This window comes from Bombina bombina, chromosome 5, assembly GCF_027579735.1.
Source record: "Bombina bombina isolate aBomBom1 chromosome 5, aBomBom1.pri, whole genome shotgun sequence".
NCBI classification, from domain to species: domain Eukaryota; kingdom Metazoa; phylum Chordata; class Amphibia; order Anura; family Bombinatoridae; genus Bombina; species Bombina bombina.
Window position 1 is genome coordinate 60268214 of NC_069503.1, and position 144179 is coordinate 60412392.

Consider the following 144179-nt stretch of genomic DNA (forward strand, 5'->3'; position numbering starts at 1 on the left):
ACATACAATACATTCACACATACAGTACATTCATACATTTAGTACATTCATACATTCAGTACATTCACACATACAGTACAGTCACACATACACACATACAGTACAGTCACACATACTTACACACATACAGTATATTCACACATACAGTACATTCACACATACTTACACACATACAGTACATTCACACATTCAGTACATTCACACATACAGTACAGTCACACATACACACACATACAGTACATTCACACATACAGTACATTCACACATACAGTACAGTCACACATACAGTACAGTCACACATACTTACACACATACAGTACAGTCACACATACAGTCACACATATTTACACACATACAGTACATTCACACACACTTACACACATACAGTATATTCATACATACAGTACATTCATACATACAGTACATTCACACATACAGTACAGTCACACATACACACATACAGTACAGTCACACATACTTACACACATACAGTACATTCACACATACTTACACACATACAGTACATTCACACATACTTACACACATACAGTACATACACACATACAGTACATACACACATACATTACATACACAAATACAGTACATTCACACATACTTACACATATACAGTACATTCACACATACAGTATATTCACACATACTTACACACGTACAGTACATTCACACATACTTACACACATACAGTATATTCACACATACAGTACATTCACACGTACAGTCACACATACTTACACACATACAGTACATACACACATACAGTACATACACAAATACAGTAAATTCACACATACAGTACATACACACATACAGTACATACACACATACAGTACAGTCACACATACTTACACATATACAGTACATTCACACATACAGTACATTCACACATACAGTACAGTCACACATACTTACACACATACAGTATATTCATACATACAGTACATTCACACATACAGTACATTCATACATACAGTACATTCACACATACAGTACAGTCTCACATACAGTACAGTCACACATACTTACACACATACAGTACAGTCACACATACAGTACAGTCACACATATTTACACACATACAGTACATTCACACACACTTACACACATACAGTACATTCACACATACAGTATATTCACACATACTTACACACATACAGTACAGTCACACATACTTACACACATACAGTACATTCACACATACAGTACAGTCACACATACTTACACACATACAGTACATTCACACATACAGTATATTCACACATACTTACACACATACAGTACAGTCACACATACAGTATATTCACACATACAGTACATTCACACATACAGTACAGTCACACATACTTACACACATACAGTACAGTCACACATACTTACACACATACAGTATATACACACATACTTACACACATACAGTACATTCACACATACTTACACACATACAGTACAGTCACACACACACACATACAGTACATTCACACATACAGTATATTCACACATACTTACACACATACAGTACAGTCACACATACAGTATATTCACACATACAGTACATTCACACATACAGTACAGTCACAGATACTTACACACATACAGTACAGTCACACATACTTACACACATATATTCACAAACATACAGACACACAAGAGGTAACTAAGGAAACTTACTTTCACTAATATATATGTTGCTAAGTCAGATATGATCCCTAACACATAAACAATGTAAAAGCTGTTCACCATTTTACAGATATTAGCTACATTGATAAACTATTAGAAAGCAGAGAACAGCCATACATTACCAGCTGCCCAGCTACACATAAGGAGGGTGTCATACTTTCTACTCTCACATCAGGCATTTTAGCAAGCTCCATGGTGGACACACTCATTTAGTTTACTGTCAAGTCTGAAGCTGTATGAATGTAACCTGGGCCGCGATCCGATATAAGGCGTAGTTTTCGGCGCAAGCGAGGGAACCCGCCCCGCCCGTAGTTTCACCTTGCAAATCTAGCTATCACATAAACCTCGCCGGCAGTTGCTAAAGTGCCGTAAGTCGGATAAACTAGCGATGTCCAGAAATGAGCGTAACTACAAATTTCAGGAGTCGCTAGTGACTTATGGAACTTTAGCAACTGCCGGTGCCTAAAAAAACGTACTAAAATATTAAATCTCCCTAACTGTCTAACACACCTCCCCCAAATAAGCCCGACATGTATACCCCTATATCCGCAATCCCCCCTCACTCTCCTAATAATAAATGTATTAACCCCTAAACCGCCGCCCCCAGACCCGCCGCCACCTACATTAAATATATTACCCCCTAATCTGACCCCTCTACACCGTCGCCACCTATTTTAAATGTATTAACCCCTAATCTGACCCCCTTACACCGCCGCCACCTATATTAAATATATTACGCCCTAATCCTAAGTCTAACCCTAACACCCCCTAACTTAATTATTATTTAAATAAATCTAAATAATATTAATATTATTAACTAAATTATTCCTAATTAAAACTAAATACTTACCTATAAAATAAACCCTAAGATAGCTACAATATAATTAATAATTACATTGTAGCTATTTTAGGGTTTATATTTATTTTACAGGCAACTTTGTATTTATTTTAACTAGGTACAATAGCTATTAAATAGTTAATAACTATTTAATAGCTACCTAGTTAAAATAATTACAAAATTACCTGTAAAATAAATCCTAACCTAAGTTACAAATACACCTAACACTATACTATCAATAAATTAAATAAACTACAATTATCTAAACTAAAATACAATTAAATAAAACTAGTACCAAAAAAACATAATTTATGCTTACCTGATAAATTCCTTTCTTCTGTAGTGTGATCAGTCCACGGGTCATCATTACTTCTGGGATATTACTCCTCCCCAACAGGAAGTGCAAGAGGATTCACCCAGCAGAGCTGCATATAGCTCCTCCCCTCTACGTCACTCCCAGTCATTCGACCAAGGACCAACGAGAAAGGAGAAGCCAAGGGTGAAGTGGTGACTGGAGTATAAATTAAAAAATATTTACCTGCCTTAAAAACAGGGCGGGGCCGTGGACTGATCACACTACAGAAGAAAGGAATTTATCAGGTAAGCATAAATTATGTTTTCTTCTGTTAAGTGTGATCAGTCCACGGGTCATCATTACTTCTGGGATACCAATACCAAAGCAAAAGTACACGGATGACGGGAGGGATAGGCAGGCTCTTTATACAGAAGGAACCACTGCCTGAAGAACCTTTCTCCCAAAAATAGCCTCCGATGAAGCAAAAGTGTCAAATTTGTAAAATTTGGAAAAAGTATGAAGCGAAGACCAAGTTGCAGCCTTGCAAATCTGTTCAACAGAGGCCTCATTCTTGAAGGCCCAAGTGGAGGCCACAGCTCTAGTAGAATGAGCTGTAATTCTTTCAGGAGGCTGCTGTCCAACAGTCTCATAAGCTAAACGAATTATGCTACGAAGCCAAAAAGAAAGAGAGGTAGCAGAAGCTTTTTGACCTCTCCTCTGACCAGAGTAAACGACAAACAGAGAAGACGTTTGTCGAAATTCCTTAGTTGCCTGTAAGTAAAATTTTAGAGCACGGACTACATCCAGGTTGTGCAGTAGACGTTCCTTCTTTGAAGAAGGATTTGGGCACAAAGAAGGAACAACAATCTCTTGATTGATATTCCTGTTAGTAACTACCTTAGGTAAGAACCCAGGTTTAGTACGCAGAACTACCTTATCCGAATGAAAAATCAAATAAGGAGAATCACAATGTAAGGCTGATAATTCAGAGACTCTTCGAGCCGAGGAAATAGCCATTAAAAATAGAACTTTCCAAGATAACAACTTTATATCAATGGAATGAAGGGGTTCAAACGGAACGCCCTGTAAAACATTAAGAACAAGGTTTAAACTCCATGGTGGAGCAACAGTTTTAAACACAGGCTTAATCCTGGCCAAAGCCTGACAAAAAAGCCTGGACGTCAGGAACTTCTGACAGACGTTTGTGTAACAGAATGGACAGAGCTGAGATCTGTCCCTTTAATGAACTAGCAGATAAGCCCTTTTCTAAACCCTCTTGTAGAAAAGACAATATCCTAGGAATCCTAACCTTACTCCAAGAGTAACCTTTGGATTCACACCAATATAGGTATTTACGCCATATCTTATGGTAAATCTTTCTGGTAACAGGTTTCCTAGCCTGTATTAAGGTATCAATAACTGACTCAGAAAACCCACGTCTTGATAAAATCAAGCGTTCAATTTCCAAGCAGTCAGCTTCAGAGAAGTTAGATTTTGATGTTTGAAAGGACCCTGAATCAGAAGGTCCTGTGTCAGAGGTAGAGACCAAGGTGGACAGGATGACATGTCCACCAGGTCTGCATACCAAGTCCTGCGTGGCCATGCAGGTGCTATTAGAATCACTGATGCTCTCTCCTGTTTGATTCTGGCAATCAATCGAGGAAGCATCGGGAAGGGTGGAAACACGTAAGCCATCCTGAAGTCCCAAGGTGCTGTCAGTGCATCTATCAGGACTGCTCCTGGATCCCTGGATCTATCTCTGGTTTGCCCCAACGTCGAAGTATTTGGGCAAAGACCTCCGGATGAAGTTCCCACTCCTCCGGATGAAAAGTCTGACGACTTAAGAAATCCGCTTCCCAGTTCTCCACTCCCGGGATGTGGATTGCTGACAGGTGGCAAGAGTGAGACTCTGCCCAGCGAATTATCTTTGATACTTCCATCATAGCTAGGGAGCTTCTTGTCCCTCCCTGATGGTTGATGTAAGCTACGGTCGTGATGTTGTCCGACTGAAACCTGATGAACCCCCGAGTTGTCAACTGGGGCCAAGCCAGGAGAGCATTGAGAACTGCTCTCAATTCCAGAATGTTTATTGGCAGGAGACTCTCCTCCTGACTCCATTGTCCCTGAGCCTTCAGAGAATTCCAGACGGCACCCCAACCTAGAAGGCTGGCGTCTGTTGTTACGATTGTCCAGTCTGGTCTGCTGAATGGCATCCCCCTGGACAGATGTGGCCGAGAAAGCCACCATAGAAGAGAATTTCTGGTCTCTTGATCCAGATTCAGAGAAGGGGATAAGTCTGAGTAATCCCCATTCCACTGACTTAGCATGCACAGTTGCAGTGGTCTGAGGTGTAAGCGTGCAAAGGGTACTATGTCCATTGCCGCTACCATTAAGCCGATTACCTCCATGCATTGAGCCACTGACGGGTGTTGAATGGAATGAAGGGGTGCGGCAAGCACTTTGAAGTCTTGTTAGCCTGTCCTCTGTCAGGTAAATCTTCATTTCTACAGAATCTATAAGAGTCCCCAGGAAGGGAACTCTTGTGAGTGGAACGAGTGAACTTTTCTTTTCGTTCACCTTCCATCCATGTGACCTTAGAAATGCCAGTACTAACTCTGTATGAAACTTGGCAGTTTGAAAGCTTGAAGCTTGTATCAGAATGTCGTCTAGGTATGGAGCTACCGAGATTCCCCGCGGTCTTAGTACCGCCAGAAGAGCACCCAGAACCTTTGTGAAGATTCTTGGAGCTGTAGCCAACCCGAATGGAAGAGCCACAAACTGGTAATGCCTGTCTAGGAAGGCAAACCTTAGGTACCGGTAATGATCTTTGTGAATCGGTATGTGAAGGTAAGCATCTTTTAAATCTACAGTGGTCATGTACTGACCCTCTTGGATCATATGTAAAATTGTCCGAATAGTCTCCATCTTGAACGATGGAACTCTTAGGAATTTGTTTAGGATCTTTAAGTCCAGGATTGGTCTGAAAGTTCCCTCTTTTTTGGGAACCACAAACAGATTTGAGTAAAACCCCTGTCCCTGTTCCGACCGTGGAACTGGATGGATTACTCCCATTAACAAGAGCTCTTGTACGCAGCATAGAAATGCCTCTTTCTTTGTCTGGATTGATGACAACCTTGACAGATGAAATCTCTCTCTCTTGGAGGAGAGTATTTGAAGTCCAGAAGGTATCCCTGAGATATTATCTCTAGTGCCCAGGGATCCTGGACATCTCTTGCCCAAGCCTGGGCGAAGAGAGAAAGTCTGCCCCCCACTAGATCCGATCCCGGATCGGGAGCCCTCAATTCATGCTGTTTTAGGGGCAGCAGCCGGTTTCCTGGCCTGCTTGCCCTTGTTCCAGGACTGGTTAGGTTTCCAGCCTTGTCTGTAGCGAGCAACAGCTCCTTCCTGTTTTGGTGCAGAGGAAGTTGATGCTGCTCCTGCTTTGAAATTACGAAAGGAACGAAAATTAGACTGTCTAGCCTTAACTTTGGCTTTGTCCTGAGGCAGGGCATGGCCTTTACCTCCTGTAATGTCAGCGATAATCTCTTTCAACCCGGGCCCGAATAAGGTCTGCCCTTTGAAAGGTATATTAAGCAATTTAGACTTAGAAGTAACATCAGCTGACCAGGATTTTAGCCACAGCGCCCTGCGTGCCTGAATGGCGAATCCTGAATTCTTCGCCGTAAGTTTAGTTAAATGTACTACGGCCTCCGAAATGAATGAATTAGCTAGTTTAAGGACTCTAAGCCTGTCCGTAATGTCGTCCAGAGTAGCTGAACTAATGTTCTCTTCCAGAGACTCAATCCAGAATGCCGCTGCAAGCCGTGATCGGCGCAATGCATGCAAGGGGTTGCAATATAAAACCTTGTTGAACAAACATTTTCTTAAGGTAACCCTCTAATTTTTTATCCATTGGATCTGAAAAAGCACAGCTATCCTCCACCGGGATAGTGGTACGCTTAGCTAAAGTAGAAACTGCTCCCTCCACCTTAGGGACCGTCTGCCATAAGTCCCGTGTGGTGGCGTCTATTGGAAACATTTTTTCTAAATATCGGAGGGGGTGAGAACGGCACACCGGGTCTATCCCACTCCTTAGTAACAATTTCAGTAAGTCTCTTAGGTATAGGAAAAACCTCAGTACTCACCGGTACCGCAAAATATTTATCCAACCTACACATTTTCTCTGGTATTGCAACTGTGTTACAATCATTCAGAGCCGCTAACACCTCCCCTAGTAATACACGGAGGTTTTCCAGCTTAAATTTAAAATTTGAAATATCTGAATCCAGTCTGTTTGGATCAGAACCGTCACCCACAGAATGAAGTTCTCCGTCCTCATGTTCTGCCACCTGTGACGCAGTGTCTGACATGGCTCTAATATTATCAGCGCACTCTGTTCTCACCCCAGAGTGATCACGCTTACCTCTTAATTCTGGTAATTTAGCCAAAACTTCAGTCATAACAGTAGCCATATCTTGTAATGTGATTTGTAATGGCCGCCCAGATGTACTCGGCGCTACAATATCACGCACCTCCCGAGCGGGAGATGCAGGTACTGACATGTGAGGCGAGTTAGTCGGCATAACTCTCCCCTCGTTGTTTGGTGAAATTTGTTCAATTTGTACAGATTGACTTTTATTTAAAGTAGCATCAATACAGTTAGTACATAAATTTCTATTGGGCTCCACTTTGGCACTGCAACAAATGACACAGGTATCATCCTCTGAATCAGACATGTTTAACACACTAGCAAATAAACTTGCAACTTGAAATACAATTCAATTAGAATATTATTAAAAACGTACTGTGCCTTTAAGAAGCACAGAAGATCTATGACAGTTGAAAATTAATAAATTGAAACAGTTATAGCCTCAATCCTTGTAAACAACACAACTTTAGCAAAGGTTTAATCCCATTAGCAAAGATAACTAATTCTGAAAGCAGGAAAAAATTACAGAATAAACGTTTTTTATCTCAGTTAACTATAATTCTCACAGCTCTGCTGAGAGAAATTACCTCCCTCAAAATAAGTTTTGAAGACCCCTGAGTTCTGTAGAGATGAACCGGATCATGCAGGAAATACAATGAGCTGCTGACTGAAATATCTGATGCGTAGCAAAAGCGCCAAAAAAAAAAAAAACGGCCCCTCCCCCTCACACACAGCAGTGAGAGAGAACAGAAACTGTCAGAAAAAAGATTAAGCAACTGCCAAGTGGAAAAATAGTGCCCAAACATTTATTCACTCAGTACCTCAGCAAATGAAAACGATTTTACATTCCAGCAAAAACGTTAAATATAATTTCTAGTTATTAAACAGCTTTATGTACTTCTTACAGTGTAATTCTAGTGAAGTACCATTCCCCAGAATACTGAAGTGTAAAGTATACATACATGACATTATATCGGTATGGCAGGATTTTCTCATCAATTCCATTGTCAGAAAATAAAAGCTGCTACATACCTCAATGCAGATTCATCTGCCCGCTGTCCCCTGATCTGAAGTTTACCTCTCCTCAGATGGCCGAGAAACAGCAATATGATCTTAACTACTCCGGCTAAAATCATAGCAAAACTCTGGTAGATTCTTCTTCAAACTCTGCCAGAGAGGTAATAACACACTCCGGTGCTATTTTAAAATAACAAACTCTTGATTGAAGATATAAAACTAAGTATAATCACCATAGTCCTCTCACACATCCTATCTAGTCGTTGGGTGCAAGAGAATGACTGGGAGTGACGTAGAGGGGAGGAGCTATATGCAGCTCTGCTGGGTGAATCCTCTTGCACTTCCTGTTGGGGAGGAGTAATATCCCAGAAGTAATGATGACCCGTGGACTGATCACACTTAACAGAAGAAACCCCCCACTAAATTACAAAAATAAAAAAATATTACAAGAAGTTTAAACTAATTACACCTAATCTAAGCCCCCTAATAAAATAATAAAGCCCCCCAAAATAAAAAAAATCCCTAAACTATTTTAAATTACAAAGTAATCAGCTCTTTTACCAGCCCTTAAAAGGGCTTTTTGTGGGGCATTGTCCCAAAGTAATCAGCTATTTTACCTGAAAAAAAAAAATACAATACCCCCCCCAACATTTACAACCCACCACCCACATACCCCTACTCTAAACCCACCCAAATCCCTCTTAAAAAATAAATAAACACTATCCCCTTGAAGATCACCCTACCTTGAGCCGTCTTCACCCAGCCGGGCCGAACTCTTCATCCAATCCGGGCGATGTGGTCCTCCATCCGGGCGAAGTCTTCATCCAAGCGGCAAAGAAGAGGTCCTCCATCCGGGCGAAGTCTTCATCAAAGCGGCATCTTCTATCTTCTTTCTTCCGGCTCCATCTTCAGACCTCCGATGCAGAACATCCAGCTGGCCGGACGGACTAACAACGAATGAAGGTTCCTTTAAATGACGTCATCCAAGATGGCGTCCCTCGAATTCCGATTGGCTGATAGGATTCTATCAGCCAATTGGAATTAAGGTAGGAAAAATCAGATTGAACTTCAATCCGATTGGCTGAATGAATCAGCCAATCGGATTTTTCCTACCTTAATTCCCATTGGCTGATAGAATCCTATCAGCCAATCGGAATTCGATGGACGGCATCTTGGATGATGTAATTTAAAGGAACCTTTATTTGTCATTAGTCCGTCCGGCCAGCTGGATGTTCCGCGTCGGAGGTCTGAAGATGGAGCCAGAAGAAAGAAGATAGAAGATGCCGCTTTGATGAAGACTTCGCCCGGATGGAGGATGTCTTCTTTGTCGCTTGGATGAAGACTTCGCCCGGATGGAGGACCTCTTCTTTGCCGCTTGGAGGAAGACTTCGCCCGGAAGGAGGACCTCTTCTTTGCCGCTTGGATGAAGACTTCGCCCGAATGGAAGACCTCTTCTTTGCCGCTTGGAGGAAGATTTTGCCCGGATGGAGGACCACATCGCCCGGATTGGATGAAGAGTTCGGTCCGGCTGGGTGAAGACGGCTCAAGGTAGGGTGATCTTCAGGGGGTTAGTGTTAGGTTTTTTTAAGGGGGGTTTGGGTGGGTTTAGAGTAGGGGTATGTGGGTGGTGGGTTGTAATGTTGGGGGGGGTATTGTATTTTTTTTATTTTTTTTCAGGTAAAAGAGCTGATTACTTTGGGGCAATGCTCCGCAAAAAGCCCTTTTAAAGGGCTGGTAAAAGAGCCGATTACTTTGTAATTTAGAATAGGGTGGGGATTTTTTTATTTTGGGGAGCTTTATTATTTTATTAGGGGGCTTAGATTAGGTGTAATTAGTTTAAACTTCTTGTAATATTTTTTTTTATTTTTTGTAACTTAGTGGGGGTTTTTTTTGTAATATACAGGGAGTGCAGAATTATTAGGCAAGTTGTATTTTTGAGGATTAATTTTATTATTGAACAACAACCATGTTCTCAATGAACCCAAAAAACTCATTAATATCAAAGCTGAATAGTTTTGGAAGTAGTTTTTAGTTTGTTTTTAGTTATAGCTATTTTAGGGGATATCTGTGTGTGCAGGTGACTATTACTGTGCATAATTATTAGGCAACTTAACAAAAAACAAATATATACCCATTTCAATTATTTATTTTTACCAGTGAAACCAATATAACATCTCAACGTTCACAAATATACATTTCTGACATTCAAAAAAAAAAAAAAAAAAAATCAGTGACCAATATAGCCACCTTTCTTTGCAAGGACACTCAAAAGCCTGCCATCAATGGATTCTGTCAGTTTTTTGATCTGTTCACCATCAACATTGCGTGCAGCAGCAACCACAGCCTCCCAGACACTGTTCAGAGAGGTGTACTGTTTTCCCTCCTTGTAAATCTCACATTTGATGATGGACCACAGGTTCTCAATGGGGTTCAGATCAGGTGAACAAGGAGGCCATGTCATTAGATTTTCTTCTTTTATACCCTTTCTTGCCAGCCACGCTGTGGAGTACTTGGACGCATGTGATGGAGCATTGTCCTGCATGAAAATCATGTTTTTCTTGAAGGATGCAGACTTCTTCCTGTACCACTGCTTGAAGAAGGTGTCTTCCAGAAACTGGCAGTAGGACTGGGAGTTGAGCTTGACTCCATCCTCAACCCGAAAAGGCCCCACAAGCTCATCTTTGATGATACCAGCCCAAACCAGTACTCCACCTCCACCTTGCTGGCGTCTGAGTCGGACTGGAGCTCTCTGCCCTTTACCAATCCAGCCACGGGCCCATCCATCTGGCCCATCAAGACTCACTCTCATTTCATCAGTCCATAAAACCTTAGAAAAATCAGTCTTGAGATATTTCTTGGCCCAGTCTTGACGTTTCAGCTTCTGTGTCTTGTTCAGTGGTGGTCGTCTTTCAGCCTTTCTTACTTTGGCCATGTCTCTGAGTATTGCACACCTTGTGCTTTTGGCACTCCAGTGATGTTGCAGCTCTGAAATATGGCCAAACTGGTGGCAAGTGGCATCTTGGCAGCTGCACGCTTGACTTTTCTCAGTTCATGGGCAGTTATTTTGCGCCTTGGTTTTTCCACACGCTTCTTGCGACCCTGTTGACTATTTTGAATGAAACGCTTGATTGTTCGATGATCACGCTTCAGAAGCTTTGCAATTTTAAGAGTGCTGCATCCCTCTGCAAGATATCTCACTATTTTTGACTTTTCTGAGCCTGTCAAGTCCTTCTTTTGACCCATTTTGCCAAAGGAAAGGAAGTTGCCTAATAATTATGCACACCTGATATAGGGTGTTGATGTCATTAGACCACACCCCTTCTCATTACAGAGATGCACATCACCTAATATGCTTAATTGGTAGTAGGCTTTCAAGCCTATACAGCTTGGAGTAAGACAACATGCATAAAGAGGATGATGTGGTCAAAATACTCATTTGCCTAATAATTCTGCACTCCCTGTAGTTTAGTTTATTTAATTGTATTTTAGTTTAGATAATTGTAGTTTATTTAATTTATTTATTGATAGTGTAGTGTTAGGTGTATTTGTAACTTAGGTTAGGATTTATTTTACAGGTAAATTTGTAATTATTTAAACTAGGTAGCTATTAAAAAGTTATTAACTATTTAATAGCTATTGTACCTAGTTGAAAACAAAATTTATGCTTACCTGATAAATTTATTTCTCTTGTGGTGTATCCAGTCCACAGGTTCATCCATTACTTGTGGGATATTCTCCTTCCCAACAGGAAGCTGCAAGAGGACACACACAGCAGAGCTGTCTATATAGCTCCTCCCCCAACTGCCACCCCCAGTCATTCGACCAAAGACAAGCAAGAAAAAAAGGAGAAACTATAGGGTGCAGTGGTGACTGTAGTTTAAAAATAAAAAACACCTGCCTTAAAATGACAGGGCGGGCCATGGACTGGATACACCACAAGAGAAATAAATTTATCAGGCAAGCATAAATTTTGTTTTCTCTTGTAAAGGTGTATCCAGTCCACGGGTTCATCCATTACTTGTGGGATACCAATACCAAAGCTTTAGGACACGGATGAAGGGAGGGACAAGGCAGGAACTTAAATGGAAGACACCACTGCCTGTAAGACCTTTCTCCCAAAAATAGCCTCCGAAGAAGCAAAAGTATCAAATTTATAGAATTTAGAAAAGGTATGAAGCGAAGACCAAGTCGCCGCCTTTACAAATCTGTTCAACAGAGGCCTCATGTTTAAAAGCCCATGAGGAAGCTACTGCTCTAGTAGAATGAGCTGTAATTCTTTCAGGAGGCTGCTGGCCAGCAGTCTCATAAGCTAAGCGTATTATACTTCTTAGCCAAAAAGAAAGAGAAGTTGCCAAAGCCTTTTGGCCTCTCCTCTGTCCAGAGTAGACAACAAACAAAGCAGATGTTTGACGAAAATCCTTTGTAGCTTGTAAATAAAACTTTAAAGCATGAACCACATCAAGATTGTGTAATAGACGTTCCTTCTTTGAAGAAGGATTAGGACATAGAGAAGGAACAACAATCTCCTGATTGATATTCTTATTAGATACCACCTTAGGAAGAAACCCAGGTTTGGTACGTAACACTACCTTATCTGCATGGAAAATCAGATAAGGGGAATCACATTGTAAAGCAGATAACTCCGAAACTCTTCGAGCCGAGGAGATAGCTACTAAAAACAGAACTTTCCAAGATAAAAGCTAATATCTATGGAATGCAAAGGTTCAAACGGAACCCCTTGAAGAACTTTAAGAACTAAATTTAAACTCCATGGCGGAGCAACAGGTTTAAACACAGGCTTGATCCTAACTAAAGCCTGACAAAACACCTGAACGTCTGGAACCTCAGCCAGACGTTTGTGCAAAAGAATAGACAGAGCAGAAATCTGTCCCTTTAAGGAACTAGATGACAAACCCTTCTCCAATCTTTCTTGGAGAAAAGATAATATCCTAGGAATCCTGACCTTACTCCATGAGTAACCCTTGGATTCACACCAATGAGGATATTTACACCATATCTTATGATAGATTTTCCTGGTGACAGGCTTTCGAGCCTGTCTTAAGGTATCAATGACCGATTCGGAAAAACCATGCTTTGATAGATTCAAGCGTACAATCTCCAAGCAGTCAGACGTAGAGAAATTAGATTTGGATGTTTGAAAGGACCTTGAAGTAGAAGGTCCTGCCTTAGCGGCAGAGTCCATGGTGGAAAGGATGACATGTCCACCAGATCTGAATACCAAGTCCTGCGTGGCCACGCAGGGGTTATCAAGATCACCGAAGCTCTCTCCTGCTTGATCTTGGCAATCAGACGAGGGAGCAGAGGAAACGGTGGAAAAACATAAGCCAGGCTGAAGGACCAGGGCGCTGCTAGAGCATCTATCAGCGCTGCCTTGGGATCCCTGGACCTGGACCCGTAACAAGGAAGCTTGGCGTTCTGACAAGACGCCATGAGATCCAGTTCTGGTTTGCCCCAAAGTTGGATCAACTGGGCAAATACCTCCGGATGGAGCTCCCACTCCCCCGGATGAAAAGTCTGCCGACTTAGAAAATCCGCCTCCCAGTTCTCTACTCCTGGGATATGGATAGCTGAGAGATGGCAAGAATGAACCTCTGCCCATAGAATTATCTTTGAAACCTCCAACATTGCCAGGGGGCTCCTTGTTCCCCCCTGATGGTTGATATAGGCTACAGTTGTGATGTTGTCCGACTGAAATCTGATGAACCTGACCGCAGCTAGCTGAGGCCAAGCCTGAAGAACATTGAATATCGCTCTTAGTTCCAGAATGTTTATCGGAAGGAGGGCCTCCTCCTGAGTCCACGAACCCTGAGCCTTCAGGGAGCTCCAGACTGCACCCCAGCCCAGAAGGCTGTCATCTGTCGTTACTATAGTCCACTCTGGCCTGAGGAAACTCATTCCCTTGGACATATGGACCCAAGATAGCCACCAGAGAAGAGAATCCCTGGTCTCTTGATTCAGATTTAGTAGAGGGGACAAATCTGTGTAACCCCCATTCCACTGATTGAGCATGTCAAAGTTGCAGTGGTCTGAGATGTAGGCAGGCAAACGGAACTATGTCCATTGCCGCTACCATTAATCTGATTACCTCCATACACTGAGCCACTGACGGACAAGAAATGGAATAAAGAGCACGGCAGGAAGTTAGAAGTTTTGACAACCTAACCTCTGTCAGATAAATTTTCATTTCTACTGAATCTATCAGAGTTCCTAGGAAGGAAACTATTGTGAGAGGTGAGAGAGAACTCTTTCCTTCATTCACCAATGTCCATATGGGACCTGGCGATTTGAAAAGTTGATGCCTGTATCAGGATGTCATCTAGGTAAGGGGCTACTGCTATACCCCGCGGTCTTAGAACCACCAGAAGGGACCCTAGAACCTTCGTAAAGATTCTTGGTGCCGTGGCTAACCCGAAGGGAAGAGCCACAAACTGGTAATGCCTGTCTAGGAAGGCGAACCTGAGAAACTGATGATGATCCTGTGTATCAGAATATGTAGATAAGCATCCTTTAAATCCACGGTAGTCATATATTGACCCTCCTGGATCATAGGTAGGATGGTTTGAATAGTCTCCATCTTGAAGGATGGGACCCTGAGAAATTTGTTTAGGATCTTGAGATCCAAGATTGGTCTGAAAGTTCCCTCTTTCTTGGGAACTATAAACAGATTTGAATAGAAGCCCTGCCCCTGTTCCTCTTTTGGAACTGGGTGGATCACTCCCATAACTAGTAGGTCTTGAACGCAATGTAAGAATGCCTCTCTCTTTATCTGGTTTGCAGATAATTGTGAGAGATGAAATCTCCCCTTAGGAGATGAAGCTTTGAAATCCAGAAGATATCCCTGGGAAACAATCTCCAGAGCCCAGGGATCCTGGACGTCTCTTGCCCAAGCCTGGGCATAGAGAAAAAGTCTGCCCCCCACTAGATCCGGTCCCGGATTGGGGGCTATTCCTTCATGCTGTCTTAGATGCAGCCTGTTTCCCCTTGTTCCAAGCCTGGTTAGGTCTCCAGACTGGCTTAGACTGGGCAAAATTTCCCTCTTGTTTTGTAGAAGAAGAAGATGAAGCTGCGCCACTCTTGAAGTTTCGAAAGGAACGAAAATTAGTCTGTTTGGTCCTTAACTTGTTGGACCTATCCTGGGGAAGGGCGTGGCCTTTTCCTCCAGTAATATCAGAAATGATCTCCTTCAGTCCAGGCCCAAATAGGGTATGCCCTTTGAAGAGGATCTTGAGAAGTTTAGATTTTGAAGTGACATCAGATGACCAGGATTTAAGCTATAGCGCCCTACGTGCCTGAATGGCAAAACCTGAATTTTTAGCCGTTAGCTTGGTTAAATGAAAAACAGCGTCAGAAATAAATGAATTGGCTAACTTAAGAGCTTTAAGCCTGTCAAGGATATCATCCAACGGGGTCTCTACCTGTAAAGCCTCCTCCAGAGATTCAAACCAGAAAGCCGCTGCAGCAGTGACTGGGGCAATGCATGCAAGAGGCTGGAGAATAAAACCTTGTTGTATAAAGATTTTCTTAAGGAAACCCTCTAATTTCTTATCCATAGGATCTAGGAAAGCACAACTGTCCTTGACAGGAATAGTTGTACGCTTAGCTAGGGTAGAGACTGCTCCCTCCACCTTAGGGACCGTCTGCCACAAGTCCCGTGTAGCGACATCTATAGGAAACATTTTCTTAAAAGCAGGAGGGGGAGAGAACGGCACACCTGGTCTATCCCATTCCTTAGTAATAATTTCTGAAAACCTCTTAGGGATTGGAAAAACATCAGTGTAAACAGGCACTGCAAAGTATTTGTCCATTTTACACAATTTCTCTGGGACTACAATGGTTTCACAGTCATCCAGAGTCGCTAATCCTCCGTGAGCAACACGTGGAGGTGTTCAAGCTTAAATTTAAATGTTGTCATTTCAGAGTCAGACTGAAGTAATGCCTTTCCTGAATCAGAAATGTTACCCACAGATAGAAGCTCTCCTGCTTCGGCTTCTGTACATTGTGAGGGTACATCAGACATAGCTACTAAAGCATCAGAAAGCTCTGTATTTGTTCTAGCCCCAGAGCTGTCTCGCTTTCCTTGTAACCCTGGCAGTTTAGACAATACCTCTGTGAGGGTATGATTCATAACTGTCGCCATGTCTTGTAAAGTAAACACATTGGACGCGCTAGATGTACTTGGCTTCCCTTGAGCGGGAGTTATAGGTTCTGAAACGTGGGGAGAGCTAGATGGCATAACCTCCCTTTTGTCAGTCTAAGAAACCTCAGGTGATAAATCTTTAAAACTTATAGAAAGGTCAGTGCATTTGGTACACATTCTAAGAGGGGGTTCCACAATGGCTTCTTAACATAATGAACAAGGAGTTTCCTCTATGTCAGACATTTTTAACAGACTAGAAATGAGACCAGCAAGCTTGGAAAACACTTTAATAAATGTGAAAAAAGCAATAATAAAAAACGGTACTGTGCCTTTAAGAGAAAAAAAACTACCACATAAACTGCAAAACAGTGAAAAAAAGTAGCAAACTCTACAAAATTTTTATAGTGTGTATAAGGGACTAAAATAGCATTGCACCCACTTGCAAATGGATGATTAACCCCTCAGGCCCAAAAACGAATTAGAAAAACATTAAACCTGTTAACAGTCAAACACACTGCCACAGCTCTGCTGTGGCTCCTACCTGCCCTTAAAAACGATTTTTGCAGGAACAAAACCCTCTATAGAGATAAGCCAGAGGACTCCTTCAGGGAAGTTGGATGTCTCAGACTGAAAACGAAAATAGGCCCCTCCCACCGTGCACTCAAAGTCAGAGGGCCTTAAAAAAGTACTCCTAGGAGTAATCTAACAAGCTATGTGGAAACTAGGCCCCAAATAAAGATATATCACCCTCAGAGAAAAAACTTTTTATTTTTATAAATCATGCAAACGTTTTTACACTAAGTAATATAAGAATTAATATGAATAGTATCCTTTTTTGCAAGCATGATCCCAGTTGTTGTTAAATCACTGTATCAGGCTTACCTTAAATATACCAGGCACTGTCAGCATTTTCTAGACCTTATCATCTCTCTAGAAAAAAATATACTGAACATACCTCAAAGCAGGCAATCTGCAGACCGTCCCCCCAACTGAAGTTTTCTTTCCATACTCTTCAGTTATGTGTGAGAACAGCAATGGACCTTAGTTACAAACCGCTAAGATCATCAAACCTCCAGGCAGATTCTTCTTCTAATTTCTGCCTGAGAGTAAAACAGTACAACGCCGGTACCGTTTAAAAATAACAAACTTTTGATTGAAGGTAAAAACTACACTAAGTCACCACATCTCTCTTGATACTTCCTTTCTTATCGAGAGCTGCAAGAGAATGATTGGGGGTGGCAGTTGGGGGAGGAGCTATATAGACAGCTCTGCTGTGGGTGTCCTCTTGCAGCTTCCTGTTGGGAAGGAGAATATCCCACAAGTAATGGATGAACCCGTGGACTGGATACACCTTTACAAGAGAAATAAATACTGTTACCTGTAAAATAAATATAAACCCTAAAATAGCTACAATGTAATTATTAATTATATTGTAGCTATCTTATGGTTTATTTTATAGGTAAGTATTTAGTTTTAAATAGGAATAATTTAGATTTATTTAAATAATAATTAAGTTAGGGGATGTTAGGGTTAGACTTAGGTTTAGGGAGTAATATATTTAATGTAGGTGGCGGCTTTGTAGGGGGTTCAGATTAGGGGGTAATATATTTAATGTAGGTGGCAGCGGGGTCCGGGAGCGGCGGTTTAGGGGTTAATAACTTTATTAGGTGCGGCGGGGTCCGGGAGCGGCGGTTTAAGGGTTAATACACTTTATTAGGTGTGGCGGGGGGGATTGCGGTTGACAGGTAGATAGACATTGTGCATGCGTTAGGTGTTAGTTTTTATTTTGCAGGCATTTTAGGGAGTTACGGTGCTCCAATACTCAGCGCAAGGCCTGCTACGACTGCATTTTGTGGCGAGGTGAAAACGGAGTAAGATTTCTCCATTTTCGCCACGTAAGGCCTTGCACTGGATATTGGATACCAAACTGCGCAGGTTTTCTATGTCAGTTTATGGGAGTAAATATTGCGGGCGACGGGTGATATATACGAGCGTAACTTCTATGTTATGTCGTATATAGGATACCAAACTTGCGCAAAAACCGACGTTGCCGGCTTTTGCGGGCGATGCTGCATATCGGATGGGGCCCCTGATCTTTGTGCAGCTGGACAATGTATTAGCAATGAAAAAGAATTCCTTGTGATGCTCTCATATTTACTTAGGCTGGGTAACATAAAAGCTATTTTACAACCGATGATCTAGCAGTGTGTAGTGAAATCAGATGGATCCCTTACCCTGGACACTGCTTGTGTGCTTCTGTCAGCGCTGTATGCTGCCTCATAAGTGTTTAAACTTTACAGCTGATATCAGGTTGTGTGCTGGGGGAGGGGCTTACACAGAGGTGCTGGGCGCTCACATTGAATTATAGTAAGACCGTCAGTCAGAGAAATGTCAGAATCGTTCATGCTAAACACATGTAAGCAGATGCTCTGTAATATATAACACAACAGAGCTTAGCACCCACTCTGTTTCCTACACAAACAAATCCAAGCACTGTGCAATGTAAATAAATAATGTTGTCTGTGTCCCTCCCAAGTCCCAATGCTTTCTCCCCTAAACCCTCAGGAAGGAAATGATTTTTTTTACAACAGATAGAAAAGCAGCCAAATCCCCCGGAACTGATCTTCCCCCAGCAGTGCCAGCACCGTTGCTAAAATAAAAAAGGAACAAAGTTCAGCTTGTACACGGTCTGCATCCTGTAATAACAGAGCAGCCTGTCACCCAGTATACACACAGCCTGAGCACTGTTAGGTTCCCGCTTATGCACCCAGCATGATCACCTAGGCTATAAACGATCTTATGATCTCATCTCACTATAACGGGACTCCTTACTCTTGCTCCAGTCTATTGATCAACCTCCTCTCCACGCCTCCATTTTTATTCAGTCTTCTACAGTACCACTGACTGATGTCACGTGACCGCTCAGCAGTAAGCCAATGCAGTGCCCGGGACAAGTGCCGCCCCCCAAAACCTGCTGATGTCACGTGACTGCTCAGCGGTAAGCCAGTGCAGTGACCGGGACAAGTGCCGACCCCCAAAACCTGCCTTAATACGCCCCTGTATGCTTCACAATAATTTAAAAGACAAAAACAAAAAAAAAACAGGCAAAAAAATGATAATGCCATTTTCTTCCAAAATGTTTCTGCGACCAAAATGTTGGTGCATCCCTATCTAAAGCAATATTAAATATCAATATACTGTATTATTCTTCATTTAGTTCTATGTAACAGAATCAGATTTAACAGGTTGTTGTTTTTTTTACCGATTATCAAAAAAAATAGTCCTAGAAAACTCATTATATTGAAAACAGTAAGTCAAGTAATGAACTTAAGCAGCAGCTCTAGGCTAGCAACAAACTTTATACACAAAAATTTTACCAAAAATAACAGCCAAAAAAACAGAAACCCGAAATAGCCAAAAATGTCATTTTCGGCCGAAACGTTTCTGTGGCCGAGATTTCAGTGCATCCCTAAATACAATGTAATAAAACGTACTATAAATTTCTAAAGAGCAGTAGATTTATTTCTGACATTTTGTTCTGCACCTGTATCACGTGACAGTGATCAGCCAATAACAGACTCATATCTGTATATAATATAAACTCGTGCACATGCTAAGTAGCAGCTGGTGCCACATAACCTGTATTTTATAAACATTGTGTACAATTTGTTCTGCACCTGTATCATGTGACAGTGATCAGCCAATAACAGACTCATATCTGTATATAATATAAACTCGTGCACATGCTAAGTAGCAGCTGGTGCCACATAACCTGTATTTTATAAACTTTGTGTACAATTTGTTCTGCACCTGTATCATGTGACAGCGATCAGCCAATAACAGACTCATATCTATATATAATATAAACTTGTGCACATGCTAAGTAGCAGCTGGTGCCTAATAACCTGTATTTTATAAACATTGTGTGCAATTTGTTCTCCACCTGTATCATGTGACAGCGATCAGCCAATAACAGGCTCATATCTGTATATAATATAAACTCGTGCACATGCTAAGTAGCAGCTGGTGCCACATAACCTGTATTTTATAAACATTGTGTAAAATGTAATAATGGAAATAAATCTGAAACAGCTATTTTATATAAAAATAAACCTAAATGTGAAATCTCCCATACATTTTATACTCTTTTATACACTGTTATAAAAAGTCATTAGAAACACATTACACGGAACAGAAAAGTCACAATGTAACTTTCATGATTTAAATTGAATAAACTTTCTATTTACTTCTATTATTAAATCTGATTTGTTCCATTGGAGACCTTTGTGACAAAGCTTACAATGCACTATAGTGCGCTCGCTGCTGATTAGTGGCTGCACATACAAACCTCTTGTCATTGGCTCACCTGATATTTTCAGCTAGCTCCCAGTAGTGCATTGCTGCTGCTTCAATAAAGGATACCAGAAGAATGAAGCAAATTTCATAATAGAAGTAAATTGGAAACCAAATGTACAGGACACTGCCCCTTTAAGTCTGTGATCATGTGACAAACAGCAGCAGCTGAAGGTGCAGAATACACTTACTAAGGTCTTTACTAACAACAAGAATCAGTCACAGATCAGTGGGATAAACGTTCTGATGATAAACAGGTGCAGCTAATAGAAATAAGAAATGTATTATAAAATAACCTCATTAGAAATAAAATAATATGCAGATCACAAGATATTTATCATTAGATCAGTATATGTGATGAGACTGATAAACCAGGGCCATAAGCTGAGTGATATTTATTACTGGAGCAAATAGCAGCAGCTAAAGGTGCAGAACAGTGATGTGCAGTGAGATGAAAGACTGGTGAGGCAGTCTCCAGAGAAACACACACATAGTGTGTATATGTGTATATATATATATATATATATATATATATATATATATATATATATATATATATATATATATGTGTGTGTGCGTGTATATATATATATATACAGGGAGTGCAGAATTATTAGGCAAATGAGTATTTTGACCACATCATCCTCTTTATGCATGTTGTCTTACTCCAAGCTGTATAGGCTCGAAAGCCTACTACCAATTAAGCATATTAGGTGATGTGCATCTCTGTAATGAGAAGGGGGTGTGGTCTAATTACATCAACACCCTATATCAGGTGTGCATAATTATTAGGCAACTTCCTTTCCTTTGGCAAAATGGGTCAAAAGAAGGACTTGACAGGCTCAGAAAAGTCAAAAATAGTGAGATATCTTGCAGAGGGATGCAGCACTCTTAAAATTGCAAAGCTTCTGAAGCGTGATCATCGAACAATCAAGCGTTTCATTCAAAATAGTCAACAGGGTCGCAAGAAGCGTGTGGATAAACCAAGGCGCAAAATAACTGCCCATGAACTGAGAAAAGTCAAGCGTGCAGCTGCCAAGATGCCACTTGCCACCAGTTTGGCCATATTTCAGAGCTGCAACATCACTGGAGTGCCCAAAAGCACAAGGTGTGCAATACTCAGAGACATGGCCAAGGTAAGAAAGGCTGAAAGACGACCACCACTGAACAAGACACACAAGCTGAAACGTCAAGACTGGGCCAAGAAATATCTCAAGACTGATTTTTCTAAGGTTTTATGGACTGATGAAATGAGAGTGAGTCTTGATGGGCCAGATGGATGGGCCCGTGGCTGGATTGGTAAGGGGCAGAGAGCTCCAGTCCGACTCAGACGCCAGCAAGGTGGAGGTGGAGTACTAGTTTGAGCTGGTATCATCAAAGATGAGCTTGTGGGGCCTTTTCGGGTTGAGGATGGAGTCAAGCTCAACTCCCAGTCCTACTGCCAGTTTCTGGAAGACACCTTCTTCAAGCAGTGGTACAGGAAGAAGTCTGCATCCTTCACCAACATGATTTTCATGCAGGACAATGCTCCATCACACGCGTCCAAGTACTCCACAGCGTGGCTGGCAAGAAAGGGTATAAAAGAAGAAAATCTAATGACATGGCCTCCTTGTTCACCTGATCTGAACCCCATTGATAACCTGTGGTCCATCATCAAATGTGAGATTTACAAGGAGGGAAAACAGTACACCTCTCTGAACAGTGTCTGGGAGGCTGTGGTTGCTGCTGCACGCAATGTTGATGGTGAACAGATCAAAACACAGACAGAATCCATGGATGGCAGGCTTTTGAGTGTCCTTGCAAAGAAAGGTGGCTATATTGGTCACTGATTTGGTTTTGTTTTGTTTTTGAATGTCAGAAATTAATATTTGTGAATGTTGAGATGTTATATTGGTTTCACTGGTAAAAATAAATAATTGAAATGGGTATATATTTGTTTTTTGTTAAGTTGCCTAATAATTATGCACAGTAATAGTCACCTGCACACACAGATATCCCCCTAAAATAGCTATAACTAAAAACAAACTAAAAACTACTTCCAAAACTATTCAGCTTTGATATTAATGAGTTTTTTGGGTTCATTGAGAACATGGTTGTTGTTCAATAATAAAATTAATCCTCAAAAATACAACTTGCCTAATAATTCTGCACTCCCTGTATATATATATATATATATATATATATATATATATATATATATATATATATAAATACACACATATACTGTATATATATATTCTCTCTCACACACACACTCTCGCTCTTTCTCTTACACACGCACACACACACTCTCTTTTTCTCACTCTCTCTCTCTCACTCTCTCTCTTTCTCTCACTCTCTCTCTCTTTCTCTCACTCTCTCTCTCTCTCTCTCACTCTCTCTCTCTCACTCTCACTCTCACTTTCTCTCACTCTCACTTTCTCTCACTCTCACTTTCTCTCACTCTCACTTTCTCTCACTCTCACTTTCTCTCACTCTCACTTTCTCTCACTCTCACTTTCTCTCACTCTCACTTTCTCTCACTCTCACTTTCTCTCACTCTCACTTTCTCTCACTCTCTCTTACTCTCTCTTTCTCTCACTCTCTCTTTCTTTCACTCTCCCTCTCTCTTTCTCTCACTCTCTCTCTTTCTCTCACTCTCTCTCACTCTCTCTCACTCTCTCTCACTTTCTCTCTTTCTCTCACTTTCTCTCTTTCTCTCACTCACTCTCTCTCCCCCTCCCTCTCTTTCTCTCCCCCTCCCTTTCTCTCACTCTCTCTCTTTCTCTCACTCACTCTCTCTCCTTCTCTCTCCCCCTCCCTCTCTTTCTCTCCCCCTCCCTTTCTCTCACTCTCTCTCTTTCTCTCACTCTCTCTCTCACTCTCCCTTTCTTTCACTCTCTCTCACTAGCTCTCTCACTGTTTCTCACTATCTCTCTCTCTCGCACTCTCTTTCTCTCACTCTCTCTCTCTCACTGAATCTCTTTCTCTCTTCTCTCTCTCCCCCCCCTCTCTCCCCCCCCTCTCACCCCCCCCCTCTCTCCCCCTCCCTCTCTCTCTTCCCCCTCCCTCCCCTCTCTCTCTCTTCCCCCTCCCTCCCCTCTCTCTCTTCCCCCTTCCTCTCTCTCTTCCCCCTCCCTCTCTCTCTTCCCCCTCCCTCTCTCTCTTCCCCCTCCCTCTCTCCCTCCCTCTCTGTGCTGTAAATCTCAGAAGGTTCAATGTTTTTTAACCTGTTGGCTGCCATGGGGAGGGCTGCAAAGCATTGTTTTTTAATACTTCACAGTCATCTGGGTCAGCCAAAGAGTTGATAGAAAATGAACAACTTGCTATTATAATGTATAATATATATATATATATATATATATATATATATATATATATATATATATATATATATATATATATATATATATATATATATATATATAATTATACTTTATAATAGCAAGTTGTTCATTTTCTATATTATACATTATAATAGCAAATTGTTCATTTTCTATATTATACATTATAATAGCAAATTCTTCATTTTCTATATTATACATTATAATAGCAAATTGTTCATTTTCTATATTATACATTATAATAGCAAGTTGTTCATTTTCTATATTATACATTATAATAGCAAGTTGTTCATTTTCTATATTATACATTATAATAATAGCAAATTGTTCATTTTCTATATTATACATTATAATAGCAAGTTGTTCATTTTCTATATTATACATTATAATAGCAAGTTGTTCATTTTCTATATTATACATTATAATAGCAAGTTGTTCATTTTCTATATTATACATTATAATAGCAAGTTGTTCATTTTCTATATTATACATTATAATAGCAAGTTGTTCATTTTCTATATTATACATTATAATAGCAAGTTGTTCATTTTCTATATTATACATTATAATAGCAAGTTGTTCATTTTCTATATTATACATTATAATAGCAAGTTGTTCATTTTCTATATTATACATTATAATAGCAAGTTGTTCATTTTCTATATTATACATTATAATAGCAAGTTGTTCATTTTCTATATTATACATTATAATAGCAAGTTGTTCATTTTCTATATTATACATTATAATAGCAAGTTGTTCATTTTCTATATTATACATTATAATAGCAAATTGTTCATTTTCTATATTATACATTATAATAGCAAATTGTTCATTTTCTATATTATACATTATTATAGCAAATTGTTCATTTTCTATATTATACATTATAATAGCAAGTTGTTCATTTTCTATATTATACATTATAATAGCAAGTTGTTCATTTTCTATTAACTCTTTGGCTGACCCATATGACTGTAAAGTATTAAAAAAACAATGCTTTGCATTGAAATTTAAAATGCAAAATAGTCATAATCAAAATATATATATATATAATGATCATGTCTATTTTGCATTTTAAATTTCAGCTATAAATACATTTTATTTGCACTGCAGATTGTTTCCTACCTCACTATTTCACATACAAAAATAGCTTAATAATCACATTTGCATTTTACTTTTATATAATAAAGTTAAAACATCACAGTGAAGAATGTGTCATGATGCAGCCCTTAGGAAACCCATATATGCATATTTTACAAACAAGTAAAGGAAACGCTAGGCATGTCCCAAACAAAAGGCTCCCTGAAATTCTTCATTCAGTTAGTTCAAAAGTCAAGACAGTGAAAAAGCACAGATCATTAGAAGAAAATCACAGAAGTGACTTGTTTAGCAAATGATATACATTGAGATTTGTGGATAACCTGCAGGGTGTGAGAAGGAGCTGATGTGGTTGGGTGATTCCTGGGCTGGATGTGTCTGACTGCTCCTGTGTATGAGGTGAGACGCAGGCTGCATAGTGCATACACTGCATACCATACCAGTGAGTCATCAGATAGCACCAGGAAAAACAAAGCCCCGTAGAAAGCTAAGAAACTCCAGCTCAGCACTGAGTACTCTGCTATTCAGAAGTGTGCACTGTGCAGAGATCGAAGGAAAGCTGGATAGGCACATTCTTATACTAATCCTAATGGTGGTTGTGCACAGCTAAGCTGGCTACAACCCTGAGCATCATTTCAAGTTTATCTATCAAATTAATTAAGGAAATTAGGACACACAAGGTGCAACCAACCATGAGGGGAAACCTTCACTGCAGATGTGAAACATGACTGTACTTTATTTGCCCCGTGGGAAACAATATTAAACTAGTGTGTGTGACTGTCAGTGAGTGAAGCTAACTCTCTTGCCCAGCTGTTACCCTAACCCGTTAGTAAGTACCTACCTGATCCTGATGATATGAAGTTTTTTAACTTTTCTTGTTGGTCTCACTGTGTCACACACAGTCACTCTCTGTGTCTGATGCGGGTCCCAGACTGAAGACTCCCAGCCAGCCATGCTCTGACAATGCGCCTCCTGAGTCACAGACAGTCACACCTGTCAGCTCAGCAGACTCAGCACGCCACCACACGCACTGCCACACCACCAGTGACCAGTCACCAGAGTCTGACTCTGACAGTCACTCAGTCACAGTGGTCACAGTGATGCTCTGTCTGTGTGTCACAGTGATGCTCCTGCGCCTCCCGCTCTCGTATTTGCCGCCAGGCAATTTAGCCCGCCCCAAACCAGCACCAGAAGCTCTCCAGCCTTCTGATTGGTTAAAGGGCTGGCACTGTGCTCCCGAGGCTAGCCTCCGGTGGGAGCAGTATGGGCTGCAATGAGAGTGAGCGCTTAGCCACTAGGTGGCACTGTGGCACTCTCTCTCTAGCAGCCCATACTATACACATTCATATTGCGCAATGGAAGGGTAGCTGGCCTCCATTTCCTTGCGCAATATGAATGTGATGTGACCGGTACTGTGTAGAGACTTTAAAAAAACGTAGTAAACACAACACAGGCAGGGTTGGGGGGGGTAGGGGGGGGGGTCAGTGAGGAACCAAAAAAACATTTTTGAAAAAAAAAAATGGAACATTTTTTAATTTTATTATTATTAATAAAAAATAGTGTATTACCCACATTGGCCAGGGGAAGCACTGCCTCCCCTGCCTTCTATGAATGCACGTCACTGGTGCAGAATACACTTACTAAGGTCTTTACTAACAACAAGAATCAGTCACAGATCAGTGGGATAAACGTTCTGATGATAAACAGGTGCAGCTAATAGAAATAAGAAATGTATTAGAAAATAACCTCATTAGAAATAAAATAATATGCAGATCACAAGATATTTATCATTAGATCAGTAAATGTGATGAGACTGATACAACAGGGCCATAAGCTGAGTGATATTTATTACTGGAGCAAACAGCAGCTTCAGACTCATTTTAAACCCTTAACGACTGTGACGTGCCCTGTTACGTGATTGTCTGTCTGTAATAGAGTGAGTCTTGCCGAACTATTAGACCCTCCTACACTTTTGCTAAAATAGCGCAGTTTCACAGCTGGCTGCGAGACCGCACTATTAAAAAAACACCCCCATAGAAAGACCAGCGACTTCATCAAGAGATTAAATGACAAATTGTTAATCTCGGCTCTACAGGTAATTATAAACCTTTAGGGAAATACAGGATTCTAATTGGCTGATACTTAAGAATTTGTTGCCCATTGGATAACAGGAACAACCCCCACAAATGTATTATTGGACAGACCTCATCAAGCTTGAAAATATGGTTTGGCTCTGCTACAAATTAATTTTACAGAATGTTATAAATCATTATGTATTAAATTAGCCTATTTAAATGAAAGAACTAAACATTAAATTAATTAACACAGCATGAAAAAATTAGAAGACAAATTAAATAAATGCAGTGGCATTTTATATAAATTCAGTTTCTTATATGAAGTGAAATATTTTATCTTTATTATAACAAAATACAGAACAATATTTTCTCATCATTATATAAAACACAACAGTGTGAGGCTGTTAATAAAGATTTATGTCAGGTTTTGCATATTACCGTTTAGCAGAAGCTCTGTAAGTATGAAGTCTCTCTGGTTCCTCCTGTGATATCACTGAGTGTTACACAGATATTTATACTAATGTGGGAGGGTCACCTTTCTCTGTGTGACTCACATGAGTACAACTTGTCAGTTGGGAGACAATGAGAGGGTCACACCTGGCCTTTTGTTCTCATATAGATGTCTATTGTCCCCTCCGGTGTCACATGAATACAGAGTCCCTGCCTCCCCCTCAGGGTGTGATTATCATATGGATAAGTAAGGATGAAACAAACTGTTTATTTAAATGTGAGTTTTTTCTGTTGTGTCCTAAAATATCATAGGGTATAGCATTATATTATGTTTTTATTGATGGACATTGTTATTTTAACAGAACTTAGTTGCAAACAGATGTATAATATTAACCTGTTATTAGATACATATGAGATACAATGCTGAGTATGTCAATACTAATATTTTGATTCTTATCATTTGTTCACAAACTGTTTATCTAATCTTCCTTTTTTAATCTTTCTAGCATGAATTATATTTTTTCTGACTATATATTATTCTACACATATAAATTGCTGTACCCTGGAACTAACTGTGAGATTTTGTATGTTTTCATTGTGCTATATTTTATATGTAACATTTATTTCCATACATATGCATATAATATATACCTGTACACAAACCATATTGCTCTAAAAAAAAATAATCTAAAGCCATACTTTGTATTAGCCTAAAATCTAAAAGCTAAAACTAAAGTTTCATATAAAATGTTAAGGGTTAGAGCTATTTAGCATTTTAGCTATAGTAAAAACACTGCTAGAATTGTTATTTCTGCGCTAGTCAGATTGCACTGGTGTTACAAGTACAAAGTAAACTGTTTTTTCTCTAGCAGTAACCCGACTATAGTGGAAAATCTGAAGTTAGAATATCACGTGCACGTTCATGTATTCCCCTATAGAAGTCAATGGAGAAAACAATGAAAAAATTATGAAAAACAAACCTAACACCCCAGTATCACGCAGACACAATCACATATTCGCATTCCCTATAGAAGTCAATGGAGGAAAAAAACACCTGACTATCTTGAAAAGAACATAGCATATTCTCATTAGCAACAACCCGACAAGACTATAGGCATATTTTATATTCCAATGTACTTTACATAAAGGAATATGTTCTATTTATACATAAATCTGATGGTTTATTAAACACATATATATTTATACCAATATATATAGATGAGTAAGATAAAGATGTATATAGGAATATCTATTTACAAATACATAGAATATATTCTGATATGTACAGAACATTGGAATGTGACATATTTAGAGGAAAAAACATAGTTAAAACCTTTATTTGTGTGTACATATATATGTGTTAATATGTGTATATATATTTGTAAATACATATACACAAATAAACACATCCTGCCAAATGACCTGTTTTTGTGGTAACTGTACTCTTTCTAAGTCTCTCTTTTGGTATGTGCCTGTAGTCTGTGAAATGTTATGTATTTTCTTTGCTGATATCTTGTCTTTAGCTATGTTATGCTCAAACCTTGTAAATACTTGAGATCATTTCTAATTGTATAAGTTCACTAATGGTATAACTCCAGCCTCCTCCAAATTCTATTGTCTGTTTTTTAACTTCTCTCACCCTGCTTCAAATTTTCCCAATTGGCCTTTTGGCTGTCTTTGATCATGTCATTAATTTATTGCAATCAGCTGAATGCTCTGGCCTTTAAATGTGTTACTGCTATGGGGTAGCATTGCAGATAGCATTATTGTAACATCATCTGTCCAAATCCCTTAAGTTAACATTTATAAGTGAGGCACAAAGAATTATACAAGAATTAAGTGAACATCTATAAGTGAGGCACAAAGAATTATACAAGAATTAAGTGAACATCTATAAGTGAGACACTAAGAATTATACAAGAATTAAGTGAACATCTATAAGTGAGGCACTAATAATTATACAGGAATTAAGTGAACAGCTATAAGTGAGGCACAAATAATTATACAAGAATTAAGTGAACATCTATAAAGTGAGGCACTGAGAATTATACAAGAATTAAGTGAACATCTATAAGTGAGGCACAAAGAATTATACAAGGATTAAGTGAACATCTATAAGTGAGGCACAAAGAATTATACAAGAATTAAGTGAACGTCTATAAGTGAGGCACAAAGAATTATACAAGAATTAAGTGAACATTTATAAGTGAGGCACAAAGAATTATACAAGAATTAAGTGAACATCTATAAGTGAGACACTAAGAATTATACAAGAATTAAAATGAACATCTATAAGTGAGGCACAAAGAATTATACAAGAATTAAGTGACCATCTATAAGTGAGGCACTAAGAATTATACAAGAATTAAGTGAATTATACAAGAATTAAGTAAACATCTATAAGTGAGGCACTAAGAATTATACAAGAATTAAGTGAACATCTATAAGTGAGGCACAAAGAATTATAAAAGAATTAAGTGAACATCTATAAGTGAGGCACAAAGAATTATACAAGAATTAAGTGAACATCTATAAGTGAGGCACTAAGAATTTTACAAGAATTAAGTGAACATCTATAAGTGAGGCACTAAGAATTTTACAAGAATTAAGTGAACATCTATAAGTGAGGCACTAAGAATTATACAAGAATTAAGTGAATATCTATAAGTGAGGCACTAAGAATTATACAAGAATTAAGTGAACATCTATAAGTGAGGCACTAAGAATTGGGTAAAATAATTATACAATATTTGAACAAGGATTAGGCAAGTTCTGTTTAATACTGAGTTTTATCCACTATTTGCCTATTTTGTAAAAATGCTCAATATCTTCATATTTCTTTTTGCTACCTTTTGTCTCTATAACAAACTACTTTATTCAATCACTCCTTCCTCCTCACCACCTTATCTGTTCATTAGCCCATCTCTATTAACCCTTTGACTGCTAAGCCATTTCCCACCTGGGTGTTATTATTTTATTTTTGAAATTTTTGAAAACATTTTTAATTTTTTTTTACAGACCCCCAAGACGTACACTGTTGGAAATGTTAGGCAATTACCTTTCCAACAGTGGGTCTTGGGGGTCTGTAGCTGCTTAGATGCCTGAGATACAGGCTTCTTAGCAGCATGCCCCCTCCTTCTATACTTAACATTGTTAAGTATAAATAAAGTTGCGTGGTGACGTCATCACGTAATTGCACATGACGTCACCGTGCATCACGTGAAGCCCCGGCGATGCCCGTCACTCTACAGGCACGATTGCCGGGGTAGGAGCAGTAAGGAGCCCCCAGATCTCCCTCAAGGTGGGAGAGTGCTCATGACGGCTCTGAGCCGTCATTAGCACCAGAGTCAGAAACTCTGTGACGGCTCAGAGCCATCATTAGCACTCAAAGGGTTAAAGGGACATTCCAGTCAAAATCTTAATGCACATAGATTAATTACATCTTTGCATAGAAACATATTTGCAATATAAATGTATTAGCAAAAATGCTTCTATTAAAAGTTATCACTTTTAGTGTTAACATTTTTCTCTGCACATGCACGTGAAGCATAGCTAGATATTGTCACTGCACCCACATTTTAAATAAGGCAGCTGCTCAGATCATCAGTGGGGCTAGTATCATGTCAGCAGTTAACAAATTGAGTCATTACCAGATGGCACAAGCACCTTAGGCTCTCTGAGCAAGTGTTGTGATTAAAATGCTGGTGCACGGTGCATACCTAAATACACTTTTGAAACAGCGATAGCTTTTATTAGAAGCATGTAAATTACAAAACTGCTTCTGTTCAATATCGAAATGCACCCATGTGGTTTCCAATTTTGTCTGGAATATCCCTTTACCCTCACCTTACTTTTGTATTCACAAACTTTACACATTCCTAAATACTCTCCCCCTTGCACCTCATCCCAAAAACATTACTGCAAATCACATCTCATCTCATGTCACTCTCCCTTTTGCTTATTCTAGCTGATGGTGACATCTTCCCCAATCCTGGCCCCCACAACTTCCTAGCCTTGCACCACCATGTGTGCCTTTCAATAGACTTCAAAAACAAAATTCTGGTAACCTTAAAGGGACAGTATACACTCATTTTCATATAACTGCATGTAATAGACACTACTATAAAGAATAAGATGCACAGATACTGATATAAAAATGCAGTATAAAACTGTTTAAAAACTTACTTAGAAGCTCTCAGTTTAGCACTGTTAAAAAGGTAGCTGGAAAGCCCACTGCAAGTGGGAAATAAGACACTCCCCCTCCCCCTTCTTTTGCAAATGAAAAGACCCTTTACACAAACAGGAGCAAGCTGCATTAGGTAGCTGACGGTATTCTCGTAAAACTTTGGGGCTTGGTTAGGAGTCTGAAAATCAGAGCAATGTTATTTAAAAATAAGCAAAACTATACATAAAAAAACAAAAAAAACTGTATGGGATATATAAATAGATCATCTACAAAATATTTATGCAAAGAAAAAATGAGTGTATAATGTCCCTCATTCCTCTTGCATCTAAAGCCACTACCCCTTCACTTGTGCACTCTGGAACTCTCGCTCTGTTTGCAACAAGCTCACTTCTATCCATGACTTCTTTATCTCTCTCAACAGGGCCAGCACTTGCATACAGGCATGTTAGGCAACCGCCTTAGGGCGCATCAGTATTGGGGCGCAAAACTGCCGGTGACAAGTTCAAGCAGCAGCAAGCAACTTTTTATTTTTATTTTTTACACTCGCGGTCTGCCCCCACCCAGAGTCCCAGACAACCTTGAATTTCCTTTGGGCAACTTGGGAAAATGGGATGCCGTGCTACCTATGACACTGTCTGTTCTATATTTAGCTTTAATTTTTAAAAAGGCACCGTCTGAAAGTGTTTCCCGTGCACACAGGCTGAAACTGTTCAGTGCACGCAGCAGGCTTCTATAGGGAAAGGAGGAGGGGGTGGAGCAGCTATTCAGGAGCCGCATTGTCCTGGGCGGAAATGGAATTGACTTTGCTAGTTCACCTCAGTTATCATGGCAGCAGTCACGGTAAGCAGCTGCCTTTCTAAAATTATTTGAGGTATACTGACGAGGGGTTTTAGATAATCTATTCTCAGTCACTTTAGAGGAGAGTTTTAAGTCATCTCATGTCTCTGTGCCGCCTTATTCCTAAGTGTCTTCTACTGTTTCTTAGTTGGTGTCTGACTGTCTGTTAGCTGCTATAATGTAATTGCCGATGCCCAAAAGTTGCCAGTTCTCCCCTGCACGCTGATTTAGCAGCCTTTTCATTCTTGTTTCCACCTTTGCTCTGCTAGCAGCCAGAGACATAAATGTGAAAGAGGGTTTTATTTCTGTAGGGGACGGATAAAACCGCAGTGTGTGCAAAAAAGATTGAATTTCCAGCGTCTATTTTCCAAACATTTAGGGCCCCCAGAAAAAAAATCTGCAGTTTTCTTTTGAACCAGACTGAAGAGTCATTTTTCGGTTAAAAGGTAAAGCAAAGCCTTTACATACATAGATAAAAAGCATTTATTTACTATAGAAAAAAACAAAGCCTGTTCTTTAAAAGAAAGTGTTCAGAAACTGCAACACGGAAAATAGCTCAGACAGTTGATTACAAGTTTACTTTTACTCCACTGCCTGAGCTATTTTCTATGCTGCACGTTGTCAACTGTTTTTAAATGCTTCAAAAAAAGACTCATTTAAAGAGGCTTCGTTTTTTAGATATATCTTTTTTCTGATTTATGGGGATTTTTAGCGCTCTGTTTTTGACCTTAGTGCCATTTGTGGGAGTATCTGCTTAATGCAGCCTGAGCCCTGTGTCGAGAGATACTGTGCTCTGTTAAACCACATAATTGAGCAAGGGGGCAGTTCATGCAGAGGGAGGTCACAATGTATTGTAACTGGGAACACGGTCTAGTGCCTAGGTGCCCTTATCTAAATGTGTTTATGAATATGTGCATTTGTGTTTGTGTGTAAATGTGTGTTTGTGTAAATGTATGTGTGTGTGAGTAAATGTGTGTGTGTGTAAATGTGCTTGTGTAAATGTGTGTGTGTTTGTGTAAGTGTGTAAATGTGTGTGGGTGAGAATTTTCAATAAATATACAGGTGGCCCTCGTTTTACAACGGTTCAATTTACACCGTTTCAGAATAACAACCTTTTTTCCAGTCATGTGACTGCTATTGAAAAGCATTAAGAAGCAGTACATTTATTAAAATAGCCAGTAGGTGGAGCTGTCCTCTTGTGTTTCTGCAAAGCCAAGCAAGCTCAAATGAATCAGTTGAACCAGACCTGAGCTATCGAACAGATTTCAAAGGAACAAGATCTTCCTGTCTATAAATCAGTCCAGATTGGAATGCATAGAAAGAACTGTTTGCAGAAAAATGCAAGTGAAATCTGTGTTGTGTGGTTATTTTTTTAGGTTTATAATGCTGTTTAGCAAATGTTTTTGTTCATTTAACTTAGTTTAATTATATATTCTGGGTTGTGTGATACTTTTATTAGGTTTATAATGCTATTTAGCATTTAAAGTATTCATTTCAAAGCTTTAAAAATAATGTATTAGGTGTTACTTATGACAATTTTGAGAGGGGCTTGGAACCTAACTCCCTCACTTCTCATTGACTTACATTATAAACTGGGTTTCAATTTACAACGGTTTCGATTTACAACCATTCCTTCTGGAACCTAACCCCGGCGTAAACTGAGGGCTACCTGTATATGTATATATAAATATATATATATATATATATATATATATATATATATATATATATACACACACATATATACACACTGTGTATGTATGTATATATATATATATATATATATATATACACACAGTATATATATATATATATATATATATATATATATATATATATATATATATATATATATATATATATATATATATATATATATATATATATATATACACATACATACACAGTGTGTATATATATATATATATATATATATATATATATATATATATACACACACACACACAGTGTATATATAAATATATACACAATATATATAATGTGTATATATTTATATTTACACTGTGTGGCCAAAAATCCTATCACCGGCCCTGTCTCTCAATCTTCTGTCTCTCACAGAAACCTGGCTCTCTCCTTCAGACACAGCTTCCTCAGCTGCACTGTACCATGGGGGTCTCCACTTCAGCCACACGCCTAGGTCTGATATACACATACACATATATACTATATACCCTTTGGCGGGTTTATATTTCTAACACTCGAGAACGCATGCTGTTATAACTTTTGTGTAAAATATATATATATTTTTTTTTTTTTTTCCAATATATTTTTTTATTGAGGTTGTTAAAAAGATTACAGCAAATATTCATCCAGAGACATTAAACATATAACATAAGAGCATGCATGGTGTACCCAAGAACATAACTAAAAAGCAGAGATATAACATATCTGGGTATAGATTCTATGTGTCCCTGAAAGAACATCAATACGATAAATATGTAATATATGGCTGTATCTGGTATTCGCATTACAAATATTGTAGTCAGAGAGATTTACAACAAATATCTAGTGAGCTATAGTTATATTAGAAGATCTATGTAACCAGTATACCAACAAAGAATAATGGAACCTCATTTTTTTTTTTATTATAGAAATAAATGTGGTCTCCACCTTGCTTTTTCTATCGTTATATAATCTAAAAAGTGAGAAAGAAATTGGGGCAAGTGAGAGTTAGTTTGCGTTTGATCACTTTTGGATCAAGTTAGCGGGGAGGGGGATAAGGAGTTCAGCGGACAAGAGACGCTTTAATTGGGATGGGGGCAGGGATGGGGGGGGCGGAGCCTTATAGGATACCAGAAGAATTTGGTATGGTCAAAACAAACTATTGGGTATGCCCATGACGGGTAAATTATAAGGAAGTAGTTTGCATAGTATAAAATATGTGAGTCTCTGAGCTACTATATAAGGCAGTAATAAAGTAGAGGAGGGTGCCTTCACTTGGAGATGATGCTAGTGTGATTTGAGGCCCTGATGCATGGGTATTAACCTAATATCCATGTATCATAAGGGGGTGAATTTAACTAGGCCAATACAGTTATGTACAGTACTATATTCAAACAAATTCAAACTAAACTTTTTAACTATAATAGAGAGAGATGTCTAATAAAGGCTAAATATTACGCTGCATCCTGCAGATCATAAGTAAATTATAACTCTCAATGCTGATAATTGCAGTACATAATTGACGCCAATTAGCAAGTATAGCAGAATGTCTTATTGCTCCGACGGCAGCCCATATTGTTAATTATACACGGCACCATTTGTACATAATTCTTGCATAATGGGAGGGGGTGCATAAAGATCAGGAAGACCTATATGAGATGTGAATCTGGGATGGCTGTAGTAACTCAGATCGTGTCTAAGTTTAAAGCTTTTGGGGCATCTTCCTTAAGCAATTACTTATAGTAAACCAGTATATGCTGTGGGTTATCTAATATGTATAGGAGTAGAATGATATGGAGACCCTTACAAGCGTTAAGTGGAAAAGCATAGATTAGGATTAAATAGTTAATGTAGCCTACAGAAAATTTTCATTACGATCACATATACTACCAGAGGGGGATAGAATGCAAGAACAGTGAAGGCAAACCATAATAACCATGCTGAGTACCTTGAAATTTAAATAGCAAATACATAATCATTCACCCAGTAACAGAGGAATATAGTAGCTTGCACAGTTTAGGTAGAGCATTAGTATACAACAGTATTGGTATGTGGAAGTGTATTAGACATTGGAATATCAAAGAAAGACTCACAACTAGGAACTAACGCTCAACAGGGAACAAAGCATAAACACAGATTATTAGATTTAGCTATGAGCATATAATAAACCAAAACTATGTGATGTCTTGGAGACAATGAATCCGGAAAGGAACATGCTAGCCCTTCTAATAAAACAGGATATACTTCAGCCCCACGACATCACAATTATCTAGTTTGTTCCCATGTGTGATATGAATTATATGGATGGGATTAACATTGACGTAGGACAGAGATATAACTACAATAAACTGTTGTATAATCACTTTAGCTAAAGGATTAGTTTGGTCATTAAAACCAATATGGAAGTGAGATGTCCTGACCAGGGAGTAAAACTGGATTCACAATAGGAAATGTTATGGAGCTTAATACCATAAAAAAGGCTACTGCTATAGCTAAGGGAGCTCCCTATGTTGTAGGCCTATAAAGACATATATTTAAATATTCTGTAAGGAAGTGTTCTTCAGATAAACAAACATAAGCTAGATAGTATCCAGATGTCTCCTTTGCGCTATAAAAATGAAGGTAGGAATACGGTATCACTTAAAAATTTTGTAGCATTTAGTCTAAAGTGTAAGAGCAGACAGAGAATTTCTCTAGCTACCTGTTATGCATAGCATACAGTAGATAGTTCTTATGAATATAGTATGGAGAAAAAAAAAAAAAAAGGCAGCATGGGGAGGCACAGCTTCTATAAGTCTAATCAGACCACATCATCCTACATACTAGTGAAAGTAAACTAAACCCTTCAGGAGAGCATAACAGTGAATCAGTAGTATGAAATAGCTAGTCTCCTTTGCATACAACAAAACGTCCTAATACATGAGAAGCAGACAATAATAACCAGAACAGTTCATATCTTAGTAAACGGCTTGAGGGTAGTCAATCGATCGTCCAGCTAAACCCTGAAATCAGTCCCATAACTTTAGATGACTCAGCCGATGCCTTCCCTCATGCAGAAACTGTTGAAAGCAATGCAGCCAAAACTGCTTTTTTGGAAGCCACCTCTCCGACTCTGCAGGGCAAGTTCAACAGTAAACTCTCTAAGCTGTGTCTTTTCCGTGCAGCCTCCCTGTAGGAGTGAGGAGTCTACTATCAACGGCTGCGGTGTAGATTGTGTCCCTGTTACTAAAAAAGAGCCGGTGGGTGCTGAGGAAGACATTGTTGATAGCTACAGCTGAGATATGTAAAGAAGTAGGACAGCGATGTAACTTGAATTGGCTATACCCCATTAGCCTGCAAAAGCAAACAGCATAACATAAAGATAACGCCAGATAAACAAAGTCTCGAACAATTAGGTAACGCAATAGAACTGTACAAGTGTTTTAAACCGGTAGGTCGTCATCTAAACATGAGCAGTCCCTGCATTATAGGAGTATATCCCATTACAATCAAAGGGAAAATAAAATTCACATTAGCCAATACCTCTTCTCAGGCAAAAGAGAGAGAGCATTTGTCGGCCATGTCTATGCTGTTTTCCCGGTACAATGCCAGAGCGGAGTGTTGCAGAGGAGAAGGGCAGGGCTGTTACAAACGTGTTAGCGGTATCTCCTGTCTCCCTCACTAGCACATGGCTTAAGCTGGTGGTTCCTGCAATGGTGTTCAAGCTTTCTCCAAGGGTGAGGTGTAGGCTCAAAGCTGATCTGTTAACCACACGGGGATGTTTTATAGGAGCCGGAACCTGTGACCCTCCTCTAAGACCAGTTGCTCTGATAACGGTGGTCGTTTCTCTGTGTATGCGGTTAGGTGGTGAGAGCTCTCTCGGGGATGTCAATCTCACGGTGTATGGCGGATTGCCCAGTAGCTTTTCAGAGCGGTGGAGTTTCTCAGGATATTCCGGGCAGCAGAGCTGAGTCCCAATGTGGATCAGTCCGGACGTGGCTGCTGTATATTTCTCCCGGTTGTCAAGAGCAGGCATGTCTTTCTGTGGGTCTCCAAATAGACCCTTCAGGTCAGGGCTAAATGCGAGTACACCAGCGGAGCTTGCAGAGTCTTCGTGCATGCTGTACAAAGGAAGTTGGGCTGGGGTTATAGGCGCCTCTTGATCTACTACCCGATGTGGTAGCATCACTGCCAGCTTGGCTATCATGTCAGTTAGATCATGTTTTAGCTCCCGATAATAAGTTTGAACTGCTCATTCCGCTATGTCTCCCCATCTATCCACAGCCTCCATTCTGGGCCAAAATGGCGACACGCGCCTTTATAGTAATGAGCTTGGGACCAGTTTTAGGAGCTGTTCTCTCAAAGAGCTCACTGTTAGCTCTCTCTGTGCATGAATATCAGAGTACACTTGATGAGGGTTCGTTTTAGTGTATGGAAAGGAGGTTTTCTATATAGTAAAAATATCACTATGTGTGGTTATAGATGAGGAGCTCCAGAGATGTGCGTCCGATCGCTTTGCTAGTTGGCTCCGCCCCCAAAATATATTTTTTTTAAATGTTTTTTTTGACAGTGTTAATATGAGTGTACGTGAACTTTATGATATATTTTTGAAGATCTACCTGGAGATACCCAAATTAGAATCAAAATGTGTCAGGAAGGTTACAGCTACACCATGCCCAAGTACAAAGAGAGGTGTAGTGTGTATTAACTCGTCACTAGCACAGAGAGCAGCACAGTGTGTATTAACCCTTCACTAGCACAGAGAGCAGCACAGTGTGTATTAACTCGTCACTAGCACAGAGAGCAGCACAGTGTGTATTAACCCTTCACTAGCACAGAGAGCAGCACAGTGTGTATTAACCCTTCACTAGCACAGAGAGCTGCACAGTGTGTATTAACCCTTCACTAGCACAGAGAGCTGCACAGTATTTATTAACCATTCACTAGCACAGAGAGTAGCACAGTGTGTATTAACCCTTCACTAGCACAGAGAGCAGCACAGTATGTATTAACCCTTCACTAGCACAGAGAGCAGCACAGTGTGTAGTAACCCTTCGCTAGCACAGAGAGCAGCTCAGTGTGTATTAACCCTTCGCTAGCACAGAGAGCAGCACAGTGTGTATTAACCCTTCACTAGCACAGAGAGCAGCACAGTGTGTATTAACCCTTCACTAGCACAGAGAGTAGCACAGTGAGTATTAACCCTTAACTAACACAGAGAGCAGCACAGTGTGTATTAACCCTTCACTAGCACAGAGAGTAGCACAGTGTGCATTAACCCTTCACTAGCACAGAGAGCAGCACAGTGTGTATTAACCCTTCACTAGCACAGAGAGCAGCACAGTGTGTATTAACCCTTCACTAGTACAGAGAGCTGCACAGTGTGTATTAACCCTTCACTAGCACAGAGCAGCACAGTGTGTATTAACCTCTTCACTGGCACAGAGAGCAGCACAATGTGTATTAACCCTTCACTAGCACAGAGAGCAGCACAGTGTGTATTAACCCCTTCACTAACACAGAGAGCTGCACAGTGTGTATTAACCCTTCACTAGCACAGAGAGCAGAACAGTGTGTATTAACCCCTTCACTAACACAGAGAGCAGCACAGTGTGTATTAACCCTTCACTAGCAAAAAGAGCAGCACAGTGTGTATTAACCCTTCACTAGCACAGAGAGCTGCACAGTGTGTATTAACCCTTCACTAGCACAGAGCTGCACAGTGTGTATTAACCCTTCACTAGCACAGAGCAGCAAATTGTGTATTAACCCCTTCACTAGCAGAGAGCAGCACAGTGTGTATTAACCCTTCACTAGCACAGAGAGCAGCACAGTGTGCATTAACCCTTCACTAGCACAGAGAGCTGCACAGTGTGTATTAACCCTTCACTAGCACAGAGAGCAGCACAGTGTGTATTAACCATTCACTAGCACAGATGCAACACAGTGTGTATTAACCCTTCACTAGCTCAGAGAGTAGCACAGTGTGTATTTATTAACCCTTCACTAGCACAGAGAGCAGCACTGTGTGTATTAACCCTTCATTAGCACAGAGCACAATGCGTATTAACCCCTTCACTAGCAGAGAGCAGCACAGTGTGTATTAACCCTTCACTAGCACAGAGAGCAGCACAGTGTGCATTAACCCTTCACTAGCACAGAGAGCTGCACAGTGTGTATTAACCCTTCACTAGCACAGAGAGCAGCACAGTGTGTATTAACCATTCACTAGCACAGATGCAACACAGTGTGTATTAACCCTTCACTAGCTCAGAGAGTAGCACAGTGTGTATTTATTAACCCTTCACTAGCACAGAGAGCAACACAGTGTGTATTAACCCTTCACTAGCTCAGAGAGTAGCACAGTGTGTATTTATTAACCCTTCACTAGCACAGAGAGCAGCACTGTGTGTATTAACCCTTCACTAGCTCAGAGAGTAGCACAGTGTGTATTTATTAACCCTTCACTAGCACAGATGCAACACAGTGTGTATTAACCCTTCACTAGCTCAGAGAGTAGCACAGTGTGTATTTATTAACCCTTCACTAGCACAGAGAGCAGCACTGTGTGTATTAACCCTTCATTAGCACAGAGCACAATGCGTATTAACCATTAACTAGCACATAGAGCAGCACAGTGGTTATTAACCCTTCACTAGCACAAAGAGCAGCACAGTGTGTATTAACCCTTCACTAGCACAGAGCAGCAGAGTGTGTATTAACCTCTTCACTGACACAGAGAGCAGCACAGTGTGTATTAACCCTTCACTAGCAGAGAGCAGCACAGTGTGTATTAACACTTCACTAGCACAAAGAGCAGCACAGTGTGTATTAACCCTTCACTAGCACAGAGCAGCACAGTGTGTATTAACCTCTTCACTGGCACAGAGAGCAGCACAGTGTGTATTAACCCTTCACTAGCACAGAGAGCTGCACAGTGTGTATTAACCCTTCACTAGCACAGAGAGCTGCACAGTGTGTATTAACCCTTCACTAGCACAGAGGGCAGCACAGTGTGTATTAACCCTTCACTAGCACAGAGGGCAGCACAGTGTGTATTAACCATTCACTAGCACAGATGCAACACAGTGTGTATTAACCCTTCACTAGCTCAGAGAGTAGCACAGTGTGTATTAACCCCTTCCCTATGACAGAGAGCAGCACAGTGTGTATTTATTAACCCTTCATTAGCACAGAGAGCAGCACAGTGTGTATTAACCCTTCACAAGCACAGAGAGCTGCACAGTGTGTATTAACCCTTCATTAGCACAGAGAGCAAAATGCGTATTAACCATTAACTAGCACATAGAGCAGCAAAGTGGTTATTAACCCTTCACTAGCACAGAGGGCAGCACAGTTTGTATTAACCTTTCACTAGCACAGAGAGCAGCACATTGTGTATTAACCCTTCACTAGCACAGAGAGCTGCACAGTGTGTATTAACCCTTTACTAGCACAGAGAGCAGCACATTGTGTATTAACTATTTACTAGCACACAGAGCAGCACAGTGTGTATTAACCCTTCACTAGCACAGAGAGCATCACAGGGTGTGTTAACCCTTAACTAGCACAGAGAGCAGTAGTGCGTATTAACCCTTCACTAGCACACAGAGCAGCACAGTGGGTATTAACCCTTCACTAGCACAGAGAGCATCACAGGGTGTGTTAACCCTTAACTAGCACAGAGAGCAGTAGTGCGTATTAACCCTTCACTAGCACACAGAGCAGCACAGTGGGTATTAACCCTTCACTAGCACAGAGAGCAGTACAGTGTGTATTAACTATTTACTAGCACAGAGCAGCACAGTGTGTATTAACCCTTCACTAGCACACAGAGCAGTACAGTGTGTATTAACCCTTCACTAGCACACAGAGCAGCACAGTGTGTATTAACCTCTTCACTAGCACACAGAGCAGTACAGTGTGTATTAACTCTTCACTAGCACACAGAGCAGCACAGTGTGTATTAACCTCTTCACTAGCACTTAGAGAAGCATAGTATATATTAACCCTTCACTAGCACAGAGAGCTGCACTGTGTGTATTAACCCTTCACTAGCACAGAGAGCAGCAGTATATATTAACCCTTCACTAGCACAGAGAGCAGCACATAATGTATTAACCCCTTTAAAAGGACAGAGAGCTGCAGAGAGAGTGTATTAACCCTTTCACTAGCACTAACATTTAAACAACAGTTACTATTTTGTTGCCTGGCACAAGCAGGTAAAAAACAAGCACTAAAAGGACAACATTTATAAAAACTGATCATTTTTAAGCAGTGCAGAAATAAACACAAACTTATAATCACACAATACACACAGCCTGACTCACTCACCGACACCCAGCTGCCGCTGTACAGGAAATAAAAGGAAGAATGATATAAAACCACATCTCCCAGAAAACACCCTGAGAAGTCACATGTCAATCAGCAGCCAATCAGGCAAACAGAAAATGTGTCTCTATTTTAAAGACGGGTTGGATGTTTATTAACCCCTTAGTGACCAGAGCACTTTTCCATTTTCTGTCCGTTTGGGACCAAGGCTATTTTTACATTTTTGCGGTGTTTGTGTTTAGCTGTAATTTTCCTCTTGCTCATTTACTGTACCCACACATATTATATACCGTTTTTCTCGCCATTAAATGGACTTTCTAAAGATACCATTATTTTCATCATATCTTATAATTTACTATAAAAAAAATTATAAAATATGAGGAAAAAATGGAAAAAAAACACACTTTTTCTAACTTTGACCCCAAAAATCTGTTACACATCTACGACCACCAAAAAACACCCATGCTAAATAGTTTCTAAATTTTGTCCTGAGTTTAGAAATACCCAATGTTTACATGTTCTTTGCTTTTTTTGCAAGTTATAGGGCCATAAATACAAGTAGCACTTTGCTATTTCCAAACCACTTTTTTTCAAAATTAGCGCTAGTTACATTGGAACACTAATATCTTTCAGGAATCCCTGAATATCCCTTGACATGTATATATTTTTTTTTAGTAGACAACCCAAAGTATTGATTTAGGCCCATTTTGGTATATTTCATGCCACCATTTCACCGCCAAATGCGATCAAATAAAAAAAATCGTTCACTTTTTCACAAATTTTTTCACAAACTTTAGGTTTCTCACTGAAATTATTTACAAACAGCTTGTGCAAATATGGCACAAATGGTTGTAAATTCTTCTCTGGGATCCCCTTTGTTCATAAATAGCAGACTTATATGGCTTTGGTGTTGCTTTTTGGTAATTAGAATGCCACTAAATGCCACTGCGCACCACACGTGTATTATGCCCAGCAGTGTAGGGGTTAATTAGGGAGCATGTAGGGAGCTTTTTGGGGTAATTTTAGCTTTAGTGTAGTGTAGTAGACAACCCCAAGTATTGATCTAGGCCCATTTTGGTATATTTCATGCCACCATTTCACCGCCAAATGCGATCAAATAAAAAAAAAAAGTTACATTTTTCACAATTTTAGGTTTCTCACTGAAATAATTTACAAACAGCTTGTGCAGTTATGGCACAAATGGTTGTAAATGCTTCTCTGGGACCCCCTTTGTTCAGAAATAGCAGACATATATGGCTTTGGCATTGCTTTTTGGTATTTAGAAGGCCGCTAAATGCCGCTGCGCATCACACGTGTATTATGGCTAGCAGTGAAGGGGTTAATTAGGTAGCTTGTAGGGAGCTTGCAGGGTTAATATTAGATTTAGTGTAGAGCTCAGCCTCCCACCTGAAACATCAGACCCCCTGATCCCTCCCAAACAGCTCTCTTCCCTCCCCCACCCCACAATTGTCCCCGCCATCTTAAGTACTGGCAGAAACTCTGCCAGTACTAAAATAAAAGGTATTTGGCCCTTTTTTTAAAAAAAAAAAAGAAGCATATTTACATATGCTGATGTGTACGATCCCCCCTTAGACCCCAACCTCACTGATCCCCCCTAAAAAGCTCTATAACCCTCCCACTCTAACTTAATGGGCGCCATCTTGGGTACTGGCAGCTGTCTGCCAGTACCCAGTTTAGAAGAAAAAAATGGGTTTTTTTTACATTTATTAAAAGTTTCTGTAGTGTAGCTTCCCCCCACACAAAACCAACCCCCCACCCCTCCATGATCCCCCCATGATCACTTTTTGTGCTTAGATTTGGGTCTTATTTATTAATACATTTTCCGTAGTGTAGCGGTTCCCACCCGCTCCCGCCCCCTGCACGCGCCCGCCCGCCACCCTCCGTGCACGCGCGCGCGCCCCTGCGCGCCCCCGACGATCGCGCCCCCCGATCCCGCCCCCCCATGACGTCATGCGGCACACCGATGGCCGCCCACCTGCCTCCCAAGTCGGCTCCCACCCACCAACGAAACCGGCCATCGATGTCCGGTGCAGAGAGGGCCACAGAGTGGCTCTCTCTGCATCGGATGGCCGTAAAAGGTTATTGCAGGATGCCTCCATATCGAGGCATCACTGCAATAACCGGAAAGCAGCTGGAAGCGAGCAGGATCGCTTCCAGCTGCTTTCCACACCGAGGACGTGCAGGGTACGTCCTCAGGCGTTAACTGCCTTTTTTTTGAGGACGTACCCTGCACGTCCTCGGTCATTAAGGGGTTAAAATGTAATGCTGCAAATTCAGGAAATAAAAGGAAGAGCAGCACAGTGTGTATTAACCTCTTCACTGGCACAGAGAGCAGCACAGTGTGTATTAACCCTTCACTAGCACAGAGAGCTGCACAGTGTGTATTAACCCTTCACTAGCACAGAGAGCTGCACAGTGTGTATTAACCCTTCACTAGCACAGAGGGCAGCACAGTGTGTATTAACCATTCACTAGCACAGATGCAACACAGTGTGTATTAACCCTTCACTAGCTCAGAGAGTAGCACAGTGTGTATTAACCCCTTCCCTATGACAGAGAGCAGCACAGTGTGTATTTATTAACCCTTCATTAGCACAGAGAGCAGCACAGTGTGTATTAACCCTTCACTAGCACAGAGGGCAGCACAGTTTGTATTAACCTTTCACTAGCACAGAGAGCAGCACATTGTGTATTAACCCTTCACTAGCACAGAGAGCTGCACAGTGTGTATTAACCCTTTACTAGCACAGAGAGCAGCACATTGTGTATTAACCCTTCACTAGCACAGAGAGCAGCACAGTGTGTATTAACCCTTTACTAGCACAGAGAGAAGCACAGTGCGTATTAACCCTTCACTAGCAAAGAGAGCAACACAGTGCATATTAACCCTCAGCTAGCACATAAAGCTGCACAGTGTATATTAACCATCAACTAGCACTGAGATCAGCAAAGTGTGTATTAACCCTTTACTAGCACAGAGAGCAACACAGTGCATATTAACCCTTCACTAGCACAGAGAGCACCGCAGTGCGTATTAACCCTTCACTAGCAAAGAGAGCAACACAGTGCATATTAACCCTCAGCTAGCACATAATGCTGCACAGTGTATATTAACCCTCCACTAGCACAGAGAACAGCACAATGTGTATTAACCCTTCACGAGCACAAAGAGCAACACAGTGTGTATTAACCCTTCACAAGCAGAGAGAGCAGCACAGTGTGTATTAACCCTTCACTAGCACAGAGAGCAGCACAGTGTGTATTAACCCTTCACTTGCACAGAGGGCAGCACAGTGTGTATTAACCCTCCACTAGCACAGAGATCAGCACAGTGTGTATTGACCTCTTCACTTGCATATAGAGCAGCACAGTGTGTATTAACCTCTTCACTAGCACAGAGAGCAGCACAGACTCTATTAACCCTTCACTAGCACAGAGAGCAGCTCAGTGTGTATTAACCCTTCACTAGCACTGAGAACAGAACAGGTTGTATTAACCCTTCACTAACAGAAAGAGCAGAAGAGTGTGTGTTAACTCTTCACTGGCACAAAGAGCAGTACAGTGTGTATTAACCCTTCACTAGCACAGGAGGCATCACAGTGTGTATTAACCCTTTACTAGTACAGAGAGCATCACAGGGTGTATTAACCCTTCACTAGCACAGAGAGCATCACAGGGTGTGTTAACCCTTAACTAGCACAGAGAGCAGTAGTGCGTATTAACCCTTCACTAGCACACAGAGCAGCACAGTGGGTATTAACCCTTCACTAGCACAGAGAGCAGTACAGTGTGTATTAACTCTTTACTAGCACACAGAGCAGCACAGTGTGTATTAACCCTTCACTAGCACACAGAGCAGTACAGTGTGTATTAACCCTTCACTAGCACAGAGAGCAGCACAGTGTGTATTAACCTCTTCACTAGCACACAGAGCAGTACAGTGTGTATTAACTCTTCACTAGCACACAGAGCAGTACAGTGTGTATTAACTCTTCACTAGCACACAGAGCAGCACAGTGTGTATTAACCTCTTCACTAGCACTTAGAGAAGCATAGTATATATTAACCCTTCACTAGCACAGAGAGCTGCACTGTGTGTATTAACCCTTCACTAGCACAGAGAGCAGCAGTATATATTAACCCTTCACTAGCACAGAGAGCAGCACATAATGTATTAACACCTTTACAAAGACAGAGAGCTGCAGAGAGAGTGTATTAACCCTTTCACTAGCACTAACATTTAAACAACAGTTACTATTTTGTTGCCTGGCACAAGCAGGTAAAAAACAAGCACTAAAAGGACAACATTTATAAAAACTGATCATTTTTAAGCAGTGCAGAAATAAACACAAACTTATAATCACACAATACACAGAGCCTGACTCACTCACCGACACCCAGCTCCCGCTGTACAGGAAGTAAAAGGAAGAATGATATAAAACCACATCTCCCAGAAAACACCCTGAGAAGTCACATGTCAATCAGCAGCCAATCAGGCAAACAGAAAATGTGTCTCTATTTTAAAGACGGGTTGGATGTTTATTAAAATGTAATGCTGCAAATTCATAAGAATGACAGAAACTGAGCACATTGTCCCTATTATATTCTTCCTTAGCAGATAACAGTTACACAATATATAGTATTAACACTAGCACATAACAGCTACACAATCTATATTATTAACACTAGCACATAACAGCTACACAATATATATTATTTACACTAGCACATAACAGCTACACAATATATATTATTAACACTAGCACATAACAGTTACACAATATATATTATTAACACTAGCACATAACAGCTACACAATATATATTATTAACACTAGCACATAACAGCTACACAATATATATTATTAACACTAGCACATAACAGCTATACAATATATATTATTATCACTAGCACATAACAGCTACACAATGTATATTATTAACACTAGCACATAACAGCTACGCAATATATATTATTAGCACTAACAGATAACAGCTACATAATATATATTATTAACAGTAGCACATAACAGCTACACAATATATATTATTAACACTAGCACATAACAACTACACAATATATATTATTAACACTAGCACATAACAACTACACAATATATATTATTAACACTAGCACATAACAGTTACACAATATATATTATTAACACTAGCACATAACAGTTACACATTATATATTATTAACACTAGCACATAACAGTTACACAAATATATATTATTGTCACTAGTGCATAACAGCTACACAATATATATTATTAACACTAGCACATAACAATTACACAATATATATTATTAACACTAGCACATAACAACTACGCAATATATATTATTAACACTAGCACATAACAGCTACACAATATATATTATTAACACTAGCACATAACAGCTACGCAATATATATTATTAACACTAGCACATAACAGCTACACAATATATATTATTAACACTAGCACATAACAGCTATACAATATATATAATTAACACTAGCACATAACAGATACACAATATATATTATTAACACTAGCACATAACAGCTACACAATATATTTTATTAACACTAGCACATAACAGCTACACAATATATATTATTAACACTAGCACATAACAGCTACACAATATATATTATTAACACTAGCACATAACAGCTATACAATATATATAATTAACACTAGCACATAACAGCTATACAATATATATTATTAACACTAGCACATAACAGTTATGCAATATATATTACTAACACTAGCACATAACAGCTACACAATATATATTATTAACACTAGTACATAACTGCTACACAATATATGTATTATTAACACTAGCACATAACAGCTACACAATATATATTATTAACACTAGCACATAACAGCCACACAATATAAATGATCAACACTAGCACATAACAGCTATTCAATATATATTATTAACACTAGTACATATTAGTTACACAATATATATTATTAACACTAGCACATAACAGCCACACAATATAAATTATCAACACCAGCACATAACAGCTATACAATATATATTATTAACACTAGTACATAATAGTTATACAATTTATATTATTAACACCAGCAAATAACAGCTATACACTATATATTATTAAAACTAGTACATAACAGTTACACAATATATATTATTAACACTAGCCAATAACAGCTATACAATATATATTATTAACACTAGTACATAACAGCTACACAATATATAGTATTAACACTAGCACATAACAGCTACATAATATATATTATTAACACTAGCACATAACAGTTACACATTATATATTATTAAGACTAGCACATAAAAGCTACACAATATATATTATTAACATTAGCACATAACAGCTACACAATATATATTATTAACACTAGCACATAACAGCTATACAATATATATTATTAACACTAGCACATAACTGCTACACAATATATATTATTAACACTAGCACATAACAGCTACACAATATATATTATTATCACTAGCACATAACAGTTACACAATATATATTATTAACACTAGCACATAACAGTTACACAATATATATTATTAACACTAGCACATAACAGCTACACAATATATATTATTAACACTAGTACATAACAGCTACACAATATATATTATTAACACTAGCACATAACAGCTACACAATATATATTATTAACACTAGCACATAACAGCTACACAATATATATTATTAACACTAGCACATAACAGCTACACAATATATATTATTATCACTAGCACATAACAGCTACACAATATAAATTATTAACACTAGCACATAACAGCTACACAATATATATTATTAACACTAGCACATAACAGCTACACAATATATATTATTAACACTAGCACATAACAGCTACACAATATATATTATTAACACTGGCACATAACAGCTACACAATATATATTATTAACACTAGCGCATAACAGCTACACAATATATATTATTAACACTAGCACATAACAGCTACACAATATATATTATTAACACTAGCGCATAACAGCTACACAATATATATTATTAACACTAGCACATAACAGCTACACAATATATATTATTAACACTAGCACATAACAGCTACACAATATATATTATTAACACTGGCACATAACAGCTACACAATATATATTGTTAACACTAGCACATAACAGTTACACAATATATATTATTAACACTGGCACATAACAGCTACACACTATCGGCTAGATTTGGAGTTTTGTCGGTAACGACCCGAAAATCTAACGCCGGCTTTTTTCTGGCCGCACCATAAAAATAACTCTGGTATTGAGAGTCCACATAAAGGCTGCGTTAGGCTCCAAAAAAGGAGCGTAGAGCATTTTTAACGCAGCTTCAACTCTCGATACCAGAGTTGCTTACGGACGCGGCCAGCCTCAAAAACGTGCTTGTGCACGATTCCCCCATAGGAAACAATGGGGCTGTTTGAGCTGAAAAAAAAACTAACACCTGCAAAAAAGCCGCGTTCAGCTCCTAACGCAGCCCATTGTTTCCTATGGGGGAACACTTCCTAAGTCTGCACCTAACACTCTAACATGTACCCCGAGTCTAAACACCCCTAACCTTACACTTATTAACCCCTAATCTGCCGCCCCCGCTATCGCTGACCCCTGCATATTATTTTTAACCCCTAATCTGCCGCTCCGTAAACCGCCGCTACTTACATTATCCTTATGTACCCCTAATCTGCTGCCCCTAACACCACCGACCCCTATATTATATTTATTAACCCCTAATCTGCCCCCCACAACGTCGCCTCCACCTGCCTACACTTATTAACCCCTAATCTGCCGACCGGACCGCACCGCTATTATTATAAAGTTATTAACCCCTAATACGCCTCACTAACCCTATAATAAATAGTATTAACCCCTAATCTGCCCTCCCTAACATCGCAGACACCTAACTTCAAACATTAACCCCTAATCTGCCGACTGGAGCTCACCGCTATTCTAATAAATGTATTAACCCCTAAAGCTAAGTCTAACCCTAACACTAACACCCCCCTAAGTTAAATATAATTTAAATCTAACGAAATTAATTAACTCTTATTAAATAAATTATTCCTATTTAAAGCTAAATACTTACCTGTAAAATAAATCCTAATATAGCTACAATATAAATTATAATTATATTATAGCTATTTTAGGATTTATATTTATTTTACAGGTAACTTTGTATTTATTTTAACCAGGTACAATAGCTATTAAATAGTTAAGAACTATTTAATAGCTACAATAGTTAAAATAATTACAAAATTACCTGTAAAATAAATCCTAACCTAAGTTACAATTAAACCTAACACTACACTATCAATAAATTAATTAAATAAAATACCTACAATTACCTACAATTAACCTAACACTACACTATCAATAAATTAATTAAATACAATTCCTACAAATAAATACAATTAAATAATCTAGCTAAAGTACAAAAAATAAAAAAGAACTAAGTTACAAAAAATAAAAAAATATTTACAAACATAATAAAAATATTACAACACTTTTAAACTAATTACACCTACTCTAAGCACCCTAATAAAATAACAAAGCCCCCCAAAATAAAAAAATGCCCTACCCTATTCTAAATTACTAAAGTTCAAAGCTCTTTTACCTTACCAGCCCTGAACAGGGCCCTTTGCGGGGCATGCCCCAAGAAGTTCAGCTCTTTTGCCTGTAAAAAAAAACATACAATACCCAAGCCCCCCAACATTACAACCCACCACCCACATACCCCTAATCTAACCCAAACCCCCCTTAAATAAACCTAACACTAAGCCCCTGAAGATCTTCCTACCTTGTCTTCACCTCACCGGGTTCAACGATCTGTCCAGAAGAGCTCCTCCGATGTCCTGATCCAAGCCCAAGCGGGGGGCTGAAGAGGTCCATGATCCGGCTGAAGTCTTGATCCAAGCGGGCAGAAGAGGACATCCGGATTGGCAAACATCTGCATCCAAGCCGCATCTTCTATGTTCTTCCATCCGATGACGACCGGCTGATCTTCAAGACCTCCACCGCGGATCCATCCTCTTCTTCCGATGACTAGACGACGAATGAAGGCTCCTTTAAGGGACGTCATCCAAGATGGCGTCCCTCGAATTCCGATTGGCTGATAGGATTCTATCAGCCAATCGGAATTAAGGTAGGAATATTCTGATTGGCTGATGGAGTCAGCCAATCAGAATCAAGTTCAATCCGATTGGCTGATCCGATCAGCCAATCAGATTGAGCTCACATTCTATTGGCTGTTCCGATCAGCCAATAGAATGCAAGCTCAATCTGATTGGCTGATCCAATCAGCCAATCGGATTGAACTTGAATCTGATTGGCTGATTCAATCAGCCAATCAGAATTGTCCTACCTTAATTCCGATTGGCTGATAGAATCCTATCAGCCAATCGGAATTCGAGGGACGCCATCTTAGTTATTAACTATTTAATAGCTATTGTACCTGGTTAAAATAATTACAAAGTTACCTGTAAAATAAATATTAATCCTAAAATAGCTATAATATAATTGTAATTTATATTGTAGCTATATTAGGGTTTATTTTACAGGTAAGTATTTAGCTTTAAATAGGAATAATTTATTTAATAAGAGATAATTTATTTTGTTAGATGTAAATTATATTTAACTTAGGGGGGTGTTAGTGTTAGGGTTAGACTTAGCTTTAGGGGTTAATACATTTATTAGAATAGCGGTGAGCTCCAGTCGGCAGATTAGGGGTTAATGTTTGAAGTTAGGTGTCGGCGATGTTAGGGAGGGCAGATTAGGGGTTAATACTATTTATTATAGGGTTAGTGAGGAGGATTAGGGGTTAATAACTTTATAATAATAGCGGTGCGGTCCGCTCGGCAGATTAGGGGTTAATAACTTTATAATAATAGCGGTGCGGTCTGCTCGGCAGATTAGGGGTTAATAAGTGTAGGCAGGTGGAGGCGACGTTGAGGGGGGCAGATTAGGGGTTAATAAATATAATATAGGAGTCGGCGGTGTTAGGGGCAGCAGATTAGGGGTACATAAGTATAACGTAGGTGGCGGCGCTTTGCGGTCGGCAGATTAGGGGTTAATTATTGTAGGTAGCTGGCTGCGACGTTGTGGGGGGCAGATTAGGGGTTAATAAATATAATATAGGGGTCGGCGGTGTTAGGGGCAGCAGATTAGGGGTACATAAGGATAACGTAGGTGGCGGTCGGCAGATTAGGGGTTAAAAAATTAAATCGAGTGGCGGCGATGTGGGGGGGCCTCGGTTTAGGGGTACCTAGGTAGTTTATGGGTGTTAGTGTACTTTAGAGTACAGTAGTTAAGAGCTTTATGAACCGGCGTTAGCCCAGAAAGCTCTTAACTACTGACTTTTTTCCTGCGGCTGGAGTTTTGTCGTTAGATGTCTAACGCTCACTTCAGCCACGACTCTAAATACCGGAGTTAGAAATATCCCATTGAAAAGATAGGATACGCAAATGACGTAAGGGGATCTGCGGTATGGAAAAGTCACGGCTGAAAAGTGAGCGTTAGACCCTTTTTTGAGTGACTCCAAATACCGGAGGTAGCCTAAAACCAGCGTTAGGAGCCTCTAACGCTGGTTTTCACGGCTAACGCCAAACTCCAAATCTAGCTGTATATATTATTATCACTAGCACATAACAGCTACACAATATATATTATTAACACTAACACATAACAGCTACACAATATATATTATTAACACTAGCACATAACAGCTACACAATATATATTATTAACACTAGCACATAACAGCTACACAATATATATTATTAACACTAGCACATAACAGCTACACAATATATATTATTAACACTATCACATAACAGTTACATAATATATATTATTAACACTAGCACATAGCAGCTATACAATATATATTATTATCACTAGTACATAACAGCTACACAATATATATTATTAACACTAGCACATAACAGCTACACAATATATATTATTAACACTAGCATATAACAGTTACACAATATAAATTATTAACACTAGCACATAACAGTTACACAATATATATTATTAACACTAGCACATAACAGTTATACAATATATATTATTAACACTAGCACATAACAGTTACACACTATATATTATCAACACTAGCACATAACAGCTACACAATATATATTATTAACACTAGCACATAACAGTTACACAATATAAATTATTAACACTAGCACATAACAGCTACACAATATACATTATTAACACTAGCACATAACAGTTACACAATATATATTATTAACACTAGCACATAACAGCTACACAATATATATTATTAACACTAGCACATAACAGTTACACAATATATATTATTAACACTAGCACATAACAGTTATACAATATATATTATTAACACTAGCACATAATAGCTATACAATATATATTATTAACACTAGCACATAACAGTTATACAATATATATTATTAACACTAGCACATAACAGTTATACAATATATATTATTAACACTAGCACATAACAGTTACACAATATATATTATTAACACTAGCACATAACAGTTATACAATATATATTATTAACACTAGCACATAATAGCTATACAATATATATTATTAACACTAGCACATAACAGTTACACAATATATATTATTAACACTAGCACATCACAGTTACACAATATATATTATTAACACTAGCACATAACAGTTACACAATATATATTATTAACACTAGCACATAACAGTTATACAATATATATTATTAACACTAGCACATAACAACTACACAATATATATTATTAACACTAGCACATAACAGTTACACAATATATATTATTAACACTAGCACATAACAGTTACACAATATATATTATTAACACTAGTACATAACAGCTATACAATATATATTATTAACACTAGCACATCACAGTTACACAATATATAATATTAACACTAGCACATAACAACTACACAATATACATTATTAACACTAGCACATAACAGATACACAATATATATTATTAACACTATCACATAACAGTTACATAATATATATTATTAACACTAGCACATAACAGCTACACGCTATATATTATTAACACTAGCACATAACAGTTACACAATATATATTATTAACACTAGCACATAACAGTTACACAATATATATTATTAACACTAGCACATAACCGTTACACAATATATATTATTAACACTAGCACATAACAGCTACACAACATATATTATTAACACTAGTACATAACACAGCTACACAATCTATATTATTAACACTAGCACATAACAGCTACACAATATATATTATTAACACTAGCACATAACAGTTATACAATATATATTATTAACACTAGCACATAACAGCTACACAATGTATATTATTAACACTAGCAAATAACAGCTACACAATGAATATTATTAACACTAGCACATAACAGCTACACAATGTATATTATTAACACTAGCACATAACAGCTACAAAATGTATATTATTAACACTAGCACATAACAGCTACACAATGTATATTATTAACACTAGCACATAACAGTTAAACAATATATATTATTAACACTAGCACATAACAGCTACACAATATATATTATTAACACTAGCACATGACTGTTACACAATATATATTATTAACACTAGCACATAACAGCTACACAATGTATATTATTAACACTAGTACATAACAGTTACATAATATATATTATTAACACTAGCACATAACAGCTACACAATATATATTAACACTAGCACATAACAGTTACACAATATATATTATTAACACTAGCACATAATAGCTACATAATATATATTATTAACACTAGCATATAACAGTTACACAATATATATTATTAACACTAGCACATAACAGCTACACAATATATATTATTAACACTAGCACATAACAGCTACACAATAAATATTATTAACACTAGCACATAACAGCTACACAATATATATTATTAACACTAGCACATGACTGTTACACAATATATATTATTAACACTAGCAAATAACAGCTACACAATGTATATTATTAACACTAGTACATAACAGTTACACAATATATATTATTAACACTAGCACATAATAGCTACACAATATATATTATTAACACTAGCACATAACAGTTACACAATATATATTATTAACACTAGCACATAACAGTTACACAATATATATTATTAACACTAGCACATAATAGCTACACAATATATATTATTAACACTAGCACATAATAGCTACACAATATATATTATTAACACTAGCACATAACAGCTACACAATATATATTATTAACACTAGCACATAATAGCTACACAATATATATTATTAACACTAGCACATAACAGTTACACAATAGTGATGTTGCGAACAGTTCGCCAGAGAACAGTTCCCAGCAATCATAGCTTGTTCGCGTCGCCGTGGCGGGCGAATATATGCGATGTTCGATCCGCCCCCTATTCGTCATCATTGAGTAAACTTTGACCCTGTATCTCACAGTCTGCAGACACATTTCAGCCAATCAGCAGCAGACGCTCCCTCCCAGACCATCCCAGCTCCTGGGCAGCAGCTATTTTAGATTCATTCTGATCCTGCATTCTTAGTGAGAGGAGGGATAATGCTGCTGCTGCTGATTTTTTAGGGAAATTAATAGCTAGGCTAGTGTATTCAGTGTCCACTACAGTCCTGAAGGACTCATCTGATCTCTGCTGTAAGGACAGCACCCCAAAAAGCCCTTTTTAGGGCTACATCAGTCATTTTTTTTTCTTTGTAATCTAATAGCAGTTGCCTGCATGGCACTGCTAGCCTGTGTGTCAGGCTCACAGAATATACTATGCCTACTTGCTCAGTGCCACCAGTCATATCTGGTGTAAAATTAGTGTAAATTTTAAAAAAATAAACTTTTACATCAGTCTGCTAGTGTAATCTAATTTCAGTTGCCAGGCCAGCCTGCCACTGCCAGCCAGCCTGTGTGTCAGGCTCACAGCATATACTGTGCCTACTTCCTCAGTGCCACCACTCATATCTGGTGTAACATTAGTGTAATGTTTAAAAAAAAAAAAAATTTACATCAGTCTGCTAGTGTAAATATTAAAAAAAAAAAACGTTTTTGACTGTGAAACATCAGTCTGCTAGTGTAATCTAATTGCAGTTGCCTGCCTGCCAGCGTGTGTGCCAGGCCCACTTGCCAAGTTAGTCATATCTGGTGTAACATTTGTGTAATTTAAAAAAAAAAAAAAACTTTTACATCAGTCTGCTAGTGTAATCTAATTGCAGTTGCCTGCCTGCCAGCGTGTGTGCAAGGTCCACTTGCCGACAAGTGCCACCAATCATATTTGTTATAACAGTAGTGTAAATATTTAAAGAAAAAAAAAACTTTTTTGGCTGTGAAGCATCAGTCTGCTAGTGTAATCTTATTGCAGTTGCCTGCCTGCCTGCCTGCCAGCGTGTGTGCCAGGCCCACTTGCCAAGTAGTGCCACCAATCATATTTGTTATAACAGTAGTGTAAATATTAAAAAAAAAAGTTTTTGACTGTTAAACATCAGTCTGCTAGTGTAATCTAATTTCAGTTACCAGGCCAGCCTGCCACTGCCAGCCTGTGTGTCAGGCTCACAGCATATACTGTGCCTACTTCCTCAGTGCCACCACTCATATCTGGTGTAACATTAGTGTAATGTTTAAAAAAAAAAAAATTTACATCAGTCTGCTAGTGTAAATATTAAAAAAAAAAAACGTTTTTGACTGTGAAACATCAGTCTGCTAGTGTAATCTAATTGCAGTTGCCTGCCTGCCTGCCAGCGTGTGTGCCAGGCCCACTTGCCAAGTTAGTGGCACCACTCATATTTGTTGTAACAGTAGTGTAAATATTTAAAAAAAAACTTTTTGACTGTGAAACATCAGTCTGCTAGTGTAATCTAATTGCAGTTGCCTGCCTGCCTGCCAGCGTGTGTGCCAGGCCCACTTGCCAAGTTAGTGGCACCACTCATATTTGTTGTAACAGTAGTGTAAATATTAAAAAAAAAACTTTTTTGACTGTGAAACATCAGTCTGCTAGTGTAATCTAATCGCAGCTGCCTGCCTGCCAGCGTGTGTGCCAGGCCCACTTGCCAACTAGTGCCACCAATCATATTTGTTGTAACAGTAGTGTAAATATTTAAAAGAAAAAAAAAATTTTGACTGTGAAAACAAAATTTATGCTTACCTGATAAATGTATTTCTCTTGTGGTGTATCCAGTCCACGGGTTCATCCATTACTTGTGGGATATTCTCCTTCCCAACAGGAAGTTGCAAGAGGACACCCACAGCAGAGCTGTCTATATAGCTCCTCCCCTAACTGCCACCCCCAGTCATTTGACCGAAGACAAGCAAAAAAAAAGGAGAAACTATAGGGTGCAGTGGTGACTGTAGTTTAAAAATAAAAAACACCTGCCTTAAAATGACAGGGCGGGCTGTGGACTGGATACACCACAAGAGAAATAAATTTATCAGGTAAGCATAAATTTTGTTTTCTCTTGTAAAGGTGTATCCAGTCCACGGGTTCATCCATTACTTGTGGGATACCAATACCAAAGCTTTAGGACACGGATGAAGGGAGGGACAAGGCAGGAACTTAAATGGAGTACACCACTGCCTGTAAGACCTTTCTCCCAAAAATAGCCTCCAAAGAAGCAAAAGTATCGAATTTGTAGAATTTAGAAAAAGTATGAATCGAAGACGAAATCTCCGCTTTACAAATCTGTTCAACAGAGGCCTCATTTTTAAAAGCCCATGTGGAAGCCACCGCTCTAGTGGAATGAGCTGTAATTCTTTCAGGAGGCTGCTGGCCAGCAGTCTCATAAGCTAAGAGGATTATGCTTCTCAGCCAAAAAGAAAGAGAAGTTGCCGAAGCCTTTTGGCCTCTCCTCTGTCCAGAATAGACAACAAACAAAGCAGATGTTTGACGAAAATCCTTCGTAGCTTGTAAATAAAACTTTAAAGCACGAACCACATCAAGATTGTGTAAAAGACGTTCCTTCTTTGAGGAAGGATTAGGACATAATGAAGGAACAACAATCTCCTGATTGATATTCTTATTAGATACTACCTTAGGAAGAAACCCAGGTTTGGTACGCAAAACTACCGTATCTGCATGGAAAATCAGATAAGGGGAATCACACTGTAAAGCAGATAACTCCGAAACTCTTCGAGCCGAGGAGATAGCTACTAAAAACAGAACTTTCCAAGATAAAAGTTTAATATCTATGGAATGCAAAGGTTCAAACGGAACCCCTTGAAGAACTTTAAGAACTAAATTTAAACTCCATGGCGGAGCAACAGGTTTAAACACAGGCTTGATTCTAACTAAAGCCTGACAAAATGCCTGAACGTCTGGAACCTCAGCCAGACGTTTGTGCAAAAGAATAGACAGAGCAGAAATCTGTCCCTTTAAGGAACTAGCAGACAATCCTTTCTCCAATCCCTCTTGGAGAAAGGATAAGATTCCTGACTTTACTCCATGAGTAACCCTTGGATTCACACCAATGAAGATATTTACACCATATCTTATGATAGATTTTCCTGGTGACAGGCTTTCGAGCCTGAATTAAGGTATCAATGACCGACTCGGAAAAACCACGCTTTGATAGAATCAAGCGTTCAATCTCCAAGCAGTCAGACACAGAGAAATTAGATTTGGATGTTTGAAAGGACCTTGAAGTAGAAGGTCCTGCCTTAGCGGCAGAGTCCATGGCGGAAAGGATGACATGTCCACCAGATCTGCATACCAAGTCCTGCGTGGCCATGCAGGAGCTATCAAAATCACTGAAGCTCTTTCCTGCTTGATCTTGGCAATCAGATGAAGGAGCAGAGGAAACGGTGGAAACACGTAAGTCAGGCTGAAGGACCAGGGCGCTGCTAGAGCTTCTATCAGCGCTGCCTTGGGATCCCTGTAATGAGGAAGCTTCGCGTTCTGACGAGATGCCATGAGATCCAGTTCTGGTTTGCCCTATAGTTGAACCAACTGGGCAAATACCTCCGGATGGAGCTCCCACTCCCCCGGATGAGAAGTCTGCCGACTTAGGAAATCCGCCTCCCAGTTCTCTATTCCTGGGATATGGATAGCTGAGAGATGGCAAGAGTGAACCTCTGCCCATAGAATTATCTTTGAAACCTCTAACATTGCCAGGGGGCTCCTTGTACCCCCTGATGGTTGATATAGGCTACAGTCGTGATGTTGTCCGATTGAAATCTGATGAACCTGACCGCAGCTAGCTGAGGCCAAGCCTGAAGAGCATTGAATATCGCTCTTAGTTCCAGAATGTTTATCGGAAGGAGGGCTTCCTCCTGAGTCCATGAACCCTGAGCCTTCAGGGAGTTCCAGACTGCGCCCCAGCCAAGAAGGCTGGCATTTGTCGTCACTATAGTCCATTCTGGCCTGTGGAGACTCATTCCCCTGGACAGATGGACCTGAGATAGCCAGAGAAGAGAATCCCTGGTCTCTTGATCCAGATTTAGCAGAGGGGACAAATCTGTGTAATCCCCATTCCACTGATTGAGCATGCAAAGTTGCAATGGTCTTAGATGTAGGCGGGCAAATGGAACTATGTCCATTGCTGCTACCATTAGGCCGATTACTTCCATACACTGAGCCACTGATGGCTGAGAAGTGGAATAAAGAGCACGGCAGGAAGTTAGAAGCTTTGACAACCTGACCTCTGTCAGAAAAATCTTCATTTCTACGGAATCTATCAGAGTTCCTAGGAAGGAAACTCTTGTGAGAGGGGAGAGAGAACTCTTCTCTTCGTTCACCTTCCACCCATGAGACCTCAGGAATGCCAGAACAATGTCCGTATGGGACTTGGCGATTTGAAGATTTGACACCTGTATCAGAATGTCGTCTAGGTAAGGAGCCACCGCTATGCCTCGTGGCATTAGAACCGCCAGTAGGGACCCTAGAACCTTCGTAAAGATTCTTGGTGCCGTGGCTAACCTGAAGGGAAGAGCAACAAACTGGTAATGCCTGTCTAGGAAGACAAACCTGAGAAACCAATGATGATCTCTGTGTATCGGAATGTGGAGATAAGCATCCTTTAATTCTACGGTAGTCATATATTGACCCTCCTGGATCATAGGTAGGATGGTTCGAATAGTCTCCATCTTGAAGGATGGGACCCTGAGAAATTTGTTTAGGATCTTGAGATCCAAGATTGGTCTGAAAGTTCCCTCTTTTTTGGGAACTATAAACAGATTTGAATAGAATCCCTACCCCTGTTCCTCCCTTGGAACTGGGTGGATCACTACCATAACCAGAAGGTCTTGAACACAACGTAAGTATGCCTCTCTCTTTATCTGGTTTGCAGATAATTGTGAGAGATGAAATCTCCCCTTTGGAGATGAGGCTTTGAAATCCAGAAGATATCCCTGGGAAACAATCTCCAGAGCCCAGGGATCCTGGACGTCTCTTGCCCAAGCCTGGGCAAAGAGAGAAAGTCTGCCCCCAACTAGATCTGGTCCCGGATCAGGGGCTACTCCTTCATGCTGTCTTAGAGGCAGCAGCAGGTTTTTTGGCCTGCTTTCCTTTGTTCCAAGCCTGGTTAGGTCTCCAGACTGGCTTGGACTGAGCAAAATTTCCTTCTTGTTTTGCAGTAGAGGAAGTTGAAGCTGCGCCACTCTTGAAGTTTCAAAAGGAACAAAAATTATTCTGTTTGGTCCTTAATTTGTTGGACCTATCCTGGGGAAGGGCCGGGCCTTTTCCTCCAGTAATATCAGAAATTATCTCCTTCAATCCAGGCCCGAATAGGGTCTGCCCTTTGAAGGGGATGTTGAGAAGCTTAGACTTTGAAGTAACGTCAGCTGACCAGTATTTAAGCCATAGCGCCCTACGTGCCTGATTGGCAAAACCTGAATTCTTAGCCGTTAGCTTTGTTAAATGAAAAACAGCATCAGAAATAAATGAATTGGCTAACTTAAGAGCTTTAAGCCTGTCTAGGATATCATCCAACGGGGTCTCCACCTGTAGAGCCTCTTCAAGAGACTCGAACCAGAAAGCCGCTGCAGCAGTGACTGGGGCAATGCATGCAAGAGGCTGGAGAATAAAACCTTGTTGTATAAAGATTTTCTTAAGGAAACCCTCTAATTTTTTATCCATTGGATCTAGGAAAGCACAACTGTCCTCGACGGGGATAGTTGTACGCTTAGCCTCCCTCCACCTTAGGGACCGTCTGCCACGAGTCCCGTGTAGCGGCATCTATGGGAAACATCTTTTTAAAAGCAGGAGGGGGAGAGAACGGTACACCTGGTCTATCCCATTCCTTTGTAATAATTTCTGAAAACCTCTTAGGGATTGTAAAAACATCAGTATAAACAGGCACTGCAAAGTATTTGTCCATTTTACACAATTTCTCTGGGACTACAATGGTGTCACAGTCATCCAGAGTTGCTAAAACCTCCCTGAGCTACACGCGGAGGTGTTCAAGCTAAAATTTAAATGCTGTCATTTCAGAGTCAGACTGAAGTAACGCCTTCCCTGAATCAGAAATGTCACCCACAGATAGAAGGTCTCCTGCTTCGGCTTCTGTACATTGTGAGGGTATATCAGACATAGCTACTAAAGCGTCAGAAAGCTCTGTATTTGTTGTAGCCCCAGAGCTGTCTCACTTTCCTTGTAACCCTGGCAGTTTGGACAATACTTCTGTGAGGGTATGATTCATAACTGCCGCCATGTCTTGTAAGGTAAACGCATTGGAGACGCCAGATGTACTTGGCGTCACTTGCGCAGGAGATATAGGTTCTGACACATTGGGAGAGCTAGGTGGTTTAACCTCCCTTTTGTCAGTCTGAGAAACCTCTGGTGATAAATCTTTAAAAGCAATAATATGGTCTTTATAACTTATAGAAAGGTCAGTGCATTTGGTACACATTCTAAGAGGGGGTTCCACAATGGCTTCTAAACATAATGAACAAGGAGTTTCCTCTATGTCAGACATGTTTAACAGACTAGTAATGAGACCAGCAAGCTTGGCAAACACTTTAATAAATGTGAAAAAGCAATTAAACAAAAACGGTACTGTACCTTTAAGAGAAAAAAAACTACCACATAAACTGCAAAACAGTGTTAAATAGTAGTAAACTCTATGAAATTTTTACAGTGTGTATAAGAGACTAAAGCAGCATTGCACCCACTTGCAAATGGATGATTAACCCCTTAGGCCCCAAACCAGATTAGAAAAACGGTAAAACCGTTAAAAAAAGCAGTCAAACACACTGCCACAGCTCTGCTGTGGCTCCTACCTGCCCTTAAACACGATTTTTGCAGGAAAAAAACCCCTCTATAGTGGTCCTAGATGCCAGAGGACTCATTTAGGGAAGCTGGATGTCTCAGTCTGGATATCAACTGCGCATAAAGTGCGTGAAAATAGGCCCCTCCCACCATGCACTCAATGTCAGAGGGCCTTAAAAAAGTACTCCTAGGAGTAATCTAACAAGCCGTGTGGAAAACTAGGCCCCAAATAAAGATTTATCACCCTCAGAGAAAAAACATTTTTTCTGTAAGTTATGCAAACGTTTTTACACTAAGTAATATGAGCGTTAACATGAATATTACCCTTATCTTGTAAGCATGATCCCAGTCATTGTTAAATCACTGTATCAGGCTTATCTCAAATATACCAGGCACTGTCAGCATTTTCTAGACCTTATCATCTCTCTAGAAAAAAATATACTGAACATACCTCAAAAGCAGGTGATCTGCAAACCGTCCCCCCAACTGAAGTTTTCTTTCCATACTCTTCAGTTATGTGTGAGAACAGCAATGGACCTTAGTTACAAACCGCTAAGATCATCAACCTCCAGGCAGATTCTTCTTCCAATTTCTGCCTGAGAGAAAAACAGTACAACGCTGGTACCGTTTAAAAATAACAAACTTTTGATTGAAGGTAAAAACTACACTAAGTCACCACATATCTCTTGATACTTCCTTTCTTGTCGAGAGTTGCAAGAGAATGACTGGGGGTGGCAGTTAGGGGAGGAGCTATATAGACAGCTCTGCTGTGGGTGTCCTCTTGCAACTTCCTGTTGGGAAGGAGAATATCCCACAAGTAATGGATGAACCAGTGGACTGGATACACCTTTACAAGAGAAACATCTGTCTGCTAGTGTAATCTAATTGCAGTTGCTTTCCTGCCAGCATGTGTACCAGGCCCACTTGCCAACTAGTGCCACCACTCATATTTGTTGTAACAGTAGTGTAAATATTTAAAAAAAAAAAAAAAAATTTGACTGTGAAACATCCGTCTGCTAGTGTAATCTTATTGCAGTTGCCTACCTGCCTGCCAGCGTGTGTGCCAGGCCCACTTGCCAACTAGTGCCACCAATCATATTTGTTATAACAGTAGTGTAAATATTTTTTAAAAAAACTTTTTTGACTGTGAAACTTCAGTCTGCTTTTTTGTGTCAGGCTCACAGCGTATACTGTGCCCACTTGCCCAGTGCCACCACTCATATCTTGTTTAATAGTAGTGTAAGTGTACATTTAAAAAAAATAAACTTTTTGGATTATGAAACATCAGTCTGCTTTTTTGTGTCAGGCTCACAGTGTATACTGTGCCCACTTGCCCAGTGGCACCACTCATATTTTGTTTAATAGTAGTGTAAGTCTACATTTAAAAAAAAAAATGACAGGCAGAGGCAGGCCACCCCGCAGGTGCCGTCGTGGTGCTGTGATTCCCTTTGGCCATAGAATAATGCCCAGTGTTAGGCCACGTACCATGAAATAGTTGACTTCATAACACAGAACACCCAATCGTCTACAGCTTCCGCTCGTAACCTTGACGCACCATCCACCTCCAGCTTAGCTTCGGGCACCTCTCAAGTGACCAGTGCCACTCGCCCGTCTGCCGCCACCACCAACACTAGCACCACAGCCGCTTCACTTGATCTGTCAGAGGAGTTATTGACACATCAGTTGGAAGAAATGAGTGATGCGCAACCATCATTGACAGAGGATATAGTTAACAGTGATATGTCTCAGTCAGGCAGCATTACAGACATGGACGTACTGTGTGATGATGATGATGTTGTACCCACTGCTGCTTCCTTTGTTGATTTGACAGATACAAGTGAAGCGGTTGATGATGATGCGTCCGTGGATGTCACGTGGGTGCCCGCTAGAAGAGAAGAAGAAGAGGGGGAAAGTTCAGATGGGGAGACAGAGAGGAGGAGGAGACGAGTTGGAAGCAGGGGGAGGTCGTCGCAAGGAGATAGTGGCACAGTCAAACAGCATGCATCGGCACGCCAATCAACGCATGCTGTTGCCACCACCAGAATGCCGTCATCGCAAAGCTCAGCAGTGTGGCATTTTTTTTGTGTGTCTGCCTCTGACAACAGCGATGCCATTTGCAACCTGTGCCAAAAGAAACTGAGTCGTGGGAAGTCCAACACCCACCTAGGTACAACTGCTTTGCGAAGGTACATGATCTCAGATCACAAACGCCGATAGGATGAACACATGAGTAGAAGCAGCACACAAACTCAAAGCCGCCATCCTCCTCCTGGTCCAGCATCTTCAGCCACGTCAACCACTGCTGTACTCCTTGCCCCCTCTCAACCATCCGCCAATCAGTCTCTCTTCCGTAGCAGTTCCTGCTCATCTGCCCACAGTCAGGTGTCTGTCAAGGACATGTTTCAGCGTAAGAAGCCAATGTCACCAAGTCACCCCCTTGCCCGGCGTCTGACAGCTGGCTTGTCTGAACTCTTAGACCGCCAGCTTTTACCATACAAGCTGGTGGAGTCTGAGGCGTTCAAAAAATTTGTATCTATTGGGACACCGCAGTGGAAGGTACCCGGCTGAAATTTCTTTTCACAAAAGGCAATCCCCAACCTGTACTTGATTGTGCAAAAGGAAGTAATGGCATGTCTGGCACACAGTGTTGGGGCAAAGGGCCATCTGACCATTGATAGCTTGTCTGCAAAGCATGGTCAGGGCAGGTATATCACCTACACTGCGCATTGGGTAAACCTGCTGATGGCTGACAAGCATGGAATGCATGGCTCTGCAGAGGAGTTGGTGACACCGCCACGACTTGCAGGCAGGCCTGCTGCTACCTCCTCTACTCCTCCTACTCCATCCTCTTCCATAACCTCTTCCTCGGCTGAGTTCTCTTCTGCTGCTGCATCTTGCTCCACATCAACTGCACCCCCCAGCTCCCCAGGTACTATTCAACATCCCGGATACGGCATTGTCACGCGTCTTGGGGTTGACTTGCCTGAAAGCAGAGAGTCACACCGCACCAGCACTCCTGTCCGCCCTGAACACACAGGTGGATCAGAGGCTGACTCCGCACCAACTGGAGATTGGCAAAGTTGTTTCTGATAATGGAAGTAATTTGGTGGCGGCATTGAAATTGGGCAAGTTGACACACGTGCCGTGCATGGCACATGTGTGTAATCTGATTGTACAACGCTTTGTGCATAAGTACCCAGGCTTACAGGACGTCCTGAAGCAGGCCAGGAAGGTGTGTGGCCATTTCAGGCGTTCCTACACGGCCATGGCACACTTGTCAGATATCCAGCGGCGAAACAACCTGCCAGTGAGGCGCTTGATTTGCGACAGCCCGACACGTTGGAATTCAACACTCCTAATGTTCGACCGCCTGCTCCAACAAGAAAAAGCTGTTAACGAGTATTTGTATGACCGGGGTGCTAGGACAGCCTCTGGGGAGCTGGGGATTTTTTTGCCACGTTACTGCACGCTCATGAGCAATGCCTGTAGGCTCATGCGTCCTTTTGATGAGGTGACAAACCTAATCAGTCGCACCGAAGGCACCATCAGCGACATCATACCATTTGTTTTCTTCCTGGAGCGTACCCTGCGAAGAGTGCTGGATCCCTCCAGGTTCCTAAAATCGATGCCATACCTGTACTCGAATCTGCAAAAGGAAGTCATGGCATATGGGGTCTTTCATGCTGTCGTGCCTGTTGAGGGTCGGGGACCCTCGTATAAAAAGTCTGAAGGAGAACGACCTGTACTGGGTGTCCAAGCATCTTTTTCCATCTCCCGGTTCCTAACAATTATCTCCGGGTTCCTAAAATCGATGCCATACCTGTACTCGATTCCGCAAAAGGAAGTCATGGCATATGGGGTCTTTCATGCTGTCGTGCCTGTTGAGGGTCGGGGACCCTCGTATAAAAAGGCTGAAGGAGAATGACCTGTACTGGGTGTCCAAGCATCTTTTTCCATCTCCCGGTTCCTAACAATTATCTCCGGGTTCCTAAAATCGATGCCATACCTGTACTCGATTCTGCAAAAGGAAGTCATGGCATATGGGGTCTTTCATGCTGTCGTGCCTGTTGAGGGTCGGGGACCCTCGTATAAAAAGGCTGAAGGAGAACAACCTGTACTGGGTGTCCAAGCATCTTTTTCCATCTCCCGGTTCCTAAAATCCATGCCATATACACGTCCCCTGATAGGGGACACCGCAGTGGAAGGTACCCGGCCACAATTTCTTTGCACAAAAGGCGATCCCGGACGCCAACCTGTACTCGATTGTGCAAAAGGAAGTAACCTTACCATGGGTCCCAGACCACACGTCTTGTAATTCTCTGCCTGGGAAATTATATATCTATCAAATCTATCTATTTATCTATCAAATCTATCTAACTATCAATCGTATCTATCAAATGTATATTGCATCTATTGATCTATGTAATTCGTATCTATCAAATGTATATTGCATCTATTGATCTATGTAATTCGTATCTATCAAATGTATATTGCATCTATTGATCTATGTAATTCGTATCTATCAAATGTATATTGCATCTATTGATCTATGTAATTCGTATCTATCAAATGTATATTGCATCTATTGATCTATGTAATTCGTATCTATCAAATGTATATTGCATCTATTGATCTATGTAATTCGTATCTATCAAATGTATATTGCATCTATTGATCTATGTAATTCGTATCTATCAAATGTATATTGCATCTATTGATCTATGTAATTCGTTTCTATCAAATGTATATTGCATCTATTGATCTATGTAATTTGTATCTATCAAATGTATATTGCATCCATTGATCTATGTAATTTGTATCTATCAAATATATATTGCATCTATTGATCTATGTAATTTGTATCTATCAAATATATATTGCATCTATTGATCTATGTAATCTATGTATCTATCTATCAAATCTATCTATCTCGTGGTTGTGCAAATGGACTGTTTGTGGTTGTTTGCGGTGCGTTACACGGGGAGTTTGGTCTGTCACGAAGTGGGTGTAACCCTTACACTACCTGATCGATACAACATCATACCTGATGTTTTAAAGCACGTTATTCCAAACAATTTAGGAATGTTAGGTGATTTATGCCCATTATGGCTTAAAACCAGACTCTGCATCAACTATGTAATTTTCCATGGATCCCTCTCCGGCATGCCACAGTCCAGGTGTTAGTCCCCGTGAAACAACTTTTCCATCACTATTGTGGCCAGAAAGAGTCCCTGTGGGTTTTAAAATTCGCCTGCCTATTGAGGTCTATGGCGGTTCGCCCGGTTTGCCGGTTCGCGAACAGTTGCAGAAGTTCGAGTCCGCCGTTCGCGAACCGAAATTTTTAGGTTTGCGACATCACTATTACACAGTATATATTATTAAGACTAGCACATAACAGCTACTCAATATATATTATTAACACTAGCACATGACTGTTACACAATATATATTATTAACACTAGCACATAACAGCTACACAATGTATATTGTTAACACTAGCACATAACAGCTACATAATATATATTATTAACACTAGTACATAACAGCTACACAATATATATTATTAACACTAGCACATAACAGTTACACAATAGATATTATTAACACTAGCACATAACAATTACACAATATATATTATTAACACTAGCACATAACAATTACACAATATATATTATTAACACTAGCACATAACAGATATACAATATATATTATTAACACTAGCACATAACAGCTACACAATATATATTATTAACAGTAGCACATAACTGCTACACAATATATATTATTAACACTAGCACATAACTGCTACACAATATATATTATTAACACTAGCACATAACAGCTACACAATATATATTATTAACACTAGCACATAACATCTACACAATATATATTATTAACACTAGCACATAACAGCTACACACTAGCACATAACAGCTACACAATATATATTATTAACACTAGCACATAACAGTTACACAATATATATTAACACTAGCACATAACAGTTAAACAATATATATTAACACTAGCACATAACAGCTACACAATATATATTATTAACACTAGCACATAACAGTTATACAATATATATTATTAACACTAGCACATAACAGTTATACAATATATATTATTAACACTAGCACATAACACCTGCACAATATATATTATTAACACTAGCACATAACAGTTATACAATATATATTATTAACACTAGCACATAACAGTTATACAATATATATTATTAACACTAGCACATAACACCTGCACAATATATATTATTAACACTAGCACATAACAGCTACACAATTGATAGTGGAGGGCCCTCTAGTGGGCCAGTAACAACATTAAGGGATTACCAACTTGAAGTCTGGAGGAATGCTAAAGCCATGTTTGTTACAATGTTGCATGTGGAGAGGCGGTGTCTGTTCTTACCTTTATAGGGTCCTGCAGCAGTGATTTCAGCCTCTTTCGGTTTCCAGACTTCAAGGAGAAGGTTTTCTGAAGTTTGCTGCAAAAGAGTGGAGCATGGAGAGATCTAGGAGGAAATCTGTGCCTCCCAAGCGTTACAGGGAGGTGGTGGAGCTATCAGCCAAGAAGAAGGGACCTGCAAAGCAAAGACAAGAACCTGAGTCTGAGGATCTGGTACCCCCCACACCCCAAAAGTCCCCACCAGCCAGGCGTTTCAATAAGGGGAAGGGGAAGAAGGGGGTGGGGGAGGGAGGCCCTAGTTTTCAGTCCCAGGGTGAGGGGGCCCTAGTGGGATCATCCAACGTGGGAGCGCAGGAACAGAGGTCAGGGGAAGCAGATAGGGAGGCTCAAGGTGGGCCCAGCAGTGGCCACGAGGCCTCGCAGTGTAGGCACGGCCCCTTGGGGCCAGGCATTGGGGAGCAGTTTGCGGCCTTGTCGCCGGAAGCCATGGCGGCAGTCCTAGCCCTAGCGCAATCCTTATCAGGCCATGCGCAGGGCTCGGGGGCCGTTGTGGCGGCCGGCGGTGAGGTGGGGAGCATGCGGCCTAACACAGTTAGTGCAGAGTGCGCAGCGGTCACGGCTCCCTCTGATGGCGGCTCATGCGAGAACTCCTCCTCCGTGATTTCATATGAGGAGGAGGAGGAGAGTAGTGGCCACCATCTTGGGAGCAGGAAGGAGCCGGAGGAGACACCCTCACGCAACCGGAGCTCCACAGGTAACTTGGGGAGACTACCGGTCGCGGGAGGGGCAGCAATGGAGCCCGCGGTGTGTAAGAGGGGGCACTTACCTCGCGCAGTAGAGGTGGCGGGTCCGAGCAGGGCGCGGCAGTTGTGTGGAGCAGATGAAAGGCTGACTGACAGGCCCAGGGCTGGTGCACATGCGCAAGCAGGGGTGAATCGCGGTCAGTTGCGGATGGGCTCTGAGGTGATGATGAGAGTGGATGAGAGGCCTAGCACCAGCGCTCAGGCACAGGCACAATTAAATGAAAGTGTGGGACGAAGGCCTCAAGTGTTTGCTGCGGCGAGCGAGCGGAGTACATATAGAGAACATATGGGAATTTTTGCAGATGAGGCACAAATGGTGGCAAGGAGGTATGAAGGTGTGATGAGTGGGCACACGGGGCCTAGTGAGAGAGATGGTAGCCAAACGTATAAGTTAGATCTGCCACATGGTTCCCTAGATGGGTATGGCCAGCATGGGGGGTGGGCCCATGCGGGGATAACGCATGGTTATCAGCAGGAAAGCCAGGTTGTGGCTGGCAAGCGTATGAGAGAGAGTGGCATGGAGCGTGACAGGCAGTATGATATGGTGCAAATGCAAGGAGGGGTGAATGAGGACACCATTAGGAGGGCAGTAGAAGCAGCGCTGCGAGTGGTTCACGGCGCTAGTCCCATGCCTGGGTTCAGTGCTCACGCCCAAGAGGGGGCGGTGCAGGAACAGACTGTTAGGAGTGCTGTGGCTAGAGCTTTGGGCATGCACGGGGGTGAGAGTCAAGGGGGGGGGGAGGAGGGGTGCTTCTGTTGCTGCACTTCCTGTAGACCGGAGTACTCCTTAAGTTATTTTGTCCCCGCAGGTGCCGGAACAGTCGGCCGCACGAATGGAGTCGGGATCAAACAGCGCCTTGGTGGTGGCAGGGCCCAGCAACAGCCAACTGAGGGCAACGCAGCAGGGGCCAACAGGAGCTGAGACGCCAGGAGACGGTGAGTGCCATGCACCTGACATTATGCACACTGACACAGGGTCTTCCACAAGTGGGTCTGGGTCTGACAGCGGAGAGGATCTAGGCCTAGAGGGGAAGGGGCAGCGCAGAATGTTCAGATGGATAAAAAAGATGGTGTCGGCGCAGGCTAAGGACAGGGCTGAGGCCAAAGGCCAGGCAACGGAGGTTCAAGGGGCACAGGGACCAGGGGGCACTATGCCCCCGGCGGGCCCGGTGCCCCGTAAGGTAGCGGCGCAAGGGGACACTTACCCCTGTTTAGTACACTCATTTTACGGACATCTGAAACAGAAGGTCGTAAAGAAGATTCAGGAAAGCAAATACATTAACGTGTTTGACCTCTCCCTGGATGCTTATAGGGCGAAAGAGAGGGCGGCCGATGGGTCTGGCCCTAAGAGGGTGCATAGGGCGGAGACATACGAGGAATGGCTTAAATGCTTCCGTGTCTTAGCCGCGTGCTATGTAGACAGGTGGCCCTTACAGGGACACAACCTGTTTAAATACCAGGAGACAGTGGAGGATATACACACGAGATTTAAGGAAGGCGCATGGCGGGAGTATGACATGGCCTTCAGGAGGAAGATGGTTGGTAACCCTTTGCTGCATTTTGGCACCCAGGACATGCACCTGTGGTCTAAACTGGGGTTGGAGGGAGGTTCCCCCTCCCCGGTAGCGGCACACCAGACGCAGCAACGTCAGGGGGTACGGCTCGGCAGATGAGGTAGGGAATGTTGGAAGTTCCAAGACAAGCGGTGTGATAGGGGGAGTAACTGCTCCTTTCGGCACATCTGTAAATTCTGCGCGGGACCACACCCAGGAGTTGAGTGTGGAAAAAGGAGAGAGCAGGGACAGATCAAACCAGCTCCTAAGCCGGGAGTTACGGTCAAGGGCACCAACCCCGCTTAGGTTATCGGCCATGCAGATATGGCTGGATAACTACCCTGACCGGGAAGTGGCAGAATTGCTTAGGTCAGGGTTGGGTTTTCACATTCCAATTACAGGGACGGTTAGGGGTTCTGCAGTTCACAGGAACCTGAAAACAGCCTACGAGTTCCCACATGTTGTGAGGGAAAAATTGGCTAAGGAAGTAGCATTGGGCAGGGTCTCTGGCCCATTCGCGGATTGCCCATTGGGAGATCTGGTGATCTCGCCATTGGGGGTCGTGCCAAAAAAGGAGGAAGGGAAGTTCAGGTTGATACATCACCTGTCCTTTCCTAAAGGGAGTTCGGTCAATGACGCTATTGACCCCGAGATGAGTTCGGTACATTATCAATCATTTGATAGGGCGCTGGACGTGGTTAGGGCATGCGGTCCGGGCGCACTGTTAGCAAAGCTGGACATAGAGTCAGCGTTTTGCTTGCTGCCCTTGCATCCCTCGGCCTTCAGACTAATGGGCATGAAGTTTGAGGGGGCATATTATGTGGATCGTTGCTTGCCGATGGGGTGCTCCCTGTCTTGCTCGTTGTTTGAATGCTTCAGCTCTTTCCTCCATTGGGTGCTATATAAGGCTTCAGGGGGGGGAGCGTTGGCCCACTACCTTGATGATTTCTTATTGGTAGGGAGAGCAGATTCAGCAGAGTGCGAACAGCTCATAGGCATTATGCAGGATATGATGAGGCGTTTTGGCATCCCGCTTGCGGAGGATAAAATGCAGGGCCTGTGCACGTGTCTCACATTCTTGGGAATTGAAATCGACATGGTGCGGCAGATATGCAGGTTGCCATTGGAGAAGGTGACGCGTATGCTGGCGGCACTACAGGCAGCCAGTAGTAGGGTCAAGGTCACCGTCAGGGATGTCCAGTCCTTACTGGGTTTGCTGAATTTCGCCGGGCGAGTTATACCTATGGGACGGGTTTTTAACCATCGGTTGGAGGGCTTATTGAAGAGCCCTACTGGCCGCACCAAATGGGTATGCGTCACACCTGAGGTGAGGGAAGATCTGGCGGTTTGGGATCATTTCCTTCAGAGCTTTAACGGGGTGTGCTTATGGAGACGCCCGCCGGTACCTAACCGTTTGCTGAACCTGTTCACGGATGCAGCGGGCGGCTTTGGTTATGGGGCATATTTGGATGGGTAGTGGATCGCGGCTCCATGGCCACGGGAGTGGGTGACGTCAGGTTACATTAAAAATCTGACTTTGTTAAAGCTATTCCCCATCGTTGTAGCTATTGAAATTTGTGGAGATAGGTTAGCCAATAGGTCGGTGGTGTTCTGGACAGACAACATGAGTGTGGTGTACGTCATTAGCAGGTTGTCAGCGTCATCACCAGCAGTCGTGTGCAACTTGAGGCACTTGGTGTTGCGCTGCTTACAGCGTAACATACACTTCACCGCCAAACACGTCCCGGGAGTGCATAACGTTATCGCTGATGCACTCTCTCTATTTAAATGGGGGCAGTTCCCATGGCGGCGGTTGTGGGTCTAACATGCCCAAGTTTTCTTTGGCAGTTGTTGAAGATTGGGCAACCATCTTACCGTTAATTAAGGCATCTTTGGCGCCCAGGACGTGGTCGGCATACAGGAGCCACTGGAACAGCTGGGAAGCTTTCTGTCTACGAAGGGGCGTCCAGGTACAAAGGGCCACTAGGGTGCAGATTTTAGACTGGTTGGCGCAGCTGAGGCGTGACGGGGTCAGTAGAGCTGGTGCGGCAAGTAGACTGTCGGCTGTCGCATTTTTTAACAAAGCTTTGGGTCACACGGACCACTCTGGAGCCTTCCTGGTTAGGAAGGTGTTGAAAGGGTGGGGAAGGGTGGCACCCCGGCCGAAGGACCGGAGGGAGCCCATAACACAGGACAGGCTGAGGCTGTTAGCCTTGAGCGTGGCTTTGGTGTGTAAGTCTGAATTTGAGAGGCTGCTGTTTAGGGCAGCCTTCGCAGTGGCATTTGCAGGAGCCCTCCGAGTGGGTGAGCTCGTGGCGTCTGCTAAGGTGAAAGGCTCAGGAGGAGTACAGTTTGAGCACGTACGGGTGACAGACGGGGGTCTTCTATTATTCGTGCCAAGGTCCAAAACTGACCAAGAAGGTAGAGGGACGTGGTTGCCACTTACTAAGCAAGATTGTGTTGACAGTTGTCCGGTCAGTTGCGTTGAACAATATCTGTCTGCCCGACCGGTGGGAGGTGAGCTGTTCTTTGTACATGAGGACGGGTCAGCATTGTCGGCGTTCCAATTCCGTAGGGTGCTCGCTAAGGTGGCTGAGAAAGCTGGGTTGGAACCAAAAAGGATTGCCCCGCATTCCTTTAGAATAGGCGCAGCGACGAGCGCAGCACAGAAGTGCCTCCCAACAGCTGAGATTAAACGTCTCGGTAGATGGAAGTCTACGCAATATAAGACATACATTAGACCGAGAAAGGGGCAAAATTAAGTAGCAGTTTCGGGGCTGGGAGTTGCTGGTGGCTAGGGTTCTTAATTGTGTTCAAATTTGGTGGGTAGTTCATGATAGTGTACTCTGTTTTACCAGGTGTTGTAAATGAGAAAGCCCCGCCAGTTCGCGTGTGGATTGTTGGGCATTCATACGTCCACTGGGCTCACATCAGGGCGCTGCGGTCGCCGGAGGGACAGCAACTTGGATTCCCAACGTCCAAGGCAAGCTTCTGGTGGTTAGGGCGCAGGGGATTGTTGTGGGCGGATTTGCCGGCGCTCTTGCAGGAGGCGCGCAGAAGGTGGGGGCGGCCTAATATTTTAGTGCTGCACCTCGGGGGCAATGATTTGGGGGCACTGCCCGCATTGGACCTGATAAAAAGAATGTCAGCAGATGTGCATTGGGTGCACACTTGGTTGAAGGAGGTGACTGTGGGGTGGTCGAATGTGGTTGCAAGACTGCATTGGAGACACATTGTCACTCAGAAGGCCGCATATAATGTGCACAAAAAGGTCAATAGGGAGATGGGAAGGACGGTCACAGGCTTGGGGGGTTTGGTGGTAAGGCACGAAACTATCACGGCTGACAAAAAGGACCTATTTAGGCCTGATGGGGTCCACCTGACGGACGTTGGGCTGGACATTTTTCTAAAGGACATCAGGGGAGCCCTATTGAGGGTTATTTCATAAAGTTCAGAAATGTGGTTATGTGATTGCTGTTATTATCGTTACTGTTTAGTTAATATCGTTACTGTTTATGATTATTGTTTGATGAGTAGGTGCCTGTTGGTTTTGTTTTGGCGGCAAGAGTTCGCCTGGCTCTTGTGGCGGGTGGTCAATGCCCTGGGGAGCGGGCACAAAGAGAGAAGAGTGACGGTCCAGAAATAAGGGAGGGGTTATGCCCGCCAGGCGCCGGTCTGGGGGTCCCCTCCCTCGCGAATGTGGGCCGAAGATCTGTCAACATCACAACTCTCTCTGAGTGCCATTGGGCGTGTCAGCCGGGTGTCACGCTGCAGGTATCGGAAGGGGCAATGACCATCTGCTAGTAGGGGCTAGGATAGGGAGAGATGCCGCCAACGATGATTTATTACAAACTTGTTGCCAAGTTTTGATGATAGGTTGATTAAGTGCCTAAGCGTAATTAGAGTAACGCTTAGGCACTAGTTAAAGCATTTATTTAATAAACGTGGACCGTGACCGGTCCTTTCTCCCAACAATGGTGTGTGTTGTCTTATTTATTTAGATAAGCTATTACAGTTTGGAGGACGGAATAGGGGGTTTAGACCTTATGATAGTGGAGGGCCCTCTAGTGGGCCAGTAACAACATTAAGGGATTACCAACTTGAAGTCTGGAGGAATGCTAAAGCCATGTTTGTTACAATGTTGCATGTGGAGAGGCGGTGTCTGTTCTTACCTTTATAGGGTCCTGCAGCAGTGATTTCAGCCTCTTTCGGTTTCCAGACTTCAAGGAGAAGGTTTTCCCGCCCACCCGTCCCATGGAAGAAGTGAATGGCGGCAAATAAGCGGCTGAGTAGGGTAAGCCGACTCGGCAGGGGTAGGTTTAATTGAGCTAGCCTGCAGTAAGACCGAGTCTTTAATATAGCCATCCACCCCTGGCAGTTGGGTTGTACGATTCTGTTGACAGGGGTCGCCTTACCGGGTTGGTTGGATATGCCTCAGCAGGCGGGTGGTCAATGCCCTGGGGAGCGGGCACAAAGAGAGAAGAGTGATGGTCCAGAAATAAGGGAGGGGTTATGGCCGCCAGGCGCCGGTCTGGGGGTCCCCTCCCTCGCGAATGTGGGCCGAAGATCTCTCAACATCACAACTCTCTCTGAGTGCCATTGGGCGTGTCAGCCGGGTGTCACGCTGCAGGTATCGGAAGGGGCCTTGACCATCTGCTAGTAGGGGCTAGGATAGGGAGAGATGCCGCCAACGATGATTTATTATGAACTTGTTGCCAAGTTTTGATGATAGGTTGATTAAGTGCCTAAGCGTAATTAGAGTAATGCTTAGGCACTAGTTAAAGCGTTTATTAACCGGTCCTTTCTCCCAACAATGGTGTGTGTTGTCTTATTTATTTAGATAAGCTATTACAGTTTGGAGGACGGAATAGGGGGTTTAGACCTTGATATATTATTAACACTAGCACATAACAGCTATACAATATATATTATTAACACTAGCACATAACAGTTACACAATATATATTATTAACACTAGCACATAACAGCTACACAATATATATTATTATCACTAGCATATAACAGTTACACAATATATATTATTAACACTAGCACATAACAGTTACACAATATATATTATTAACACTAGTATATAACAGCTACACAATATATATTATTAACACTAGCACATAACAGCTACACAATATAAATCATTAACACTAGCACATAACAGCTATACAATATATATTATTAACACTAGCACATAACAGGTACACAATGTATATTATTAACACTAGCACATAACAGCTATACAAAATATATTATTAACACTTGCAGATAACAGTTACACAATATATATTATTAACACTAGTACATAACAGCTAAACAATATATATTATTAACACTAGCACATAACAGCTAAACAATATAAATTATTAACACTAGCACATAACAGCTATACAATATATATTATTAACACTAGTACATAACAGTTATACAATATATATTATTAACACTAGTACATAACAGCTACACAATATATATTATTAACACTAGCACATAACAGCTACACAATATAAATTATTAACACTAGCACATAACAGCTATACAATATATATTATTAACACTAGCACATAACAGCTACACAATATATATTATTAACACTAGTACATAACAGTTACACAATATATATTATTAACACTAGCACATAACAGCTAAACAATATATATTATTAACACTAGCACATAACAGCTACACAATGTATACTATTAACACTAGCACATAACAGCTATACAATATATATTATTAACACTAGCACATAACTGCTACACAATATATATTATTAACACTTGCACATAACAGCTACACAATATATATTATTAACACTAGTACATAACAGTTACACAATATATTTTATTAACCCTAGCACATAACAGCTACACAATATATATTATTAACACTAGCACATAACAGCTACACAATACAGATGGCCCTCGTTTTACAACTGTTCAATTTACACCGTTTCAAAATAACAACCTTTTTTCCAGTCATGTGACTGCTATTGAAAAGCATTGAGAGGCAGTGCATTTATTAAAATAGCCAGTAGGTGGAGCTGTCTGCTTGTGTTGCAGCAAAGTCAAGCAAGCTGATATTAATCAGTTTAACCAGACCTGAGCTATTGAGCAGATTTCAAAGGAACAAGATCTTCCTGTCTATAAATCAGTCCAGATTGGAATGCATAAAAATAACTCGGCTAGATTTGGAGTTTTGTCTGTAACGACCCGGAAATCTAACGCCGGCTTTTTTCTGGCCGCACCATAAAAATAACTCTGGTATTGAGAGTCCACATAAAGGCTGCGTTAGGCTCCAAAAAAGGAGCGTAGAGCATTTTTAACGCAGCTTCAACTCTCGATACCAGAGTTGCTTACGGACGCGGCCAGCCTCAAAAACGTGCTCGTGCACGATTCTCCCATAGGAAACAATGGGGCTGTTTGAGCTGAAAAAAAACCTAACACCTGCAAAAAAGCCGCGTTCAGCTCCTAACGCAGCCCATTGTTTCTTATGGGGGAACACTTCCTACGTCTGCACCCAACACCCTAACATGTACCCCGAGTCTAAACACCCCTAACCTTACACTTATTAACCCCTAATCTGCCGACCCCGCTATCGCTGACCCCTGCATATTATTATTAACCCCTAATCTGCCGCTCCGTAAACCGCCGCTACTTACATTATCCCTATCTACCCCTAATCTGCTGCCCTAACATCGCCGACCCCTATATTATATTTATTAACCCATAATCTGCCCCCCACAACGTCGCCTCCACCTGCCTACACTTATTAACCCCTAATCTGCCGACCGGACCTGAGCGCTACTATAATAAAGTTATTAACCCCTAATCTGCCTCACTAACCCTATAATAAATAGTATTAACCCCTAATCTGCCCTCCCTAACATCGCCGACACCTAACTTCAATTATTAACCCCTAATCTGCCGACTGGAGCTCACCGCTATTCTAATAAATTTATTAACCCCTAAAGCTAAGTCTAACCCTAACACTAACACCCCCCTAAATTAAATATAATTTACATCTAACGAAATAAATTATCTCTTATTAAATAAATTATTCCTATTTAAAGCTAAATACTTACCTGTAAAATAAATCCTAATATAGCTACACTATAAATTATAATTATATTATAGCTATTTTAGGATTAATATTTATTTTACAGGCAACTTTGTATTTATTTTAACCAGGTACAATAGCTATTAAATAGTTAAGAACTATTTAATAGCTACCTAGTTAAAATAATTACAAATTTACCTGTAAAATAAATCCTAACCTAAGTTACAATTAAACCTAACACTATACTATCATTAAATTAATTAAATAAACTACCTACAATTACCTACAATTAACCTAACACTACACTATCAATAAATTAATTAAATACAATTCCTACAAATAAATACAATTAAATAAACTAGCTAAAGTACAAAAAAATAAAAAAGAACTAAGTTACAAAAAATAAAAAAATATTTACAAACATAAGAAAAATATTACAACAATTTTAAACTAATTACACCTACTCTAAGCCCCCTAATAAAATAACAAAGACCCCCAAAATAAAAAATGCCCTACCCTATTCTAAATTACTAAAGTTCAAAGCTCTTTTACCTTACCAGCCCTGAACAGGGCCCTTTGCGGGGCATGCCCCAAGAAGTTCAGCTCTTTTGCCTGTAAAAAAAAAAACATACAATACCCCCCCCCCCAACATTACAACCCACCACCCACTTGCGACTGACGACTTCCGGTAGGAGGGGCTAAGTGCACAGACGCGTGTGGAGAACGCTGCCTGTACCTGGAGGCCTGAGGAAACACTGCGGCATCGAGTGCCTATAGGCGGGTTGAATTAACCCCGTCCAGGATTCGCAAAGGCCGGAATGGAGACCGGTGGCCACCGACAGCTGGCCTGATCTGGGCTGAAAGACCTTGCTGAAGAGGTGGCTGACCGAGCACCGGGAGGAACACGCTAATCGCGGGGACCCACGAAGGGAGTGGCGAGCGGTAGTAGCGGTGAGAGCGCCCAGGCACCAGGCTCCTGCCCTTGGGGAAAACAAGAAGGTGGCAAGACATCTGGTTCACCGGCTCAGGAAGGACCCCATGGGAACCTGAGCACAACATCCATTGTGGCTACCGTCAAGTCCTAATTATAAAAGGGAAACACAGGAGGAGAGAGCTTGCTGCTCTAGAGAGCGACAGAGGCTGAAACCACTCCATAACTAAGATAAGTGCAAACCTATTAACTGTCATTTTTTGGAACTTGCTTCTCTTGCTTCCGGTCCTGCTTGGAAAAGTGGGTATAGAAAGGGGGGGGAGGGCCAGGTGTATATCCATACTTAAGATACTAAGGGGTTCCTGTGAGAGTAGGGCCTGGCAATGACTGTCCTATCTCCCCCCCTGATCTATCTTGACCCATAGTGAACAAGGTGAAATAAAAGCAATGAGAAGGGAGGAAGAAAGGAAAGAGAAGATCAATAAAAAGGAATAAAAGAAAGAGGAAAGAAAGGAAAGAAAAAAGAAAAAACTCTTTAAAGAATCTCTAATAAATTGAGGACTGAGTAAAACAGAGACTATTGCTGGGATAAGCATTATAACATTAAATAAGCAGAGGATCTTCAAAGAAGTACTGGTCAAAAGGTTTAAGATATCCTATCTGTAAAAAAATATATATCAAAGGACTCTAAAGGACTTTGAAGTTTGGATATTGAGGTTTAGAGGTTAACCTTAGTATTGTATGTATCTCACCTATGATATTGCTATTGATTACTATTGATATTGATGACAAGATAATGGGCTTAGAATATGTGTGATAATACATGTGGGTATTTTTGTGTGACCCTTATACTCCCCAGACATAGGAGTAACTAATATATAATTAACATAGAATACGTACTGCTTGTGCAGTCTCTACACTGTGGGGGAAGAGGACAGTATAAACTGGAGGTGATAAAATCTAAGTTACATCCTCCAATTGGAATTAAGGTGCCAAATAGAAACTTTTAAAAATTAAGCTCTACTATAAGCTTTCTTATAACTAAAATATATTGTGAACATAGGGGATAGTCTTAGAAGAAAGTACATTTACCATATGGCATATTTGATATTGTAAAAGGAACGTCCCCCATTCCCAGACATAGGAGTGGTTGAAGTATTGTATAGGTTGTTTGTACAACTCTTGCACTGGGGGAGGGTAAGCATAGTATAAACTGTGTGTTGAAAAATCTAAATTTACCTGTCAATTAGAAATAAGACTCTAAGTGGAGTTCTTTAGAAGCTTAAATTCACTGCTTATAACAAAAATATTATTGAGGTAAAAGGACATAATTCCAAAGGATTTGATTGACATATATTGAGATACTTATTTTAGGATTAATGTTTAAGATAGAGTAATATTGTACACAATACACAAAGGGTCTAAGTAAACAGAAAAAGAAAGGAAAGAAAAGAGGAAAAAAAAGGAGGAAAAGAGGAGAAAAAGGAGAAAGAAAAGGAAAAAGAAATAGCTGAATAAAAAGGTTTGAAAATCACAGGTTTTTAAGAGACAAGAGAAACAGAGTAACACACGTTAATTGTAGAGTTAGGACACATCAGCACTATAAGTAGTGAACATACTGGTTAAACAACCCACCACCCACATACCCCTAATCTAACCCAAACCCCCCTTAAATAAACCTAACACTAAGCCCCTGAAGATCTTCCTACCTTATCTTCACCATACCAGGTTCACCGATCCGTCCTGAAGAGCTCCTCCGATGTCCTGATCCAAGCCCAAGCGGGGGGCTGAAGAGGTCCATGATCCGGCCGAAGTCTTCATCCAAGCGGGAGCTGAAGAGGTCCATGATCCGGATGAAGTCTTCATCCAAGCGGGAGCTGAAGAGGTCCATGATCCGGATGAAGTCTTCTATCAACGGCATCTTCAATCTTCTTTCTTCCGGATCCATCTTGCAGAGCTCCGACGCGGAACATCCTCTTCTCCCGACGCCTACTAGCCGAATGACGGTTCCTTTAAGGGACGTCATCCAAGATGGCGTCCCTCGAATTCCGATTGGCTGATAGGATTCTACCAGCCAATCGGAATTAAGGTAGGAATATTCTGATTGGCTGATGGAATCAGCCAATCAGAATCAAGTTCAATCCGATTGGCTGATCCAATCAGCCAATCAGATTGAGCTCGCATTCTATTGGCTGTTCCGATCAGCCAATAGAATGCGATCTCAATCTGATTGGCTGATTGGATCAGCCAATCTGTAATAGTTTGTATTTGTAGCAATTTGAACAAGCATTTAATTTTGTTTTATAAATAAGAACCAACAATTTCCTCAAAAGTAGGTTTGTAACATAAAAGAAGCTTGATGAATTCGTTGTCAGTGCTTCATATAATGTATTACTATTTGCCCAATAAGTGACAGTTTATTAACTTCATAAACTGTATTACTTTCAGGGCATTTGATAATGCAAACAGTTCAAATTAAGCAGTAACGTAAAATATAGTATTCCTTAATTAGGCAGGTAAAGTTCATCAAATTAAGTAAGGATAACGATTAATAATAAAATAATTAGGTCTGACCTGAGAACACAGGAATTGTTACTTGTCCGTTTGTTATGAACAGCAGCGTGGTACTCAGAGGGAGAGCGGTTGCGGCTGCAGCTGATGACGTCACCGCTACTTGCTGTGCTGTGTATGAAGCTGCTTGAATCCTGTTACCTTGTAAATGCTTCAGGGTTTGATGTCGAGTTTGTTTGATTTCCTTATAGTATGAAATATCTTCCAGTGTTGAATTGAGTAGAAGAGCTGCTAGATGTAGGAATGAAAAATAAGAGATGTTATCAATAACTCTTCAAATAAGAATTTATGAGGCTGTTGGAGAGTGAGGAAAAATCTCAGTGTAACGCTTGTGCTGTGAATCCTTTCTCAATTAACCAGCAATGAATGCTGGGGGAAAGTGCTTGATATAGGAGGCTCTTAAAGGGACAGATCATTAGCAAGCAGTAACCCTGACAGAGCCCCCCACAAAAAGAACCACAGCGAGGTTCAAGGCCTAGGACGATCAGGGTTACGTCTATGGAAGAGGGAAATCAGACGTGGAGCAGATATGTTCGAGGCAGGCTCCCAGGAATCATCCTCATGGCCAAAACCTTTCCAATGAACCAAATAGAAAAGATTCCCATGACGTAGTCTAGAATCCAGAATGCTATGAACCTCATACTGGCAATCAAGATTAGCAGAAGGTATTGGGTCTTCTGATGTAATATTTGTTATGGGTAGGTTGCAAGGTTTGATAAGAGACACATGGAAAGTTGGATGTATCTTAAAAGTTGATGGTAGTTGGAGTGTAACTGTTGTTGGACCATTTACCCTGACGATAGGGTAAGGACCCAAAAAGAGTTTACCTAGTTTCCTACAAGGATAAGGTATCTTGAGGTTCTTAGTGGAGAGCCATACTTGTTGTCCTACAGAATATTGAGGACTAGGTCTGTGGCGAAGATCGTAGTACCTGCGTTGTGATGCCTGTGCCTGAAGAATATGTTCACGAATTGAAGAAAAGTTAGCAGAAATGTCATTAACCAGATCATTCACCTGAGGACATGGGGTGTCAATCTTTGGAAGTAGTGTGAAATTTGGATGTAAACCATAATTTATAAAAAATGGTGATGTGCCAGTTGTAGAACTCTTATTATTATTATAGGCAAATTCTGCTAGGGGCAAGTAGGTGGCCCAAGAATCTTGTTGGTGAGAGCAGAAACAACGTAGGTATTGCTCTAGCCACTGGTTCACCCTCTCCGTCTGCCCATTCGTCTGAGGATGGTAAGCAGTGGTGAGTTTTTGTTCTATATGCAGAGCAGCACACAAATTTCTCCAGAACTTAGATGTGAATTGGGTTCCACGGTCACTAAGGATGGTTTTAGGTATTCCATGCAGTCTTACAATGTTTTGAATGAACAATTCACTGGTGAACTTGGAAGTGGGTAGGGAGGTAACCGGTATGAAATGTGCCATCTTTGAGAATAGATCGGTGACAACCATTATAGTGGTATATTTGTTAGAGACAGGTAAGTCCACGATAAAGTCCAGGGATACCGCCTCCCAGGGTACTTGAGGTACAGGTAAAGGCTGTAAAAGACCCACAGGGAGTTGTTTAGAAGGTTTGGAGGTTGCACATATAACACATTTAGAAATATATTCTTTGAGATCGAGGTTAAGAGTAGGCCACCAAAAAGATCTCTTAAGTAAATCCAAAGTTTTATCCCTTCCCATGTGTCCAGCAAGGGGGGACTCATGAACTGTTTTCAAGATTGAAGATCTAAGATTTGGAGGTATGTATAGCTTCCCGTCCTTATAGAGTAAGCCATCAGAATTGTAAGTAAGATCTGTATGAGGTACTGATGGATCAATAGCAGTAGCATCTTTTATCACTGTAGTTAGACTTGTTATAACTCCAATGATAGAGTCCTTAGGAACAATAGTAGTAGGAATGCATGGTATTATAGGTTTAGGACCTTGTCTAGAGAGGGCGTCAGCCTTGCCATTTTTTGTACCAGGCCTGTAGGTAATGATGTAATGGAAACGAGAGAAGTAAAGACTCCAGCGTAATTGTCTGGAGGATAGAGTTCGATTAGACTGAAGATATTGCAGATTTTTGTGGTCAGTATATATGACAGTTGGTTGTGTTGCACCCTCAAGCAAGTGCCTCCAGTGATCGAAGGAACACTTTATTGCAAGTAATTCTTTCTCGCCAACTGGATAATTTAACTCTGCTGGTTGCATCAATCTAGAGAAGAATGCGACCGGATGTAAGGGTTCTTTGAATGATTTCCTTTGAGAGAGAATTGCCCCTATTGCGAACTCAGAAGCGTCAACTTCCAGGATGAATTGCTTTTCTAAATCCGGGTATTGGAGAATGGGTGCTGTAGTGAATTTATTTTTTAAAAGGTCAAATACCTGTTGAGTATGGCTTGTCCACCTGAAAGGATGATTCAATTTGGTGAGTTCAGTAAGAGGTTTGGTAATAGCAGCAAATCCAGGAATGAATTTCCTATAATAATTTGAGAAGCCAAGGAAACGTTGAACATCTTTCTTACATTGAGGAGTCGGCCAATTATGAATGGCCTGAACCTTGTCATCTTGCATCTTGATTCCTTCAGGAGAGATGTTATACCCCAGAAAAGAGATATTATTTGATTCAAATATACATTTTTCTAGTTTAGCGTATAGGTTATTTTTTCGTAACCTAGTGAGAACCTCTCTAACATGCATTCTATGTTGATCTAAATTTTGTGAGTAAACTAGAATATCATCCAAATAGACAACAACATATACATCCAAAATATCTCTGAAAAGATCATTGATTAAGCATTGGAATGTTGCTGGGGCATTGCACAGACCGAATGGCATCACTGTATATTCGAATAGCCCATATCTAGTCCGAAAAGCAGTGAGCCATTCGTCGCCAGCTCTTATTCGTATAAGATTATAGGCACCTCGAAGATCCAATTTAGTGAAAATTGAGGCCCCCCTTAATCTTTCAATTAATTCAGGGATTAAAGGTAGGGGGTACCTGTTTTTTCTGGTACGCCTGTTCAATTCCCTGTAATCAATGATTGGTCTTAACGTGCCATCTTTATTGGTAACAAAAAATATGCCTGCACCTGCAGGAGAGGTACTAGGTCTTATAAAACCTTTTCGGAGGTTCTCATCGATATAATTTTTAAGGTGTTCTAGTTCTGGTTTAGAAAGGGGGTAGATATGTCCATAGGGAATTGAAACTCCTGGGAGTAAATCAATAGGACAATCGTAATCCCTATGAGGGGGCAAACATTCAGCTTCTTTTTTATTAAAAACATCTGAGAAGTCTGCATATTGTTTGGGTAAAATATTATCCTCAACCTGTAGCATAATTAAATCTGATGATGTCTCACTATTTTGAGTGAGATGAGGAAAAGATAAACTGAGGTCATTCCAGTTTATAGTTGGTTTGTGTTTACAAAACCAATTTATACCAAGGATTACATTAAACATTGGTGAAGATATGAGATCGAAAGTGAGTGTTTCTGTGATGTGTGTGCAAGATATTACCTGTAATGGTGTAGTTTGGTGTGTGACAGGACCTGATTTTAAAAAAGAGCCATCAATGACCTTCACAGAGACTGGAGTTTTCTTAGAGACCAGAGGTATTTTATTCTGTTTCACAAAAGAAAAATCAACAAAATTTCTACATGAGCCGGTGTCCAGGATAGCTTCAGTTGTTATCCTGATTTGATCCCACTGTAAAATAATAGGGATAGTTAAATATGATGGTTTAATGGTTTTCATCAACAGGGATTCAGAGATGTTAGGCAACCTACCCTTCTTATTCCTAGCCAGAACTGGGCAGTCCTTTACTTCATGTGTAGGGCAGGCACAATACATGCACAAACTATGCAACTTCCTCCTAGTCTTTTCCTGAGAGGAGAGGGGACCCTTTATGAAGCCTATGTCCATAGGTTGTGGTGATTCCTTAGTTTGATAAACAGGTGTGGAGAGAAAGCTTTTTGTACCGCTAGCCTTTTCAGAGCGGCGTTCCCTAAGCCGTCTATCTATGTTAATAGTGAGAGAAAAGAAATCTTCCAATGAATCTGGAATACCTGTGCGTGAAAGTTCATCCTTTATATCCTCAGACAATCCTAAACGAAATTGAGTTTTAAGGGAGACCTCATTCCATCCCGAATCACGGGCAGAAATTTTAAATTGTGTGATGTAAGACTCCACTGGGTTCTTTCTTTGTTTTAAAGATCTAAGTAAGTTTTCAGCTGTGACCTGTTTGAAAGGGTCATCATATAATGCTGACATTTGATCAAAGAATTCATCTAGAGATCCCAGTATTGCATCATCATTTTCAAAAAAAGAGTCAGCCCAAGCCCTAGGTTCCCCCCTCAAATATGATATCACAGTGAGCACTCTTGATCTTTCTGTGGGATAGGTACGTGGCTTTAATTGAAAAAGCAACAAGCAGGAGTTTTTAAACTCTCTGAATCTTGAACGGTCACCAGAGAATTTTTCTGGGGGGGAGACCATAGGTTCAGGGATAGAATCTGCACTTGCAGGTTTAGGTGCCAGAGTCTCTCTTAAGCAGGCCTTCAAAGCCTGATTTTCCACTTGTAATTCATGGAAAGAACCTGATAGAGCTTCTAATCTGTCTGACAGGACTTGAACTTTATCACTTAAAAGATCTTGTTCCATAATTGCTGTTGAAAGTATATGTTTAGTATAGGATAATTCTGTGTACACAAACACTAAATCCTTTCTTCCTTATGGCTGGTTAATTCTGTAATAGTTTGTATTTGTAGCAATTTGAACAAACATTTAATTTTGTTTTATAAATAAGAACCAACAATTTCCTCAAAAGTAGGTTTGTAACATAAAAGAAGCTTGATGAATTCGTTGTCAGTGCTTCATATAATGTATTACTATTTGCCCAATAAGTGACAGTTTATTAACTTCATAAACTGTATTACTTTCAGGGCATTTGATAATGCAAACAGTTCAAATTAAGCAGTAACGTAAAATATAGTATTCCTTAATTAGGCAGGTAAAGTTCATCAAATTAAGTAAGGATAACGATTAATAATAAAATAATTAGGTCTGACCTGAGAACACAGGAATTGTTACTTGTCCGTTTGTTATGAACAGCAGCGTGGTACTCAGAGGGAGAGCGGTTGCGGCTGCAGCTGATGACGTCACCGCTACTTGCTGTGCTGTGTATGAAGCTGCTTGAATCCTGTTACCTTGTAAATGCTTCAGGGTTTGATGTCGAGTTTGTTTGATTTCCTTATAGTATGAAATATCTTCCAGTGTTGAATTGAGTAGAAGAGCTGCTAGATGTAGGAATGAAAAATAAGAGATGTTATCAATAACTCTTCAAATAAGAATTTATGAGGCTGTTGGAGAGTGAGGAAAAATCTCAGTGTAACGCTTGTGCTGTGAATCCTTTCTCAATTAACCAGCAATGAATGCTGGGGGAAAGTGCTTGATATAGGAGGCTCTTAAAGGGACAGATCATTAGCAAGCAGTAACCCTGACACAATCGGATTGAACTTGATTCTGATTGGCTGATTCCATCAGCCAATCAGAATATTCCTACCTTAATTCCGATTGGCTGATAGAATCCTATCAGCCAATCGGAATTCGAGGGACGCCATCTTGGATGACGTCCCTTAAAGGAACCGTCATTCGGCTAGTAGGCGTCGACGGATGAAGATGGGTCCGCGGTGGAGGTCTTCAGGATGGAGCCGGTCCTCATCGGATGAAGATAGAAGATGCCGCTTGGAAGAAGATGGTTGCCGGTCCGGATCTACTCTTCTTCCCGGATAGGATGAAGACTTTGGACCCTCTTCTGGACTTCTTCAGTGGATGTCTAGCCCCCGCTTGGGTTGGATGAAGATATCGGATCTAGGACGGATCGGTGTGATACCCAGTGAGGTGAAGACAAGGTAGGATGATCTTCAGGGGCTTAGTGTTAGGTTTATTTAAGGGGGGTTTGGGTTAGATTAGGGGTATGTGGGTGGTGGGTTGTAATGTTGGGGGGCTTGGGTATTGTATGTTTTTTTTTACAGGCAAAAGAGCTGAACTTCTTGGGGCATGCCCCGCAAAGGGCCCTGTTCAGGGCTGGTAAGGTAAAAGAGCTTTGAACTTTAGTAATTTAGAATAGGGTAGGGCATTTTTTTATTTTGGGGGGCCTTTGTTATTTTATTAGGGGGCTTAGAGTAGGTGTAATTAGTTTAAAATTGTTGTAATATTTTTCTTATGTTTGTAAATATTTTTTTATTTTTTGTAACTTAGTTCTTTTTTATTTTTTGTACTTTAGCTAGTTTATTTAATTGTATTTATTTGTAGGAATTGTATTTAATTAATTTATTGATAGTGTAGTGTTAGGTTAATTGTAGGTAGTTTATTTAATTAATTTATTGATAGTGTAGTGTTAGGTTTAATTGTAACTTAGGTTAGGATTTATTTTACAGGTAATTTTGTAATTATTTTAACTATTTTAGCTATTAAATAGTTATTAACTATTTAATAGCTATTGTACCTGGTTAAAATAAATACAAAGTTGCCTGTAAAATAAATATTAATCCTAAAATAGCTATAATATAATTATAATTTATATTGTAGCTATATTAGGATTTATTTTACAGGTAAGTATTTAGCTTTAAATAGGAATAATTTATTTAATAAGAGTTAATTAATTTCGTTAGATTTAAATTATATTTAATTTAGGGGGGTGTTAGTATTAGGGTTAGACTTAGCTTTAGGGGTTAATACATTTATTAGAATAGCGGCGAGATTCGGTCGGCAGATTAGGGGTTAATAATTGAAGTTAGGTGTCGGCGATGTTAGGGAGGGCAGATTAGGGGTTAATACTATTTATTATAGGGTTAGTGAGGCGGATTAGGGGTTAATAACTTTATTATAATAGCGGTGCGGTCCGGTCGGCAGATTAGGGGTTAATAAGTGTAGGCAGGTGGAGGCGACGTTGTGGGGGGCAGATTAGGGGTAATAAATATAATATAGGGGTCGGCGGTGTTAGGGGCAGCAGATTAGGGGTACATAGCTATAATGTAGGTGGCGGCTCTTTGCGGTCGGCAGATTAGGGGTTAATTATTGTAGGTAGCTGGCTGCGACGTTGTGGGGGGCAGGTTAGGGGTTAATAAATATAATATAGGGGTCGGCAGTGTTAGGGGCAGCAGATTAGGGGTACATAGCTATAATGTAGGTGGCGGCTCTTTGCGGTCGGCAGATTAGGGGTTAATTATTGTAGGTAGCTGGCTGTGATGTTGTGGGGGGCAGGTTAGGGGTTAATAAATATAATATAGGGGTTGGCGGTGTTAGGGGCAGCAGATTAGGGGTACATAAGGATAACGTAGGTGGCGGTCGGCAGATTAGGGGTTAAAAAAATTTATTCGAGTTGCGGCGATGTGGGGGGACCTCGGTTTAGGGGTACATAGGTAGTTTATGGGTGTTAGTGTACTTTAGAGTACAGTAGTTAAGAGCTTCATAAACCGACGTTAGCCCAGAAAGCTCTTAACTACTGACTTTTTTCCTGCGGCTGGAGTTTTGTCGTTAGATGTCCAACGCTCACTTCAGACACGACTCTAAATACCGGAGTTAGAAAAATCCCATTGAAAAGATAGGATACGCAATTTACGTAAGGGGATCTGCGGTATGGAAAAGTCACGGCTGAAAAGTGAGCGTTAGACCCTATTTTGAGTGACTCCAAAAACCAGCGTTAGGAGCCTCTAACGCTGGTTTTCACGGCTAACGCCAAACTCCAAATCTAGGCCACTGTTTGCAGAAAAAAAGTGGTCTGTTATATGATTATTTTATTAGGTTTATAATGCTGTTTAGCAAATGTTTTTGTTCATTTAACTTAGTTTAATTATATATTCTGTGTTGTGAGATTATTTTATTAGGTTTATAATGCTGTTTAACATTTAAAGTCTTCATTTCAAAGCTTTAAAAATAATGTATTAGATGTTACTTATGACAATTTTGAGAGCGGCCTGGAACCTAACCCCCTCACTTCCCATTGACTTACATTATAAACTGGGTTTCAATTTACAACCATTCCTCCTGGAACCTAACCCCGGCGTAAACTGAGGGCTACCTGTATATATTATTAACACTAGCATATAACAGCTACACAATATATATTATTAACACTAGCACATAACAGGTACACAATGTATATTATTTTTTATTTTATTTTTTTAAATACCGACTTTATTTGAAAAAAGTATAGAGTGATTTACAATATAGTTGGGAGACACAGCTGCTTTATGAAACAGCAAAGTCAGTACAATTTTTCCAAAAACAGAATATATAAAATACCATTTTATGTTTATTTGCATATAATATGAAGTATATATGAGGGTAAGAAGGAAAAGAGAAGGAAAAGAGTTTATGAGAGGAGAGAAGAGGAGGAAAGAGAATATAGGGGTTTGCTCCAATGCCTAATTCATTTCATGATGCATCCAGCCGTCGGGATCAAAGCTATATCTAAATACCATAGTGATGGATTAGCTAGGTTATGGGTTGTCTCGCTTAATATAAGATTCCCAAGTGGCCATCATTTCCGCATACACATCCGTCTTATTATTTTTAATATAATAATATTCTTCCAGTTCCAAAAATTCTGAAACTTTGCGTGACCACATGTCGAGAGTTGGGGCCATTTTACTTTTCCAGTTCTTTACAATTAAGAACTTAACAATATTTGACAGTATATTGAATACATTTTTGTGAGGTTTATGTCTTATTTTGGAAGCTTTACACAACAGCCAAATCAAGGGGTCTAAAGGAAATTGAATTTCTAGGATTGATTCTATTTCTGCTATGATTTCTCTCCAGAGAGTTTGGATAGAATTACATCACCATAACATGTGAGCTAGACCACTACCCCATGTCCTCATCTCCAACAATGTTCAGATCGATGCTGAAATAACCTATGTATTTTCTTAGGTGTAAGATACCATCTGTGTAGAATTTTTAAATTAATTTCAACCATTGATAATGAGATTGATGTTCTAAGAATGTTCTGGAAAATATCTATGCATGTTTGGGGGAGAATAATAACTCCCAAGTCATTTTCCCACCTTTCAAAGTATTCTGGAACATATCCAGGCGGTTTTGTAGTTAAGATTTTAAAAATCATTGATAGAGTATGTGTGATTGGCGGAGTGCGTGTGCATAGAGACTCAAAGTTTGTTAGGGGTCTGATCATGTTTCTACGTTGTGGATGTTGTGAGATAAATCAATAGACTCTGTGGTAATTGAACCATTTGTGGAAGTGAGAATAGCCTCTGTCCAAAAGATCTGCTTGAGATAAGAGTTGCTCCCCAGAAGTCAGCATATGAATTGTTAGGTCTCGAATATTTGTGTCTATTGTGTTTATTAAGGGAATGTCTTCAATTGTAAATTGACCATTCTCTATAAGGGACATAAGGGGGGATGGTTTCGATGAGACCATCATGAATTTAGAGAGTATATGATCCCATACAGCAAACGTCTCAGTTGTCAGTGGAGAACTATTTGTTAATCTATACGTTAGTCTTTCTGAGCTCCAACACAGTCTGCCTAAGTGTGTGATATTTGCAATTGCATGTTCCAATTGCACCCATCTTTTATGGTTGTAGTGTATATTACAATCAACAATTCTCTGTAAGAAAATTGCTTGTCAATATAAGGATATATTGGGGATACCCAGTCCTCCTTGTAGTTTAGGTGTTTGCATAATGTTGCCATTAATTCTCAGTGGTTTACTACTCCACACAAACCACTGAACGCTTTTTGTATATTTAGGATATATAGGCTTTAGGTAGTGGGATTGGCAATGCTTGCAAAATATATAGTAATCTGGGGAATATATTCATTTTAAGAACATTTATTTTACCCGACCATGATAACTTTTTAGATAACCATGAAGAGAGATCTCTTATGATAATTTTTCTAATTGTTTCATAATTACTATCAAATGTATCTTCTACCTTTAAAGGTAGATCAATTCCTAGGTACTGAAGTGTGTTTTTACGCCATGTAAAGGGGGTGAATCTTTTGACTTTGCGTAGGGCAGTATAATCCAGGTTAATGTTAAGAACCTCAGATTTATCAGAGTTAATCTTAAAGTTAGATAGGGATTAGAATAACTGAAATTCTTGTAATAGTGGTGGGATTGAGGAGTCTGGACTTGTGAGTGAGAACAATATGTCATCTGCAAAAAGCGAGAGGACATAAGACTGAGAGCCAACTTGCAAGCCTTTAATAAGGGGATTTTGTCCGATTTTTGTTGCTATGGTTTTGATAAAACATGCAAAGAGGAGGGGGGAAAGTGGGCATCCCTGACGTGTGCCATTAGAAATTATAAAAGGGGCTGAGAGAGTTCCGTTTATCAATAGTTTAGCTGTAGGTTGGGAATAGAGGGCGAAAATTCGGGTTAGTAATTTAGAGCCTAAGACCATATATTCAAGGGTAGAACATAAAAATGTCCAGTCAACATGGTCAAAGGCCTTTTCTGCATCAATAGATAGAAGAATACATGGCACTCCTCTATCTTGTGCAAAGTGAATGAGGTTCAAGGCCCTGACCGTGTGGTCTTTAGCTTCTCTCTTAGGAATGAAACCCACCTGGTCTTGATGAATTATGTCTGGCAATATACTGCTCATACGGTTCGCCAACACCTTCGCATAGATTTTCATATCAGTATTTAAAAGAGATATTGGCCTATAGTGTGATGGATAGTCTAATGATTTATTGGGTTTTGGCAACAAGGTGATATGGGCTTCTAATAATTCAGATGGAAGGGAGTTGGATTCTTCAATAAGGTTAAAAAATTCAGTTAGTTGGGGTATTAATACTTCTTGAAATTGTTTATAGTATCTGGTACCAAACCCGTCCAGGCCTGGAGCCTTACCAGATGGGAGATCTTTAATGACTAGTTTAATCTCCTCCGATATTATGGGTTCGCCAAGTCTTTCTTTTTGGTCTGAAGAAATTTGGGGGAGGCGGAGAGACTTAAGATATAAAGTTATTGCAATAGACTTAGCTTCTGGGTCTGATGTTATTTTGTTAGTTGAATTGGTAATGTTATATAGTTTTTGATTAATCTCTAAAGGCTTTTGTTATAGTGGTGGTGGAGAAATGGTTCTTGTTGTGTTCGTCTTTTATGTGTAAGATGTATGATTTATATGTTTTTTTGTTTTAGATATCCTGCTAGTGCTCTACCTGATTTATTATGCCCTTCATAGTGTGATTGTTGTAGGCATAAGGTTTTTCTTTTATGTTCTGCATTGTAATAGGAAGCTAACTTACATCTTTCTAATTGTAAGGCAGTTAGTAAGGGATAATCAGTTGGGGATGCTTTATGGCGTCCTAGTGCTGCAATAGATGCTACTAAAGAGGTTAAATATGTACGTTTTTTTCTTTAGCATTGAGGCTTTTATACCCATCGATTCCCCCCTTATCACACATTTGTGCGCTGCCCATATACTAGTGTAGTCTTGTGTGTCGTTTAGGTTGAAGTATTCGGTTATAGAATTTGAGATTGGTTGGGATACCGACATATCTGAGAGCAACTGTTCATCCAACCTCCATATATAGTCTTGAATCGGTTTAGTTGGCCAGGTCATTATGCCCAAAATTGATGCATGGTCAGACCAAGTTAGTGGGGTTATTTGTGTAGAGTGGAATAAGGATAACCCTGTAACATCTGTAAAAATATAGTCTATTCTGTAAAAATATAGTCTATTCTGGTATAGAGTTTATGAGGATATGAGTAAAATGTATAATCTCTTTTCTCTGGATACGAAATTCTCCAAAGATCATGGAAACTAACTTTTGGAGATAGTTATTGGTACGTCTGGTTTGTAAAATCGGGATTGAGGAATACATGGAGGAACAATCGAGTTGGGGGTTTAACGGCAAGTTCAAATCACCACAAAGAATCAAAATACGCTTTTGGTGTTCTAGTATTAGATTAGTTACTTTTTTAACAAAAATGGCCTGTTTGGAATTCGGAGAATATATGGATACAAGAGTTATCGGTCGGCCATAAAGAAGACCTACTAAAATAATATATCTGCCTTCCCATGGCCCATATTAAACAGTAGAAGGGTGTTTACCAGAGAAATGAACAGAATACACAACAATATTAAAAGTCATGTTCTAAGACTCTCAAGAATAACATTTGATTGAATGAAGCAAACAAAACATTTTCAACAACTAATACATTTTTTATATAACTAAGACAGCATTAAGCATAATTCACTTTTATAGGGGATTTTCTAAAATATATGTCCTCTAAAGCTCTATTCTGAACAAAACAAAGTCCCCACAAACAATCCTAAATGGGAGCATTAAGCTTAATGTAACAATAGAAACTCACAGTTCTTGAACCACCTATAACTCCGTCTAACATTTAACTATGATATAACAATCTTTTGCTCAGGAATGGGATATATCAACTTATCCTAGTAGTTCTGACCAGTGAACATTTATCCTGAGTCTCTATAAACATTGAACACTAACTTTTCTGCATTAGGTCAAAACAACCTTAGCTAATGGAATTGTAGGTCAATTTTAAAAACGTACATTTGTAATATGTTAACATGGAATATACGACCTGTTCTTCACGTATGCCAATGTTGGTATAACATATTAAGCAAAGTAAGAGTCCCATCATTTATTTGGTGGATCTTTATTTCTTTGTCTAGAGACAAGAGACCAACTTGAATCTCGCTGTTGCCGAGGAGCTTTCACAGACTTGTCTTGTGTGCCTTGTGTTGGGTGCTGCGGTTTTGAAAAGTCTAAGTTGAAACTTTTGGACAAGGTTTCCAAATCATCTGCATTTTTGTATACCAGAGTCTTACCGTCCTTTAGAATTAGGAGACTAAATGGAAATCCCCATCTATATCTTATTTTGTTCTCTTACAGAGTGGTAGTTATACATCTAAGAGAGCGTCTCTTCTCAATAGTAGTAGGGCATAAATCTTGGAATATTTGGAGTGAATATCCTTGAAAGTTTGTAGATCTTGCTTGTTTCCAAATGGATTTTTTTGTGCTGGTACATCACAAATTTCAAGATTACATCCCTTGGTGGACTCTCTGGTTTAGGCCGTGGGCGTAAAGCTCTGTGAGCTCTCTCTAAGGAATTCTCTGTGAGATCCAGGGAGGGTTCCAAGTGCTTGAAGATATGTGGTCAGTTGTTCATCTTCGGGGATTCCCCTGATTCGTAAATTACTGCGTCTGTTACTATTATCTAAATCCTCTACTTTCAGTTGTAAATCCTGAATCATAGAATCTTGGCAGTTGAGATATTGGATGTTGTTGCTGACCATAGATTCCAGCTGTTCTTGACCTTCCTCCAGGAACTCAATCTTTGAGCCCAATTCATTAATGTCTTTTCTGATTGAGGATAACTCTGATTTGATAAAGGACTTTAAGTCAGCAATATCAGATTTGGATGGAAGCGTATCAATTGTATTCTGGATTTGCGTTAATTGATCTAAGGAAGTTTCAGATTGTGACTTATCAGGCTGTGTTGTACTCGAGTTTAGCTCATGTGGAGTAAAAAAAGTGCTTACTGATGGTCTTTGACGGTATTATCCTTGTAGGTTTCCTATTAACCCTCCTAGCTGCCATATGCAGTGAGCAGAGTAAAGTATTACTTTAGTGTGTAAAGGTTTAGAGCCCACGTGGTTGAACAAGAAAAAGTGCAAGCAAGAAAAACAGACTGAGTGTAAAAGCTCTCCAATCACTCCCTTTAGGTATGCACAGCAATATATATGATTCCTATCAGTGAAGGCAAACAGAAAAAAACAACGGTTTAACAATACATGTATCTTCTTTTGATGTCTCCACTACAGCTCTGATTATATGTTTGCTTGCTGAGAATACAACATCCCCCCTGTATATGCAGTCCTTGGTGTTATGTTAGCATGGTACTATATTGAAACATAAAAAGAACACTGAGTTTCACTGATAGTAAAGATCCCCAACGTCATTATTTAATGCAGCAGGTTTAATGACCTTAAGTAAAGTATGCAGTATATTCACAGCAGCATATAGTTATTGAAAGCAATCATCCAGTCTAATAGTTTTCTCAGCCTTTATGAGTCTCTATGATTATCTGTGAGAGGTGTTTCAGATAGCCATGTGGTTAGTGCTATGATATAACTGTCTATCACCATATTTGCTTCTCACTCCTAATACTGATGTGCAGTGTGTGTGTAACAATACCTCTTCATTTACTGTTGCAGGGCAATGCGGTGTGTAGATAAACCTTTTATGAGCCAGTTCATGTCTTTTGCAGCTGCATGTTTAAATCCAAGATGGTCACTGGAGTTATGTAAAACTCTGAATTTTCCTTGATTAAAGGCAAAATCTCCAAGTTCAAGCCATTAAAGTTGTCCTGTTAGTGTTCTCCTGAGGTCATCCACAAGTATAATGTCATTAAACACCCTGAGTAAACAATTTAGAGCCAAATGAGCAAAAAAGGCTACAGAGCTTCACAGCAGTGCATCCATCTCTCTGCACGGCTACGCCCCACACAATGTATATTAACACACTGGGGCTAGAATCCTGTAAGCCACTGGAGTAACAGTGGCTGCTTGCAGCTTGTGATCGTGCGGTCCCGGGCGTGAAACTTAACTCAGTGGATTTGAGAATGGCACGTGGAAGCTCCGGTCGGGAGCAGGGTGCTGGAACTGCGCCCTAATAGTTTGGCTTTCAGTGTTCCTTGGAGGGAAAGAAGCAAGACACTTCCAGGCTCAGTAAGCATAAGCCCCTGTCGGTCTGCTGCAGGGTGAAGGTAAGAGGGAAACAGGAACAACTTTGTTTAAGCTATATTGGTTACCCTAATCTGGAAGTCTCACAAAACTCTGAGGCCATTTCTTATCTGTTTTGCCCCTCCACTTGGAACTGTATTACTATATGCTCTTTTTGTACATAAGCCGGTGCTGGAATGTGTTTATTCGTTAAAATAAAAAATAAAAAGGAAAAAAAAGAGGGGGAGATTTGCAAGAGGGAACGAGGGGAGTGTGACACTTCAGTAAGATTTTCTCATAGAGTTTAAACCTACTCCCCTACCAAGGTTTGTCCTATCTGCCTGAGGGTTTTTTGTGTGTGCAGGGCACTCTGATGTGCACTCCTAGAGGACTCTGTTGATGGACCTTTTTAGAAGAATCATTGGCCATCCGGTAAATTGGTTGTCCTAAACTTGGAAGTTTCACAAACTCTGAGGCCATGTCTTATCTTCTTGCCTTTGCATTTGGATTTGTGCTACTATGTGTGCCATTTATGCATAAGAATATAAGCTGGTGTTGGGACGTGTTGCTTTCTTAAAGAAAGAAAAAGGAGAGGAAGGAGAAAGAGGAAAAAATGGAAGAAGGAAAGAGAAAGGGAGAAAGAAAATTAAAAGGGGAGGGAAGGGAAAGAGAAAAAAAGGGGGAGATTTGCAAGAGGACACAAGGGGACTCTGACACTTTAGCAAGAGTCTCTCATAGAGTCCAAGCCTTCATCCTTATCAAGCTTTGCCTCACCAACTTGAGGTTTTTCCTTTTTGTGTGTGCAGGGTATTTTGTTGTGCACTATTAGAGGGCTCTGCTGCTGGGCTTTTTTTATAGGTACCATGAGCCTTCTGGTATATAACCCCTGAACTCTCGAGTAACCTACAGTTGGAACTTAACAAGTTGCCATTAGGCATTTCATTTTATACTGCTCTACAGGTTGCTTATAGGGGCTGCCCTCTGTTACTTTGGGTTGGAATTAGTAAGACCTCTACACAATTGCCTTCAGTAACCTAGAGCCTGCCAATATTTGAAATCAGCTAATTGACATAAACTGTTTATATATATTTGTGTATACTATACTGAGTTGAAAATTATGTGACAACTTGTTTTCCTCTCTTTCTTCTCCTTTTTTTTGTTGGGGGGACCTGTTAACTTGCCGAGTAAGTTCTTTGTTGGATTTCTTAAAGTATTCTGAGCTCTTTAACAAATAATAGACTAAGTATGTAGCACTATACTTACCTTTTTACTAAACTGAGGCCTGAGATATAGGGTGGAGCAGTGCAGTTGAGGGCTCTGTATGTCAGAGTGAGAATTGTGTGTTTGATCCTAGAGGCAAGAGGAAGCCAGTGAAGGGATTGGCAGAGAGGTGCAGCAGATGAAGAGCGACATGTAAGGAAGATGAGTCTGGCAGAGGCATTCATTATGGATTGTAAAGGAGCTTGGCGGCAGGTTGGGAGACCAGAGAGGACAGATTTGCAGTAATCAAGGTGGGAAAGAATGAGAGAGTGGATTAAAATCTTAGTTGTGTCTTGTGTAAGGAGGTGTCTAATTTTAGAGATGTTTTTAAGGTGGAAGCGGCAGGGTTTAGCCAAGGACTGAATGTGAGGAGTGAAAGAAAGATCTAAATCAAATGTGACCCCGAGACATCGGGCATGAGGATTATGGGTAATTATAGAGTTGTCGACAATTATAGAGAGATTGGGGGTGGAGATTTTGGAAGGAGGGGGAAAATGAGGAGCTCAGTTTTGGAGAGATTTAACTTGAGGTAGTGAGAGGACATCCAGGAAGAGATGTGAGAAAGACAGTTAGTGACACGGGTTAGCAAGGAAGTCTGGCGCAGAGAAGTAGATTTTGGTATCGTTAGCATACAAATGATATTGGAAACTGTGGGACTTTATTAGGGAACCTAGTGATGATGTGTAGATTGAGAAGAGAAGGGGACCGAGGACAGAGCCTTGCGGTACTCTGACAGAAAGTGGTGATGGGGCAGAGGAGACCCCAGAGAAGGCTACACTAAAGGTACGGTTTGACAGGTAGGAAGAGAGCCACAAAAGGGCTGTGTCACAGATGCCAAAGGATTGGAGGGTTTGGAGAAAAAGAGGGTAGTCAACAGTGTCAAAGGCTGCAGACAGATCAAGGAGGATAAGCAGAGAGAAGTGGCCTTTTGATTTTGCTGTATGTAGGTTGTTGGTAACCTTAACTATTGCAGTCTATGTGGAGTGGTGGGGACGAAATCCAGATTGCAGTGGGTCAAGAAAGGAGTTCAATGTAAGGAAATGGGATAGGCATGCATATACAAGTTTTTCTAGAAGCTTTGAGGCAAGAGGGAGGAGGGAAATAGGGCAGTAGTTGGATGGGGAGGTAGGATCAATGGAAGGTTTTTTTGAGGATAGGTGTGCCAGTGCATGTTTCAGCAATGAGGGAAATATACCGGTGCAGAGGGAGAGGTTGAAAAATGTGCGTTAGTGTAGGAGTAAGGGTAGCAGAGCTTGAGGGGAGTAGCTGTGAGGGGATAGGGTCAATGGGACAGGTAGTGACCTGAGAACCCAAAAAAGACCTATTATGATCAAATACTTAAAGTTTCAGGATAAAGTGAATATTTTGAGAGCATATAGTAAAATGTAAAAAGTAGAAGTTGACCATTATAAATTACTGCTGTTTCAAGATTTTTCAGAATAGACAGCGGCAAAGCGTAAAAAAATGGCCCTATACTGTACCACAGTGATTAACTTAGGACTCTCGGCAAGACTTATTTATCCAGCTAAAATTAATGTTTTTCTTGATAATGAAATAATCACTTTAGGAAATCCCCAGGAGGCTATAAAATGTATTGATAATCACAATTCTGACAGGGAATTGAATATGCCTCTTCCCCCTACCAGTAATTTAAAATTTCTTGAGTATTTTATGTATATATAGATATGGCGAACACTAGGTATGTTATTGGTTGTTTTTTTCTATTCCTTTTTTGCTCTTATTTTTTCCTGCAGTTTGTGGTCTGGGGGGTTTGCCCCCACCACTTTTTTTTTCCCCTTCCCTCCTCCCCTCTCTCTCCGCTGTATCTTGGCGGATATTTTGGGTCAATAATGCATAATGACTAAATTTAAGAAGATCTAAAGAACAAAAGATACAGGGCGCCAAATGGTGCAGATCAGACTGATAAAACAGGCGATGAGAATATAGGTGATGTTAGTTCTACTCATGTGATGTAGAGCAGTCACAGATATCCAGTACAGGGAATGTATCAAGGTGTGCCAGCAACCAGGTTCCTGCCAGAACCCAACAATATAGCATAAACAAAGATGAAGCAGCACCAACAAATTCTTTCTTCAAGTTGCTTTATTCAGCTTGAGGAGTAGCCAGACCAAAAATCAAACAACAACGTTTAGGACACAGTCCTTAGTCATGTATGGCTAAACTGTACATAGAATCATCCTTAAATACTATATAAGCCCCACCCACACACCTGTAAAGCTGCACATTCCAAATTAACCCCTTACAACCCAATTAAAGTACACAGGTAAATGTCAGCAAAGTTATACACTGCAATATCATTAAAGCTAAACACAGCAACTTCATATATATTGCGATACAATTGAGTATACCTATACATCAAGCAAACAAGCAGAACATAATCCACAGTCATCTGTAACAAAAGAAAAAATTAAACAACATTGTGCATAATCTGAAATGAATTAAAGGCAAACAGACAGGTCAAAATCCCTATTCATCCCATTTGGGTATAATGCCCCCAATTTATTAATCCAAAACATTTCTCTACTTTTAAGGATTTTAACCCTATTCCCACCCCTTCTAGGAATAGGAATATGCTCTAGAACTTGGAATCTTAACTGATTAAGATTATGTCCTGCAGCCAAGAAATGACAAGCTACCGGGGCATCTAATTTCTTAGTCCTAATGCTGCTCTTGTGTTGAACAATACGTTCACGGATACTACGGGTGGTCTCCCCGACGTACCCCAATCCACAAGGACACTTAATCATATAAACCACATATTCTGTATTGCATGTAAAATAATCTCTAATAGAAAATATATGTCCAGTCCTAGGATGGCTAAAGGTGGGGCCTTTAATCATACTGTTGCAGTTAGAGCAACCAAGGCATGGGAAATTTCCCCAATTTTTCTTGCCTATATAGCTCTGAACCCCCCTCTTTTTAAGGGGGCCAATATCCGCTCTAACTAGTGAATCTTTAAAATGTCTACCCATTTTATAGGCAGGCATAAATGGTTTGCTAAATTCTGAAACATCAGATTCACAAGTCTGCAAAACATGCCAATGTTTAAGTAAAATTTTCTGTACTTTTAGACTTAAAGAAGAGTATTGGCTAATAAAGACCAATCTATCAGACTTTTCCTTCTCCTTTTCCACATTGTTTTTCTTGATTAAAAGGGACTGTCTAGATGTGGCAAGAGCATTCCTTAACTCTGTCTCAATCAAATCCTTAGGGTAACCCCTTGCTAGAAACCGATCACCCATCTCCCTCAGTCTTATTTCAGCCAGATTTTCATTTGACACAATAAGTCTTACCCAAAGGAACTGACTCCTAGGTAAAGATCTGAGAAGAGATGGAGGGTGGGCACTGGTGTAATGGAGGAGGGTATTGCAATCTGTTTCTTTCTTATACAAATCCACAGATAGACCCTGTGAAGTTTTTGATACACGAGTGTCAAGAAAAACCACACTCTCCTCACTCCACAACAGTTTAAATGTAATCCTACTAGTAGCAGAATTCAAATCATTAATAAATTTCTCCAGGGTTCCAATGTCTCCCAACCACACGCCAAAAATATCATCTATATAGCGCCACCAAGTGGCGCCATACAGTAAAAATAATGGATGATTATAAAGAAAATATTCCTCAAAAGTATTCATATAGATGTTGGCGTATGTAGGGGCAACATTGGAACCCATGGCGGTCCCCTGGAGTTGTAAGTAATAATCATCACCAAATAGAAAATAGTTACAACATAATACAATCCTCAACAACTGGATTAAAAATTCTTGTTGAGATGGTGAAAAACTGGAATCTTGACTCAAAACCTTGGTGACCGCACCAATACCTGCCTCATGAGAGATGGAGGTATACTAAGATGCTACATCCAGACTAAAAAGTATGCCCCTGTTTCCATCAATAGACAGGTTCTGCAGTTTTACTATAAAATCACTTGTATCCTGAATATAGGAATTAGATAATACAAGGGGTCTCAAAGCTCTATCCAAAAAAATTGAAACTTTAGATAAAATAGAACCCATTCCAGCTACAATGGGGCGTCCAGGGGGAGAAGTTAAATACTTATGTACTTTAGGGAGTGTATATAGAACAGGAGTAACAGCCTCTGATTCTAAAAGAAATTTTGCAATATCCTTCTCTATTACTCCATTTTTTATTGCAATGTTAACACATCCCTCAACCTCTTTTTGGATGTTAAATACTGGGTTTGTAGGCAATTTTTTATACACATCAGTATCTGATAATTGTGTTTTAATTTCATTCACATAAAATTCCTTGTCCATTAGTACAATTGCACCTCCCTTATCCGCCCCCTTAATGATGAGCTGTTTGTTATTTTTTAACCCATTCAGTGACATCAACTCTTTTTTAGATAAACCTTGTCCCACAGGGCTCTTTTTCCATTTAGCATAGTGTTTTCTACACATATCAGCTACATCATTATCAACCAATTTGATAAAACTCTGGACCCCAGCACCTACCTGTGTAGGGGTAAATGTACTTTTATTAAATAACCCAAACTTTTTTAATTTCAACTTTTGCATAGCATAAATATCAACATTACTCACTGCTGTTTCTGGAGAAGAATGGGATACACTTGTAAAGAAACTTTTTAGCTTAATAGTCCTAAAGAACCGATATAGATCTTTCTGTAGTTCTAGATAGTCATAGTCCTGTTGAGGGCAATAGGAAAGTCCTTTGTTCAGGACCGTCAATTCATCATTTGTGACTCGTACCTGAGAGATGTTAATTATTGCCTGTTGCTGCTGCGTGTTGTCACACGGCAACCCCCTCTCCCTGTGTTCTTCCTCTGCTGGAGTGCTGCTGTCATGCTTGTATCGCCTGTGCTTGCGGCCCCCACGGCATTTCCTGAGGCCTCCAGGTCAGATTCCCCCGACATTGATTCAGACGATGACCCCTGAGGGCTAGAGCGCCCACTTCCTCCACGCGTGAGCCTGCGTCTGTATCCAGAACCGGAAGTACCACTTGTTCTGCCGGACGGATCCCGTCCCCACCGGTATACCGTTCCGGTTGTGTAATCCTCCTCGTCCCGTGAGAATTTCTTTTTTTTTTTTTTTTTTTTTTTAATCTTCTTTTTATTGAAAACTTAAATATTCACAATAACATATGTCAGTATGGAAATGATTTTACAATGTCAAATATTGCTAATTAGAGCTATATGTTCATGAGTTTCCTTGTTGCTTTATAAGCTGTAGCTCCATATTTGTAATGCAGTTAGTCCATGTAGTTTAAATAACAAGTAAACAGATAAACAAACAAACTAATCAATAAAATAAATATGATATCTTACGTCTGCATGTCTTTATCCGGATCGTCACTGGCTCTTGGATTAAATGTTTAACGAAGTATAGTGTAATCTGTTCGCTACATGAGGAAGATTTATATCCTTTCTGTTTGGTGATAGTTAGTACAATCAACTAGGGAGGAGGAGTGGCATTACTAGGGGTATGTGGGAGAAGTGCTGTGTGTAGGGATTCTTGCCAGATAAATTTGGCATCTAGCAGGGTGTCTACTTTGTTACGGCACAGGTATCCGTATTGTTCTAATGTGAATTGTTCTTCTACTTCTTCAAGCCACATTGCTTTAGAGATGGTCAGGTGTTTCTTCCAATTACGGGCTATTAATTTCCTCGCGCTATTAAGGCCTATTTGGAGCTCTAAAAGTCGCAAGCGACATGGTAAGTTAGGGAGGTCATTGAGTAATGCTATTTGTGGGTTTAGTGTAAATTCAGCTGAAAGACTTTGCCTGAAATGTTGCTCTACCGCCTTCCATAGGGGGCGTACTTTGGGGCATCGCCACAACATATGAAGTAGGCTACCATGTCTCTTGCCGCAGCGCCAACATCTATCTGATAGGCTTGGGTAAATACTGCTTAGTTTTGACGGGGTTAAATACCACCTCATTATAATCTTGTAATTAAGCTCTAATATTACTGGTGAGGTTGAGGATTTTTTGATTAACTTGAATATGTTGGCCCAGTTATCATCTGATATGTGACTACCTATATCTGTATTCCATTTAGCTGAGTATGGAGGTAGGGTGTCTCTAGTGTTCTTGGTTAAAAGTTTACGGGAGAGCGAAAGTGTTCCTCTTGATATAATCCCTCCATGGCACAATGTTTCAAATGTGGTGGGTGTTCTTAGTAAGTCCATTTTGAATGGGGAGGTATGAACGAAGTGATGTAATTGTGCATATTTTAGCCAATTGTTGTATTTGCCTTGTGCTATGTTGGTTAATTTGTCCCTTTCTAGTAGTTTGCCTGCCTCCGTGAAATTTAGTAAAGGGATGGTATAGTCCCATTCAGAAAGCCTCTGGAATCCTTTGTCAAGACCACCCACCATCTCTATGTTTAGAACAATCGGAAAAAGGGGAGATCTGGAAGTTGAAATGTATGGTCTGGATGATATTATTTGATCCCAAGTCTGAAATAAGTGTTTGTGAATCTCTAGTTGTCTACACTGGGGTGGTCTTAATTTGCTAGGTACCCAGCATAACGCATGTACCAATGGAGCTCTGAGTATATGAGAATCTAATGCAACTCGCGCCTTACATTCCTGTTTCCCGTGCCAATCAAGTATTCTTTGTAATGTAACCGCTAGGTAGTACTCTTCAATTTTTGGCAGCCCTAATCCTCCATCAGTAGTTGACCTATACATTGTGTCTCTATTAACTCTAGGCTTATTTTTCCCCCATACAAAGGAATTAAGGCTATTTTGGAGACAGTTCAAGTACCAACAGGGTAAGTGCATAGGTAATGTCTGTAGTATATATGTAATCCTCGGGAGTGTGGTCATTTTTAAGGCTTGGATTCGACCCCACCATGAGAGAGGTTTACTCGCCCATGTCTGAAGGTCTTGTTGAGTGTTGTTTAATAAAGTTACGTAATTTTTGTCAAAGAGTGTTGTTTGTTTGGGGGCGAGGTGAATCTCTAAATATTTTATAGAGTCTTTTCTTAATTTTAATGGGCATATCTTCGATAGTGATTGAAATTTAGCTTCTGATAAGCTAACATTCAAGATCTCTGACTTTTGTTTGTTGACTAGAAAGTTTGAATACCGTCCATATCTGTCTAATTCTGTTAAGAGTTCTGGGACAGTTGTTAGGGGTGAGGTAACTGAGAATAATAAGTCGTCAGCAAAAGCTGCGATTTTATAGGATTGATTGTTGAACGATATTCCTTTGATGTTTTGATTTTTACGAACATGAGAAGTGAGGACCTCCATCGTTAAAACGAATAAGATCGTGGATAGGGGGCAGCCCTGGCGCGTGCCATTGTGTATGGGGAATGTGTCTGACAATATACCATTAGCTTTTATTTTTGCATTTGGGTGTGAATATAGATTAAAGATTCTGTTAACTATTTTTGGGCCAAATCCTATGTTTTTAAGGGTTTCTAGAAGGAACTGCCAATCTGTTCGATCGAATGCCTTTTCGGCATCGATGGCTATCATTACAGATTCTATTTTGTGGGTCTTAGCATATTCTATGAGGGTTAAGGCTCTGATAGTGTTGTCCCTGGCCTCTCGGCCAGGGACAAATCCTACTTGATCTGTGTGGACTATATCGTTAAGAATGGAGTTTATACGATTCGCTAAGATTTTCCCTAAAATCTTGAGATCTGTGTTTAGTAGCGATATAGGTCGGTAACTACCTGGGTCCTCTTGTGGCTTTTCTGGTTTCAGAATTACAGATATATGGGCTGTTAGAGATTCTATAGAGAGTTGTGTGCCTTCGTCTAGGGATTTAAAAAGATTTAATAAATGTGGGGCTAGAGTAGGACAATGTGTTTTGTAGTATTGATTGGTTAATCCGTCGGGTCCTGGGCTCTTGCCTGTTGGAAGGCTCTTAATAGCTTTCACTATTTCTGCTAATGTTATATCTGCCTCTAAGTCGGTTACCTGGGTTTGTGTTAATTTGTTTAAATCTGCTGAAGCTATGTACGCTTTCATATTTTGTATGTGGTCGTGTGGAGTAGTTTTTGTCAGGTTGTATAATTGTTGATAGAAGCTACGAAAGTGGGCTGCTATCTCCTTGCTGTCAACTACATAGTCTCCCTGTTTAGTTCTGAGTTTGTGAATATGTGTAAGGGTATTCTTATCTCTCAGGGTGTTAGCAAGGATTTTGCCTGGGCGGTTTCCTTCATAGTAGTATTTCTTTCGCAGGTTTAGCATTTTTCTTTGGGTTTCAGTGTACAGTAGTGTATTAAGTTCTTTTCGTGTGGCTGTCAGCATTGTTAGAAGGGTTCTGTCTGAGGGGGATTGCTTGTGTTGAGTTTCTAGGTCATTGAGTCTGTTAGTAAGAGCGTTTAGCTGGGTGTTGTATTGTTTTTTGATGTATGCTTTGTGTTTTATACACTCTCCGCGTATTACTGCTTTATGTGCTTCCCATACATACATCGGGTGAGTTTCTAGATTAGCGTTTAGGTCAAAGTAATCTGTTAGTGCTGTCTTGAGTTTTTGGGCTGTTAGTGGGTGGTGTAGGAGGTAAGGGTCAAGTCGCCATGTGTATGGGTGGAGTGGAGTGTCAAGCCAGTTCAATTCCAAGGTCACCATAGAGTGATCTGACCATGCCGTTGATAATATGTCAGTGTTGGATAATAGGGATAGGCTGGATTGGTCTAGAAATAGATAGTCTAACCTTGAGTACATGGACCAAGGGTGTGAGAAAAAGGAGTACCCGCGTTGTGTAGGGTGTTGAAGTCTCCAAGTGTCTATGAGTCCCAGTTGTTTAAGACATGAGTAAGTAGCATTAGGGGGGCGTGATGTGTTGCTTGTGTTTAAGGAGGTAGAGTCAAGTATGGGGTCCAAGATAACGTTTAGGTCTCCACCCATCACTACTGTGCCTTTACGCGATTCATGTATCATGCGGTTGAGAGTATTGAAAAATCTGCTCTTGTTTGTATTGGGAGCGTATACATTAACTAAGGTGATTGGCCTATTGTAAAGTAGGCCTACTAAGATTAATATCCTCCCTTCCTTATCTGATGTGTTATGGAGTAGTTGAAAGGGTAGGGATGAGTGGAGAAGGATTCCTACCCCATTTATCTTTCTTTCGTGGGAATTAAAAAACTGAGAGGGAAGTGTTTGTTCGAGTATTTAGGTTCGTTTGCTCGGGGGAAATGAGTCTCCTGTAGAAATATAATAGAGCCCTTTTGTTTGGCGAACCAGTGTATTGCGACTGACCTTTTTGTAGGTGAATTCAAACCTTTAGCGTTTTGGGATATTATTGTAAGAGATCTAGGGATCATGAGTAATGTTCGTGTGAGTGTCTGCTATTAAGTCTTCCAGACTTGTCTTACCGTATGGGGAAGTTATTCGCTTCTTGGAGGTGCAATGTACTGAAGAGGTCCCTGTAGGGTTGTAGTGCTTACTGTGAACATGAAATGAGTGGAGTGTGAGCCAGTGTACCGATCCGGATTTTGCAGAGAATCTGAAATACAAAAACATGCATTGAGAAATATAACATAACAAAATTAAGATTACAGTAATTAACATTAAATACAAATTTAAGTCTAAATCTAGCTTCAAACTTAAATCTAAAACAGGATGTGGGAAGAGTGGTAGCAGACTAGGGTCACTACCGTTCCTCAAAATAGGGCTAGTGCTAATATCACATTAAGATGGGATTTCCTCTAATTATGGGGGGTCTGACTATAGTGGTATGAGCCCCCTAGGGGGGAAAAATGGTGTGCAAGGGGAATATTCTTAGGTCTCTTTATGATGTAACAGTGGGTTGACTATAGACCCGCATCTAAGAGTCAAAATATACTTCTCGCTGGGATGTCATAGTCTCTTTTAGGAGTAGAAGTGGGGTTAGTTAGGTAGTTAAAGTCCCAAATGGTGGGGGTTAGACCTCAAGGTGGGTTTGTGGGGGTGTTCAGCGTCGGGCTGGAGGTGGTGGGGTCTATTTTACGCTTCTTGGGTACTGTGTTCCATTTTTGTCTCTGTGGCTTTGGTGGGTACTGATCAGATGTTGGTTCTCCTTCCTCGGGATCTGTAGTTTGGGGTATATGCTTCGGTAGTGGAATGTTCAGCTGTGTGCAGAAGGAGTTGAGATCTTCTAGGTCTTTGTAAGTGATTTCCTTGTTGTCCTTTGCTACTCTGAGTGCGAAAGGGAAACCCCAACGATATGGGATTTGGTGATCTTGTAAGTGAGCAGTCAAGAACTTGACATCCCGCCTTCTAGTGAGAGTAAGCGGGCTAAGATCTGCGAAGATTTGTATTGTATCTCCGTCTTTATAAATTGGTGCTTTCTTTCTTGCTGCATTCAGTAGTTTTTCTTTGTCTTTGAAATTATGGCACCTTAGAATGATGTCTCTTGGCGGAGCTTTAGGTGAGGGCTTAGGTTTCAATGCCCTGTGTACTCTGTCTAAAGAAATGTCTGTATCTTCCTCATCAAGAAGGAAGTTAAATAGGCCTTGTAAGTATTTTTGGAGTTCAGTGCTTAAGATTTTTTCTGTCACTCCTCTAATTCGTAGATTTTGTCGTCTGCCACGATTGTCTAAATCTTCTATCTGCATCTGCATTTGTCTTATCTCCTCTGCTTGTTGTTGGAGTTGCATAGAATGTAGGTTAATTGGTTCTGAGATTTCTTCTGCATGGTTTTCCAATTGATGCACCCTGTTACCCAAGTCAGTGATTTCTTTTTTAACATCAGAAAGTCCTTCTTTTATAAGCAAACTAACTTGGGTCATGAATGTTGTAAAGTCCTCCTTGGTTGGTAAAATTTTTAAATCAGCTTTAGTTATAGGAGTGAGAAGGTCTGTTGGAGAGTTAACTACTTCCTCTTCGTGAGTGCTATCAGAGCTGTGTGGGGAGCTTGGAGCTATATTTGTTTTTGCTTCCATTGTTTTAAAAAATGAGTTTAGTTTAGTAGTTGGTTGCACAGTTGATTTGTTAGCTTTGTCTCCCTTAGGCAAACGTTTAGACGTCATTCTAATGCAATGTGTTTTGATGGAGTGGAATAAAGTATTTAATCTATATAGTGCTGTTTGCTGCAGCTATTAGTCCCGGATATTTCACTCTCTTGGCCGTATAAGTAAGTCAGCCTGTGGCTGTAGATTAGAACTGATTGTTCTGCTGCGGTTGTGTCTCTTAATATTTCTTTTTATAGTCCATTACATTCTGGTCCCTTATCTGTGTTACGGGTGCTGCTATCTTGAGATGTAATGTAAGGGAATCTCAGCTTGCTCTATTTGCAGCACTGCTAGTAGACTGTATGTTAACTGTATGGTCACCCGGTTACAGGTTCATGCCTGGGCTGATGGCGGCAGTTTAGTATGTAGGCCTACTGTTTCCAGGTGTTTGGGAGCAGGAGCGTGGAGTAACGCTCGTGTTATGAATTGCTGCGTCTGGTGTGTGCTTAGTCGGGAGGTGTACTTATCTCCGATTAGGATTTTCCCTCTGTTGGCAGTTTCTTCTATTCGATCGGGTCTTACTGTGTTGTGGCGTGTGGACGGTTGGTCCAAGATGGCGCTTCACTTTACCCTGCTGCGGTGTTGCGGCCGGCGGCTGAATCCTTATGCGAGGTTTGGATGGACTCTATATTAAGCAGTTTGATGCCCCTGGGTATTTGAAGTCTGTCCGGACATTTTGTGGGGTGTTTTGAGTGGTGGGAACCCCTGTTTATAAGCCCTTATGGGGAACTTCACTCGGAGCTACACTTAGTTGCGGCCATGCTGGTCCTTGGCTCGGCTCCCAGAGAATTTCTTTTTCTTATGTTCCTGGATGGTCTGCTTGAGATCTTTAATCTGCTCATCTAGGTTTTTAAACAGCTGCTCCATTTCTTCAAGGGGTAAGTTATCTTTAAGTTCCTGTTTTATGATGTCAATTTATGTGCCTTGGTTCTCAATCTCTCTCTGCAGACATTCAACCATCAGGACCATTATATCAAAAGAACATTTATTCAACATCATCTCAAATTTATTGCAGTATTCCACATTGTCTTGCATCAGCGTGGGGCATAGGTGTAATCTCAACCCTCTTGGTATAGGCTTTACTCTAGGGTACTCAAGCTAATGTTACCGCATGTAATTCGAATGCCACATGTTTCCTTTCCAAATGCTCCAATTTCTTACTCACAGTTTGTGTAGGTGAAGATTTTAAAAAGTCTCTGGAGCCCCGGGTCAAAGTAGTGATCCTGGCGGCTTCCATATCAGAATAACCAAAGGTCTTAGGCTCATTACTCTCCTGTATAGTTTCCATATTCATGTGCAAGGAAGGCAGTAGTCACAATGAAACACACAGATATCCAGCACAGAGAATGTGTCACAGTGTGCCAGCAACAAGGTTCCTGCCAGAACCCAACAATATAGCATAAACAAAGATGAAGCAGCACCACCAAATTCTTTCTTCAAGTTGCTTTATTCAGCTTGAGGAGTAGCCAGACAAAAATCAAACAACAACGTTTCGGACACAGTCCTTAGTCATGTATGGCTAAACTGTACATAGAATCATCCTTAAATACTATATAAGCCCCACCCACACACCTGTAAAGCTGCACATTTAAAATTAACCCGTTACAACCCAATTAAAGTACACAGGTAAATGTCAGCAAAGTTATACACTGCAATATCATTAAAGCTAAACACAGCAACTTCATATATATTGCGATACAATTGAGTATACCTATACATCAAGCAAACAAGCAGAACATAATCCACAGTCATCTGTAACAAAAGAAAATGAAAAAGAAAAAATTAAACAACATTATGCATAATCTGAAATGAATTAAAGGCACACAGACAGGTCAAAATCCCTATTCATCCCATTTGGGTATAATGTCCCCAACTTATTAATCCAAAACATTTCTCTACTTTTAAGGATGCCTACAAACCCAGTATTTAACATCCAAAAAGAGGTTGAGGGATGTGTTAACATTGCAATAAAAAAATGGAGTAATAGAGAAGGATATTGCAAAATTTCTTTTAGAATCAGAGGCTGTTACTCCTGTTCTATATACACTCCCTAAAGTACATAAGTGTTTAACTTCTCCCCCTGGGCGCCCCATTGTAGCTGGAATGGGTTCTATTTTATCTAAAGTTTCAATTTTTTTGGATAGAGCTTTGAGACCCCTTGTATTATCTAATTCCTATATTCAGGATACAAGTGATTTTATAGTAAAACTGCAGAACCTGTCTATTGATGGAAACAGGGGCATACTTTTTAGTCTGGATGTAGCATCTTTGTATACCTCCATCTCTCATGAGGCAGGTATTGGTGCGGTCACCAAGGTTTTGAGTCAAGATTCCAGTTTTTCACCATCTCAACAAGAATTTTTAATCCAGTTGTTGAGGATTGTATTATGTTGTAACTATTTTCTATTTGGTGATGATTATTACTTACAACTCCAGGGGACCGCCATGGGTTCCAATGTTGCCCCTATATACGCCAACATCTATATGAATACTTTTGAGGAATATTTTCTTTATAATCATCCATTATTTTTACTGTATGGCGCCACTTGGTGGCGCTATATAGATGATATTTTTGGCGTGTGTTTGGGCGACATTGGAACCCTGGAGAAATTTATTAATGATTTGAATTCTGCTACTAGTAGGATTAAATTTAAACTGTTGTGGAGTGAGGAGAGTGTGGTTTTTCTTGACACTCGTGTATCAAAAACTTCACAGGGTCTATCTGTGGATTTGTATAAGAAAGAAACAGATTGCAATACCCTCCTCCATTACACCAGTACCCACCCTCCATCTCTTCTCAGATCTTTACCTAGGAGCCAGTTCCTTCGGGTAAGACGCATTGTGTCAAATGAAAAACATAATTTATGTAAGAACTTACCTGATAAATTCATTTCTTTCATATTAGCAAGAGTCCATGAGCTAGTGACGTATGGGATATACATTCCTACCAGAAGGGGCAAAGTTTCCCAAACCTCAAAATGCCTATAAATACACCCCTCACCACACCCACAAATCAGTTTAACGAATAGCCAAGAAGTGGGGTGATAAGAAAAAAAGTGCGAAGCATAAATATAAGGAATTGGAATAATTGTGCTTTATACAAAAAATCATAACCACCACAAAAAAGGGTGGGCCTCCTGGACTCTTGCTAATATGAAAGAAATTAATTTATCATGTTTTCTTTCATGTAATTAGCAAGAGTCCATGAGCTACTGACGTATGGGATAATGACTACCCAAGATGTGGATCTTCCACGCAAGAGTCACTAGAGAGGGAGGGATAAAATAAAGACAGCCAATTCCGCTGAAAATAATCCACACCCAAACAAAGTTTAAAACTTATAATGAAAAAAACTGAAATTATAAGCAGAAGAATCAAACTGAAACAGCTGCCTGAAGTACTTTTCTACCAAAAACTGCTTCAGAAGAAGAAAACACATAAAAATGGTAGAATTTAGTAAAAGTATGCAAAGAAGACCAAGTTGCTGCTATGCAAATCTGAACAACCGAAGCTTCATTCCTAAACGCCCAGGAAGTAGAAACTGACCTAGTAGAATGAGCTGTAATCCTTTGAGGCGGAGTTTTACCCGACTCGACATAAGCTTGATGAATTAAAGATTTCAACCAAGATGCCAAAGAAATGGCAGAAGCCTTCTGACCTTTCCTAGAACCGGAAAATATAACAAATAGACTAGAAGTCTTTCGGAAATTCTTAGTAGCTTCAACATAATATTTCAAAGCTCTAACTACATCCAAAGAAAGCAATGATTTCTCCGTAGAATTCTTAGGATTAGGACATAATGAAGGAACCACAATTTCTCTACTAATGTTGTTAGAATTCACAACCTTAGGTAAAAATTTAAAAGAAGTTCGCAACACCGCCTTATCCTGATGAAAAATCAGAAAAGGAGACTCACAAGAAAGAGCAGATAATTCAGAAACTCTTCTGGCAGAAGAGATGGCCAAAAGGAACAAAACTTTTCAAAAAAGTAATTTAATGTCCAAAGAATGCATAGATTCAAACGGAGGAGCTTGAAGAGCCCCCAGAACCAAATTCAAACTCCAAGGAGGAGAAATTGACTTAATGACAGGTTTTATACGAACCAAAGCTTGTACAAAACAATGAATATCAGGAAGATTAACAATCTTTTTGTGAAAAAGAACAGAAAGAGCAGAGATTTGTCTTTTCAAGGAATTTGCAGACAAACCTTTATCCAAACCATCCTGAAGAAACTGTAAAATTCTCAGAATTCTAAAAGAATGCCAGGAAAAATTATGAGAAAGACACCAAGAAATATAAGTCTTCCAGACTCTATAATATATCTCCCTAGATACGGATTTACGAGCCTGTAACATAGTATTAATCACAGAGTCAGAGAAACCTCTTTGACTAAGAATCAAGCGTTCAATCTCCATACCTTTAAATTTAAGGATTTGAGATCCTGATGGAAAAAAAGGACCTTGAGACAGAAGGTCTGGTCTTAACGGAAGAGTCCACGGTTGGCAAGAGGCCATCCGGACAGGATCCGCATACCAAAAACCTGAGAGGCCATGCTGGAGCCACCAGCAGAACAAATGAGCATTCCTTCAGAATCTTGGAGATTACTCTTGGAAGAAGAACTAGAGGCGGAAAGATATAGGCAGGATGATACTTCCAAGGAAGTGAAAACGCATCCACTGCTTCCGCTTGAGGATCCCTGGATCTGGACAGATACCTGGGAAGTTTCTTGTTTAGATGAGAAGCCATCAGATCTATTTCTGGAAGACCCCATATTTGAACAATCTGAAGAAATACCTCTGGGAGAAGAGACCATTCGCCCGGATGAAACGTATGGCGACTGAGATAATCCGCTTCCCAATTGTCTATACCTGGGATATGAACCGCAGAAACTAGACAGGAGCTGGATTCCGCCCATACCAGAATTCGAGATACTTCTTTCATAGCCAGAGGACTGTGAGTCCCTCCTTGATGATTGATGTATGCCACAGTTGTGACATTGTCTGTCTGAAAACAAATGAACGATTCTCTCTTTAGAAGAGGCCAAGACTGAAGAGCTCTGAAAATTGCACGGAGTTCCAAAATATTGATCGGTAATCTCACCTCCTGAGATTCCCAAACCCCTTGTGCTGTCAGAGACCCCCACACAGCTCCCCAACCTGTAGGACTTGCATCTGTTGAAACTACAGTCCAGGTTGGAAGAACAAAAGAAGCCCCCTGAACTAAACGATGGTGATCTGTCCACCACGTCAGAGAGTGTCGTACAATCGGTTTTAAAGATATTAATTGAGATATCTTTGTGTAATCCCTGCACCACTGGTTCAGCATACAGAGCTGAAGAGGCTGCATGTGAAAACGAGCAAAGGGGATCGCGTCCGATGCCGCAGTCATAAGACCTAGAATTTTCATGCATAAGGCTACCGAAGGGAAAGATTGTGACTGAAGGTTTCGACAAGCTGATATCAACTTTAGATGTCTCATGTCTATCAAAGATAGAGTCATGGATACTGAATCTATCTGAAAACCTAAAAAGGTTACCTAAGTCTGAGGAATCAATGAACTTTTTGGTAAATTTATCCTCCAACCATGATGTTGAAGAAACAACACAAGTCGATTCGAATGAGATTCTGCTAAATGTGAAGACTGAGCAAGTACCAAGATATCGTCCAAATAAGGAATACCACAATACCCTGTTCTCTGATTACAGACAGAAGGGCACCGAGAACCTTCGTAAAAAATTCTTGGAGCTGTAGCTAGGCCAAACGGCAGAGCCACAAACTGGTAATGCTTGTCTAGGAAAGAGAATCTCAGAAACTGATAGTGATCTGGATGAATCGGAATATGCAGATATGCATCCTGTAAATCTATAGTAGACATATAATGCCCTTGTTGAACAAAAGGCAGTATAGTCCTTACAGTTACCATTTTGAATGTTGGTATCCTTACATAACGATTCAATATTTTTAGATCCAGAACTGGTCTGAAGGAATTTTCCTTCTTTGGTACAATGAAGAGATTTGAATAAAACCCCAGTCCCTGTTCCAGAACTGGAACTGGCAAAATTACTCCAGTCAACTCTAGATCTGAAACACATTTCAGAAATGCTTGAGCCTTCGCTGGGTTTACTGGGACACGGGAAAGAAAAAATCTCTTTGCAGGAGGCCAATTCTGTACCCTTCTGAAACAATGTTCTGAATCCAAAGATTGTGAACGGAATTGATCCAAATTTCTTAGAAAAAACGTAATCTGCCCCCTACCAGCTGAGCTGGAATGAGGGCCGCACCTTCATGTGGACTTAGGAGCTGGCTTTGATTTTCTAAAAGGCTTGGATTTATTCCAGACTGGAGATGGTTTCCAAACTGATACCGCTCCTGAGGATGAAGGATCAGGTTTTTGTTCCTTGTTGTGACAAAAGGAACGAAAACGATCATTACCCTGGAAAGAAAGGGAAAGCAGAGTAGACTTAACAGCATTCCAAGTCTTAAGCCATAAAGCTCTTCTAGCTAAAATAGCTAAAGACATATACCTGACATCAACTCTAATGATATCAAAGATGGCATTACAAATAAAATTATTAGCATGTTGAAGAATAAAAATGCTATGAGAATTATGATCTGTTACTTGTTGCGCTAAAGCTTCTAACCAAAAGATGAAGCTGCAGCAACATCCGCTAAAGATATAGCAGGTCTAAGAAGATTACCTGAACACAAGTAAGCTTTTCTTAGAAAGGATTCAATTTTCCTATCTAAAGGATCCTTAAGGAAGTACCATCTGCCGTATGAATAGTAGTATGCTTAACAAGAGTAGAGACAGCCCCATCAACTTTAGGGATTTTGTCCCAAAACTCTAATCTGTCAGATGGCACAAAATATAATTGCTTAAAACGTTTAGAAGGAGTAAATGAATTACCCAAATTATTCCATTCCCTGGAAATTACTTCAGAAATAGCACTAGGGACAGGAAAAACTTCTGGAATAACTACAGGAGATTTAAAAACCTTATCTAAACGTTTAGATTTAGTATCAAGAGGACCAGAATCCTCAATTTCTAATGCAATTAGGACTTCTTTAAGTAAAGAACGAATAAATTTCATTTTAAATAAATATGAAGATTTATCAGCATCAACCTCTGAGACAGAATCCTATGAACCAGAAGAACCATTATCAGAATCAGAATGATGATGTTCATTTAAAAATTCATCTGAAAAATGAGAAGTTTTAAAAGACTTTTTACGTTTACTAGAAGGAGGAATAACAGACATAGCCTTCTTAATGGATTTAAAAACAAAATCTCTTATGTTATCAGGAACACTCTGAGTATTAGATGTTGACAGAACAGCAACAGGTAATGTAACAGTACTAAAGGAAATATTATCTGCATAAACAGTTTGTCATGACAAAACAGTACAAACAACAGCTGGAGGAACAGATACCATAAGTTTACAGTAGATACACTTAGCTTTGGTAGCTCCAGCCCCAGGCAGCGATTTTCCAGAAGTATCTTCTGACTCAGTTTCAACGTGGGACATCTTGCAATATGTAATAGAAAAAAACAACATATAAAGCAAAATTGATCAAATTCCTTAAATGACAGTTTCAGGAATGGGAAAAAAATGCCAGTGAACAAGCTTCTAGCAACCAGAAGCAATAAAAAATGAGACTTAAATAATGTGGAGACAATAGTGACGCCCATATTTTTTTAGCGCCAAAAATGACGCCCACATTATTTGGCACCTAAATGCTTTTGGCGCCAAAAATGACGCCACATCCGGAACGCCGACACTTTTGCCGCAAAAGAACGTAAAAAATGACGCAACTTCCGGCAACACGTATGACGCCGGAAACAGAAAAAAAAATTTGCGCCAAAAAAGTCAGCGCCAAGAATGACGCAATAAAATGAAGCATTTTCAGCCCCCGCGAGCCTAACAGCCCACAGGGAAAAAGTCAAATTTTTAAGGTAAGAAAAAAATTGATTTATTCATATGCATTATCCCAAATATGAAACTGACTGTCTGAAATAAGGAATGTTGAACATCCTGAGTCAAGGCAAATAAATGTTTGAATACATATATTTAGAACTTTATAAAAAAGTGCCCAACCATAGCTTAGAGTGTCACAGAAAATAAGACTTACTTACCCCAGGACACTCATCTACATGTTGTAGAAAGCCAAACCAGTACTGAAACGAAAATCAGCAGAGGTAATGGTATATAAATAAGAGTATATCGTCGATCTGAAAAGGGAGGTAAGAGATGAATCTCTACGACCGATAACAGAGAACCTATGAAATAGACCCCGTAGAAGGAGATCATTGAATTCAAATAGGCAATACTCTCCTCACATCCCTCTGACATTCACTGCACGCTGAGAGGAAAACCGGGCTCCAACCTGCTGCGGAGCGCATATCAACGTAGAATCTAGCACAAACTTACTTCACCACCTCCATAGGAGGCAAAGTTTGTAAAACTGATTTGTGGGTGTGGTGAGGGGTGTATTTATAGGCATTTTGAGGTTTGGGAAACTTTGCCCCTCCTGGTAGGAATGTATATCCCATACGTCACTAGCTCATGGACTCTTGCTAATTACATGAAAGAAATCTGGCTGAAATAAGACTGAGGGAGATGGGTGATCGGTTTCTAGCAAGGGGTTACCCTAAGGATTTGATTGAGACAGAGTTAAGGAATGCTCTTGCCACATCTAGACAGTCCCTTTTAATCAAGAAAAACAATGTGGAAAAGGAGAAGGAAAAGTCTGATAGATTGGTCTTTATTAGCCAATACTCTTCTTTAAGTCTAAAAGTACAGAAAATTTTACTTAAACATTGGCATGTTTTGCAGACTTGTGAATCTGATGTTTCAGAATTTAGCAAACCATTTATGCCTGCCTATAAAAGGGGTAGAAATTTTAAAGATTCACTAGTTAGAGCGGACATTGGCCCCCTTAAAAAGAGGGGGGTTCAGAGCTATATAGGCAAGAAAAATTGGGGGAATTTCTCATGCCTTGAATGCTCTAACTGCAACAGTATGATTAAAGGCCCCACCTTTAGCCATCCTAGGACTGGACATATATTTTCTATCAGAGATTATTTTACATGCAATACAGAATATGTGGTTTATATGATTAAGTGTCCTTGTGGATTGGGGTAGGTCGGGGAGACCACCCGTAGTATCCGCGAACGTATTGTTCAACACAAGAGCAGCATTAGGACTAAGAAATTAGATGCCCCGGTAGCTTGTCATTTCTTGGCTGCAGGACATAATCTTAATCAGTTAAGATTCTAAGTTCTAGAGCATATTCCTAGAAGGGGTGGGAATAGGGTTAAAATCCTTAAAAGTAGAGAAATGTTTTGGATTAATAAATTGGGGACATTATACCCAAATGGGATGAATAGGGATTTTGACCTGTCTGTGTGTCTTTAATTCATTTCAGATTATGCACAATGTTGTTTAATTTTTTTCTTTTTCTTTTGTTACAGATGACTGTGGATTATGTTCTGCTTGTTTGCTTGATGTATAGGTATACTCAATTGTATCGCAATATATATGAAGTTGCTGTGTTTAGCTTTAATGATATTGCAGTGTATAACTGCTGACATTTACCTGTGTACTTTAATTGGGTTGTAAGGGGTTAATTTGGAATGTGCAGCTTTACAGGTGTGTGGGTGGGGCTTATATAGTATTTAAGGATGATTCTATGTACAGTTTAGCCATACATGACTAAGGACTGTGTCCGAAACGTTGTTGTTTGATTTTTGGTCTGGCTACTCCTCAAGCTGAATAAAGCAACTTGAAGAAAGAATTTGGTGGTGCTGCTTCATCTTTTTTTATACTCACGTGATGTAGAGCACAATTGTGATATATAAACAGACCAAAACCAAAAAGTTGTCCGGCAAACTCTTGAACGCACCCGGAGTGGGGGATATCCTCATCCAACCAAAGGGAGTCCAGAGATAGTCCAGGGATGTGCAGGGGAAATCAGGCCACAGTCAGAGGTGGTGACCAAAACTCCAGTGTGACCAATACCAGTCAAAGTGATGGGATCCAAAAAAAAGAAGTGCAGCAACAAGAATATATAGGTTAAAAGTTTAATAAAAACATTAAAACAACAGCCACACATTTCTCAGTGACACAGCACTGTTTCCTCAGGCTATACAAACAAATTCACAGCTGCTACACTTATACCTAATGGCATACAATAAAAAAAATCAGAATGAGTACACACCCACTAGATACAAATAAGAACGAACAAATATTATAATACATCATAATAAATAATTTAATATAAAAAAGATGAGACCCCAGCAGATATGATGTGTCACTGAGAAACATGTTGCTGTTGTTTTAATGGACTATCTCTGGACTCCCTTTGGTGGGACGAGGATATCCCTCACTCTGGGTGCGTTCAAGAGTGAGGGATACCTCGTCCCACCAAAGGTGGAAGCGGCAGGGTTTAGCCAAGGACTGAATGTGAGGAGTGAAAGAAAGATCTAAATCAAATGTGACCCCGGGACATCGGGCATGAGGATTATGGGTAATTATAGAGTTGTCGACAATTATAGAGAGATTGGGGTGGAGATTTTGGAAGGAGGGGGAAAATGAGGAGCTCAGTTTTGGAGAGATTTAACTTGAGGTAGTGAGAGGACAACCAGGAAGAGATGTGAGAAAACATAATTTATGTAAGAACTTACCTGATAAATTCATTTCTTTCATATTAGCAAGAGTCCATGAGCTAGTGACGTATGGGATATACATTCCTACCAGGAGGGGCAAAGTTTCCCAAACCTTAAAATGCCTATAAATACACCCCTCACCACACCCACAATTCAGTTTAACTAATAGCCAAGAAGTGGGGTGATAACAAAGGAGCGAAAGCATAAAAAATAAGGAATTTGAATAATTGTGCTTTATACAAAAAAATCATAACCACCACAAAAAAGGGTGGGCCTCATGGACTCTTGCTAATATGAAAGAAATGAATTTATCAGTTAAGTTCTTACATAAATTATGTTTTCTTTCATGTAATTAGCAAAAGTCCATGAGCTAGTGACGTATGGGATAGCAGATACCCAAGATGTGGAACTTCCACGCAAGAGTCACTAGAGAGGGAGGGATAAAATAAAGACAGCCAATTCCGCTGAAAAAGATCCACAACCCAAATAAAAAAAATGAAATAATAAGCAGAAGAATCAAACTGAAACAGCTGCCTGAAGTACTTTTCTACCAAAAACTGCTTCAGAAGAAGAGAAAACATCAAAATGGTAGAATTTAGTAAAAGTATGCAAAGAAGACCAAGTTGCTGCTTTGCAAATCTGATCAAAAGAAGCTTCATTCTTAAAAGCCTAGGAAGTAGAAACTGACCTAGTAGAATGAGCCATAATCCTTTGAGGCGGGGACTTACCCGACTCCACATAAGCATGATGAATCAAAGACTTTAACCAAGATGCCAAAGAAATGGCAGAAGCCTTCTGACCTTTCCTGGAACCAGAAAAGATAACAAATAGACTAGAAGTCTTTCTGAAACCTTTAGAAGCTTCAACTAAGGTGACCACGTGTCCCGTATTGCCCGGGACAGTCCCGCATTTTAAAGGTCTGTCCCGGGTACCTCCATTCATTGTCCCGGACTGACTGAAACTGACAGCACACTGTGACAGCTGACAGCACTGACAGGTCACGTGGATTGATTGACTCACTTTCACTAAGACTAGTCTCTAGGGTGGCTTGTTGCTGTCTTCCCGCAGTGTAGATAGTGAGAGTGTTGAGATTCCTCCTAGACTCCAGTCTCCAGACAACAACATCCCAGGGGGCAGGGGGCCAGACTGCAGACCAGACCAGAGGCGCCGGATATGAATTTATTTTAATATATGCAAGTCAAGATTCCCCCGGCTGGGCTGGCCCACACCCACCACCCCCTCTGGTTACCATCTAGTCTAGTCTAGCTCTAGCCTCTATATAATGCGATACGATATGTCGCTGGCTGCGTGGACTACTAACTGGACCTGGCCTGTGGAGGACGTTAGTGGAGTTGGAGTTGAGACTGGTGGACTGGAGAGAGTGACTGTTGTGCTGTTGCTGTGCCTGACAACTCCGTTGGACAAGCATTAGGTAAGTAACGACATGATCATAGGTTCAGAATTTACAGCTTTGCTGCACTCGGTTGGAGAGAACCGTTTGATAAGCTGTAGGAGGAACACATGTTCTCTCCCCTGTAGCTGTCTGTATGCGATGGTCTGACAATGCTTTATTTCCCTGTTTAAATTGATGCTTCAAGGGGATTTTTAAATCCTTAACAGTTACTGTATTAGTCTGTCTGTTTCCCCCTGTACATGATTTGTCAACATTATTAACGCATTAGTAGAAGTGAGACTAAGAATTCCTTGATGAGCTCACCATATTATAATGGGTTAACATTTGTAGCTGGTCCCTGGTTGACAGGAATGCTGAAAAAGCAAAATCTGCCATATGCAAAAGTCCGTGGATAAACCTCTGAGGGAGACATCCCATCATTTGTGACAGTATAATAAACAAGTGACTAGAATTTCATAGCAGTAGAATCAAAGACCTTCCCCCTTGGCCTCTGCATGTTTATTGTAGCTGCAAATTGCAAAGGTGTTTTGGAATTCATTCAACTCTTATTGCTACATTTCCATAATCCTGTATATTTCCTTAAGCTTTTACTTGCATTTTCATATAGGACAATATTTTAACACAGTTTCTTTTGACATAGGAAGATGACTTCTTTTCTGTTTAAAGTTAAAATGTGTTGGGTATTTAATAAAATATTGAATTTGTTTTTTTTATCACCTTTTTTTTTGGGGGGGGGGGGGCGGCCCAGGGGGGGGGGCGGCCCTGAATGGCAGTTTGGATATGTGGTCACCCTAGCTTCAACATAATATTTCAAAGCTCTAACCACATCCAAAGAATGTAAAGATCTCTCCAGAGAATTCTTAGGATTAGGACACAATGAAGGGACAACAATTTCTCTACTAATATTGTTAGAATTCACAACTTTAGGTAAACATTTAAATGAAGTCTGCAACACCGCCTTATCCTGATGAAAAATCAGAAAAGGAGATTCACAAGAAAGAGCAGATAACTCAGAAACTCTTCTAGCAGAAGAGATGGCCAAAAGGAACAAAACTTTCAAAGAAAGTAATTTAATATCCAGAGAATGCATAGGTTCAAATGGAGGAGCCTGTAAAGCCCTCAGAACCAAATTAAGACTCCAAGGAGGAGAGATTGACTTAATAAGAGGCTTGATACGAACCAAAGCCTGTACAAAACAATGAATATCAGGAAGATTAGCAATCTTTCTGTGAAAAAGAACAGAAAGAGCAGAGATTTGTCCTTTCAAGGAACTTGCAGACAAACCCTTATCCAAACCATCCCGAAGAAACTGTAAAATTCTAGGAATTCTAAAAGAATGCCAAGAGAATTTATGAGAAGAACACCAAGAAACTTAAGTCTTCCAGACTCGGTAATAAATCTTCCTAGATACAGATTTACGAGCCTGCAACATAGTATTAATCACTGAGTCAGAAAAACCTCTATGAGTAAGAATCAAGCATTCAATCTCCATACCTTCAAATTTAATGATTTGAGATCCTGATGGAAAAATGGGCCTTGAGATAGAAGGTCTGGCCTTAACGGAAGTGTCCAAGGTTGGCAACTGGCCATCCGAACGAGATCCGCATACCAAAACCTGTGAGGCCATGCTGGAGCCACCAGCAGTACAAACAAACGCTCCATTAGGATTTTGGAAATCACTTTTGGAAGAAGAACTAGAGGCGGAAAGATATAAGCAGGTTGATAATTCCAGGGAAGCGACAATGCGTCCACTGCTTCCGCCTGAGGATCCATGGATCTGGACAGATACCTGGGAAGTTTCTTGTTTAGATGAGAGGCCATCAGATCTATTTCTGGAAGTCCCCAGATTTGAACAATCTGAAGAAATACCTCTGAGTGAAGAGACCATTCGCCCGGATGTAGTGTCTGGCGACTGAGATAATCCGCTTCCCAATTGTCTATACCTGAGATGTGAACCGCAGAGATTAGACAAGAGCTGGATTCCGCCCATACAAGTATCCGAGATACTTCTTTCATAGCCTGAGGACTGTGAGTCCCTCCTTGATGATTGACATACGCCACGGTTGTGACATTGTCTGTCTGAAAACAAATAAACGATTCTCTCTTCAGAAGAGGCCAGAACTGAAGAGCTCTGAAAATCGCACGGAGTTCCAAAATGTTGATTGGTAATCTCGCCTCCTGAGATTCCCAAACCCCCTGCGCTGTCATAGATCCCCATACAGCTCCCCAACCTGAAAGACTTGCATCTGTTGAGATCACAGTCCAGGTTGGACGAACAAAAGAGGCCCCTTGAATTAAACGATGGTGATCCAACAACCAAGTCAGAGAAGATCGAACTTTGGGATTTAAGGATATTAATTGTGATATCTTTGTATAATCCCTGCACCATTGGTTCAGCATACAAAGCTGAAGAGGTCTCATGTGAAAACAAGCAAAAGGGATTGCGTCCGATGCAGCAGTCATGAGAACTAGAATTTCCATGCACAAAGCTACTGAAGGGAACGATTGAGACTGAAGGTTTCGACAAGCTGAAACTAATTTCAGACGTCTTTTTTCTGTTAGAGACAAAGTCATGGACACTGAATCTATTTGGAAACCCAAAAAGGTTACCTTTGTCTGAGGAATCAAGGAACTCTTTGGTAAATTGATCCTCCAACCATGTCTTTGAAGAAACAACACAAGATGATTCGTATGAGATTCTGCAAAATGTAAAGACTGAGCAAGTACCAAGATATCGTCCAAATAAGGAAATACCGCAATACCCTGTTCTCTGATTACAGAGAGAAGGGCACCGAGAACCTTTGAAAAGATCCTTGGAGCTGTTGCTAGGCCAAACGAAAGAGCAACAAACTGGTAATGCTTGTCTAGAAAAGAGAATCTCAGGAACTGATAGTGATCTGGATGAATTGGAATATGAAGATATGCATCCTGTAAGTCTATTGTAGACATATAATGCCCTTGCTGAACAAAAGGCAGAATAGTCCTTATAGTCACCATTTTGAATGTTGGTATTCTTACATAACGATTCAATATTTTTAGATCCAAAACTGGTCTGAAGGAATTCTCCTTCTTTGGTACAATGAATAGATTTGAGTAAAACCCCAGACCCTGTTCCAGAACTGGAACTGGCATAATTACCCCCGCTGACTCTAGGTCTGAAACACATTTCAGAAACACCTGAGCTTTTACTGGGTTTACTGGGATGCGTGAGAGAAAAAATCTTCTCACAGGCGGCCTTACCTTGAAACCTATTCTGTACCCTTGTGAAACAATGTTCTAAATCCAAAGACTGTGAATCGAATTGATCCAAACATCTTTGAAAAATCGTAACCTGCCCCCTACCAGCTGTGCTGGAATGAGGGCCGCACCTTCATGCGGATTTAGGAGCTGGTTTTGACTTTCAAAATGGCTTGGATTTATTCCAGACTGGAGAAGGTTTCCAAACGGAAACAGTTCCTTTAGGGGAAGGGTCAGGCTTTTGTTCCTTATTCTGACGAAAGGAAAGAAAATGATTAGCAGCCCTATATTTACCTTTAGATTTTTTGTCCTGAGGCAAAAAGGCTCCCTTCCCCCCAGTAACAGTTGAAATTATTGAATCCAACTGTGAACCAAATAATTTATTATCTTGAAAAGAAAGAGAAAGCAATGTTGACTTAGAAGTCATATCTGCATTCCAAGATTTAAGCCATAAAGCTCTTCTAGCTAAAATAGCTAAAGACTTATACCTGACATCAACTCTAATTATATAAAAAATGGCATCACAAACAAAGTTATTAGCATGTTGAAGAAGTTTAACAATGCTATAAGCATAATGGTCTGACACTTGTTGCGCTAAAGCCTCCAACCAAAAAGTGGAAGCTGCAGCAACATCAGCCAAAGAAATAGCATGCCTAAGAAGATTACCTGAACATAAATAAGCCTTCCTTAGAAAGGATTCAAGCTTCCTATCTAAAGGATCCTTAAACGAAGTACTATCTGCCGTAGGAATAGTAGTACGTTTAGCAAGAGTAGAGATAGCCCGATCAACTTTGGGGATTTTCTCCCAAAACTCTAATCTGTCAGATGGCAAAGGGTACAATTTTTTAAACCTTGGTGAAGGAGTAAATGAAGTACCCAGACTATTCCATTCCCTAGAAATTACTTCTGAAATAGCATCAGGAAATGGAAAAACTTCTGGAATAACTACATGAGGTTTAAAAACTGATGCAATGCAATCAACACTTCTTTAAGTAAAGAACGAATAAACTCCATCTTAAATAAATATGAAGATTTATCAGTGTCAATATCTGAGGCAGAATCTTCTGAACCAGAGAGATCCTCATCAGAAATAGATAAGTCAGAATGATGGCGGTCGTTTAAAAATTCATCTGAAATATGAGAAGTTTTTAAAAGACCTTTTATGTTTACTGGAAGGAGGAATAACAGACAGAGTCTTCCTAATTAAATTAATTAAAAACAAATTCTCTTACATTAACAGGAACATCCTGAACATTAGATGTTGAAGGAACAACAACAGGTAATGGATTATTACTAATGGAGACATTATCTGCGTTAGAAAGTTTATCATGACAACTAACACAAACTACAGCCAGAGGAACAGTTAGCAAAAGTTTACAACAAATGCACTTAGCTTTGGTAGAACCAACATCAGGCAGCGTCTTTCCAGAAGTAGATTCTGATCCAGGGTCAGGTTGTGACATCTTGCAATATGTAATAGAAAAAACATATAAAGCAAAATTATCAAATTCCTTAAATGAGAGTTTCAGGAATGAGAAAAATTTCAAAACAAACAAGCCTCTAGCAACCAGAAGCAACAAAAAAATGAGACTGAAATAATGTGAAAAAAAACTGGCGCCAAGTATGACGCCCACTTTTTTTGAAAAATGAAACTGACACTCTGAAAGAAGGAAAACTGATTATCCTGAATCAAGGCAAATATAAGTTTAAAACATATATTTAGAACTTTACATATAAAGTGCCCAACCATAGCTTTGAGTGTCATGAATAGAAATAAGATATAATTACCCCAAGACACTCATCTACATATAGTAGATAGCCAAACCAGTACTGAAACGAGAATCAGTAGAGGTAATGGTATATAAGAGTATATCGTCGATCTGAAAAGGGAGGTAGGAGAAGAAATCTCTATGACCGATAAAAGAGAACCTATGAAATAGATCCCCTAGAGGAAGACCATGGTATTCAAATAGGCAATACTCTCTTCACATCCCTCTGACATTCACTGCACTCTGAAAGGAAAATCGGGCTTCAGCCTGCTGCAAAGCGCATATCAACGTAGAAATCTAGCACAAACTTACTTCACCACCTCCATGGGAGGCAAAGTTTGTAAAACTGAATTGTGGGTGTTGTGAGGGGTGTATTTATAGGCATTTTGAGGTTTGGGAAACTTTGCCCCTCCTGGTAGGAATGTATATCCCATACGTCACTAGCTCATGGACTCTTGCTAATTACATGAAAGAAAGACAGTTAGTGACACGGGTTAGCAAGGAAGTCTGGCGCAGAGAAGTAGATTTTGGTATCGTCAGAAAAAGAGGGTGGTCAACAGTGTCAAAGGCTGCAGACAGATCAAGGAGGATAAGCAGAGAGAAGTGGCCTTTTGATTTTGCTGTATGTAGGTTGTTGGTAACCTTAACTATTGCAGTCTATGTGGAGTGGTGGGGACGAAATCCAGATTGCAGTGGGTCAAGAAAGGAGTTTAATGTAAGGAAATGGGATAGGCATGCATATACAAGTTTTTCTAGAAGCTTTGAGGCAAGAGGGAGGAGGGAAATAGGGCAGTAGTTGGATGGGGAGGTAGGATCAATGGAAGGTTTTTTTGAGGATAGGTGTGCCAGTGCATGTTTCAGCGATGAGGGAAATATACCGGTGCTGAGGGAGAGGTTGAAAAATGTGTGTTAGTGTAGGGGTAAGGGTAGCAGAGAGGGAGGGGAGTAGCTATGAGGGGATAGGTTCAATGGGACAGGTAGTGACCTGAGAACAGTACCCAAAAAAGACCTATTATGATTAAATACTTAAAGTTTCAGGATAAAGTGAATATTTTGAGAGCATATAGTAAAATGTAAAAAGTAGAAGTTGACCATGATAAATTACTGCTGTTTCAAGATTTTTCAGAATAGACAGCGGCAAAGCATAAAAAAATGGCCTATACTGTACCACAATGATTAACTTAGGAATCTCGGCAAGACTTATTTATCCAGCTAAAATTAATGTTTTTCTTGATAATGAAATAATCACTTTAGGAAATCCCCAGGAGGCTATAAAATTTATTGATAATCACAATTCTGACAGGGAATTGAATATGCCTCTTTCCCCCTACCAGTAATTTAAAATTTCTTGAGTATTTTATGTATATATAGATATGGCGAACACTAGGTATGTTATTGGTTGTTTTTTTCTATTCCTTTTTTGCTCTTATTTTTTCCTGCAGTTTGTGGTCTGGGGGGTTTGCTCCCACCACTTTTTTTTTCCCCTTCCTTCCTCCCCTCTCTCTCCGCTGTATCTTGGCGGATATTTTGGGTCAATAATGCATAATGACTAAATTTAAGAAGATCTAAAGAACAAAAGATACAGGGCGCCACATGGTGCAGATCAGACTGATAAAACAGGCGATGAGAATATAGGTGATGTTAGTTCTACTCACGTGATGTAGAGCACAATTGTGCTATATAAACAGACCAAAACCAAAAAGCCATCCGGCAAACTCTTGAACGCACCTGGAGTGGGGGATATCCTCATCCAACCAAAGGGAGTCCAGAGATAGTCCAGGGATGTTCACGGGAAATCAGGCCACAGTCAGAGGTGGTGACCAAAACTCCAGTGTGATCAATACCAGTCAAAGTGATGGGATCCAAATGAAAGAAGTGCAGCAACAGGAATATATAGGTTAAAAGTTTAATAAAAACATTAAAACGACAGCCACGCATTTCTCAGTGACACAGCACTGTTTACTCAGGCTATACAAACAAATTCACAGCTGCTACACTTATACCTAATGGAATCCAATAAAAATATCAGAATGAGTACACACCCACTAGATACAAATAAGAACGAACAAATATTATAATTCATCATTATAAATAATTTAATATAAAAAAGATGAGACCCCAGCAGATATGATGTGTCACTGAGAAACCTATTGCTGTTGTTTTAATGGACTATCTCTGGACTCCCTTTGGTGGGATGAGGATATCCCTCACTCTGGGTGCGTTCAAGAGTCTGCCGGACGACTTTTTGGTTTCGGCCTGTTTATATAGCACAATTGTGCTCTACATCACGTGAGTAGGACTAACATCACTTACATTCTCATCGCCTGTTTTATCAGTCTGATCTGCACCATGTGGCACACTCTATCTTTTGTTCTTTAGATCTTCTTATCCTGTGTTGTGGTGTGACACATTAGAGGAGCTGCCTGAAGTTGTGGAAGTCCTCCGTTATTGGATAAAACTCTACATTTGGGACTCTATTCCTTATCCTTTTACTCTATGACTTATAGATTTCCTACATGAGCGCCACCTTTCTGAAGCTGAGCACAATAAACTTAGGATGCATTGGGTAGGGGAAGTCATTGCCATCCCGTGTACCTCACGTAAGCATGTTGTGGCCATTCTGTTTAGGCGGAGAATAGAATATCAAATTACATATCAGGAATTGGATCCTAAGGAGCAATTTATTATTTTAAATATAAGCATTGAAAATAGGTTACTTAACTTTTGTAATGTATATGGGCCCAATAATATGGATGAGTACTTTTGGTGACATCTTAAAAATAAATTAGTACAACATGCTAATTCCAACTTAATTGTCCCTGGTGATTTTAATATGGTGTTTAATAGTATTGATAGATCTCGCAATGTGGGTGGTTGTTGGTCAAGGCTAAGTAAAAAAACTCTGAGACCTCTAAAAACCTTGGTGGGGAAAAACAATGAGTACAGCTGTATACTCACAAGTGAAGATGCACATCCAGTGCAATAATCAACAAACAAGACGTCGGATGAAGAGGATGCTCCGCGCCGGATGTCTTGAAGATGGAGCCGCTCCGCGTCGGATGGATGAAGATAAAAGATGCCGACTGGATGAAGACTTCTGCCCATCTGGAGGACCACTTCGCCTGGTAAGACGATCTTCAGGGGGTTAGTGTTAGGTTTTTTTTAAGGGTTTATTGGTTGGGTTTTAGAGTAGGGTTGGTTGTGTGGGTGGTGGGTTTTAATGTTGGGGGGGTATTTGTAAATTTTTTTTACAGGTAAGAGAGCTGATTTCTTTTGGGCAATGCCCCGCAAAAGGCCCTTTTAAGGGCTATTTGTACTTTAGTGTAGGCTAGGGGCTTTTTTTTATTTTGGGGGGGATTTTTTATTTTGATAGGAATTAGATTAAGTGTAATTAGTTTAAAATTCTTGTAATTTGTTTATTATTGTTTGTAATTTAGTGTGGGGGGGGGTTGTGCTTTAGCTTATTAAATTTAATTTAGGTAATTTTTTTAATTGTAGTGTAAGGTTAGGTGATAGTGTAAAGGTTAGGTTTTATTTTACAGGTAAATTTGTATTTATTTTAGCTAGGTAGTTATTAAATAGTTAATAACTATTTAATAACTATTCTATACAGTTAAAATAAATACAAACTTGCCTGTAAAATAAAAATAAACCCTAAGATAGATACAATGTAATTATTAGTTATATTGTAGCTAGCTTAGGGTTTATTTTACAGGTATTTAGTTTCAAATAGGAATTATTTAGGTAATTATAGTAATATTTATTTAATATTTATTTATATTAATTTAAATTATATTTAAGTTAGGGGGTGTTAGGGTTCGACTTAGGTTTAGGGGTTAATACATTTATTCTAGTGGCGGTGATGTTGGGGGCGGCAGATTAGCGGTTAATAATTTTAATGTAGGTGTCGGGGATGTTAGGGATGGCAGATTAGGGGTTAATAAGTGTAAGATTAGGGGTGTTTAGACTCGGGGTTCATGTTAGGGTGTTGGGTGTAACATAACTTTTGTTTCCCCATAGGAATCAATAGGGCTGCGTTATTGACCTTAACGCTGCTTTTTTGCAGGTTTTAGTTTTTTTCAGCCAGCTCTCCCCACAAAACCATATTACCGCTGATTTAAGCAGCGCTAATATTGAGTGTGGTAAGTTACGCAATGGAGCTTAACACTGCCATTGTTTCAGCTAACGCAAGGTATTTACAAACTTGTAAAAAAAAGGTGCAGTGCAATAACTTGGAAGTTATTATCGCACCGCATTACAGCAAAAACTTGTAATCTAGCCGTAATTTACTTATATTATCAATTGCATTTAGTTCTCTTGGAATCCTTTGTTAAAGAGTACTCCTGGGTTTACTCAGGAGTGTGCACGTGTCTTTAGGCAGCAGAGATTGCAACAACATTTATAGCAATGTTATATATAGTTACAAGCACTGCTGCACAGAGTGCTAAATACACATCATTAATGGAATATCTATAAGCCTCTGAGGTTTACTCTTTGACAAAGGATACCAAAAGAGCAAAGCAAATTAGATAATAGAAATAAATTAGAAAGTTAGGTAAAATTGCTGCTCTATATAAATTATCAGCGTTTAACTTTCTCTGTCAGATTTGACTTCTGTTTTTGATGATGTTTTCCTAATTATTCTGTGATATTGTGTTTTTAATTATACAAAAACATAATTTATGCTTACCCGATAAATTTATTTCTCTTGTAGTGTGTTCAGTCCACGGCTCATCCATTATTTATGGGATATATTCCCTTCCCAACAGGAAGTTGCAAGAGGATCACCCAAGCAGAGCTGCTATATAGCTCCTACCCTCACATGTCATATCCAGTCATTCGACCGAAACAAGACAAGAAAGGAGAAACCATAGGGTGCAGTGGTGACTGGAGTTTTAATTAAAATTTAGATCTGCCTCAAAAGAAGACAGGGCGGGCCGTGGACTGAATACACTACAAGAGAAATAAATTTATCAGGTAAGCATAAATTATGTTTTCTCTTGTTAAGTGTATTCAGTCCACGGGTCATCCATTACTTATGGGATACCAATACCAAAGCTAAAGTACACGGATGATGGGAGGGACAAGGCAGGAACTTTAAACGGAAGGAACCACTGCCTGGAGAACCTTTCTCCCAAAAACAGCCTCCGAAGAAGCAAAAGTGTCAAATTTGTAAAATTTTGAAAAGGTATGAAGTGAAGACCAAGTCGCAGCCTTGCAAATCTGTTCAACAGAGGCCTCATTCTTAAAGGCCCAGGTGGAAGCCACAGCTCTAGTGGAATGAGCTGTAATTCTTTCAGGAGGCTGCTGTCCAGCAGTCTCATAGGCTAAACGTATTATGCTACGAAGCCAAAAGGAGAGAGAGGTAGCCGAAGCTTTTTGACCTCTCCTCTGACCAGAATAAACGACAAACAGGGAAGACGTTTGACGAAAATCTTTAGTTGCCTGTAAATAGAACTTCAGGGCACGGACTACGTCCAGATTATGCAAAAGTCGTTCCTTCTTTGAAGAAGGGTTAGGACATAATGATGGAACAACAATCTCTTGATTGATATTCCTGTTAGAAACTACCTTAGGTAAGAACCCAGGTTTAGTACGCAGAACTACCTTGTCTGAATGAAAAATCAGATAAGGAGAATCACAATGTAAGGCAGATAACTCAGAGACTCTTCGAGCCGAGGAAATAGCCATCAAAAACAGAACTTTCCAAGATAACAGCTTGATATCAATGGAATGAAGGGGTTCAAATGGAACACCTTGAAGAACGTTAAGAACTAAGTTTAAGCTCCACGGCGGAGCAACAGTCTTAAACACAGGCTTAATCCTAGCCAAAGCCTGACAAAAAGCCTGAACGTCTGGAACTTCTGCCAGACGTTTGTGTAAAAGAATAGATAGAGCAGAAATCTGTCCCTTTAACGAACTAGCAGATAAGCCCTTTTCTAAACCCTCTTGTAGAAAAGACAATATCCTAGGAATCCTAACTTTACTCCATGAGTAACTCTTGGATTCGCACCAATATAAATATTTACGCCATATCTTATGGTAAATCTTTCTGGTAACAGGTTTCCGAGCCTGTATTAAGGTATCAATAACCGACTCCGAGAAGCCGCGCTTTCATAGGATCAAGCGTTCAATCTCCATGCAGTCAGCCTCAGAGAAATTAGATTTGGATGGTTGAAAGGACCCTGAATTAGAAGGTCCAGCCTCAGAGGCAGAGACCATGGTGGACAGGACGACATGTCCACTAGGTCTGCATACCAGGTCCTGCGTGGCCACGCAGGCGCTATCAGAATCACTGATGCTCTCTCCTGTTTGATCTTGGCAATCAGTCGAGGTAGTAGCGGAAATGGTGGAAACACATAAGCCATGTTGAAAACCCAAGGGGCTGCTAGAGCATCTATAAGCACCGCTCCCGGGTCCCTGGACCTGGATCCGTAACAAGGAAGCTTGGCGTTCTGGCGAGATGCCATGAGATCCAGTTCTGGTTTGCCCCAACGAAGAATCAGTTGAGCAAAGACCTCCAGATGAAGTTCCCACTCCCCCGGATGAAAAGTCTGGCGACTTAGAAAATCCGCCTCCCAGTTCTCCACGCCTGGGATGTAAATCGCTGACAGGTGGCAAGAGTGAGACTCTGCCCAACAAATTATCTTGGAGACTTCTAACATCGCTAGGGAACTCCTGGTTCCTCCTTGATGGTTGATGTAAGCCACAGTCGTGATATTGTCCGACTGAAATCTGATGAACCTCAGTGTTGCTAACTGAGGCCAAGCTAGAAGAGCATTGAATATTGCTCTTAACTCCAGAATATTTATTGGGAGGAGTTTCTCCTCCTGAGTCCACGATCCCTGAGCCTTCAGGGAGTTCCAGACTGCGCCCCAACCTAGAAGGCTGGCATCTGTTGTTAAAATCGTCCAATCTGGCCTGCGAAAGGTCATCCCTTTGGACAAATGGACCCGAGAAAGCCACCAGAGAAGAGAATCTCTGGTCTCTTGATCCAGATTTAGTCGAGGGGACAAATCTGAGTAATCCCCATTCCACTGACTTAGCATGCATAATTGCAGCGGTCTGAGATGTAGGCGCGGAAATGGAACTATGTCCATTGCCGCTACCATTAAGCCGATTACTTCCATGCACTGAGCTACTGACGGGTGTGGAATGGAATGAAGGACACGGCAAGCATTCAGCAGTTTTGATAACCTGGACTCCGTCAGGTAAATTTTCATCTCTATAGAATCTATAAGAGTCCCTAGGAAGGGAACCCTTGTGAGTGGTGATAGAGAACTCTTTTCCACGTTCACCTTCCACCCATGCGACCTCAGAAATGCCAGAACTATCTCTGTGTGAGACTTGGCAATTTGAAAACTTGACGCTTGTATCAGAATGTCGTCTAGGTACGGAGCCACCGCTATGCCTCGCGGTCTCAGCACCGCCAGAAGTGAGCCCAGAACCTTTGTAAAGATTCTCGGGGCCGTAGCTAACCCGAAGGGAAGAGCTACAAACTGGTAATGCCTGTCTAGAAAGGCAAATCTTAGGTACCGATAATGATCTTTGTGAATCGGTATGTGAAGGTAGGCATCCTTTAAGTCCACTGTGGTTAAAATTTTTAGGTCCAAGATTGGTCTGAAGGTTCCCTCTTTCTTGGGAACCACAAACAGATTTGAGTAAAATCCTTGCCCTTGTTCCATCCGCGGAACTGGGTGGATCACCCCCATTACTAGGAGGTCTTGTACACAGTGAAGAAAAGCCTCTTTCTTTATTTGGTTTGCTGATAACCTGGAAAGATGAAATCTCCCTTGTGGAGGAGAAGCTTTGAAGTCCAGAAGGTATCCCTGAGATATAATCTCCAACGCCCAGGGATCCTGGACATCTCTTTCCCAAGCCTGGGCGAAGAGAGAAAGTCTGCCCCCCACTAGATCCGTTTCCGGATAGGGGGCCCTCTCTTCATGCTGTCTTAGGGGCAGTAGTAGGTTTTCTGGCCTGCTTGCCCTTGTTCAAGGACTGGTTGGTTTTCCAGCCCTGTTTGTAACGAGCAACAGTTCCTTCCTGTTTTGGTGCGGAGGAAGTTGATGCTGCTCCTGCCTTGAAGTTTCAAAAGGCACGAAAATTAGACTGTTTGGCCTTTGATTTGGCCCTGTCCTGAGGAAGAGTATGACCCTTACCTCCAGTAATGTCAGCAATAATTTCTTTCAATTCGGGCCCGAATAAGGTCTGCCCTTTGAAAGGAATATTAAGCAATTTGGATTTAGAAGTCACATCAGCTGACCAAGACTTAAGCCATAGCGCTCTGCGTGCCTGGATGGCGAATCCGGAGTTCTTAGCCGTTAATTTGGTTAAATGTACAACGGCATCAGAAACAAATGAGTTAGCTAACTTAAGTGCTTTAAGCTTGTCCATAATCTCATCCAATGGAGCTGTGCGAATGGCCTCTTCCAGAGACTCAAACCAGAATGCCGCAGCAGCAGTGACAGGCGCAATGCATGCAAGGGGCTGTAAGATAAAACCTTGTTGAACAAACATTTTCTTAAGGTAACCTTCTAATTTTTTATCCATTGGATCCGAAAAAGCACAACTATCCTCTACCGGGATAGTGGTACGCTTAGCTAAAGTAGAAACTGCTCCCTCCACCTTAGGGACTGTCTGCCATAAGTCTCGTGTGGTGGCGTCTATTGGAAACATTTTCCTAAATATAGGAGGAGGGGAAAAGGGCACACCGGGTCTATCCCACTCCTTGCTAATAATCTCTGTAAGCCTTTTAGGTATAGGAAAAGCATCAGTACACACCGGCACCGCATAGTATCTATCCAGCCTACATAATTTCTCTGGAATTGCAACTGTATTACAGTCATTCAGAGCTGCTAAAACCTCCCCTAGCAATACACGGAGGTTCTCAAGCTTAAATTTAAAATTAGAGATCTCTAAATCCGGTCTCCCTGGATCAGATCCGTCACCCACAGAATGAAGCTCTCCGTCCTCATGTTCTGCAAATTGTGACGCAGTATCGGACATGGCTCTCACATCATCAGCGCGCTCTGTCCTTATCCAAGAGCAATCGCGCTTGCCTCTTAATTCCGGCAGTTTAGATAATACTTCTGTCATAACATTAGCCATGTCTTGTAAAGTGATTTGTATGGGCCTCTCATTTGGCGCCACAATATCACGCGCCTCCTGGGCGGAAGGCGAAGGTACTGACACGTGAGCGGAATTAGTCGGCATAACTTCCCCCTCGTTGTCTGGTGATAATTCCTTTACAAATAAAGATTGACCTTTATTATTTAAAGTGAAATCAATGCATTTAGTACACATCTTTCTATGGGGCTCCACATTGGCCTTCAAACATAGTGAACAAACAGATTCATCTGTGTCAGACATGTTTAAACAGACTAGCAATGAGACTAGCAAGCTTGGAAAATACTTTCAAATAAATTTACAAGCAATATAAAAAACGCTACTGCGCCTTTAAGAAGCACAAAAAAACTGTCACAGTTGAAATAACAATGAACCAAATCAGTTATAGCAACCACATTTTCACAGTAAATGTATTAAGTTAACAGAGCATTGCACCCACTAGCAAATGGATGATTAACCCCTTAGTACCCAAAACGGATAATCAATATAAGATTTAACGTTTTTAACACAGTCAAACACACTGTCACAGGTCTGCTGTGACTGATTACCTCCCTCAAAATGATTTTTGAAATCCCCTGAGCTCTCCAGAGACGTCCTGGATCATGGAGGAAGAAGCAGGAAGACTGTGACTGAATTTTTACTGCGCAAAAAAGCGCTAAAATAGGCCCCTCCCACTCATATTACAACAGTGGGAAACCTCAGTTAACTGTTTCTATGCAGAAATATACGACAGCCATGTGGAAAATTCATGCCCCAATAAGTTTTATCACCAATGTACCTCACAAAAAAAACGATTAACATGCTAGTAAACGTTTTAAAACATCAATTTTAAAGGTTATGTATTGATATAGATAAGCCTGCTACCAGTCGCTACTACTGCAGTTAAGGCTCATACATTATTTCAGTATTAACAGCATTTTCTTAGTCAAATTCCATTCCTTAGAAAATTACTTTACTGCACATACATTCATCAGCCTGATACCAGTCGCTACTACTGCATTTAAGGCTGTACTTACATTACATCGGTATCAGCAGTATTTTCTTAGTCAATTCCATTCCTTAGAAAAATATTTACTGCACATACCTTATTTGCAGGAAAACCCGCATGCTATTCCCCTTCTGAAGTTACCCCACTCCTCAGAATGTGCGAGAACAGCCAGTGGATCTTAGTTACTTATGCTAAGATCATAGAAAACGCAGGCAGATTCTTCTTCTAAATACTGCCTGAGAGAAAAAACAGCACACTCCGGTGCCATTTAAAAATAACAAACTTTTGATTGAAGAAGTAATTAAATATAAAAAACTCCACACTCCTCTCATGACCTTCCTTCTATGTTGAGGGTTGCAAGAGAATGACTGGATATGACATGTGAGGGGAGGAGCTATATAGCAGCTCTGCTTGGGTGATCCTCTTGCAACTTCCTGTTGGGAAGGGAATATATCCCATAAGTAATGGATGACCCGTGGACTGAATACACTTAACAAGAGAAAAACACAAAATACTGTTTTGGATTCCAATCATTTTTATTTGCATGAAAAAACCATTACATATAATTATATAGTCAAAAGCAGCATTACATGATATATGCACACAATGGTATAAATATACCCTACACTTGTTCTTGATACAAAGGGATTTATCAGACATATAATGTTCCCTTTATATATACAGTATGTGCAGGGCCGGACTGGGAAATCAGACCGGCCCTGGAAATTTATATAGACCGGCCCAGCCATGCCCCTTACAGCACAGCCATGCCCCCTACTGCACAACCACGCCCCTACTACACAGCCACGCCCCTTACTGCACAACCACGCCCCCTACAGCACAACCACTCTCCCTACTGCACAGCCACGCCCCTACTACACAGCCACGCCCCCTACTGCACAGCCAACTATGCTCATTAAAAAAAAGAGAAATAGTTGTTTTTTCCCTATAGACCAATCATTGCAATGAAATGGAGTAATAGAGAAAGTCATACTTGAAACTGTTTATAAGCAAACAACAAGGCAGTCTTTGAAATAAGTATTTTGTTTTAAAAATATTTAAATCCCACCCTTTAGTTGCAAATCACAATTGACTACACAGCAATGCACCCAGCCTCAGTTATACGTAGTTTGCAATTGCTAAGGATTTATATGTTTACAAGACAGCTTTTCCCCCAGTTGTGTCACCCACCTACATTAGCCTAAAAAAACACTTGTGCCCCTTCAGGCAGGACACTACCCCATGGTTCCTGCACCGGGCACACTTGGGAGTCCTGCAGAGCTTCCTCTGCTTCGCCTCCGTGCCAACTTTCTCTGCTGGCTTCTCTGCTCTCCACGTCTATCTCTGAGTCCCCGGCTAGAGAGGAGGAGTTAGGAGTAGGATGAAGTGGGGGAAGAGGATGGAAGGGCTGCTGTGGCCCATGTGATCATGCCATGCACGCTTCTCTAGCCTGCAGCTACCAACACTGAGCTAGGAGAGAGGGGGCGGTCCCAATCCTACTGTAATCAATATGCAACAGCAGAGAGACGCTCTAAATCTAAAGTGATAAAACTTTACTGAAATCTGCTCTGACCTGCTATAACTTCATATTCACCCAATGAATGCCTTGTTCAACCCACATACAAACTCTGCTGCATTTATTTTACCCAGCAAACAAACAAAACAAAATTACACTTTAAATGCCCTATACATTTAGTGTCTAAACCCACTGATATATACAACATACAAATGAAACTGTTTAAACAAAGTAAATAAAACTCACATTTCATAGTGTACTGCTAAATTGCACTAAATTTGTTTCCATTTAAATTGCAGAGAATTGAAGAGAATACCCCTTATCACAGTACAGGGATTTCAATGTTTTGGTTATTTTTGCATCCTCACAGACCTGTCTGCTAAATGGCCAAAACACCCACTGCCCTGAATTTCTGTGTTATTTTAACCTCCAAAGAGAAGTCAGCCTGTAAAAAAGATGTGACATTTTGTTAACCCCTTAAATGACCGAGGACGTGAAGGGTACGTCCTCAAAAAAAAAGGCAGTTAACGCCTGACGTACCCTGCACGTCCTCGGTGTGGAAAGCAGCTGGAAGCGATCCTGCTCGCTTCCAGCTGCTTTCCGGTTATTGCAGTGATGCCTCAATATGGAGGCATCCTGCAATAACCTTACATGGCCATGCGATGCAGAGAGCCACTCTGTGGCCCTCTCTGCACCGGACATCGATGGCCGGTATCGTTGGTAGGTGGGAGCCGACTTGGGAGGAGGGTGGGCGGCCATCGGTGTGTCCTGTGACATCAAGGGGGGCGGGATCGGAGGCGGGACCGTTAGGGGGCGCGCGCGTGCATGGAGGTTGTCGGGCGGGCGCGTGCACGGGGTGGGAACCGCAACACTACGGAAAATATTGTTAGGAAAAAATGCCCAAATCTTGTTTGTGCAAAAGCACAAAAAGAGATCGTGGAGAGTGGGGGGTTGGTTTTGTGTGGTGGGAAGCTACACTACAGAAAATTTTAATAAAAATTTAAAAAAAAAACATGTTTTCTTCTAAACTGGGTACTGGCAGACAGCTGCCAGTACCCAAGATGGCGCAGATTAAGTTAGAGTGGGAGGGTTATAGAGCTGTTTGGGGGGGATCAGTGAGGTTGGGGGCTAAGGGGGGGATAGTACACAGCAGCATATGTAAATATGCTTTTAAAAAAACACAAAAAAACAACAAATATAGCTTTTATTTTAGTACTGGCAGACTTTCTGCCAGTACTTAAGATGGCGGGGACAATTGTGGGGTGGGGGAGGGAAGAGAGCTTTTTGCGAGGGATCAGGGGGTCTGATGTTTCAGGTGGGAGGCTGATCTCTACACTAAATGTGATATTAACCCTGCAAGCTCCCTACAAGCTACCTAATTAACCCCTTCACTGCTAGCCATAATACACGTGTGATGCGCAGCGGCATTTAGCGGCCTTCTAAATACCAAAAAGCAACGCCAAAGCCATATATGTCTGCTATTTCTGAACAAAGGGGATCCCAGAGAAGCATTTACAACCATTTGTGCCATAACTGCACAAGCTGTTTGTAAATGATTTCAGTGAGAAACCTAAAATTGTGAAAAATTTTACGTTTTTTTTAATTTGATCGCATTTGGCGGTGAAATGGTGGCATGAAATATACCAAAATGTGCCTAGATCAATACTTGGGGTTGTCTACTACACTACACTAAAGCTAAAATTAACCCTACAAGCTCCCTAAAAGCTCCCTAATTAACCCCTTAACTGCTGGGCATGATACACTTGTGGTGCGCAGTGGCATTTAGCGGCCTTCTAATTACCAAAAAGCAACGCCAAAGCCATATATGTGTGCTATTTCTGAACAAAGGGGATCCCAGAGAAGAATTTACAACCATTTATGCCATAATTGCACAAGTTGTTTGTAAATAATTTCAGTGAGAAACCTAAAGTTTGTGAAAAAATTTGTGAAAAAGTGAACAATTTTTTGTATTTGATCGCATTTGGCGGTGAAATGGTGGTATGAAATATACCAAAATTGGCCTAGATCAATACTTTGGGATGTCTACTAAAAAAAAATATATAAATGTCAAGGGATATTCAGGTATTCCTGAAAGATATCAGTGTTCTAATGTAACTAGCGCTAATTTTGGAAAAAAATGGTTTGGAAATAGCAAAGTGCTACTTGTATTTATGGCCCTATAACTTGCAAAAAAAGCAAAGAACATGTAACCATTGGGTATTTCTAAACTCAGGACAAAATTTAGAAACTATTTAGCATGGGTGTTTTTTGGTGGTTTTAGATATGTAACAGATTTTGGGGGTCAAAGTTAGAAAAAGTGTGTTTTTTTCCATTTTTCCTCATATTTTATCATTTTTTTTATAGAAAATTATAAGATATGATGAAAATAATGGTATCTTTAGAAAGTCCATTTAATGGCGAGAAAAACGGTATATAATATGTGTGGGTACAGTAATGAGTATATAAACGGTATATAATATGTGTGGGTACAGTAAATGAGTAAGAAGAAAATTACAGCTAAACACAAACACCGCAAAAATGTAAAAATAGCCTTGGTCCCAAACGGACAGAAAATGGAAAAGTGCTCTGGTCACTAAGGGGGTATATATATATATAAAAGCATATTTATTAGTTAATATGTGTATTTACACTGTGTATATATATATAAGCATATTTATTAGTTAATATGTGTATTTACACTGTGTATATATATATATAAGCATATTTATTAGTTAATATGTGTATTTACACTGTGTATATATATATATATAAGCATATTTATTAGATAATATGTGTATTTACACTGTGTATATATATATATATATAAGCATATTTATTAGTTAATATGTGTATTTACACTGTGTATATATATATATATATATATAAGCATATTTATTAGTTAATATGTGTATTTACACTGTGTATATATATATATATATAAGCATATTTATTAGTTAATATGTGTATTTACACTGTGTATATATATATATATATAAGCATATTTATTAGTTAATATGTGTATTTACACTGTGTATATATATATATATATATAAGCATATTTATTAGTTAATATGTGTATTTACACTGTGTATATATATATATAAGCATATTTATTAGTTAATATGTGTATTTACACTGTGTATATATATATAAGCATATTTATTAGTTAATATGTGTATTTACACTGTGTATATATATATATATAAGCATATTTATTAGTTAATATGTGTATTTACACTGTGTATATATATATATAAAAGCATATATATTAGTTAATATGTGTATTTACACTGTGTATATATATATATATAAGCATATTTATTAGTTAATATGTGTATTTACACTGTGTATATATATATATATATATATATAAACATATTTATTAGTTAATATGTGTATTTACACTGTGTATATATATATATATATATATATATAAAAGCATATTTATTAGTTAATATGTGTATATACACTGTGTATATATATATAAGCATATTTATTAGTTAATATGTGTATATACACTGTGTATATATATATATATAAGCATATTTATTAGTTAATATGTGTATATACACTGTGTATATATATATATATAAACATATTTATTAGTTAATATGTGTATTTACACTGTGTATATATATAAAAGCATATTTATTAGTTAATATGTGTATATACACTGTGTATATATATATATATATATATATATATATATATATATATATAAGCATATTTATTAGTTAATATGTGTATTTACACTGTATATATATATAAACATATTTATTAGTTAATATGTGTATTTACACTGTGTATATATATATATATAAGCATATTTATTAGTTAATATGTGTATATACACTGTGAATATATATATATATAAGCATATTTATTAGTTAATATGTGTATTTACACTGTGTATATATATATATATATAAGCATATTTATTAGATAATATGTGTATTTACACTGTGTGTATATATATATAAGCATATTTATTAGTTAATATGTGTATTTACACTGTGTATATATATATAAGCATATTTATTAGTTAATATGTGTATTTACACTGTGTATATATATATATATATATATAAGCATATTTATTAGTTAATATGTGTATTTACACTGTGTGTATATATATATAAGCATATTTATTAGATAATATGTGTATTTACACTGTGTGTATATATATATAAGCATATTTATTAGTTAATATGTGTATTTACACTGTGTATATATATAAGCATATTTATTAGTTAATATGTGTATTTACACTGTGTGTATATATATATATATATAAGCATATTTATTAGTTAATATGTGTATTTACACTGTGTGTATATATATATAAGCATATTTATTAGTTAATATGTGTATTTACACTGTGTGTATATATATATAAGCATATTTATTAGTTAATATGTGTATTTACACTGTGTATGTATATATAAGCATATTTATTAGTTAATATGTGTATTTACACTGTGTATATATATATAAGCATATTTATTAGTTAATATGTGTATTTACACTGTGTATATATATATATATATATATATATAAAAGCATATTTATTAGTTAATATGTGTATTTACACTGTGTATATATATATATAAGCATATTTATTAGTTAATATGTGTATTTACACTGTGTATATATATAAGCATATTTATTAGTTAATATGTGTATTTACACTGTGTATATATATATATATATATATATATATATATATATATATATATATATATATATATATATATATATATATATATATAAAAGCATATTTATTAGTTAATATGTGTATTTACACTGTGTATATATATATATATATATATATAAGCATATTTATTAGTTAATATGTGTATTTACACTGTGTATATATATATATATATATATATAAAAGCATATTTATTAGTTAATATGTGTATATATATATATAAGCATATTTATTAGTTAATATGTGTATTTACACTGTGTATGTATATATATAAGCATATTTATTAGTTAATATGTGTATTTACACTGTGTATATATATATATATATATATATATATAAGCATATTTATTAGTTAATATGTGTATTTACACTGTATATATATATATATAAGCATATTTATTAGTTAATATGTGTATTTACACTGTGTATATATATATATATATATATATATATATATATATAAGCATATTTATTAGTTAATATGTGTATTTACACTGTGTATATATATATATATATATATATATATATATATATATACATATATATATATATATAAAAGCATATTTATTAGTTAATATGTGTATTTACACTGTGTATATATATATATATATAAGCATATTTATTAGTTAATATGTGTATTTACACTGTGTATATATATAAGCATATTTATTAGTTAATATGTGTATTTACACTGTGTATATATATATATATATATATATATATATATATATATATATATATATATATATATATAAGCATATTTATTAGTTAATATGTGTATTTACACTGTGTATATATATATATAAGCATATTTATTAGTTAATATGTGTATATACACTGTGTATATATATATATATAAGCATATTTATTAGTTAATATGTGTATTTACACTGTGTATATAAGCATATTTATTAGTTAATATGTGTATTTACACTGTGTATATATATATATATATATATATATATATATATATATATATATAAAAGCATATTTATTAGTTAATATGTGTATTTACACTGTGTGTATATATATATATATATATAAGCATATTTATTAGTTAATATGTGTATTTACACTGTGTATATATATATATATATAAAAGCATATTTATTAGTTAATATGTGTATATACACTGTGTATATATATATATATAAGCATATTTATTAGTTAATATGTGTATTTACACTGTGTGTATATATATATATAAGCATATTTATTAGTTAATATGTGTATTTACACTGTGTATATATATATATATAAGCATATTTATTAGTTAATATGTGTATTTACACTGTGTATATATATATATAAGCATATTTATTAGTTAATATGTGTATTTACACTGGCCTAGATTTGGAGTTTTGTCGGTAACGACCCGAAA